The sequence below is a fragment of the Solea senegalensis genome, linkage group LG18, assembly GCF_019176455.1.
Source record: "Solea senegalensis isolate Sse05_10M linkage group LG18, IFAPA_SoseM_1, whole genome shotgun sequence".
Classification (NCBI taxonomy): Eukaryota; Metazoa; Chordata; class Actinopteri; order Pleuronectiformes; family Soleidae; genus Solea; species Solea senegalensis.
The window spans coordinates 2,371,709-2,515,887 of record NC_058041.1 but is presented as its reverse complement, the minus strand read 5'-3'; the positions used below and the strand labels follow the sequence as shown (position 1 = coordinate 2,515,887).

At 41.8% G+C, this 144,179-nt stretch overlaps 7 protein-coding genes across 12 annotated transcripts in view; 1 reads left to right on the top strand and 6 right to left on the bottom strand.

The window, feature by feature from the left end:
* Positions 1–27,692, bottom strand: part of rhbdl1 (rhomboid, veinlet-like 1 (Drosophila)) — a 42,270-nt gene extending 14,578 nt beyond the window's left edge. Inside the window, exons 1-5 of the mRNA XM_044013306.1 lie at positions 27,278–27,692; positions 16,436–16,594; positions 10,069–10,293; positions 8,061–8,209; positions 7,855–7,967 (exon numbers count right to left, since the gene is read on the bottom strand). Coding sequence (XP_043869241.1) covers positions 7,855–7,967; positions 8,061–8,209; positions 10,069–10,293; positions 16,436–16,594; positions 27,278–27,316 — 685 coding nt within the window. The 5' untranslated portion in view covers positions 27,317–27,692. The remainder of the gene's footprint in view (positions 1–7,854; positions 7,968–8,060; positions 8,210–10,068; positions 10,294–16,435; positions 16,595–27,277) is intronic.
* Positions 27,693–38,815: 11,123 nt separating this feature from the next.
* On the top strand, positions 38,816–40,156 carry LOC122759293 (histone H1.0-B). The gene has a single exon (XM_044014061.1). The coding sequence runs from the start codon at positions 39,083–39,085 to the stop codon at positions 39,671–39,673; it is 591 nt and encodes a 196-aa protein (XP_043869996.1). The 5' UTR covers positions 38,816–39,082; the 3' UTR covers positions 39,674–40,156.
* A 783-nt stretch (positions 40,157–40,939) lies between these two features.
* rhot2 (ras homolog family member T2) lies at positions 40,940–49,260 on the bottom strand. Its single transcript, XM_044014060.1, has 19 exons — positions 49,051–49,260; positions 47,577–47,635; positions 47,369–47,450; positions 47,194–47,237; positions 47,061–47,114; positions 46,892–46,944; positions 46,537–46,645; positions 46,348–46,449; positions 46,049–46,147; positions 45,842–45,950; positions 45,642–45,762; positions 45,431–45,515; positions 45,195–45,340; positions 44,989–45,089; positions 43,817–43,947; positions 43,649–43,729; positions 43,428–43,550; positions 42,732–42,934; positions 40,940–42,648 (listed from the first exon to the last, which is right to left on the bottom strand). Exons 1-19 carry the CDS (start codon positions 49,085–49,087, stop codon positions 42,531–42,533), a joined length of 1,857 nt encoding a protein of 618 aa, XP_043869995.1. The 5' UTR covers positions 49,088–49,260; the 3' UTR covers positions 40,940–42,530.
* Positions 49,261–50,803: 1,543 nt separating this feature from the next.
* wdr90 (WD repeat domain 90) lies at positions 50,804–70,628 on the bottom strand. 2 transcript variants are annotated; one of them, XM_044014326.1, is made up of 43 exons: positions 70,329–70,628; positions 70,036–70,127; positions 69,011–69,187; positions 68,443–68,581; positions 68,182–68,352; positions 67,801–67,927; positions 67,150–67,208; positions 66,955–67,070; positions 66,244–66,468; positions 66,037–66,129; positions 65,882–65,950; positions 65,661–65,771; positions 65,429–65,574; positions 65,285–65,342; positions 65,071–65,189; positions 63,230–63,391; positions 63,005–63,135; positions 62,784–62,900; positions 62,066–62,301; positions 61,524–61,660; positions 60,821–60,951; positions 60,578–60,708; positions 60,239–60,400; positions 59,945–60,073; positions 59,479–59,609; positions 59,353–59,393; positions 59,153–59,260; positions 58,544–58,705; positions 58,371–58,453; positions 57,866–57,968; positions 57,235–57,356; positions 57,003–57,159; positions 56,719–56,909; positions 56,475–56,643; positions 56,201–56,324; positions 55,119–55,290; positions 54,525–54,647; positions 54,218–54,386; positions 53,138–53,268; positions 52,307–52,450; positions 51,524–51,640; positions 51,218–51,302; positions 50,804–51,129 (listed from the first exon to the last, which is right to left on the bottom strand). In XM_044014326.1, exons 1-43 carry the CDS (start codon positions 70,339–70,341, stop codon positions 50,972–50,974), a joined length of 5,541 nt encoding a protein of 1,846 aa, XP_043870261.1. In that variant the 5' UTR covers positions 70,342–70,628; the 3' UTR covers positions 50,804–50,971. The 2 variants fall into 2 exon arrangements, with proteins under 2 accessions (XP_043870261.1, XP_043870262.1); XM_044014327.1 differs by having other exon boundaries at positions 66,955–67,067.
* Positions 70,629–71,183: 555 nt separating this feature from the next.
* LOC122759443 (glucagon receptor-like) lies at positions 71,184–79,700 on the bottom strand. Of its 2 annotated transcripts, none has more exons than XM_044014328.1 (13): positions 79,407–79,700; positions 79,147–79,249; positions 78,942–79,061; positions 77,450–77,571; positions 77,249–77,355; positions 76,088–76,244; positions 74,957–75,116; positions 74,727–74,787; positions 74,581–74,650; positions 73,571–73,662; positions 73,321–73,459; positions 73,159–73,200; positions 71,184–72,405 (listed from the first exon to the last, which is right to left on the bottom strand). In XM_044014328.1, exons 1-13 carry the CDS (start codon positions 79,485–79,487, stop codon positions 72,334–72,336), a joined length of 1,326 nt encoding a protein of 441 aa, XP_043870263.1. In that variant the 5' UTR covers positions 79,488–79,700; the 3' UTR covers positions 71,184–72,333. The 2 variants fall into 2 exon arrangements, with proteins under 2 accessions (XP_043870263.1, XP_043870265.1); XM_044014330.1 differs by having other exon boundaries at positions 78,942–79,058.
* A 10,551-nt stretch (positions 79,701–90,251) lies between these two features.
* nlrc3 (NLR family, CARD domain containing 3) lies at positions 90,252–101,527 on the bottom strand. 3 transcript variants are annotated; one of them, XM_044014030.1, is made up of 20 exons: positions 101,462–101,527; positions 99,027–99,707; positions 97,838–97,999; positions 97,458–97,721; positions 95,372–97,118; positions 95,196–95,282; positions 95,024–95,107; positions 94,471–94,554; positions 94,291–94,374; positions 94,125–94,208; positions 93,905–93,988; positions 93,744–93,827; positions 93,300–93,383; positions 93,078–93,161; positions 92,240–92,323; positions 91,926–92,009; positions 91,756–91,839; positions 90,957–91,040; positions 90,664–90,747; positions 90,252–90,584 (listed from the first exon to the last, which is right to left on the bottom strand). In XM_044014030.1, exons 3-20 carry the CDS (start codon positions 97,959–97,961, stop codon positions 90,494–90,496), a joined length of 3,405 nt encoding a protein of 1,134 aa, XP_043869965.1. In that variant the 5' UTR covers positions 97,962–97,999; positions 99,027–99,707; positions 101,462–101,527; the 3' UTR covers positions 90,252–90,493. The 3 variants fall into 3 exon arrangements, with proteins under 3 accessions (XP_043869965.1, XP_043869966.1, XP_043869967.1); XM_044014031.1 differs by having other exon boundaries at positions 97,838–97,963; XM_044014032.1 differs by lacking the exons at positions 90,252–90,584; positions 90,664–90,747; positions 90,957–91,040; ... (1 more) ...; positions 91,926–92,009; positions 92,240–92,323 and having other exon boundaries at positions 93,094–93,161; positions 93,719–93,827.
* Positions 101,528–101,531: 4 nt separating this feature from the next.
* si:ch211-183d21.1 lies at positions 101,532–112,678 on the bottom strand. Of its 2 annotated transcripts, none has more exons than XM_044014033.1 (12): positions 112,532–112,678; positions 109,957–110,805; positions 109,696–109,876; positions 109,097–109,236; positions 108,258–108,823; positions 107,204–107,477; positions 106,895–107,090; positions 106,012–106,196; positions 105,821–105,919; positions 103,903–104,067; positions 103,155–103,248; positions 101,532–101,595 (listed from the first exon to the last, which is right to left on the bottom strand). In XM_044014033.1, the coding sequence occupies exons 1-12, from the start codon at positions 112,656–112,658 to the stop codon at positions 101,532–101,534; spliced, it is 2,940 nt and encodes a 979-aa protein (XP_043869968.1). In that variant the 5' UTR covers positions 112,659–112,678. The 2 variants fall into 2 exon arrangements, with proteins under 2 accessions (XP_043869968.1, XP_043869969.1); XM_044014034.1 differs by having other exon boundaries at positions 109,957–110,810; positions 112,532–112,596.
* Between the last annotated feature and the right edge of the window lie 31,501 nt (positions 112,679–144,179).

Sequence of the window (144,179 nt, the reverse complement as noted above, 5' to 3'; positions counted from 1 at the left end):
AGGAGGAAAAAAACAAAAAAACATGATTGCAATGAACGATATCATCTGTCAACAGGCACAAGGAAGAAGGAAATCCTCACATTATTTATCTTTTCTCTCCACAGCGTGCAGGAGGTGAGCGCTGGTTTTTCCTCAGTCCCTGCAGGTGCGTCAGTAGATGATGTTTAAGTCTTTCACTCACCCAGGAGCAAGAGTGGAGGAATAATTGACTTATGAGGCCATAACACAAACAGCTGAACAACAGTGGGTGAAAGAGTAAAGTGGATTCATGTGCACATTAGAGTTGAACAGAAAAATACTTGGAAGTTGGATTTTTAGACTTTTCTCAGGTCAAACCTTTCATAAACAACACTTTTGGTGTGTGTGACATCAACTTCTATATATGGAATTTAACACACCAATAAATGTGGTTTCTATATAAAAAAGAAATACACTGAAAAACATATATGCACATTTATTTATCAGGATTAACTCCTTGAAGGTGAATTGTCTGTTTTTGTTTATTTTAACCATGAAAAGGATAAGAAAATGCCCATTTTACCAGAATAACTTTCAATATCTGGCAGTTATTTACAATTACTGCATGTTAAAGGAGCGCATTAACAATTTAGAAAAAATAAATAAATTTGGTTTTATTGAGAAAAAAGACTGTAGACATCAGATTTGAAATGTGAACAGTATCAAACCTTTTTAAAGTCACATTTCTCTTAAAGTAGTATTTTTCACAATGTTTTTTTCACTCTCTCTCTGGTGACAAAGATGGTGCTGATTTGCCGGCTTCCTGCAACAGCGTGAGTGGAATTACCGTAATAACCACGCGTTGGTTTTGACGTGCAACTTCTCAGCTTTCAGAAACAGTTCAGTTCGTAATCGCAGTCATGCAAAGTGTGCAAACGTGTCGTCTGCGATACGCTTGGTGTTAAAGGGTTAAGTAGTAGATCGCAGTAAAACTCCTATCAGTTTTATAACTGATAAAAGTACAAATGTGTGTCTCAACATGGTGGAGAAGAACATATTTGTTTGGATAAACAATAAATAAATGAATAAATAAACTTTAAAATAGTACATTGTTGTAAATCTGGGTCTTAAAAGAAGATTATTTTATGCCAGAGTTCAGCTTCTTCTGTCCAATGAGTGGAAAAAAACAAAACACATGAAATGATGTTGATGCTAAAACCTCAGCCGCAGTGAGACAGCAGAGATGTGGACTCGCTCAAAGACAAGAAGGTGTTAAAGGAGACAAAACGCCCCGAGGGCCCCAAACAGGACTGTGAGGGAGGAAACATGGTGTTCTGGCAAACTGCTTATGTCCTCGGGCACACGGCACGGAGACGCTGAAGACGTTTGTCGGCCAGAAGGAAAACAACAACAACAAAAAAAAGAACCGAAACAGAGAAAGAAGATAAAAAAGAAATCCTTTCTCCTCTAACGTGGGCAGAAGTGATGAAAAACCACTCAGTATTGTACATTCAGCTCCAGCCTCAGATAGTGTTCTCATTATGGAACAAGAAACACAACAGCAGCTTTTTTACACAATCGCTGAGTGGAGGCAAAATGAGTGAGGACACGGCTGTTAGAGAATAATGACGGGATTGTCTGCACACCCCCACACACACACACACACACACACACACACACACACACACACACACACCACTACTACTACTGCTAACTACAGATGTGGCCCACTGTGGGCCACCGTACATCCAGTACAAGGTCCGATTAATTGAGCGATTGTTGGAGCCCTACTCAAGATAAAAGACCTCAGAGATACGTGAACATCGTGAGATAAGAGCCCAGTTTCACTGTATTTGAAGCATAGTCGAAAAGAGAAAAACAAAACCTGCAGCACATTTCCACCACAAATGCACCTATAATCTCAAAGTTCTGCTGCCGCACAAAAATAACAAGCAGCGCGCACACGAGAGCTAAAACGACCGGTGCCAGAAAAAGGCGGCATGAATAGAAACATGAGACGGCCGTGGGCAACGGAACAGAGAAGAAAGAAAGAAAGAAAAATCTAGAATCTTTACAGGAATATCCGAAGCGGTGGGCAATTAAATTTCTAACATCCACAAACGATCAGATGTTGACAAAGACGGAGGGGAAACCTGGAAGAAGGCAAGAGTTAAAGGGACTAGTTTACTACTCACAATCTACTATTTGTACCACCAGAGGAAGCTCACGTACCATCGGTACACGCATCACAGTTTGAGAACCATGGGTGTAAACCAGTGGTCGGCAATTGGTGGCCCGTGGGCCAAACCTGGCCCGCCAGCATCAGTATCGTGGCCCCCGGCAAATGATTTAACTTTAAATCTGAGTTCCTTATCTTCACAAAAAGAGTTTCATATTGAGTTCAGAGCTTTTATTCTGAAAAAATATGAACTTAATCAAGTAGATTCTGTTGCTAGAATAGAAACTCAATCTAAAACACCACTGTTGTCATGGAGACGGCGAGTCTGTATGTTTCTTGCATACGTTAGGCTCAAAAAAGAAGAAGAAGCAGTCACTCTTCAAATTGAAATGATGCACAGGAAGTAGCAAGAGTATGAGTTTGTATCTCACACGCATTTGTCTTAGTAAGAAGCTGCTGATTAAAGACAACATACACACGTTATTGTTAGTTTGAGGCAGCAAACGGGGATTTTAAAGCACTTTTGCATGATGAAGATATGATGTGTTGACCCAAAATATGCTATTGCTTACAAAAAACTGACACTCGGCCACATTTACTTGCTGATCTCGTGTAAACAAACAAAAAATAACAAAAAATGTTGTTGAAAATTGTGGAAAATTCGTCTTCTTCTGTTCCATTCATTGTGTCATCCTCACACCTTATAAAAAACCTATCGCTTTGCCAAAGGCTCAGACGTCTCACTCGTTCACTTCAAGTCTCACACACACACACACACACGTCCCAGTGCACCTGCTTTTCTAATGGAGCGCTTTCCAATAAAGCACAACATTTGAGGCAGCGCAGCTCCAATTCCAGCTCCAGCTACGTGAACCGGAAGGTGAAATTATTGCGCTGCTGAAGGTCGTTCATCATCCTGTGATTGTTGGACACACTCAGCTCTGGTTCTCCCTCAAACACCTGATGAAAAGTAGCTGCTGATGCTGCTGCTGCTGCTGATGCTGCTGCTGCTGCTGCTGTGTGGCTTTTCAGCAACAGATAAATCAAGTGTTTTCATTTAATTTCATTTCTTTCTTTTTTTTTTAAAACTCCCTGTGGAGGGAGACATTTCAGTGGCGTCAAACGCAGACTAGTATAAACGGCATAAGCTAATAAATCAGTAGATAAAATGAATACAACAGCAGCAAAGCTATATTCAAATATCAGTGGACATTACAATACAATTCCATAAATCAACCCATGGTGACCTATGGGTTTAGACTTCTGGGTTTACAGAAGTTTACTCAGAATCCTCCATTAAAGGGCATAAAAAATGTTCAATTTACAATGTTTATTTTTTTTTTTTATCACTCGTTTGATGTGTTTAATACTATTTTTATTCAAAATATATACAGTAAGTTCACCGCCGTGCGGACAAAGAAAGCAGACCGAGAGAGCGGCGTCCAGTAAATTCATATTTAGGTTATTTTGTGCAATTGTGTGCATCAATTATATTTTAACAGAACGAGGCAGAAAAAGGTGATGAATAATAAAATAGAGGCATTAGCTGCACTGATTTCTAAAGCTCGGCCTACATTGAGCGATATGACTTTTTGTTTTTTTTTAAATAAAACCCTTTCTTTGTATTCCTGTGTGCTGCTATTCTTACACGAAGAATAATAACGCATGATTGGATCCATATTGGAGTGAATAAGTGATGAATAATAACCTCATTTACTGAGTGATCCTTGATGGTTCAATGAAAGAAAGTTATTAATATTTATTCCAGCCAAAATCTCAACACTTTAGCTGGCTGTACAAGGGCAGTACAGCCTCACTGATGGTGATTCTATCATGTTAAAATTCACAAAAAAGACTTCAATTTAATGCACAAGTGATACAGAATCAGCTCCCTCGACAAATTCAATGTTTAATCACTGTGAGCGAAGACACAGTGAACACAGTGAACACAGTGAACACATCTCCTCACTGCTCTCCCACTTCTCCTCCTCTATAACTGGCTCTTTGTCGGTCGTCGGGGGCTAAAATAAATCAAAGATAAAATAATTCATGAGTGTTAACAGCACAGCCCGAGGAGGTTGGCACAGATTTAACCCTGTTTTACTACACTGTAAATATTGAGAGAGAAACGGGGGAAAAGATAGATAATTTAGATTTGGTCAGATCACTAAATATAAATAAACACAACTCAAAACACATGTTTGAGGATGAGAGAGAAGTAGGGCTCAACCGACTCTTCCTAATGCGCATTAACGGCACAGAGGAACCATATCCAGCAAATCAGTGCAGATTTAAAAAGATCCCAATCTCCACACTGGCTTGGAGGAGGATGAATGTAAATGAGGTTTTCTTGACGACAAACATTTGAACTCTGCAGCAAAAACCTCTGGACAACGCAAGTGACTACAACCACTTATTTTCATTTTTTTATTTATTTCTTTTTTTAAATAAAAATGCTTTCAAAATAAATAAAATGCCGAGTATGGAAAAAAAAAAAAGAAGAGGTAAAGCTTAGTTTTGATAATAAAATATCCTCAAAGTAAGTCGAAATTATGAGACAAAGAGCAGAAATTATGAGCTAAAAAGTCATAATTATGAGACAAAAAGTCGAAATTATGAGACAAAAAGTCGAAATTATGAGACAAAAAGTCGAAATTATGAGATAAAAAGTCGAAATTATGAGACGAGTCAAAATTATGAGACAAAGTCATAATTATGAGACAAAAAGTCGAAATTATGAGATAAAAAGTCGAAATTATGAGAAAAAGTCGAAATTATAAGATAAAAAGTCGAAATTATGAGACAAAAAAAGAAATTATAAGATAAAAAGTCAAATTATGAGACAAAAAGTAAATTATGACATAAAAAGTCAAATTATGACATAAAAAGTCGAAATTATGAGACAAAAAGTCATAATTATGAGATAAAAAGTCAAATTATGACATAAAAAGTCAAATTATGAGAGAGTCAAAATTATGAGACAAAGTCACAATTATGAGACAAACAGTCACAATTATGATATAAAAAGTCGAAATTATGAGACAAAAAGTCTCAATTATAAGATAGAAAGTCACAATTATGAGACAAACAGTCAAATGAGACAAAAAGTCATAATTATGAGCTAAAAAGTCAAATTATGAGAAAAAGTCATAATTATGAGACAAAAAGTCGAAATTATGAGATAAAAAGTTGAAATTATGAGATAAAAAGTCATAATTATGAGACAAAAAGTCGAAATTATGAGATAAAAAGTCGAAATTATGAGACAAAAAGTCGAAATTATGAGACCATAAGTCATAATTATGAGACAAAAAGTCATAATTATGAGATAAAAAGTCGAAATTATGAGAACCGTCACTATGTTTAAATAAAAATACAATGATCGTCAACTTCAACAGTTTCTTTTAATGTCTTTCACCTCTCTATCTAAATGTGTTTTATTGTGTTTTATTTTATGTCGTTTATATATTTAATGCTGCTGCTGTATTTCTTTTCCTTTTTAATTGTAAAACCTTGTTGTTGAAATGTGCGACATAAATAAACTTGCCTTGCCACTGAGACGGTCATCGTGAAGCAGATTCACTCAATGTGTCTCAGATTTAGTTTTTTCAAAGCGGGCAGATGAGAGCAAAAACATGTAGGACACTGGTTTGTGAAAAGAAGCTGGAGATGGAAAAGCACAGAGATGAGGCCTTCAAGAAAGAACTCACGGGCAAACACGGCCTCTGACTTAATGGGGAAGTGATGGAGAGGTCAGGCGTGAATAAAATAGGACAAGAGAGTGAAAAAGAAAACATGAAAACATGAAAAAAAGAGAACATGTGAGGATTAAGGCCTTTGATGAGGAAAACAAGGCTATGATTTATCACAAAAGTCCTTCATGATAGAAGTGGAGGAGATGGCAATGATAGAGAAGGCCACCATTCCAGAAGATGAGTGCTCCTCAGGTGGGGAAAAAGATAATACAGAAAAAGAAAGAAAAGCTATTTGCAGAGAACTCCGTACCCTTTAACAGTGAAGAAGACACACATAGTGCAAAGGAAATGGAGGATGTGATATGAACAAGAGGAGATGAAAAGAGTTTTCAGAGTAAACAGCCTTCCACTGTCACAGAGTAAAAACTTGTGATGAGGCAGAAGGAAAAAGCATCGACACAAGAAGTAATGGCTACTGGCAACAGGATGACAACCGAAAAGATGATTAGAGCCAAGGCTGTCGACAGGCCGGACAATCCAGCTCTCAGACTCACATCATTCTGAGCTTGTGTTCGTGAACATGGCAAACATTTCTTTCTTTTAGAAAGTGAGTGGAGGAAGATTCAGCCTTGGCCAGAGTAAGACCAGTGAAATAACAGTTCTCACATTAAATCATACTTTTCAAACCTGTATCCAATAAATGTGAGCTTTAACTTTTCATTAAAACTATTCAAACAAGCCAAGTCCAACAACTGGGTCTGTTTACAAACAAATCTTCACCCCAATAATATTAGTCACACTCGCAACACTGAGGACAAAAAAAGCAAGCTATAAAAAATATTATACAATATTATATTCTACTTTCACTGAGCTGGTTTGTTTTTCATCTTCATCTGACCTAATCATCGACATCAAATACTAAAGATTTGAACCCTTTAAATGGCAAGTTTTTGTCATGATGCCACCATGTTTTCAGGTGAAAGAAAACAGGAAATATGAATTATTTTCAATATACTATATGCAAAGTAGATTATTTTTGTTTTGAATTATTATTATATCAACGATTAGCAGCACCATCTAGTGCAAATAGCATGTTTTTTCTCCTCCATATGCCAACACGATCTAGTGGAGAGTAGTAAAATGTATCAATTCCAAGGCAAAAGCCCAGATTGACACCCAGATACTGCTGTTTGAATGGGACATTTTTTGCGCTTAATGACATGAGTGTAACACTTGTTTGTACACGGTGTTTTTTAACCCTTACTGTAGGAGCTGAGCTGGAAATAACAAGATACCGAGACACCTGAAAGTAGTAAGTAAGTAAAGTTACATATTTCTTTCCTCGTTCAGCCAAATGACTGAGCTCCAGCTCATCATCACTTCATGCTCACTCTACCTGATTCTTCCTGTAACACCATTTTCGGATTTTGTGAACATCTAGCAGCATTTAAACCTTTCAAAATGGAGTTAACATGAGTTATAGGAGATTTTAATCACAACAAAGTCTACTTTCATATGTTTTTGACCACATGGTTTTTATATTAAAAAAGCGCACTACTTTGTGTCCCAACCCAAAACACATCGCCTCTCTCTGACTGGTACAACCAACCCTGTGTTATAGTCAAAGACTGTACTCATGGACGGAAGAAGCAGTTAGCCACCAGGGGGCGACTCACTCTGCTGGTTGCAAAAAAAACAGTTTGAATGAAATTCTCAGAGAAGATGAGCCAACTTCTCTCTTGATTTATAAGTGATTCTCTCAATCACTGGTTCATTTTCAATAGAACATAATGTTATTGTTCCCATTTTGAGTCAAATACACAGCAATTATAAGTGGACAGCAGTGTGATTGACAGCTAGTACCATCCTATGGGTGTCTGGTTGCAAGTGAACTTCCAAAGACTCAGTCAAAACCTGACATAGTGTCAGTAAAATCTCAAATCATGAGACCTTCCTGGTCTCCACCATGTTGACAAAGCTTGTGGCTCACACAGTGTTTGGTTCAGTAATACAGTCACTCACCAGCCAGGACTCCTGCCATGTAAAGCAGACTTATTCGTAAGATGCCGTGGACCATCTCTAAAGGCACGCCGATCATCAGCTGCAGTAACGCGTTAAACCCCAGCTGCTCCAAACTGAGGACGAGGAGGAGAGAGACACAGAGACAAGAATTAGCTTCAAACGGCGACAGGAGACTTGTGTTGAAGTCGAGGTTTCGGTCAACGTACCCAACGTGCATGAACATGTAGCTGAAGAAGCGCCACACTTGTGCACGGTGGCCGGGATGGTAGACCAGAGGGCTCTTCATGAAGTCGGGCTGATAGGTCTGCAGCACCCACTTGTTTAGCATGATGCCGTAGCACATGAACACAATAATCTGCAACAGAGTTACGGAGACGACAGTAAACTGTCAGTTGTTGCGGACCCATCCATTAGAACATTCTCCCTCTCTCTCTCTCTCTCTCTCCCTGCAGTCTTTTTTGTATTCATCCTCTTGTGGAGACAATTACCGCTCATTCAATACCAATAATTTCTCCACATACACCAATGACTCATTGTCTTTGTGAATTCAAATGAATATGAACCATTTTTATCACATCCTCATTGTCAGTGCAGACCATTCAGTGCCATTTGGAGCCGTTGTAAGAGCATCTGGCTTTCTTTCCTGACAATTAGGATGATTTCAGGGGGTAATTCTGTTGAGAGACTGTGAGTTTCTTTTTGCAGCCTGATCTCAAATTCACATTCAAGTGTGGTCTTGCACTGGAGGGCCCTCACTGTTGGTGGTTTTCTTTTGTTCAAAGGAACATAATAGGTCAATTAATGCAAGTGTGGAGGCAGAAGTGCTTATTGACCTGGTTTTCAAAGTTCCACCATCGCTGCGTGTGGGCTGACTGAGGGTTTAAGCTTAGAGGAACGGCAGTAAATGCATCCACTAAGCCCCCGAGTCCCAAATGGGTTACCAGCTCATACCAAGCTCAGTGTAACAGTGTGTGATCAAAGGGGGGAAATCTGTGCAGTGGGGCCGAAGGCAACTGAAGCACTGAGACACCAGGAGAGTCAAGTCAGGGATGTGGGTTAGTAGCACAAGAGTCTCAGCTGTAATATCACGTCCAACGTTACAACTCTGAGTATCTACCGATATATTTATCAGTCTGAAGCGTCGTGTAAACTGCGAAGGTTTTAACTACACGTTTGTGTTGATGCATGTGCCACCTGGCCATGACCAGCCACTGTTACATGTTTTTATGTGATGTTTCCTGGGTTGTATGTTTGTTTATCTAATCTAATGGTGAGTCTACAGATCAGAATCAGAATCAGAAGTATGTGAACACATACAAGGAATTTGACTTTAAACGTAAACATCAACATAACTTAACATACATTCAACTTGAAAGAACAAAGGACAACAAGAACAATAATTTAAAAAGAGTGTAGTAAAAAGTGAATAAATAAGGTGTCCAGAGGTCTATTTTTAAATATATGTATTTATGTATATAAAAGATAAGGTGCAAAATAGAGAATTGCAGGTGTCCTCCACTTAACCCACCCTTTGAGAACTGCTGGTTTGTACAGTTGGACTGCTAGAGAGACACTGTGGCACAAGATGGCCGCCTCTCCGAGGCCCTTACATAAAGTACAAATAAATCTGATACTGAGTTGCAGCTGTATAAGGAAGTGCTGTTCACACTGTGAGAGTCCACCCCCTTTTTTAAAAAGGGGAGGGACAACAAGCTTTGCAATGATTAGACAAGAGTGTGATAAAAGAGTGTACCTGTCAGTGAGTTCACATGCAAGTTAAAAGTCAGATTTTAGTCAGACTAAGACAATAATTTGGTTTTCTTAACGTCATGTGAACATGTTAGTCCGACTAAAATCGAGCTAGTCTTAGTCAGACTAACATACCTGGATAATGCAATTCATAGTCCGATTACTTCTGCATGTATACGGCTAGTCGGACTTGGTGTTCTATCCGTTCTTTGACCCAGAAGTAGAAGGAGACGACGTATAGATGGCAACGACATCTTTCTTAGTTTTTCTGTGACGTAAAGGTCAACAGAAAACTAATTCAATGCGTACTAGACGTACACGGCCGATAAACCGATTTTCTCCTCCGCATGTCTGCTCAGACTCTTGTCTGGTTGCTTGTCTTAGTCTGACTATGACCTGTGACTGCGCATGTAAGCGAGTGATGCAAGAGTGGCTGAGGAAAGCCTGATGAAATCGTCCTCTGACCTGGACGATGGTGACTATGGCGATGAAGACGGGCGGGGGGCAGAGGCGGTTCTGGTGGAAGTACCAGCGTCTGTCCGTCTCGCAGGGCAGGATCTCGTAGGCCACGTAGCGCACAAAGCGCTTGTACAGGCCGAGTCCCGTCTCGTCCAGCAGGATCTCCCTCTGCAGCGTGCGGCGGCCATTGGCGATGGCTCGTCGGAAACTGCTGGAGCGCTTGCTGCTCATCTGAAGAAGAGAAGGAGGCAGAAACAAGCATGAATGAATGAATTCCCGGGTCACGGCGTCACCTTGCAGACAACTGATCAAATTTTAAAGAGACTCTGAAAAATGACGAGCATCATTTTTTACGGGAGACAGCCAGAGGCTTGAAAGAAATCCACTTAGTGAAAGATAGATGAGAAGACTGATAGCCCACTACTGTCACATGTATGAGAAAAGATGACGGACGATTATTTCAGCTGGCAGACGAGTGTGTTGTGACTTTAAAGAGTCAGCAGACGGCTTTGCACTTATTTACCCTGTTTGTTGTTCTGGGTACTTAACGACTTTAATGTCTTGGAGTTTGTGTGTGAGCATTACTGTCAGCAAGACTTACCATGATGAACACGTCCAATCATCGCCTGCTGCTGAATTTCTCATTTTGGCAATTAAAGGGAAAATTCCTTCACACAAAGTGGCTGAAAAACCCTTAGTGAAAGTGCTTCTTCTGAGAAAAGCTCATCAGTGTGACTAATCGTCCAAGATCAGGGACACGAGTCAACATTCATAAAGTGCAGATTTCACGAGGGAGAGCAAGGATGCTTTGCTTTCTCCATCTGCGATGACTCTCATCCTCTCTCTTACAGGACTTTTTTCTTTCAGGTTGTTCAGAAGTCTAAGTGAAGACAATCATGACAAATGGACTGTGAAGTGATTCAGAAGAAAATCTAGTTACGAGGAAGAGGGAGTGTGTGTGTGTGTGTGTTTCCAGGTGTTACTCCCCATGTTGTGGGGACCTTAATCTGTTTACACTCACACATGCGGACCCCATGAAGTCCATTATTTCATTTTACGGATGAGGATGAGGTTAGACCAGTAGCAGTTCTGGTTAAGATGAGAGGAAGTCTCCAGGAAAATGAATGTAAGTCATAAAAAGCAGACTCTGCGTGTGTGTGTGTGTGTGTGTGTGCATTATCACAGACTCCAGGTTTTGCCTGGTGAGCAGGATCCCTGCAGCAGCCTGCAGGCTGGCACAACCGTTTCTTGATAGGTTCTTTAACAGAGGCTTAGGAATGAAAATCATCCTATATGCCACTATTTGACAGGCGTGGCAGAGAACTATCAGAATTAGATTTATTTTACCCCCCCGGCAGAGTCTGCACTACAAACACACACTTACTGACCAGAAAAGCTCGAAAGGATTCTTTAGCATCATCCGCCTGCAGCTCCTCACAGACCACAAGCATGTGTGTGTGTGTGTGTGGCACAGATGTCTCCTGTGTAGCTAAAACAACACAGCTTCCAGCGGGGGATCTTACTAAGCAATTATCTGCATGTTGTGATGTGAGGTGACATTTCTTGAGAATGACTTTGCGGGTAAAGTGTGCACATGCATGGGCAGCAGCTGTTACTGTCAAGTGACAATAACAGCGAAAGAGTGTGTGTGTGTGTGTGTACAGTGGTTTCTCTTAAAGGAACACTTCACTATTTGCATTTAGCCTTGTTTTACTAGAATAGAGGTAATATTTTTGAAAAATTGTGCTTCCCAACCTCAGTATCATTGGCGGGCACGCAACAAAGAAAAGAATGAGGATATTTCTCGATATTAACTTTTCAAAAATACTCCCATTTTAGACATTCTACAATACAAGTACCTCCAAAGTACTCCTTTAATAGTAAGACGATGAAACCCGCAGCAGAGAGCGGAGCGCGATGTGCCGCTCACCGTGAACTTCCCCGTTCATAAATCATTAAGCAGCATGTGGACACAGCAGGGGGTCACGGTGAAAGTAACAGTGGGGTCAATATCTATAAAAGCTAACGAGCTAACGAAGAGGACAAGGCTGTGTGATAACTCCACGAAGTGAAAAGATATTTCCTGTTCACTCAGGACAAGAACAGGACGTAGAAGCTATTACCCAAACTGTGGTTAATTATGACACTGATGCGTGTACGGAGAGGCTGTTGCTGCTGCCGGCTCTCCTGCAGATGGAGGAGCGCATGTTTAGTATGGAAATCAGGCCTGAGAAATGCAATTATGCCATACTTGAGGCAGGGAGTGAATGCAGAGTGAGAGGGAGTATAGACGGACGTTAGGAGGCGAAGAAGTCAGGGGGAAATCAGGGAGAGGAGATGAGATTCTGGAGGCCACCAGTGAACAGTGAAGAACAGCGAGTCGGCGCTCTCATTTTAAACATCTCCATTTTGTTGAAATCACAGTGGAAAAAAAGACGACGAGTACATAAATATAACTGTGATTCTAACATAAAAAAAAGAAATCTCAGTTTCTGGCTTTACTTCATCTCCGTTTTGGCTCAGTGTCAGCGCTGCGTATTGTACATTCTCTCCCGTTCATACCGACACTGTGAAATAATGTCTTCCCCTGAGACGCCTGAGGCTTAGCACCTCTGTCATTCTGCTTCTTCTTCTTCTTCTCCTCGTGACACACAGAACTAGAGCCTGAAAGGGAAGCATTAGCAGTCTTTTGAAGAGACGACAGGAGAGAGTGATGGGGAAACGACCAGAAACACACGAGCAGCGAAACCCAAAAGTGAGTGATCATGTGACATGGCAGAGGAGGCGGGTGAAAGCCAAGACCTGTGCAGAAATGGCAGAAGTTGCCTGACAGGGAATAATTTATGCTGGGGCTGAAAGCACAAAGATAAAGATAGTATCCCCCCTTAAGGGGAGGCTGGTGTGTGTGTGTCTTTGTATCTTTGTAAGGACACATTTGAACCTGGCTGCTCCTCACAACTTTAAAGGTTCTTTTTGGGAATTAAGACTTAAAGTTAAACCAGGTTAGACATTTAACTGAGACGGTTAAGCTAAAGGTTAAAGGGCTTTGGAATGTACATTATTATGCAAGTGAGTGTCCTCACTGAGAATGTGAGAGTGTGTCAAACAGCGAGGGTCCGTCCGTCTCCTCCTGGTAGCTACTGTACATGCTGCTCTCAGCTTTAGTCAATTGTCCTTGATGGATTAATTAGCCACACCACACGGTCAATACCTCGCTGCTCAATACTAATTAGCAATAACAATTAAAAGTGCTTTGAAGGCCGTTCGGACCTCTGCACTGCAGACACAAAAAAAACCCAGAATCCATTAACTCGTCTGATTTTGCTCTGAATTTACGGTGGTGATCATCTTTCATTCACACACACACACACACACACGCACACTCACAGCCTCACTGATTCTACCCTGACCCAGATATTCAGGTTCTCTCTCGTCCAAATCCTTTTAAAATGAAGCGTCCACGTTCTTCACCCCCGCTCTCGCCGCCTTTCTTCACGTTCTAAATCGTCGTGTTGTTCAAAGTCAAGAAATCAAAGAAAAAACTAACAACAACCTTTCAAGCCGACACTCGAACAAAGTGTGTCGCACTGAGCTGGAAAAAAGAAAACCTTGAATGGAGCTCGATGTCGGATGTCGATAGCGTCCGTCTCCATGGCAACACTCGGGATGACTTTGAAACTTCAGATTAGAGCAGATTTTCTGCCACTACACATTCATGCGGTTACAACAGAGCAACAGTTGTAAAATCCTCCAACCAGAACAAAGAGATTGTCCTGCCGTAATCTCTTAAATACACCCCTCTACACATGTAATTAACCACGGCAGCCATTTTGGCTCTCTCCGCTGAACATTAGCCAAATTATCACCTGAAGTAAAACAATGACTACACAGCTGTTTCAAAAGGAAACTCCTCAAATCAAAATACACAATGACACGCGTGGCTCGGCTCTAGACTCACAAACAGATGCTCATCCATGTGTGAACTCTGACACCTTGGGTGTTTCTCAGTCTCAGAGTATCCGTGTGTGTGAAACTGTGCAGAAATGTGTCACCACGTGTTCTGAAATAGACGTTCTGTACGAATCCGAGTTGTCTGCCAGAGACCTACAGCGCAGTCGTGTAATAGTTGTATGTGTGTTGTATGTGTTTTCTGGCATAAACACTGACCATGTCAGTCTTCATGGAGACCAAAACCTGGTCCTAATGAGACAGAACCTCATTTCTGAGGGCTAAGGTTTGAATCGTGGTAAGGTTATGATGTCTCCAGGAAATGAATGTAAGTCAATGTGATGTCCTCTGAAGTCATGGAAACCACACTGTGTGTGTGTGTGTGTGTGTGTGTTCCCCAAGAGAGATTTTAGCAGAGCGTTACTTATTCACCCCTCTGGCTGAACTGACGGAATTCTCTGGCTGAGATCGCCTTGTATGAAAGACGGGTTGTACATAAATAAAATCAGAGACAGTCTTGTACACACACACACTGTCACACTTAGAAACCAGAGAAGCTGTTGCCCAGCAGTGCAGTTAAACACATTTACACCCACTGAGGTCGGGAGCAACAGTGTGGATTCACAGCTGCACGGAGCGGAGGTAGAAAAGCAAAAATCAGAGGGAAAAATGTGCAATTTTATTATAAGATGACGTAAGTATAATCATGCAAAAACAATGTTTGCTTCTGACAATAGAAAGAAAAAGGGGATGTAGTCTTTGGGTTCTCCTGAGGACACCAAAGAAGTTAAAATATAACTGAAACTACAGCAATACTGTATATACGTACTGTATATACGTGTATATACGTACTGTATATACGTACTGTATATACGTATATAGGCTAAATAAATGAAAAGGACAACAACGTCACCAACAGGCTTTGTGGATCAACACTGAGAGTGGTGAAGTTAATGTGAATTTCAAGTGCGATTAAACCCTAAAATATCTTAGAAATTCATGAGTAACCACTGTTCAAATGCCTCAGCAGCTTGTAGACGGAACACACACACGCACACACGCGCACACACACGCGCACACACACGCACACACACACACACCTTGCCATGTCCTTTTTAATCACGTGGAAGTCTCATCTACACTTGAGGCCGCACCGTAAATCAATAAAGACGCTTGAGTTTAGGCTTTGGCTGCAGTAAAATGACAGCACTGAACTTTTTAATTCAAAAATACGACTCTGATCCATCACACGCCGCCTGAGACGCACAGGTGTGAGGAAACTCTTTAATGAAACCCGCGGCGGGTGAAAATGTCACGCAGCGAGCGGCGAAAAGAGGAGACAACAACCAAGGAGTGAAGTGGACGAGGTGATGAGGAAAGATTCACATACCCTCTCTGAATTAGTCATGTGTACGAATGAGAGTCTGTCTGCGATCAAACAGTGTGTCTATCAGCGAGGGGCGGGGCTATAGTGAGAGGAAGTGGGTGGATGAATGAATTAATCATTCATAATTGCTTGGAAGTGTTTTCATGCAAATCGTATGCAAGTGTGGATGTTTTGTCTGAGGTCGATACCTGTGTGAAGCTGCATGCTCTCATTTCACTAATCCAAGACCATTTGATGGGCAGTTCAGAGAGTAAGTTTCTGCCGGTGTATGGTCCATAAGGAGTGAGGAATGAAAGAGAAGCAAATGAGATCCAGGAAGAGACGAGAAATGAAGAGGAGACACTGCATTAATGTTAGATAAAACAAAAAAAAACAAAAATCACTTGAGGAGAGTTGTACACTTCCAAGCAGACGGGCCGATGTAAGGGAGAGGCGGAACAAGTGGTGGCTGCAAAAACCAATTTGGAAGCACACGACGCGAGGAGATAAAAGAGACAGAGCAAGATAATCAGAACCAGAGAAAGCAAGAGAGGGAAAATGAGCTGAAGGTAGTGAAAATGCGGCAGGAATTGCTTTGCACTGAATTAATCAAGGTGCTTACATCCCTGTGGTGCTCGGAGCTGAAAGCAGGTGTTGGTCTACGTCGGCCTCTCTGTCTCTCACACACACACACACACACACACACCGACTGCATGAATAAGAAGGATGGAGTGTGTGACCTCACATTCAAATCTAGAAACTCAGTGCAAACGTTAGTTGCCAGAGGGCAAAAAAAACAGCTCCGAAACGTTCCCTTTAATACTGACGCCGTGTCAGCTTGGTGTGGCCATTTTTAAGTGTCTGGATTTAGCGACACATTAACTGAACAGATTGATCCTCGCGGTGCAGGACAATGACCTGAAGAGTTCAGTCAATCTTCTCGCCGCTGCAGAGATTACTGGCTCCGTCTGAATCAATACTTTGCCCTTTTCTCAGATCCAAACAAAACGTGCGTGAGGTTGTGTGTGTGTGTGTGTGTGTGTGTGTTTCTGCACTCACCAGCTCGATGAGCTCCTGGTAGCACACCTGTCCGTCTTCATTGCTCTGGACGAGGGCTAACAGCATGTCCAGTTTGGACGGGTCCAGCTGCAGCTCATGGTCCTCCACCAAGCTGGTGAAGTTCTCCACTGCAATGAAACCGGTGTTCTCTGGGTCCAGCTGTAAAATAACCAATAAAAATCAATCAGTAATAATACTAACAATAATAATAGACAACACTGCAGAGGAGGAGGGACATGAGGGAGATTTATAGACGCTGGACGATCATTAAGATAAAGGAGAGCTCCAGGGCTGAGACTGACACTGGTATTAAAAGAAGGTACAGTAGGCAGGGTTTTCTATGTTTGATCAATAACTCCATAATAACCTTTAGAGACGTAGTACATCAAGTGATCTGAGCTCCTCTGAGCTCCGGGCTCCGCACACTGTGGACGACCGCGACTCAAGCACCAGCATCGACTGCCCAAACGCCAAAGAAGTCATCACGACAAGATAACACCGTGCTAATGTGAGCGTTGAAATGAGTGTTACGATCCCAGGGTCGTGTGTGTCTGCATGTGAGTGTGTGATGGGTCGCAGGTGTGCAGGTCTGATTGAATGTCATGTGTGTGGATCCTGGGAGCTGATTGGTCCAGCACAGGAAGTTCTAATCATCTCAGCTGTAGGGGGTTTCTTGGGAGTTGGGAAGAGAGAGAGTCTCCACATTGTTGTCGGCCTGGTCGTCACGACGACGAGAGAAGCTCAAAACGTCCATGTCAATGACATCCAATCAAATCTTTGTGTCTGAAATCATCAGCATCCAGCCTGAGGAAGAGCTCAGTGCATTTAATGAATCATGTGTGTAAATTACACCCATCTTCCTTTTTAATGATGGTTTTATCTCTTTTATGTGCTGTGGACGCTTTTAATGTAATTGAATGTAACTGAAGTGCACTTTTTAATCACTCTGTGTTCCCTTATGTATTTCTGATATGAAGTGAACTACAGTTTGACTGAAAGTAAGAACCTATGGAATTAGATTTATGTCACTATTTCATATTTGTAACTTTTTTTGGAAAAAAAGCAAAATAAATGTATTCAATCATTCAAAAATATCGTATTTTATTGTTGTAAAATGCACTTGTTCTTTGTTTGTTTTTGTTTGTGGGCGGGCCTTAGCAAGCTGCCTGCTGATTGGTTACTGAGTTTTGCAATACACTGGAAGTTGTCAGGGGCAAATCAGAGAGTGCAAAGAATCATATTTTCAAACAATAAAATCCAATATTTTTGAATGTCTAATTCCGTAAGAACCAAACCTTTTTCTTTCACTATTAAAGATGCGAGTGTGTAAATAAACCAGCTCTCTCGTACAACACTACAGCCTCTTTCACGCTGAAATCAGCAGGTTTAACGCTGGGTGAAGCTGCCAAAAAAGGGTGATTAACACCTTTCCCTTTGCCAGTGGTTGTTCTGACCTGTGGTTGTTGTTCTGCTTCACCTCTGTATCACTCACTCACTCACTCACTCACTCACTCACTCACTCACTCACTCGTGCATGAATTGTTGATCCTGCTGTTGAAATGAATCACATGAAGTGCTGTTTGTCCCAAGTTTTGAGAAGTAAGGACGGCTCCAAACAAACACTAACAAATGCTAGCGGCTATGCTCAAGGGGGCGGAAGATGAATGTGCATCACAGATGTGCACTGCTGGCAAAAATCGAGCAGATGTAGAAAAATCGTGTCTTCTAACCCTAAAAAGTCTCATGTTCACGAAAAACTTGCACGCAGAGTATTCGGAAATGCAAGTGAAAGACAACTGAACCCATTTAAATGTGGGATTAAACCATGACCGGCAGAAATGAGGAGCATCAAACAGAAGCGGTGGGAACAAGAAGCTGCTGAACGACTTGTGCAACTTTTTTGTGGGTAGTTCTTCGGGTTTGTAGTGTTTGCAGTCCTGAAATAAAACAAATGACTTCCTGTGTGCAGTGCAGCGCTGTCCCCAAGGTCTAAACTGAGAAACACAGAGCAGAGAGAGCGAGAGAGGGAGTCGTGTGGACAAATGTGAGGGACATTTGTTTACATCCTGCAGCTCGAACTGAGTTGGACTTTTTTGGTTTGTTTTTGACTGTGTCACATTTGCCGTGTGGTTTTTTTTTTATAATCACCACTCATCCACCGGGACCCACAGCCCTGCGGGTTATTACTGCTGATGCAGAAACACCAGCGCTGCTCCTCGCAAATTGATTTGAGCTGGAGAGTGTCATAAAAACAGCTTAGTGCAGTTGTTTAAAATAGTGCCAGATGGAAGAAAAAAAAAAAACAGCTTGTAAAATATAGGGTGTGTATCTATGCTCGGGTTATTTTATGTGGGTTTTTTTTCATATGCATATGACTTAACTTACTTCACCTCGCCCCTTTAAGCCAATGCACTTTTCTGTCCTCCGACTGTGTTATGTGAGAATGAACCTGGAGCAGCAGAAACTAAGAGAACACACAAAAAAAACCTTTGCCGCTTCCCACTTGACCGTTAACACACACTCGTTACGCTCGTGGATCACAAACCGACAGCCTTGGTTTCAGATGTTGCGTCAGCGTGAAGTCAGTCACACCGGGTCATTGTTGCCCATGAGTCCATAAGTGCAATCCCACCTAGGCCGCATTAGCCTGGAAAAAGTACTGCTCTAAAAATGTACTCAAGTTAAAGTAAAAAAGTAACTTGTTAAAAATGTACTCAGAGTAAAAGTTACTTAGTTACTTTTTTAACAACGTTCTTTCTTGTGTCGTGCGAAAAGGACAAGGGAACACAAATGTCACATGAATTGTTTTTCCTGTCCTAATCATTCACCTGCCCTCATCATCATTCACCTATCCTTGTTGTTCACCTGTCTTCATCGTTCACCTGTCCTCATCATCATTTACCTGTCGTCATCATCGTTTACCTGCCATCATCGTTCACCTGTCCTCATTGTTCATCTGTCCTCATCATCATTTACCTGTCCTCATTGTTCATCTGTCCTCATCATCATTTACCTGTCCTCATCATTCACCTGCCCTCATCATCATTCACCTATCCTTGTTGTTCACCTGTCTTCATCGTTCACCTGTCCTCATCATCATCATTTACCTGTCCTCATCGTTCACCTGTCCTCATCATCATTTACCTGTCCTCATCGCTCACTGCCAAAGCCATTTTTTAGTTTTTAAATTTAAATGTGATATAAAACGTAGTACAAAAGTACAGTACTTCCAAAAAAAACATACTTAAGTAAAAGTAAAATGACACCTTTTAAATATGACTTTACAAGTACACAGAAAACCTCCTCAATTACAGTAACTGTATGTAATTCATTACTCTCCACCTCTGGTGATGGATGATATCAAGGCTAAAATTCAGTGATGGTTCTCTCCCTCCATCACAACTTCGAGTCCAAATAGAATGAGAGGGTGATGTGAAGTTGTGAAAAGAAGAACAGGAACTGTATCTATTTTTAGATAATCCCTTTTAGTTTATACATTCTGTGGATGTTTTGTAAAAACGCGGCTCGGCTCCTCCCTGGAGGAGGAGGGGCTCAGCAAGGTGGTGCAGATTATGGCTGGTGTGTGAGATGTGTATGGTGCAGGGTCAGACATTAGCAGAGGCTCGAGGCAAAGTGCCCTTGAAAAATGTTTTAATTGCCCTTGAAATTTGCATGACAGGGGGCTTTTAATGCCCCCGTAAAAAGGATAGTTAACGTTTGTCCAGCGAAGACATTCGTATGGAGCGATTTAGAGAAAATACCTGAACCAGATTACGGAGTAGATAACGTGGAAAGCAAGTGGGAGGGGACAAGTAGGAAAAGAACGAAAACTAGTACTGTACGCAGTCGTGATAGGGCCCTCAATGGCCGACTTCCTGTTGAGTTGAGGCCGTGATTACTTTAGTAAATAGATAACGTTCCTGGGACAGTCACTGCCACTGGGTGCCCTCTGGTTATAAAATGGACTGGATGAGGACATGTAAAGTATTTGAATCTATTTTCCTCCATGATATCATTTAACTGTTATGCTCGTGCAGTTTTTCCACACTCAATTGCACTGAAAGGTTACATTTGATTTGGAGAACTGTGATATTTCCCAGCGTTTGATACACTTTCCCCCGAAAAATGATCCAAAATGCCGGCAAAACTTCTTTCACAGACGCGAGAAAAACAAAAAAAACACTACCAGGGGATTTCCTATAGGGAGTCAGGGAGACATGGAGAAGAGAATGGGAACCACAAAAAATGTGTCTGTGAAATGTAAAGTAACAGTGGGAGAAGGAGGAGAAGACATGAAAGGAGAGGAAACTTGTGCAGCAGAGACAGTCAGAGAGAAGACGCACAAAGAATAAAAAATGCTGTTATTCCGCGTGTCTGGCAAGCCTAGCGATGAGGCACGGAATCCTCCTCCTCCTCCTCCTCCTCCTCTCTATCCCATAACAAGGCTGTGACACACTCCAGCGCTCCACATCCTCTTGCCACAGAGGGGAGATAGATCAGATTCTAATGTGCTCCTGGCTCAGCCCGGGCTGACAGGGACAACAGAGAGCCACACTGGGGACGTCTGATAACTGTCAGCCTCCATATGTCAGTGCATCACTACGCAGCAGAGCCGCTCTGTATATGGCTGTGTCACACTGCACACACTCTGATCCCGTCATCGGCGTCTGACCTTATTCAGGAGGAATGTTACACGGGACGCTCCGTCTGCCGACGATTGGTTCTTGTCCAGTTAGGGTTCTCAATTAGTGAGATGAGGCACAGTGAGATGAATGAGTGTTGGCAAGAAGAGCCTGTTTTCTTTTTTCTCTTCTTCTTCCTTCGGGCTCACTGATGTGATGTGTGTGTGTGTGTGTGTGAACGAGAGAGGAGGAGACGGAAGGGGGTGAAAGAGAAGAAGGAGCTCAAAAAGAACTAATGCAGAAAGGGAAGCAGTTATTGAAGCAATCCAACAGGGGCTGGGGCGACACATTGACAAGCTGCGAGTGTTGCCATGGTTACCAGTTGCCTGCGTGTCATCCTTTTCTTGCATTTCTACCTGTTTTCTCCCCCCTGACACAGCGCCATTTAACAGGCAAAGGGAAGACAAAACAATGGGTAACGGAAAAGAAGATGGGGAGGGAGGGAAGAAAAGTGAAGGAGGCAAAGTGACAGCTGAGGTAAGGAGTAAAAGGAACCAAACTAGGGCTGGTTCAAAAGCAAGTGGGAGGGGTCAAATCCGCAAAACCTTCCAACATTTTTTCGACTTTTTCGAAAAAGGTGGGTCAGGTGCAAATCGCCAAAATGGAAGCCAAACATTCAAAATGGCCAACTTCCTGTTGAGTTGAGGCCATGGTTACGGTCGACCTTTTTGTTCGTCTTGGTCTAGAACATCTTTCCACTAAGTTTCGGGAAATTTGGCGGAACTCAATTTTGCCTCTGTTTTCACCTTAGGGGGCTTAAGTGCGCTACAGAGCCCTTGAGCAAGGCACGGGTCCTGTGAACTGTGCCAATATCGCATTTTCAGACCTGACCTCCAAACCAAGTTTCAAGAGTGTATTCAAGTCAAAAATGGCCGCAAAGCCACGGATGTAATAATAATAATAATAATAATAATGATAATAATAATAATGATAATAATAATAATAATAATAATAATAATAATAATAATAATAATAATAATCTGAAGGATAACGATAGGCCATTTTCCGTGGCTCGGGAGTATGAGGAGGAGGAGGTGAAAGAGGAGCAGAATGCTGACTGCAGGAGAACGATCTCAATGTTAACCTCCTGGACCTCCATTACCTTCAGTGCAGTGAATCACATTGACCGCAGCCCACGGACGACTTATCAGTCTGGTCCACAAGAGGCTCAAGAACTGATCCTCCAGCCCGAGACTCACCACAACAGTCAGTTAGAGCGTGTGGGCTGAGACAGCATGTGAATAATACATGCAGTCCTCTGCATGAGTTCCTTTAATTTAAAGATAATACGTAACATTTGGCATTCAAATATTAAAAAAAACAAGACTAATGTTGCATATTTTAGTCGTGTACCTACATTCGCCAAATGAGTTCAAAATCCATAGTTTTATTCATGGTAACTGACAGTTTAATTTTGCTTGGCCGCAGGGTTATAATAGTTTTGCATTTTTCATCCATTTTTGTTCTTATTTAGTGTTGACGTTTTGTTTGAATTAGTTTTTAGAGCCTCCTTTTTATTTATTTTTTAGTTTTTTTGTAACATGGAGAAATTGCCAGGTTCAAGATTCAAAAAAAGGTCACAATAAGTAAGTATAGTGTCATAAAAACCCCAGCAAAAAGATTCCATTTTAAAAGATTTACGAGGACAGACCAAGTCAGGCCAACAGACTAAAGACACACAAGAACATAACAACATATAATCATAATAAACCTCATGAGACACATCAGAGTCTGAGGGGAAAAAATACAGATGAACCAACTCAATACACCCGCCAGCGACTTAATTACTTTCATTAAATTACACTTTAATGAGGTTTGGAGGCACTTTAGCAATAATTACAAGATAGTCTGATACATTAAAATAAATCGAAATGGTCTGCAAAGTAATTCACTAACAATTAAGATATTAAGAGAAGTCTTGTTTTTTTTTTTATCATAAAAATGATGCAGATTTTTACACTACTGTACTTAATCATGCTCTGGATGACAAAAAAAGCCAACACTTCATGAGACTTTGGTCTCTGTGAAGCAGCCTGTCAGGGCCTCTGTGTGTGCAGAGGGTGGTGGCATTTACACAGGCACGCTGCATATTTGCATATCATCAGATATAAAAAATCCCTTTGAATTGCGAGTGCTGCCCTCAGGACTCCCTGGTGCTCAGTAACAACTGGGCCACTGACTCTGTCATTAATTATCACAATGCACATTCTGCACTGCTGTGACCATTATTACAGTCAAACTTTTACTACTGTGTCTCTGATATGTGACAGCCCTGAGATAAAAAGAAAACCACACTATCTCTTTTATTGGAGACGATGTAAAAACCAAACAAAAAACAACAGCCAGGGAATTTTCCTTGACGCAAAACGACCATCTTAACGATGTTACCAAGTCTGTGGTAAAATGAGGCTACTTCTCACTTGATTCATAGCACCAGCAAACATTTACAGGGGACTCTTCTAGGGTCGTCTTTCATAGCATAAGATGTAGATTATTTTAAATTAAGTTCCCTTTTAGAAGGAAATAGCAGCAGCACATATGAGTGGACACCAACCACAACCCCAACTCCAACCTCAACCCTACAACCTCAACTCCAACCTCAACCACAACCACAACACCAACAACAACCCTACAACCCCAACCCTAACGCAACCCTAACCCTTACCCCCAACTCTTAAAGCAAAGCCTCCAACCCCTAACTCCCACCCAAGCCTAACAATACAACCCCAACTACAACCTCACCACAACCACACACCAACAACAACCCCAACCCCAACCCTACAACCTCAACCCCACTCCAACCCAAACCCTAACTCCAAACCAAACCCTAACAATACAACCCCAACTCCAACCTCAACCCTACAACCTCAACTCCAACCCAAACCCAAACCCTAACCCTACAACCCCACAACCCCAATTTTTAAGTCTCTTTAACTGCCACTACAGTGCGGCATTGTTCGGTTTGATTCCTGTGTCAGACGTCTTGCTCATGACCCTTCAAGCGACGACACACATTGGATCCTCGCCAGAGCAGGTACTAAAATAAAAGTACTAGGTACCGGGTACTATCTCTAATGGAAAAGCAGATGAAGGAAACCAGCATACAAATAATGTGACCTTGTTTCTGTTCACAAACAACAAACAGAGAGAGAATAATCACAAAAAAACAAATTACACACTGCAGCTTTAACGCAAACCAGCATCAGAGAAGGATGAAAGGTGGTGGTGGTGGGGGGGAGGGGCATATTGAGCTGTATTTCTTTTACTTGACATAAGTGTGTCAAGTAACAAACTCCAATATCTTTATGGGGAAAGCTATAAATAAGCTAAGATAAGGAATGAATGACACCTGGGGGAGATAATAATGAAAGTGTACTTTAGGTGCCGAGTGTTGCCATCCATTCAGGTTCCTTATCAATGGCACTGCAACAAGAGAGAGAGAGACCATCAGAGAAAGTGTGTCTCTGTGTCTGCGTCTGTGTGTGTTCAGGAGCATATGTGTGAAGCCGCATGGGCCAGAAATAGACTAAGCTCAGCATTGCAACCTCCTGCAGACAAAGACTAATAAACTCACTCACGTTGCCACTGTTGCTCTCTCTCTCTGTCCCTGCAGCACTTTCATGTGCTCCACCATGACTGGGCTACATTAGCTGCTTAGCTTATCAATTTGGTGCAAGGCACCCCCCCTCCAGTCTGATGCAGGGAGACCCCAGGCAGAAGCATTTAAGTTGTAGGTTCATCACTGAGCAGTTTACATGAATGGTTTAATCAAGCTTAGGCCGTAGTCTCTCTATAAGCTAGTGTGTATGCAATCAGATTCCTGTTGAGCGGTGAGATGTTTCGTACCCAATATACAAATTAATCATGATACAAATTAGATCTGTCGTGCAAGACTCCGCCACAGTGTATACACAGTCTCCTTCTACTTCCGGGTCGAAGACTGAAGAGGAAATGTTGATGCATGTGCAGAATGCCGACTCCAGTCCGACTAAGCGTATGCATGCAGGAATAATCAGACTATGAATCACATTAGGCCGTAGTCTGACTAAGACTGGCAACTGGACAACTTGCCGAGTCAGAGTATAGACACAGAGGAGAAATCGATTTATTGGTCATGTTTATCTGGCTCCACCACGCTGCATCGCTCTATAAGCTAGTGCATATTGAATCCGATTCCTGTAGAGCGGCGAGATGGACGGTGAAATGGGTCGTACGGTGTGTTGTGTATGTTTCGTACGCGCTGTTCATGTTAATTGTGATACAAATTCGATCGCCGCCACAGTTTAAACATCCGGGTCAAAGACTGGAGAGGAAAAGTTGGGTGCATGCGCAGAACACCAAGTCCAACTCCAGTCCGACTCCAGTCCGACTAAGCTTGTAGTGCAGTGGAGTAATCAGACTATGAATCGCATTATCCAGGTATGTTAGTCCGATTAAGGCTGGTTCGATTTTAATCGGACTAATGTGATTTCATGATATTAAGAAAACAGACTTTTAACATGCATGTAAACACGACTGACTGACTGTGACTGAGCAACGCTTCCACCTGACCCCCAGCTGCTCCTGTGGATTTGCTGAGAGGCGTGGAAAAAAAAACACACTTTCCAAAATATTTTCTCCTGGATTAAGATTCTTACAAAGACGGTCTCTTCAGAGTCCAAAAAAAAACTGTTGGCTGATTTTTGTTGCATTCTCGCTTTAATTAGAGAGCCCTATACTCTTTCATCATAGAGCGTGCCGCATGGAGTCCCCAAGGTGCAAGAAGGCCTGGCATCAGCCAGTGGGAATGATTTGGTCTAGACTCGAGCTTTAATACGACCGCGGCAGCGTGTTCGACTGTGGCCTTGCAAAACACCGGCTCGATCAGAGTCAACCTTTACAATCAATGTAACAAGTGATCGTTTACAGTTTGGAAACACTGGCTTCATCTGCAGCTCATGCACATGGAAAGTGACTATTGACACGGATGAGTCAGTCTTGTCAGTCTTGATGCTGCATTTCAAAAACGTGTCTGTGAAAGAATATTCACAGACTACTAAGGTTTCACTATCACAGAAATGCTTCTGGAGAAAATGACTCACCAGCGTGACCATCTTCTCGTCAACCCACATGGGCTTCCTCCACACACACATTCATAAAAATGCTGTGCACGCCGTCACAGACACACACACACGTCTCCCTGAGGCTGCTGGGGTTGTTGATCAATGTGTTGCTGATGGGCCACTCGTGACCCCTAAACCCTGCAGCAGATAATCAATTACTCCCTCTCGGAGCAAACGACCGCCCCAATCTATCTGTCAGTCAACGTGAAACCCTTAAAGCACCAGCTCAAAAAACAGGACTGGGAAGCGTAGAGTTATTCCAGACATGGAGCAGATTTAGAAACCCCCATACATATGTCTTGATTAAGCACCAGCCAAATACACACAAGCTTTCTGGCTACATTCATTTTGGTTTGTTAAATATGGAGACGGTAGACCGAAGCTAAACATAGATGTGACTGGGCAGGAAAAGAAACAGCAGCTCGGGGTGGATGACTCTAAAGAAAGCAGATGCCAAAAGGAACAATATTTTTAAAACTGGTCAGAATCAGAACATTGTAACCAGCACTGTGTTTGTTCTTCATATGACTGATGTGCTGATGGGGGGGGGTTGTTTTAGGCCAAATCACAGCTTCTATTTTGAAGGAAAAACCATGTCTGGGGCAAGTAAACAAGAAAAATCACTCACTCTCTCTCTCACACACACACAGATCCATGCATGTGCAGCAGGGCTGCAGAGAAATCGAATGCAGCAGCTTTGATGTTTGGTCATTATCACATTTTTTTAAATGAATTTAAATGCAGCTATCAAGTCTACCCATATACATCCATCTCTATGCACGTGCTCACACAATCCGCCCTCCGGTTATAGACCTTGTCATGCCCTGCCTCCTGCTGCGGCTCTGTGGATCTGACCTCACACTCTCGGGGCCCACATGGCTCCATGATGCCCTCATGTGCCTCTCGCTCTGCCCGTGCAGTCAACGCTCACACCAGCTCTCAACGCCCCATGCAGGCAGCCTGAGCCTCCGCGTCTCCATCCTCCGGATAGAGGTGACCAGGAGCCGCGTAACCATAGAAACCTCTGCTGCTCCTTCCTCTGTCGCTCGCTTGCTTACCTGCTCTTGTATGAGCTGAAACAGGGAGCTTCTATCCATATACTGGCCAGGGAGGTGAGAGGAGCCGCCGAGGACAAGGGCATAGGGAGGAGCAGGAGAGGAGATGGTGGTGGTGATGTTGGGGGAAAGGAGTGGATGAGGTGGCTGAGGTTGCAGCTGGTGCCTAAAGTGAAGAGTCAGGCCCCTCTGCAGTAGCAGCAGCAGCAGCAGCAGCTGCCGCGTCCCTCCTCGGTGATGGAGAAAGCCTGCTGAGCACGTACGTCCCTTGTTTTCCCCTTGTGCCGGTAACAGGAGAGCGGGGTGGCGGCCGGAGCCGTGGCTGCGCCCCGAGTCAGTGCGGTGTGACGGCGGTAAACCCAGCGACAGCTTCTGTTCATCAGCAGCAGCAGACGAGCAGCATGCAGACAAGAAGACAGAGAGGCGGCAGCAGCAGCAGCAGCAGCAGCTTCTCATTCACTCTCCTCCTCCCTCTCCTCTATCCCACCACACTGACTGCTGCCTCTCCCTCTCTCTCTCTCTTCAAACACACATACATATACAGACACACACACACACACACACACACACACACACTTACTACTACTATCTCAGTGAGGACACTCACAGACACATTCCCTCTCTCCTTACCCTAACCTGAACCATCTCAACTTAATACCTAACCCTACACCTTAATATAAACCCCTTAAATATCCCCTTAAAGTTGTGAGAGCCGGCCAAGATTTGCCTTCACACACACACGCTTTCTTTTCACATCATATATCATTTCCTACTCCTTCTTCTAGCTCGCCACAGCAGAGCATCAGCTATTTTTTAAATTACTTCTAATATATTTTATATTTCCTGATGTTTACAATGAATGTTCACTGTTTGTTACCTTTGACCCTTCATTAATCCTACCTAGGCTTTATTTTTTTTTTAAATGTGGAAAATAATAGCATTATATTTATAATTTTGCATGTTTTTACAATGTTCTCCCATCGTGTGTGTGTGTGTGGGGGGGTGTTCTCCAGGTTCCCTGGTTTCTCCCCACAGTCATGACTGTCTCGTCTGCTCAGTCAAGGGCCAGTCAAGTAAAAAAAAAACCCAGCAGTGGACGATATGGGCTCAAAATTACATATCAATATGCCGCATTGATTCCTTTTTTTAAATGTACTCTATTGCCTCGTGTGAGCTTTTCTGTCTTTTACTTCTTCTGTCTTTTATCCATTATTCTGTACAGCACTTTGGGCCACTGTGTTTGTTTTTAAGTGCTTTACAAATAAAGTTGAATTGGATCATTTCAAAATATAAGTGCTTGTTTTAATATGGAACAATATTCACAATAAAAAAAACAAAATATTTATGATGCAAAATTGATCTATTAATTAAAAAGGACTTGTTACAACTTGATTTTGTTTGGAGGGCCACGTGAAATCAACTGGAGGGCCACATGTGGCCCCCGGGCTGCAACTTTGAGACCACTGCTATAAATTAACCATGAGAATGGAAGTTTGCAGTAGTAGATGGATGGATGGATGTTTAACTCATAGTTTTTTCCCCCTTTTCTACCTTTATCTGACTCCTGCCTATACAACCTTTACTATTTCATCCCCACTCACCTACTAAAGATATCAGGGAGCAGTCAGGTCAGCACACCCCTATCACATCCTAAACTTTCTGTCTAAAGTTCTTTTTTACTGGTTTTTAAACAAATAAAGACCGACATACACGTTTGTATCTGATCTTTTCATGTTCTATATGTCTTTTTCTGCTGTGACTTTTGCACACACAAAGAGAACCCGCTAAAATGTCCTCACAATGTCAACATGTCCTCATAACATTGGGCTCGAAGCAGAGTCCTCACAAGCTGCTGAAGACAAGCACACACACCAACACACTGCGCCTCCTGCATACCAATGAGGAAGAGGGAGGGAGGTGGCCTCCTTCCTCCAATGGGAGGGGGGATGGGCGTGGCCAGAGGCTGCGGCTCCTCTGCCGCTCACAACAGGAGAGAAGGTGTCTTCATTCAGTGAGGGAGCAGAGGATGATCTTCACTGCGACTCTCTGCGACTACAACTGTGACAGACAAGCACACTCACACACTCACTACACAACACCACCTCCATCAGACACGTCTGGACTGTTACACGCGTCTAAACCCACACACTGTAAACAGAGAGAAACTGATAATACACACACACACACACCAATGGTGTCAAACAAAAACAGAATATCTTCTGCATCCTAAATATAACCACAGACACATTAGCACACTGTATGCCCTGCTGCACAATAACTCCCGCCCACAAGTACAAAAATAAAATTGAATTAAGGCTGTTTGGATGCCTCACTAATCCTCTCCAACGCCACAACAACATTAACACAGTGCCGGAATCCTCACTTGCATTAAAGGCACTAGAAGCGCCACCAAAGAAAGTCTTTATTTTATCAAACGGACGAGATCACGAGGGACGACAGACGTCGCAAAGGTGTAAAAGCTACTTGTGGGCAGCGCTCAGATCTCCTGTAAGAGGTGATTCCTTTTCTGCGCAGAGCCGCAGTGACCCCTCCTCCTTAGGACAATGGGGATATAAAGCAGACAGTAAATCTTCACTCATAAAAAAAAAAGAAGTGAAAGAGCCTTTAATGCCACTATGTTAGAGACACTGTCGGCGTTTGTCGTGGGTTCTCTAGTCCTCTGTTTTCTGTGAGACTTGTAGTACCACCAGCAGAGGAACTCAGGATTTCTAACTTGGCACTGTTATCTCAAGGCACTGCAGAAACCTTTACAACCTTATAGAGAGCAGAGAAAACCCCAACAGTTCACACAATGAGCAAGCACTTGGCATCAGTGGAAGGAAAAAACTACCTTTTCACACTGAAGAAGAAATCTGTGACTCTGCCTAGACAGGTTGTGGTGAAAGGCAAAATGGGGGACAGAGAAGCGGAAGAGACAGTTCTGAATCAGTTATAGTTCTGTAATGTCATTTATACAAGCAGCAGCAGAGATTGTTGATTAAAAAAGAAAATTATACCGACAGTAACTGTCGGATTTCCAGTGAGGCATTATAGGCCTAAGCTAACCTTGAACGTGGCAGAGCTCCCAGACTCTCCTCCATTATAAACCCACCTGACACACTCTTCTCTCATAACGTCCATTCAGGTCCACACAAACAACAGGATTCTCTCTCACAGCAAGGAGGTGACTCAAGCGCCCTCCTTTTGTTCTACTTCTAATCAAAGTCGGGGGATAATTTGCTTCCAATATTCCGACGCTGTGAGCATGAATGAGACAAATTAAGATTATAAGGTCACCACAGGATGATTTTTCTTTTCTTAAATGAATGAGGCAAATTGAAAGAACAGCCAAAATGAGACTGGATTCAGCTGTTGCCTTGGTAACCTCTGAAGACTCCCATCAACAATGAGAGACAAGTAACTTGAACTAGAAAGAAAATAAAAGAAGTGAAAGAAATAATTGAGCTTTTATGGCAAATAACGACCACACAACAGAACATCAGCTCTGTTATTAAAGGAATAGTTCAGGGAGAGTCTTTTTGTGGAGGGAGACGAGAGAACGGGAGCAACCATTTCTGCAGTGTTTTGATGTGAATGACGACAGAAGAGGAACAAGTTGTGGCCCAGGAAAAGAAGACCCAGCCGAAATAATACACAGCACAGGACACACACTGCCCCAACTGGTAACCAACGACAACCAGCCACTGAGCAGCCTCAGGCAGCCCAACGAGCATGCACTGTAAATACAGAAACCCTTCCTCTGATTGTATTTGGTAGTAACCAGTCACAAAGACAGTGAGAGGAAATGTAGTGGAGTAAAAGTAAAAGTTGCTGGAAGTATACATAACAAAGTACAGATATGTGAAGTTTTTACTTCAGTACAGTAGCAAAGTACTTTACCCTGCTTTACACTCACTCAGCAAATACACACAGCCATCAAAAACTGAGCACTATTACAAGCCACTATCACTAAATATTTCAACAAGATACAAATGAATGCACCCACTCAGGAACACAGCCAGTGTGTTACTGTTTCCATAAACCTGCCACACAGTGACATCGTGCAGAATGACACACGGGGTAAAATAAGCCTCCAGTGAAACACAGTCTCTCATGAAGCTGATTCAACTCTTTATATTACAGTATGTTCTACTGCGCTCGCGTGGCACAGGAAACACAGACAACCTGCTCCCCTTTTTTATAACAAGGCCTGAGAGCAGCAAGACAAAGACAAGACAAAACACTGCTGAGAGAGCAAGGACAGAACAACCTGACGTACAATAACTCCACCGTCAGTCTGCACAACCTCACAACACAGACCATTTACAGTGGCTTATGTTAAAACATATATACAGAGGCTATAAGAATGTGTATGAAAGAGTGTTAGGGCCACATGTAAAAAAATAAATACAAAAAATAATAACTTTATTATAAGTCACGCTATTTTCTGTCTTTTTTCTTTCTTTGAGTGTCTCACATCCTCTTTTTCAGCACAACAAACTATATGAAGACAAAAAAAGTAATAAAATGTAATCAAAAATAAGAGACAGGAAATACTCCCCACAATCATCACTACTCATGTGACAGAAAAACAAGAATTTGCATTTTGTAAAGCCGGACGTTGTGACCTATAAACACACACCCCCAGGATGTCCATATAAGGAGTTGTGTGTTATTATATTCCCAAGGCAATTTACCAAGGGTGCATCTGCCACGTGAGCATTAAGGGTTAATTAATGACCTCCTCGTCCATATGAGACAGGTGTATATCTATAGTGATGTCAGGGTGAGAACATTTTTATCTACAGTAGACTCACTATCACTCATCGTCTCATGCTGGGGCCTCAACCTCAAAATGCCCTGGGGGCCAGTGAACTTCTAGTCTGGTCAGGAGGGGCCGGGACAAGTGGCAAAAAGTACAACAATCTGTGGGAAAATGAAGGCTTTAGTGATTAGAAATGAAAATGATATCTTGCAAATACAAATATTTAAAAGTATTTTCAAAGTAAAAGTGTTTGATATATAGTTCACAACAACATATAATTACATGTTGAATATAATCATTTCAAAACAAGTGTATAGGCAGCGGGAGCCAACCCCAGCTGACACAGGGTGGAAGGCGGGGTTTATACCACACCAACAACACAGAAGTGTGAACCAGGAGTTCAATACTGTGCAAAAGTCTAAGGCCTCTTCTACTGAAAACAAATTGTTATTCTGTTGCTTCATAAATAAATACTTCCACTCCAGTCCGCACTCTGATTGTGAAATACAAAATACAAGGGAATCACCCGCATGATCAAAGACGGCAGGAAAACAAATCAGGTCACAGAATGACACAGTTCTAGCAAACTGCTCCATTTAGAGAATCTCAGGGGGGAAGAAAACGGAAGAAGTGAAGAGAAAGGAGGAAGTTAGAGGAAGGAGGCTGGAGCGAGGGAGGGGGCTCATTTAGAGTGGAAACTAATGAAAGACTATGACATAAAGTCTGCCATGATATGAATTCACAAAGCCAACGTTTTCTTATCTTTCGTTCAAACACCAGTCGTAGACATGTTTGTGTCACAGTGTGACGATCTGCCTCTCATGATGGGGCTCTGTCAGGTTCAAGTGAGGGGAGACATCTGCTGTCAAACGCTGCAACTGCAACCGGCAACTGAGGACGGTCGCCGTTGGCAACGCTCCATGTAAACAAACCACATCCAGTGTCCAAAGACAGCCAGACAGCATTAACCTGAAATAATCACAGCTCCTCAGCACTGTGTTACACTTTCTTTGGAGCGGCGGTGAGAACGTGGCATCACTTGCTGCCCACATTTATTCTACTCCTGTTATTAAATAACTAAGGATATAATGTGTAGTTTGCACAAACGGATTTCAACCTGAATCACAGATAACACTGAAAAATGACTAACTAAGGAACCGTCATGCACATGTGCTGATAAACGGAATACGGTCATAGTCAGAATAAGCAGTAATCAGATTAAGAATCAGATGAGAATTCATACTTAAACATATAATATATGACACGAACACTAACTATTAAACAGCCGACAGCAAATAAGGGCCTTAATGTCGATTAATGTGATTAAATGACTGTGGAATATCTCAGATTTGTTTTAACTTTTGTTTTAAATGTACACGTTGTAATCAGATTATAGCCTATTCTAATGGGAAACAGACTTATGAGCGGGATGTTCTTCAAGCAACTCATGAGGGCATCACAATCTGAATAAAGTCTCATCTAAAATAAGGTCTACACTTGTGTTATTGGTTTCTATGTAAATGTAAACACTGTATATTTAGTGTCCACCGTGCTCCTACTGCCCCCTGTTGGTGAAATCAGCTCACACCAGAGGTCACCAGTTAATGAGTGAGGGCACTCGGGGTGAAGTACTGTACTCTTGAAGAACATTTGAGTGTAAAAAACACTTTGTAGCTTTGTTAAAAACAAGTGCTGTAAATAAATAAAAAGCCTTTGTGTGAAATGTTTCTGTTGTTTTTTGTCATACACACAAATCTATAGTTTCTCTTTTTTTTCTCCATTTACCTAATTCTGCAGAACTCTACTACTCAATTATTGCGATGGCCGTAGTGTAAGTGACAGCTTGTGATTTTCATGTATGTTATCTTAGTCTCTCTGTGAGTATTAAGGGGTTAAGGGTTAAAGTAAAGGATTAGGGCTAAATGTAGCAGACCTTAAGGTCAACTCAGATGTCATAGGTGCGGTCAATACACGCGCACGTGTGTGTGTGTGTGTGTGTGTGTGTGTGTGTGTGTGTGAAAAGTCTCAGAAATGCAGTATATTCAGTATTTCATGGACAAACACAAAGCGACAGTTGTAAAATCAGTCGCATAAAACACCTTTTAGTTAAATAATGCTGAGTCATCCTGTTGCATTATAGAAGACAACAGGCTCCTGTTGAGTCATCTGTTGAAGCTGCTTTGAATGACAGCTCACAAGTGCTCTAACTGCGACCAAGGTGGTTTAAATGGCAGCTGACATTATGGAAATACCTGCCCCGCTACAGTGACAGAGCGGGGGTGGGGGGGGGAGGGGAGGAAGACGTACACAAAGAGCGTCTTGATGTGGGACAAACGTCTGTTGGCATCAGTGCACCACACAGCAGTCGGTGCTGCAGCACTTGGCTGTTGACACCTGTTTAGACGTCATAAGTGTTGTCACAACTGCCAAAAGAGAGCACATGTGCACACACACACACACACACAATTCTAAACCTACACACTAGGTTTTAGCTCTTTAGTCTATTTAAAGTGTGTCAGAAAGTAAGAAAGAAGTGGCTAAAATGTCCCCAACGTGTCCTCTCCCTGTTGTGTCCCATTTGTCAAAATAGTCCTCACCCTTAATAGTTCCTATAGGAACATGTCCTGCCATTCCGCTTTTTTATTGTTAAGCCGCTTTGGCTGTGTTGAATGAATACATCTCAAATTTCGAGTTGTGTAAACATACAAATAATTAATATTTGATATGTATATTTCAGGCTGAAGTAGCTTTAAAAGACTGACTCATTTAAAGTGGAAAAAAGTGTTTTTGGGAAGGTGACATTTTCTGCCACGAGGAACAAATTAGTATGTTTTCTAAAGGGTTAACACACACACACACATACATACACACACACACACACATACTATAGCTGACAAGTGTTCTGAAACAGCCTCTATGTCAAAGCCCTGCTGTCACTTAGTCACGGCAGTTAGTTAGTTTAGTGAAAGTGTGATCACCGAGGCAACTGGCATTTTATACACCGACATTAAAATACTATGTATATCTGAAGGCTTAAGTCTGAGTGTAAGCAAAGTAAACTTACTGCAGCGTGATATTACAGCGTTTTTCTTGATAAACATTTTAACACATTTATCTCCAGTCCTTGTCTGAGATTCACACAGGTCTCGACTTATGTCACCTCGCTTCTGACAGATAATAACATAAACCAGTATCTGTGAAACAACAGTCTTTGTCTTACATGGAAATAAAGTCGTAGGACGAAAAATAAGAGTTTATTTCCACTTTGCTTTGTTTTCTTAAGGGGAGATTCATAGGTGTGTATTTGTTTTCACTGCGATAACAGGCTGTAAGACTTGATTGACAACTACAACAATCCTATTTGCTTGTATTACATAATGCTTCTGGCTTGTGCTCCCATTTTTCCAAGTTATTATCTTATGAATCTGTAGGATTTTTCACTTTCCATGTGTAACAGCCGGTGTAACAACAGAAGAAAACATCACAAATCATTGTGACGGATCACTGTGTAGCAAATTTGTTTTTCTGTTTTTGTTTGAAAGCCTCGAGGGATAAAATAGCAATCAAATGATGTGATTATGTTTTTTAAGGTGTGTTCACTGGTTGCTATGATCTTTTATTGATTAGGTGGTTGATCAATGAGCATTTTCTTGCCTTGTCTGTGTCCATAGTTCATCAAAGTGCTGGAATAACACATTACACTGCATGTAGGAAGACAATTATAACATTTGATGAGCAAACATATTTAGAGTTAATGGTAAACAATGTTATTTTTGCTCTAATTTTAGAGGTAATTTCTTTTCTTTTTTGAAAGGAATATTAATAATTACTGTGATGTTACTTGGAAAAACACAAACACAAATAAATATTTAATCTATTTGAGTCTTTTTCTGACACCAGAGTAAATGAAATCTAATCTCATCCGGTTCATAAATCATGACACAATCGAAGCAAATCAGACGCAACGATAACACAAACGACGTGATCGTGTGCTGGACCAAGTTTGAGCCATGTTACCCAGAATGCTTTGGGCCAGAAGCGGGATGACATGACTTGAGAGGGTTATAGGAAGCTAATATTACAAAGTGGCATCCGATAAATTTAGGAGGGTGTGACGGTGAACACTCTCTCCTGATACGACGACGGTGTGGCTGTCTTCTGTAAATACATGTGTAACACAACACGCACTTCTGACAAATGAAGTGGACACAGTGTTCGCACACGTACTTTAAAGAGACCAAAGATCAACACAATCTACTTGTAATAACAGAATATTAAAGGTCCAGTGTGTAAAAATCTATTTTATATTATGAATTGCTGTTGTTCCATGACCTCAGAATTAACCTTTTATGGATTGTGAGGGACGCTCAGCAGCAACTTCAACAATAAATATTGCTAAATTCTACACACTTCTGTCTACAAGTATTTATTTCATTATTGCTGATTAATATATTCCTGATTCTCTTTGTCTGAGGTGTAGAAACTGTGTTTTTTTTGTGCAGCAGCAGCAGCAGCCTCAGCCATTTTGACGTTGATGTGTCAGCAGGAGGTCACGTTAAAGTAATAATTGCACCAGTCGCTGCATGAAAGTAGAGGCACGGCAGTGCTAATGAACCAGCGTGCGGCCTGAAAACACAAGGAAACTAAAATGGAACTCAGCCTGTGTAAAATCTGTCAACTATAAGATTGTTGCACAGCAGCCATTTTAAAACGTTTAAGAGCAGCTTTGTTCAGTCCAGGTAAACTGTGGGAGGTGGAAGCTAAATGGAACTCAGCCATCATTGACTGTGTTATTCACACACCTGTGATGATTCTACTGTGACTTGTGCCAAAATGGCTGCTCGCCGCACGTGCAAAGGGCCCATGCGTGCGCTGCACTGATGGTTACAGGGAGTGATGAGGAGGTTCAGCTCCGTGGAGGACGGACGCTCCTCTGTGAGCGGGTGAAGGGAGTGGTCTAACCGGGAGAGAGAGAGAGAGAGAGAGAGAGAAAGTCAGTGTCTGGCGGCAGATTTTTTTTGTTTTTTTCACCGCCCGCTTCCTCATAAATGGTGCACGAGCGCGTAAAAAACAACAAAAACGGTAACCGAAAGAACGGAAAAACATAAATAAACGATTATCATTATTGTTGCGCTATAACAACTTCCCGTGTTGCACTAGATGACTTCTCAGATTCACTCATTCATAACCCGGTCCCATGCACCTCTATAATGTGTTCTAAATAATGGAACAGAATAGAATATAAATACATCCTCTCTCCCTCCCTTCCTCCTCTAACTCACCCTTTCATATTCTCCCCCCTCTTAAGCCCAACACTGAGAAAGACAAATTACACATTCACTCACTCATTCACATTCACTCTGTCACCATGAGGACAGGTGGACACAGAGGGACAGATGCTGTCCATCACCTAAAATGAATATGATTTACTTGACTTTATGTAATTCATGTATGTGTCAGGTACAGTGACCAGGTGACAATATTTAGTAACATTAGTCTGATTATTAGTCTGTTATTTGAACAACAACAACAACAACAGTGGACCCTGCGTGTAAACAGGCGTCATAGTGCTGTTGTTTTCTGCACCTCAACACTATGTGTGTGGGTGCGCGTGTGCAGCTTGGACCAAAACATTGTTGTTATTGTTTACAAGTTTAAAAAAAAAAACAAGTCCAAAGAATCCCGGGTAAACACTCCAGTGTCACAGCCATAATATAGGAATCAAAATGGCGTTTCTGGGAGGGACATGAGCCCTGATTAATATAAGGAATTATGGATTAGCATTAATATAAAGTTTGCAGTTTGGGGTGTTTGTGCTGGTGTGTCTCTGGGGGAGTCCGCACCACAGACCCTCACATGGGTGAGGAAAGCCCTCATGACAGATGTGTTGTTGACTGTGCTGTGATGCGCCTCTTAGTGAACAAAAGAAAACCATCCCTGCGCCCTATATTCAAGCACTGGTCTCGGCTGCAGTCTGCACCCCCTCCCGCAACTGGACCCGCACCTGGTCACACGGCAGCCACTTACACCCCTGACCCAAACACACGGATCCGTCAAATGCACCGGTACCAGAATCCCTGATGTTTAGAGGTGTTGGCAACTTTCCTGACAATGGAGCTCGAGTGGCTGCTGCCATAGTCACAGTAATAAGCAAATCTGTGCAAAATACAGCAAATACAGCGAACCCACCCGCCGCAAAACAGCACATATGAACCCACGCTATCATCCCAAGTGTCACCTGTCACTTACACGCGGTGACATTTCATTTACAGGAGGTTTAACAGTAAATATTCTCCACCACGTCACTCAAAGTCAATGGCCGGACTGTGTTAGTTGTGAAAATGTATCGCGGTATTAAAAGCAAAAACGGACGCGTGCACTGTCCGAACCGCGTGTGTCCGCTCGAGCATAGATTCAGTGTGCATGTGCACGGTGTGTTTTCGCGCTCGGTTCCGTCTGTTTGGGTCAATTTAGCGCGAATTGTGCAAAATTGTTGGCGGCGCGCGCTACTTCCAGCGGGTTTTCCTGGAATAAAAGTTGTTCGGCGGCGTGCACGAGGCGGAACACGCGTGTCAGCGTGAAGCCCAATGTCTCTGCTATGAGCCCATGGGGTTTCGTGGGTCAGTACTGCGCCGTGGGTTTTATATTTGTCACGAGATGGAGGATGAAGAAACACAAACAGGACGGCGCCAGTTCCATGGAGTCCGCTAGATCAGCTGCTGGCAGTTGCTGTTCTCAATCAGGTCCGCAGATAGGCTTCATAGGCTCCGTGAAAGCGCCTGTGGAATAAGACACCTAAAGTGATCCAGCGGCTTGACGCGGAACTTTGCGTGGATGTTCAAAACAACCTTTATTTGACTCGAGAGCAGAAAAAGGGAGACTTTGCCACATTTTGAGGGAAAGTTTGATTCCGTGGCGGTGTTTACGCTGTTTCTGTTTGTGGCGGCTCCGGCGCAGACTTCCAGCGGATCCGGGTGAAATTCACATCTCCAGGACTTTCTTTTATATTTTGGTCAACTTTACTGAATAAGAACTCAGTCATTATGGCAGAAACATCGGCGGCTCCAGCCAAAGCCAAGCGGACACCGAAGACCAAGAAACCTGCGTCTCATCCCAAATACTCGGAGATGATTAAAGCAGCCATCACCAACGACGCCAGCCGGACTGGTATGTCCCGTCAGTCCATCCAGAAGTACGTGCGGGCGAACTACGACGTGGGCGACAACGCCGACTCGCACATTAAAACGGCGCTGAAGAAGCTGGCGGCGGCCGGGACCCTGATCCACACCAAAGGCACCGGCGCGTCCGGATCCTTCAGGATCTCCAAACAAGACGACTCCAAAAAGTCCAAGACGGCTGCGTCCGCCAAGCCAAAGAAAGCAGCGAAGCCCGCCGCCAAGCCTGCCAAGAAGGTGGCCAAGCCCAAGAAGGTGCCCAAGACGCCGGAGAAGCCCAAGAAGGCGGCGATAAAGAAGGTGAAGAAGGTGGCGAAGAAGGCGACGCCAGTCAAAGCCAAACGGTCTCCAGTCAAGAAAACCAAGGCAGCCAAGCCCAAGGCGAAGCCCGCAAAGAAAGCGGCCAAGCCCAAGAGAAAGTCACCGAAAAAGGCAGCGAAAACCGCAAAGAAGAAGTAAACAAAAAGGACAATAAGAGACAGAACGAGAGATGTAAATAGTGATGGAAATGTTTTCGTATATGTATTATTTTTGTAAGGTCCCATCCAAACTTTTTGCTGTTTTTACCAGTTTTCTCTCCATTGCACTAAAGTTGCTCTAGAAACAATTGTGAGCATTTTTTATTTGGCGTTAATAATAAGAATGATTTCTGTCTGATCCTTTGATTTACATATTAATCCTAAGGGAGGAAAAACAAACAAACATGTATATAGTTGAGAGTAGATGCATGGGGTCACACCGGTGTGCAGAAATGAGTCTGTACAATGTTAGACTGTAGGAGGTGGACGTCAGCACGGCTCTGTGGTTGTTACTCAAACTCCAGTCTGTGAATGTTCTTATGTTCTAACGACTCATCATCATCATCATCATCACATCCCACTGTGTCCAGTCTCCCTTTTTCAAGACTGTTTATACTGCAGCTCAATAAACACTTGCCATTTTTGTCTTATGTGTTCCAAACTTATTACGCGCGCGTAAAACACACGGTGGAGTGAGGGGACCTGCGGTCGCAGGGGGATTATTAAATATGGCTAATCAAAGATTAATAGGACTAATGCTAATCCGGTCAGTGACACCGTGTCCACTAATACGCGTTACAGAGACGCACATTAACCGCAGCAGACAAAGCCCACTGATGGATAACATAAGTCATATAGAAGGAGAAAAGCATTTTTTAACATTTATAAAGTAACAATAAAAGTAATATTAAGCACTTGGTGGGGAAAAGAGGACTAAACCATATGTATGTATTTTAAAGACTCTATATGGATATCCTTCAGTTTATACATGTGTGTACAAGTAGAGAAAATTAAATTAAAGTAGAGCTAACTTACGTTTGTATAATAACACTCACAAATAAACAAATGTAGAGATGCATCTCATACTCAGACTGACACCACGACATTGGCTCCACAGGAGAATGTGTTGCCTTCACTGACACACCCATTTCTTACTTACTTACTTGCCATCCCGCCGCTCCATCCCACGTGCAACACTGCCATCTCGTGGTGTCTTGCGGGAACTGTGCGACCCATCTTCTCCACTGACTGCGGGTTCACTACTTTACAGTGAAAATGATGAAAAGTCACAGTCAAACAAGCTTAGAAATCAGGCTGCTTTGTGTCCAGATGTGTCAGGACGTGTCTGAAAGGGCAGCGATCGGTGTTGCAGCAACACAAGAGTGATCAAACACGGGGAAAAACAACTACACTCCAGTCTACAGAATTAAAATATCACCAGCACGGTTTTTAATAGTACCTGTTTGATGCTGCAATTCAACAAAGAGTGTCTGGAAGTAAATCAATTCAACATTAGCACAGAAAACACACATCTCCGCAACCAGCACTCACAATGTTAAACTCTTTTTTTTTTTCTTTTTAAGGTGGAACTGAGTCCACACTGTCTGGTCTTTTATTAAGCATCTAAATCAGTTCACTTGCAGAGGGAAAACAAGTCATAGTTTTAAAAAGTTGCAGAAGTGCGTCCCCGCAGAGACGTTGGCGCGTCGTCGGCTAAATTTACCAACAGACAAAGACGTTAAACGATGACTCATGTTAGAAAAAAGATACAATGACGACGATTATGTGGGAGCACAGTGTCGGGTACATATGTGACGAACAGAAAAATCACAAATCCAGTTCAGTCTGACGTTCAAATTCATCCGATTTCAATGTGAAACAGAAGCAGTGGACGCAGAGATCGCAGCACATTTTCTTTCTTTCAGATTTGCTTTGCCTCGGTATATAAAAAAATATCTCTTGCTCGCAGCATTCAAATAAAACGACAGTCGTCTTCATGCACAAAGAGAAAAGCTCTCCATGCCACAGCAGATCTATGGAAGCCCTACGCTGCCAGTGAGATTCAAGCTCATTTAAAATCTTTTGACTGTGGTTTGCCTATAACATGCTGCTGGAGTCATTTGCCAAAACAGACTTCATTATCAGAAGTTTCAGCTGGATGTTAAATTTAAAAAAAGCTTCATGTGATGTCCTTTGGTTTCAGTCGGGTCAATTTGGCCTTTTATCCCCTCTTTTCTTTTAAAGGGCTACTTCACCCACAAATATAGTTCTTTTTTTCTTACTAATGTCCAGAGATAAATGCGTTCTTTGATCATCAGACGGTGGATCTGAGACACACGTCTCATTCCCGCAACAGCAGAGGACATTGGGATTGACAAAAAATAAATAAAACGTCTTTAAAGAAAATAAAAAGCCCTACACTGCCTTTCTGTCAATTATAATACGTTTGATGAATAAAAGTGTAATTGCTACTATTGTGGTCACTCTTAGTTTGACCAAGTGGGTAAGAAAATGGGTGAAACAGCCCTTTAAGCTTCTGAAACGCTGTCAAAAATCATCGCAGACAGATAAATGAGGGGAAAGAAAGTGGATTGGACTACAGTCTGTTTCCTCTGTTCAGATATACTGCACAGAAAGGTGCTTTAGCATTAGCAGTTCCTGGTGTATAGGCAGGCTAACTCCTATTTGGTCTGGTGAGACAATATAAGGCAGAGAAAGCTGGGCATAATAGTGGAGAGGACAATAATACAATCACTAGCTTCTGACTGCCTTTTTATCTCACTGAGGGACTTCATTGTCTCTTTTTGAGTTGAGCACCTGAAATGTCATCACAATACAAGGAGAACAGGCAGAAATATGAGGGAGAGTCCTGAGGCCTCCTCTAATACAGACTCTAGATCTGGTCTCTGAGGTTTGGTCTTGATGGATGAAAAGGATAAATCATATCAGAAAAAGAGAGTAATGAGACGAATAATAAAAAATAAATCAGAATAACAAAAAGCTTAGCTGGATGTGGATCATTTAAGTCGTACAACAGCTCTGTAGATAGCAAAGCCGAGAACGGCGACAACAGCAGAGCCCAGAGTCACTCTCAGCCAGAAGGATGTGTTGCTCATGTCGGAACCATTCAGATGTCTGTGGAGACAGAAGGGGAGAAATAACTTATCACCGAGGTTCAGCAGCAGCTCATCACGTACGCTCTTCAGCACGTTACGTACGGGTACGTCGCTGCCCAGGCCAGTCTGCTGTAGATGTTCTTGCTGGTGGAGTCGAGGAGCGCGGTGGAGAAGGGCAGCGGCGGAGGAAGTCGGTGTTTATAACAGAACTCTGCTGGGGTCATTCCATGGAGCTGCTTGACCTCAGGCAGGTCCACTTTGGAAGCAACCAACACACATGGGATTTTGCTTTCCATGTAGTGTTGCTGAGTTTGAAAGAAAATGGGACGCAGAAGTTATGTCACACGTACAAGGACGTGTTTAATGTGTGAATTTTTGTGATTGACTGTGACATTATTGATTTGCTGCGAAAAAAACACTTAAAAAACAAAATAATATACTTTAATTATGCCCCAGCACTCGAGGAAACGCCAGGATTTATCAATAAAACGACGCACATCCTTCAAGTCCAGCAAATATTTCATAAAATGCCTTTGAAATAGAGTCAAAGATCGTTTTCACTCAGGGTGTTGTTATTCCCAAACCAAATTTTAAAGGTTCATCGAAGTGGAATATCTTTTCAAGGAGAAAGTGATGGTTACTGGGTTAAAAAAAAATAAAAATTCTGAATACAGAAGAAACAGGAGACACAAGTGTAGTAATATTTACGGGAAGAACTGCTGCTCGAGCCGTGACTGAAACTGTAAAAGACACCGTCATTATCCTTAAAATCCTCCCGTTCCCTTTGTTGTGACTGACCTTGTATATACTGGCACAATAATCCAAGGAATGTGGGTCACTGTTGTCGTACATGAGGCAAGCCACGTCACACGAGGCGTCCGATGCCTTCAGGAACTCTGCTTCCACGTCCACCTCATAGAGCTGCAGGGGAGGGGTAAAAAAAAACAAAAGAAGTGTGAGGTACACCAAGAGGTCAGAGTTTAAACGGCAACAACGAGATGGAGATTGAAGCAACTCACGATCAGGTACTTCTCCTGGTTGCTGACTTGGACAGTGTTTATGGCGTAAGGGGAGAAGGCACTGCTGGGTTTTCCCGACTCCTGTAAAAATATCACCACAGAATCATCGCAGTTTTCATAATGTAAAATTGGACAATGTCATCTCCATACGAGCAGACGGCGCCGTACCACAACGTCGCGGCCGAGAAAGGCCTGGAGGAAAGCGGATTTTCCCGTCCCCCGCGGTCCAATCACCTTGCAGAGAAACACTGAACGCTGTGTCTGGCTCTTTTCCAGGTCCACCTCTTTCTCCCGTGTCACTGCACGTACCCGACAAACGGAAACACACGATATCAACCTCACAGCAAAGAGAAAATCACAGACCTGTCACGCTGGCTGCCACCTGCTGCGCCTCTCAAATGGCACAGTGAATAATAAAGGTTTTTGATTTTCCAATGTTTACAACTTGCTATGGGAAAGGCAATATTTTCTATGCAGTGCTGCACCGTGGGCTCATCATGTTTCAGGCTATATTAATTAATTAAGAACCAACCTGTTGTTTCAGTTCATCTACACTGCAACGGATGAGTTTGTTTTTTAATTTTTGAGAAAAAAAATTCAACCAGAATTAGGATTAAATGGGAGAAACAAGTCCATTTTAGCTTAATATGTTCTGGCCTTAATTAATCACATTACATACAGTATATCTCACACATGGGATGTCTGGATGTCAGACCTTTTAAGATACTGAAACGAAGCAAAGACACACATAATAACAACCCAACTGACATTGATGTTGATGATATGAGACAAACGTGGCTAAAATAAATGCAAGACAACGACTAAATTGATTGACAACTTCAGTGTTTAAATGTGTTACATTCTGTTCTTGAGAAAGTGTATTGTTAAACGTTGGAGAGAGAGGACGGAGAGACGAATGAAAGGGCATTAGTTTAATGTGTCCCTGACGTGTGCCTATCAACTTCCCCAGTCCTCGCATGTCCGCAAAGACACTACTCTCTTCTAAATACGAGTGAAAACACTTCCTCACACGATAAGCTCAAGTATTAATAACTAATGTAATCATTAATCCCTATAATTTTTTGTATAAATACAAATATTCCACATGTGTGAAAGTGAAGACAAACTAAATATTCCTTCACACCCCAAGGACAAACAGGACATGTGTGTAAATCTATTAGGACACAGGGAAGTGGATTAATGCTGATAATCCTCCTATAGTGCTTAACTATGAGACTGGGACTTAAGTTGACATGAAGATGTATGGTATATGTTTGTGTGGTGTTCCACAGACAGGTATTCCCCAGAGGTTTGTCTGAATAAGGACAATATTAACACACCTGTGACTGCTGAAGTCTGTGACTCCCGCTCAGTGAGGATAGGGTAGCCGAGGTATCCAAGGTGCTCCAGACAACGGTGGATGTCAAGGTAGGCAGAAAGCCTGCGTGTGAAGGTTTAACATGTGAGCTTTGAGCAGTGGAATAAAAGACAAAGAAAAGCCTTGGTTTAGTGGATGCGACAGAGAGAGAGAGAGAGAGACACTTACGTCCACTGACAGAGGTAGCCGTGGTTCGAGATGAAGCCCTCATCTGTGGTTGGCACACTCATGTAGACCTCTGCCCCCCATGGCATGTAGGGACACACACAGAACAGGTTCCTAAGCTCGGTGGGTGACAGAGCACAGTCTTTGTCCTGAGAGAGGAAGAGAACATCTTATTTTAAAGCACGATCGGCCTCCAATGTCGTACAAAAACATTTAGCGATCACACTGGCACCACTCACTTCATCGTACTTGTCAAACAGCTGCTGGAGGAACTGGCGGCCTGAACTGCTGAGCTCTGTGGTGCAGCCGACAGAAACCCGAAGTCTAAAAAAACACAAGAAAACAGCAACACTACACGTTTAAAATGTGTGGGAATGCGTGACAAGTGTGTAAAAACAAATATAACATGGATGAGCGGCATTTAACAGCTGAAACTGTGAGTAGACCTACTCGGGATAAAGGTAATCGTCAGTCAGTTCAAGGTTGTCGTCATAACCAAACTTTCTGAGGATGGTCCACGTGGTTTCATGCCGACCCCTCTGGATAAATAATGTATTAAGGAACAAGAAACCTGAAATAGAAAGACAGTAATGAGACCCAACAAAAACATGGTTTACAGTTACATGATCTCATTTTTTTATTCATTTAACCATTTAGAGTCAGGCCGTTGTCTTGCACTCCGTCGCTGGTGTTCTTCCAAACGACAGTTTTCACATCTTCTAAGGCTTGAGGGGCCAGAGGATTCCCAAAACAAGATTTCTATGAAATAAAAAGATATCCTTTTATTTTTTTTAACAAACACAATGACATGTTATGGCTCAAAACCAAAATAATGTGAAGTGACTTGAACTCGACACCTGAAATCTGTTGAGTTCGGCGTCGCTGAGAATGCGGTCGTTGTCCTGATCGGAAATGTAGAAAATTCTGCTGAGGGCTCGCACACACAGAGGTTTGAGCTGCGGAAAGACGTTAGAAGGACAAAGGTGTTAAGGTGTTATGGGATTTACCTTGACCTGTGATCAGCTGTGCACACACAGATGAGAATAGAACATTACAAAACATTTCTGTACTTAACATCAAATAAATTCTCTATTTCAATAAACAGACAAAAAAAAGCATTTGAGAGAATGTGTTATTTATAACAACAATGGCTGACCTGCTTGTCCTCAGGGTCATAGAGAGGCGCAGTGGGGTGAAGAACTGCTTTCTGTGCGTAGTAGAACAACTCTGAAATGTTTTTCAGGTTCTTTGCGGAACACTTAAGAGAGAATAAGAGCAGAGAGAGAATATTTCAGACACAGTTATTTACACAGGATAAAAACCACATTCTAGGACTCAGCCTCACCTCAACACACGTTTCAATCTCCGAGAACTGGTTCATGATGGGAAGAATAGTTTCCATTGAGCTCCCAGAGCGCAGATCAGACTTGTTCCCCACGAGAATGATGGGAATTCTGATACAACAAAAGACAGCGGTCAGGTTAACTCTGGGTATAACACTGTCATGATTCGCTGCATGTACAACATCGACATTATAATGCAAAAATGAGCAGCAAGCAACACAATGTTACATCTACAACAGGCTTAGACACCTAGACTGCCAAGTTTGCCAACATTACATGTGACCAGAGGCAGAGAGAGAGAGTTCAACAAAGAAGCAGAGGCTAAATGACACACACCCAGCAGCAGCTTATACATACTTGTTCCCTTTTTCTGCGTCTCCGTTTACTAAAGGTATCCATTTTGTTTTGATCTGGGGAAAAAAGAAGTAGTGTTTAAGATGAGTGCTGTTGTTTTTTATTTATTTAAATGATTACAGTAAATAAAAGCACAGTGTGAGAGAATGTTAATCGAACAGCAGGTTACTACCTTGTCTATTGTGTCCTCGTTGGTGACGTCATACACGACACACACAACATTAGCCTATAACAAATGTTGAAGGTTGATTACTTTAATTGTCGAAGCGCAGACAACCTTACAGACAATTTTACTTTCTACTGACCTTGATGATCTCATCTCTAAGGACGGCATCACTTTGCTCTTTTTCTGTCAAAGTCAGACACAAACACTCATGTTATGCATTTTCTATGTTTTTTTTTCTTTTTCTTTTCTTGACGTGTAACGAGAGAGACAGAGACGAGTCAGACGACTGGATCATGAGATTTAGATTATTTTACCTGTATAGTCCACTATGTGTGTAGGCACCTGCTCTGGTGTCACGTCAGCAGGGATGGTGATTTCTTCAGCTCTGGGTGGAACCTGTCGATATACTCTCAAATGAATCTCTGTTTGTGGCCATGTTTGTCAAAGTGTAGTAAATACAGACTTCCTTATAATTAAAATGTCTGTCAGTTGTGATAGAAAGCCACTCTCTTTCTCTCTTACCTCTTCTGGAAACTCTTCTCCAACCAAAGACATGATGAGCGATGTCTTCCCCACCTTTGCTGTTAAAAAAGAAAACATTAAGAGCATAAGAAAAACTGCCACAAAGAGTTGAAAATTAGGGAATTTGAACTTATCCGTCACATAGGCTGAAGGATAACGTTCATGAGGAGGCAAGTAAAACACACAAGAAGAAGAAGAAAGCAGTAATGCATAACTGCCTGATGTTTTACCCACCAAATCACAAACACTGTATTTTATTGCTGCTCTGCATTAGGACTGAATGATGAAATGTAGCCTTTACGATTGCAAGATCGATTTTAAAACGATTAACTGTTCGACTGACTATGTCTTAACTCACACGAAAGATTCAGAGCAGTGAAGAATGGGGACATAAGAGGCTATCACCGAGTATGGCGAGTATGGGTGGGATAATCGATACAGTGAGTATTGATATTCTGAGCAGTCATTTTGTTTACTCGTGTTACAAAAAAGGATTAAGCTTTCCATGGATTGTAAAACAAATAAATTAACGTTTCTATCCTCTAGATGGTGCCAAATGCTCACGTCAATTCAATCTTTATTGCAGACTTACAGGGGAACCACAGCAATCAATTTAGACAACGTTCATACAATCGTGCCAACGTCCTGTGAGCCTGGATGGCAGCTCTTCCTAGAGCGGGTTAAAGCCTCTACGATGCTGTTCTCGGAGAACATACATCATGTGTCTTTGGAGAGCTTCACATGTAGGAAACACAAAAACAGTTGAATGGCACTATGCCATCTGGGTCCCTGCAGCAGCAACCTCATTGCATCATTGTAGGCCACGATGAGCCTCCGCATACTACTTTTTCTGTAGTTGCACCAAAGATGAACCGCATACATAAGTGAGCAAAAAGCTTTAAAAGGTGAGAATATTACACTGAGAGAACACATACTACATTTGAGGAGCAACATATAAGCCTGAGCATCTGTAGATGCCTGTCATCGTTCATGTCAACAGTAAGGAAGTTGTGCGAGTACATCGCAATATATGGTTTCACAAACACTATAACATTTTTGCTATAACGTGATAATATCTTATCGGGAATTAAATATCGTGATAATATCGTATCGTGTTGTCTGTGGCGATTCCCACCACTAAACAATGTTAGTCAAGAGTGAGCTAACATGTCAATGCACTAACAGAGAAACAATACAATAAGCTCTAACAAATAAGTTTACTACGTAAGTTACTCTTAGCTACGCTAGCATTAGCGGAAATATTTTATGACACGTCTTTGAGGAAGAAAAGAACGTATAATGGCTAAATTAACATAAAAGCCTAACTATATATTGTTTCTTTATTACAGTGACTGTCACTTTACTATCAGACGCTGCTTAAGTTACAAAAGCTCCAACTTAGAAAAGTTAGCGACAACAGCTAATGTTTGCTAATCGTTTAGCTTGTGGTTAGCTAGCAGTGGCAGTGACTTACGTTCCCCCAGTAAAAGTATCCTGACGTCTTGCTTCATGTTTCCTCTCCGTGTGAAGGACAATCAGACGCGATGCTGCAAAGCTACAGTGACATTTATCTTTCATCTGAATGTCAAATATTCAAACTACAAGCAAATGTGTATCTGCTGTCTGCTATCCACACACACTGACATGCACCCAAGGTGAAACCATACCGTTCCGGTTCACCGTCACACACAAGAGAACGGGGAAACCACGCCGCCTAGTGGACAAGCATCACTTCACACCAATGTTCACGCAACAAATTGACCTCTTTAGATGATAATAATACCAGCAGGATCATGTAATATGACATTTAAAGTTGATTTAATGACGAGTTTAAAACTATTTTCCATAGTTTATAAAAATGAATCAAGATGATAACTACAACTTAAAAGGGTGATAATAGCAGCCATATTTACACCATTTGGGTCAATTAGGGCTGAAACAATTACTCAAATAATCGATTACTAAATGAATCATAAACTATTTTGATAATCGATTCATCTGTTTCATTCATTTCCATGTTTGGCGAACACTGATCAACATTTTTTAACCTTTTCTGACATTTCCTGACATAATCGTTAGTTGCAGCTCGAGTGTCAATACTGACCACATATTTTGGAGCAGTAAATGCAGAATAATCTAAATACTGCAATGACATAATGTGGAAAACATGATTCCAAGAGCAACAGAAGTTCTTTTCTACATTCCAAATTTTTGATTACCATACTTTTATATATTATTATCTTATTTTGAGTTTTTGAGCGCTTTATATTTTTTTCATTTCACACAGTACAGGCACTCAATCAGACTAGACCAAACGCCGTGGGCACCTTTGGACGTGCGGCCGCCGCTTGGCTTAAATGTGCCTCAGGGAAGTGGGATTATTATTATTATTGATTTGAGTCTTTTAATATCTTCCTATTATGGACCACCAGGGGAAACGCTCGCTCTCTTTTTCTTGCCCACACTACTGTTGTGTGAACGGCTGAAATTACAATACATTTGAGAAAATTGAATTACCTAACGCACGAAGGAATACATCTTTAGGGAGAGAAAGATGAGAATGATATTTGGAGTAGATTACGAGGGTTTAGCGGTTGAGCCGCCTTTATTCGGACGTTACGAGGCACGGCACGTGTCGCGCTGCAATGTTCGAACAAGAGAAGAAACGCACAAATGCTCTCGACCATGTCGCTGCATATCAGCTGGTGTTTAGCACTGTCTCGTGTTTGCTTGCTTGAAAATATGAATTCCGCTGTGTGGCTATCTTGTTTTTTTGTGCTCTCATATGCACACGACTATATAACACACGTGACACGATAAGTATTCCTCATCTAACTTTCTATGACGGACAACAAGGGCTAAGACTAATTGCCTGAAATCAACAAACAAGGTTATTAACCAACACTCGGTGCATGTATGTTTCTGAATAGTTTAAACCAGTGGGTTACCCCTCAGTCAAACTTGAAAGCCTGAATTCAAGTCTTTATGTCAGTGTTTTTCACCAAGATGGAAAAATACATATTGCTTGCTGCAGTCTTCTTTTATGCGTGTATGAACCACCCAGGCACTGTTAGTCATCTCACTTTATAGATTGAAATTTTTCATGCTGCTTTTTCATTTAAATCTCAGAGCAGCAAAAGAAACTATTCTAAATTTTCTTCTTCTGTTGTGTTCATAAAAACACTCAAATAAATACTCAAACAATCAGAAATGACAGGAAATGCAAATCCAATCAATACAAAAGGGGCTGTATTTTAAAATCAGACAGACACACCAGTCATATCCCTAAAAAAAACAAAAAAAAAACTTTGACTGATAAAAAAAATATTAAAAGGAACCATATATTACAAAACAAACCCACAAGGTTTGAGGTTCACAAACAGATATGAGAACCCTCAGAGACCCAGCACCTCCCACAGCAGGATCTCATTAAAAGCCACCGTGAAAAGAAGCGTCCCAGTGGGAGAGAAGTGACACGTCTGCAGCGTCTCACTGTGCTGCACAAAGTCCTGAAACCTGCCGCTCCTCGACTGCAGTAACTTCACCACTCGCTCTAATGACAGTTCAGACACAAGGGGAGACATTCATCAAACACATGAATCCGATTTACACTATTACTGCTGTTGGCAGGCGTTCTTTACCTTTGGAACCCACAGCTATGAGCTGTGTCTTACGCGAGACATCAAAGCATGTGGCCCAGTGGGGCAGGGCAATCTTTTTTATTATCTGCGGAAGAAAACACAAACATAACGTATACTGTGTGTATGTATATATATATATATATATATATATATATATATATATATATATACACATATACATATATATATATATATATATATATATATATATATATATATATATATATATATATATATATATATATATATCCATAACTATATATATATATATATATATAGTTATGGACAGGCAGATCAAAGCGCTACCTGTTTTTTCGTCAGACTGTAGAAGAGCAACTCTTTCTCTACCCCATAGCCAGTGTAGACCACCAGGCTGGGGTCTGCTGGGCAGAAGGCAGCCAGGCTGGGAGGTGGGTCGTCATCCTACAACACAACAAGGTTACAGAGTGCGTAATTATCTTTAAAGCAGGCTGAAACAATACACTGGTTCATGTAAAAAGAAAAACCATTAGAACATAGGTTGAGGGAAAGTGAGTTAAAATGTTAAATGTCTGAAATGGCTGATCTCACACGGTGTCTTTTGTGCACAGCACACAAATGTATTCTCAATGTAGACGTCACATATGTCATCTTTTCATCTCGATTTTTGATGCTCAGGTCAAAAACGTAGGTTCAACTGGTCTTTGTTCATCTATCATCCACTCTAAGTGTTTTCTTTTTTTCGTTTCATCATGATGCTATGAAATAAGTCTGTTTTCTAGTTTAATTGGTCATCTCATCAGCTCCCAGGTTTTGGGAGCACCAGACTCCTCTGTTAAATATTAAGATTTTAGACATTTCCCCAGGTAATTGTTAGAGATTAACCCACGTTTTTTAAGTTTTTAACTGAGCTACAGTTTGGCATTGTTCGGCTTGCCGTGCTGAGGCGAGTCGAGCCGAGCCGGTGGAAACACGCCAACAGAAGTACCAACAACAGGAATCCACACTAACAATTTGGTTTGACATAAAATCAGGGACTTGGTGTCAATCTCAGTGATATGTTTGTCCTTACACCTGAAACAAAAGGAATGGTATTATTGCTTAAAGTACCCCAAAATAGGCCGGTGCAGGGAACGTGAGCCAGTCCAGCAGATCACACTCCTCCTTCAGCCAGTCGGCAGCCCACACACTGACACGTCTGTCAGCACTAGCAGTCAGCCACATCTCGTTTGCCTCCCATCCCAAACTCTTACACTGCGGATGAGACACAAAGATAAAAATGTACCCGGAGACGTAGTGATGAAAGAAATGTCACGAGATCTGCGGTGAAGGTTCACAGCCCTCCACGCTTGTAGCTGGTGATAGGAAATGTTAGGCAGTTCTTGGTTTGAAGGAAGGGCAGAGAGAACAGCATTTGTACTGCACATAATTAAAACTATGAGGCACATATTCATTCAAAATGTGAGGATTTGAATCGATCATTTAAAAAAACAAAAGCACTGTATGCCTAAAGTCGAATCAGGGTTTAATTCATCTTCTTATGGCTTCTTTTTTGGAACGCTTGAATCACTTTCTTGTTCTGTAAGCATGTTGTTCTCCCAACAGCACCAAAAATATCACTTGTAATGTTTCTACTTTGGGCGTGACCTGCGCTACTAGTTATCTCTCAATGTTGGATTCACATTATCGAGCCACATTGGAAATATCTTGTATCAAATAGCAGTTTTTTTTTGTTTGTTTTTTTTTAAATGAGGCCGAGATTTTGGCATTAATATAAAAAAAAAACCCACCCCATACTTGAAAACACTCCAGAGAGAGATTTACAGATAATACAGTGTGTGTTTGGTAAGCATTTTGCCGTTGCCACGGAAACACCGCTCTCTCACTGTTTCTATTACGAGGTCATGTCAAGCAACGATAAAGCTCCCGTCCTGAGCTGACCTCTTCATTTACACCATGGATGGCTGTAATCGGTGCTCCTTTGTGGTCTCTGATGACACGGATCGTCGCTCCATTTACTGAGCTGCTGACGACGACCAGACCATTCTTCCCTCCTGAAAGGATCACATGACCTGTCGGGACACACACACACACACACAGAGGATGAAACAATGAAGCGACAAGGACCTGATCATAGGTCAATGTTCGTTGTTCGTTGATGTTTTAATTTGTTTTGACTTTTATATACACAGTATTTTGTTGGCTACATAGGTCACTTTTAGATGTGCATTTAGTTTGAAGACTTTAGGGCTGGGTTTCATACAGAAGAAACATGTGTAAAGCACCTTTTTCTTCTTATTTGTCAAGGTGTTATTTTGTGACCGTCTTCTTTAAGAGGAAAAAAAGCTTCAAAAACCCCAGGGTAAAGTAAATGCAACATGAATGGTAGCATTTCTGACCTTGTCTTCTCTGATAGCAGCTATTGTGCGGTTATAGTTAACGTTTTATAATACGATCCACAATCACACGCAGCATCCCCTGAATGTCACTGAGATAAAAGGTGTTTTCAGACGTGAGAAAAAGACGCGATTTTCTGATTCAACGTCCAAAAGCTCATCCTGACGTAGATAGTTTTCATTGAGACGACTGTTGTGAAAGGAAAATGTGCAAATGTGACAGCGGCCTGTGTTGAAAAACTTTCCTGACAGTCAAAAGACATGAAAAGATGTGTGTGTGTGTGTGTGTGGTCACTGGCATTACAAATCCTTTTGAATGCGAGCTCTAAGACGTGCTTTTCATTCCTTTTCACCGTGTTTGACCACGACCACTGTAACCTTTCAAATCAGAACACTCAATGGCTCTCTTTTGGAAGACGCTCAAAGCCTCTAAATAAACTAAATAACTGGAAAAACATGGGCAGCCGATGGACAAGAGGGCTCGTAACTGGAAGGTCTCTGGTTAAAATCTTGGGGCCAACGGCCGAGCAAGACGCCCACTGTGCCTGGCTTGTGTTTGCTCACTACTGGTGTAGAATTCTAATTCTAGATGTAACACACGCAGGTTTGGTCTTGTCTCTCTCACCGCTAGCCGAGTACTGGATGGCTGTGACAGCCACGTGATGGGGTTGCAGTTTCATCTCCATCTCTGATGAGGCAAGCTGGAAGATCCTCAGGGTCCCGTCACTGTATCCTGCAGCCACACACGCGCCGTCCCGACTGGAAGAGGGGCTCCAGCACACGCAGCCACAGGCCTGAACGATAAAGAAGAGCAGGTGTGCACAGTGGTTTAATAGCATCTCACCTCCCACGAAACAAAACAGAAAACGTGCCCCTGATGTGATGAAGTGTACGCCTCAAATCCCCCCCACCCCCACCCCCTCCTTCCTCACCTGACTGAGCACCTGAAACTGCACCACCAGTTCGTTGCTGGGGATTGACCACACCCTCACGCTACCGTCATCGCTGCAGGTGGCGAAATGGCTCTCGTCAGAGCTGAATACCACATCGTTCACCTGGACAGCGGCAAAAGGAGAAATGAATGATTGCTGTTTTTTCCCCGACCATTTGCTGCAGTCTTCTGCTTTAATTAGGATAATTCAAAATATTTCTTATTACTTTTATCTTTTTTTTTTTAATCTAATGAATACTTCTTTAATTAGAAGACGTCCTTTGAATAAAAGCTGTTATCTCTTGGCCCAATAAACACAATTAGAAACGAAATATTAGATAAGGAAGAAATGTAATGAATAAATGTCTTGTGAAGTGCTGCAGCACCACATTATTAACACCAATCATTGATAAAACCAACGTTTTGTAATTGTTTGAGTCTTATTCCATAGCACAGTGGTGTGTGAACATCAATTGATTCACTCCAGACTCTCCTCCCTCTATAATTGTGTTGTTGTGTCTCAGCAGAGCTGATCTCAGACCTTTTAGATATGAAAATGTCACTTGTTCATCATGAGCGACTGTCACACCGGTACCTTGGCCTTGTGCCCGCTGACCAGACGGATGCTGCTGCTGTCTGACCAGTTGATGTACCAGAGGGTTCCGGCTGTGGTTCCAACAATGCCCATGTCCATGGTGTTGTCAAACGCTGCACTGACGGTTGCTCCGTCCAGCATTAGCTCCTGCTCCAACACCACAGATGTTCCACTGACAGGCAGAAAACAGGTCACTTAATTAAAGCTGTAGTTTGTAACATTTAATTAGAAAGAAATGTATGTCACATTCAAACTATTGACTGCCTCTGTTTGTCGGTATATACATTTTTCGTTTTTGTGTCCGTGCTGCATTTTGTTTCAAATGAGCAGAAGTTTCAAATGCAAGAAGCACGTGGCTCGAGTAAAGTGAGACGGCTAATACAGCAGCACGATGGCTGAAAACACCAAGAACCACTCTTCAGAAGTGGATTCTACTACTACAAATAAACCTGGACGTTCAGTGGGACTTCACAATCATACTTCTTTATCCAAACACATGTATGTGGATATGTATCAGAAACAGCCAAAAGGAGTAAGACTATACATTTTACAAAGGAAAATCCATTAAATATTCATGATTAACAGGAAAATTCCCACATTTTATGTCAATCATCACCAACAATTTATTAATAATTCAATATTTCAATTTGTGATTGTCACCTCTAGATGCTTTCAACAGCAGTAGACATTATGAACAAGAATGTATGAACCTTAAAATACACAGAAACTCTACTTTTCCCTCTTCCTGTTATAAAGCATGTGCAGAGCAGATACTACTTCCTGTTTACATCACATGGCTAGTACGTGTGGGAAGTCAAGAGGAGGCATAAATATAGATCTGTTGCCACAAATTGCTTACTATTACTGATTTATTTATTTACATGTAATGCCTAATTTGTTTGTCTCTTCTTATGCTCTCAGTGGTATCAAAATACACGCAACCCTCCACATATGCAATACACTGTATTATTTACAGGGTGTGGTTCTTAAAGGTCTGTATAAACCTTTATATAAAGTGAAATGTAACGACACATGTGTCTTGTAAGACACAAGAGGACTTAGAGAGAGAATGAGCTACATACCTGTCCCCCACACTGCAGACTTTGACCTGAGGCTGCATACTCTGTACAGCTTCTACCTCCCACAGTCGCAACCAGCGGGTGTTGCTGCCAGTCAACAGACGGTTCCCTCGACACAGCAGCACTCCTACACCGAGAAACCACACCAATCCAATTCAATTATCATTTAATTCCTCCCCCCCAAATGAAATACAAGTGTCAAAATGCCAACAATGCTGTCATATCTTGTGTCCGTGTGATTCGTAAGGACAAAAAAGTACAGCCTATTTTTTTTTACCTATCTCTCCCTCATCAGCGTTCCAAGTCATGAGGCAGCGATGCGTGTTAACATCCCAAACGCAAACATGTCCTCGATTAGTGGCGGTGAACAGAAGGGAGTCCATGTGGTAGCACAGAGCTGTCAGCTCCACATCACCAAGCTCCACTGGTGTTCTCACCTTCTGGACCTGAAAGGTGAAGGCGTAGCGAGGAAAACAGCTGAATAAACCTTCTTTTTTATTTTTAAACCATGGTTATTTTACCTTAAGATCAACATCCAGGCCACAGGTGTTGATGAGGCAGAAGTAAACCCCTTGGCTGCCCACACAAGCCAGCTGGCTGAATGCTGAAGGACTGAAGGCTACGTCATGGATCGGCCCAGACACACTCACACTGGAGAGCAGCTGGAAGGTGCTGCTGCTCCACAGAGCCACTACTGGGTCAGAGAAATCTCCTAAGGAGGAAACCAGATATAGAAACAGATGTTAGGTGGAGCAGAATCATTTTTATTTGACATAGAAAAAGGCAGAGGAAGAATTTGACTCACCAACAGAGAGAAAGAAGCGGTCGTCCCTGGAAAAAGCAAGACACTGCACCAGGCCTTTGTGGTAGGAAATGTTCTTACGACAAATTCCATTCTGGATGTCCCACACGCAGATGAGGCTGTGGCTGCCATTACTGCTGCCAGCTGCTGATGCCATTGTCTGGTCAGGAGAGACGCGCCATTACAGAAGTCTGTACTGAGTCGACTGTACATACGCTACTGTATGTGAAAGTACCTGTGCATCATTTGAGACGGCGAGACACGAGATCTCCTCGCTATGGCCTTGCAGGTGTCTCTGACTTCCTGACTGCAGGTACTCTACCACCACGACACAACCACACGAATACGCAAATAAACCTGCAGCGAAAAAGCAAAGGACGATGCACAAAAACAAAACAATTATATAACAATTATTATAATAGCTTGAGTTGAGCTGTAGTTAATTTTCAGAGTGTGTGTGATCATACCCCACTGTGCAAACTCCTGATGTTTGATAGGCCACCTGATTTACTGAGTAAATAATTGCAGATCAAATGATTATGTGAACACCCGAGTGTACAGATGCAGCTGCATTTGTGTGTCTTTGGTGAAATAAATACTGTGCTATACATAGAAACTAGAAAGAGCTACTGCAGATGTGGCAGGAGCCTCTCCTTAACGAGCCCCTCGGTGGAAAGGTGGACTAAGCCTCTGCAACTTAATGAACCCTTTTTTTCAGCAAGTTTCTTAGGGTCACTTGTGTTTCGCTCCTCAGCCTGAAAACTAAAAACTACCTCTCCTGATGCCTAACACTTACAGATTGGCACCAGTGCTACCCTCATGTGGAGGATAAAGTGGTAGAAGATTGAGTGAATGAGTGTAATGACCTTTTTCTGCACTCCACACCATGTTGCCACGCCCATTGCCATTGTAGCCAATCACTGCCTTCAGCTTTAATCCCTCTTTGCCTGGTTGGGGAGCCACCGCAGCCTGGATGAGAGAAAAGTAGTGGGAAAGTGAGCAAACAATACACTCAGTTTTACGCTTCAGGGAGGTGAAACAGTTGGCATTGTGATAAAAAAAAAAAAAGGTAAGTGTGAAGGACTGAAACTCCCTCCTGCTTCTGCATGTAGTTGTACTGGAAAAATAGCAGGAACAATGGATGGCAACAGGCAATGATGAAGAAACCACAACATCCCCCCTGCACTTAGTTCAAACCAAATATTAGTGCAATAATAAACTGAAGCAGCAACTATACAACAACAGCATTTGGCAGCCTTTATTTATGATATTAAGCAAACACCGCCTAACTCCCAATATTTGCTTTACAGCAGTTGATTACATTTAACAGAAACCTGGAGTGTGACTGACACCATACAGCGTATTTCTTACCTGATCAAAAGTGCAGGTCTTGAAACGTGGGATAAAGTGCTTGTAACAATCTGGACGTATAGGCTTCTTCCCCTTTGAATCACCTTAAACAACAAAGTAGCAAAAAGTAAAACAAAAAGTACAACTAAAAGTTAGTCCACCGTCGATAGGAGACACTAAAGTGAAGCACTTACTGTGGTCAGTGTGGCTGGTCTTCAGGGGTGACGTGTCGAGCAGCTCTGTAACTTTGAGGAAGGAGGCAGGTCTGGGGTCAGATGAAGGACCTGCTCCACTGGTTTGGACGGGAGCAGTTGTGATGGTCAGTGTGTCTTCACAAAGAGACGAGGAGCCAAACGCTGCGGAAGAGCGACAGAGTGATGCCTTCACTAACTGGCTACGTTGTGTCTAAATCTACTCAACTACATTATGTTATCCATACATCATCCATCTTCTACTGCTTTATCCTCCTTTTTTTGCTTATATAAATCATGCACCACATGGCAGACTTGCAGATACTTCAGATTATATTCACACTAATATTTTGGCATGATGATGTATTACTTGGATGTCAGTAGTAACTGTTTTGAGCAAGACCGTCTTCCTTCAGTCTACATGATGATCTGTCTTCTACCTAGAGCATAAATACATTCATTTTTTCTGCTGCAACAACTTTTAATGGATCAGATTTCAGCAAAAGAAATCTGGTCATAAATGTGTGTGCATACAGATTTTCAAATGTGTCATCCAATCCTACATTCAATAACATTTTAGATTGGTGGGTAAAAGTGGAAGGGAGAACTTACCGCCCCGGTCAGTTGTTCCGATGTCCAGTTTTGGAGGAGGTGAGGAAGGGAGGGGTGCCGTCTGTCGAGGCATCCCACTGGACAACTGGACTCCACCATGCTGGTGAACTGTTCAATACACAACAACACAAACCCGTGAAACAGTTTGTCTTATTTCTTTTTCTATAATTCTATGTTATTCTAGCACCTACGAGCTTTACCTGTTTTAGGAGTCGAGACGTGGCTTGCTTTGAGAGTTGAACTATGAGTGGAGAATGAAAAAGCTAAGCAATATAAAAAAACAATAAAACAAGTCTAATGCACGCATTAAAAATCAAAGTTATTACCGGCTGTCAGGCAAAGAGTCAGAATGTGCCAGGAAGTCCCAAATGAATATTGCATCTCCCACTGAGACGACACCTAGCTGGTCAGGGGTGAAGTTGACCTGGCAGATGGGCTGACTGTGACCAACGAACATCTGATACAGAGAAATGAGAGGCTCTGTTACTCAGTTACAAATACTATACTATACTATACTATTACTATTGTAAAGTCTGATAGAAACATTAAAAAGCTCATTCGGGGGGTAATAAAACTCAACACTTAATACAAGTGGTGATTATACACTTCAATATAAAATGTATCTGCAATTTCTGCCAAATGAAAATATAATTTCATCAAATATTGTTCCTCTGGGCCTCAATGTACTTATATACATAAACCTTACTTTACTATATGTACATCTGTAAAGTACATTTATTTAAACAGTGATAACAAAAAAAGAAAGTTATAAATCATTTAAGTGTCAAATACCTGCGAGTTAATCTCGAGCTGCATGTTATAATCCCAGACTTTGACAGCGTTGTGTCCTGCCGTCAGCAAAAATCGACTGTCCTCACTCACAGCCAGGGACGAGCACTGGTGTTTGTGAACCTTTGAAATCTGCAGCCAAGGAAAAAACACACTCTCACACACGGCGGAAACGTTCGTCTACATCCCCTGATTTTCTTCTCTTTCAGATTAAACGATCTTCAACATTTTCAAAGTTTTCCTGGGGTAAACATTCGATAAATAATTTGTGCATGCAAACATCATCTGCGGTGTTACCTCTCGGAGCAGGCGGCCTGTCTTAGAGTTTACCCACAGGATTTTATTGGCAGATGTCGCGACCAGTAAGTGTTCTTTAGAAGCCAGAGAAAAGCAGACCTTCATCGCAGAATCCAGACGAGGGCTTTCCACATCCAAAATACTCACATCTACACGGAGCAACTGGACATATGGGATTAGTCAGTGGGACACATACTATAAAGAGAAAGTCTCGGGATTAAAGGGTGACGCTGCCCCTCTCTAGTCATTGCACGAGATCTCATTCACATTCATTTCATTTACCTGAGCAATACAACAAATGGCACAGTGCTGAAAGGTGACAACGTGCGAGATAGATACCTCTTCCAGAGACCGCGCGTCAGCGACGGTGACTATGTGCTCAGAGGGGCCGACAAACGCCAGACAGCGGCTGTCACTGCTCACAGTTAGAGCGTCTGGAGCGTGCTCAGTGCCTCGGGCCAACACATTACCTAACAAATCAGGTACACAGGGAGTCCAGCGACTGGTGAATGCTCCATTACTATTAAGGACGTTGATGCAGTACATATGTGTGGATGTGCAGTAGCTCGTGCGTATACATACATAAAACTCTGATCACATTGTGGTCCTCCTCGGAGGAGTCGTAAAGTGCAAGGGAGCCTTGAGAGTCTGCACTGTACATAAACTCCCCATCTGGAGAGAAGGCGAGGCCCACCACTTCACCTCTGTGCTGCCTATTATGGAAGCATCAAGAATACAAAAGGGTTCATTACTCTCGTGGAGGACAACTCTTTGTTTGGTGCGCTGATTGATACTGAAAATGTTATCATACTGGCCTCCTCTGTATATAATTACAATATAATGAACTTAACTGAGCAAATATGCAGCTAATTCACTTCAATCATAGCTAAGGCAAATTTCTGCATAAGTACTAAGGACCAATTATAAATTGGGCTACAGAAATAAGTGAATATTGTTAATGAACGCTTACCATTTATAATGATGTGAATTACTGTCTCATATGTCATATAAACTGACTAGTGTTATATAGTATGCCATACACTACTAGATCTGGAAAAAAAAACAAATAAATAAATAAACCAAAAAAACCTGGTCAAATTGAATCCAACTCTGTAATAGAATGTGAATTAAACAAGAAAAATTGGGTGAAACCGCCCTTTAAACAATACAGAAGAAAATGCACCTGCTACATATATGTATATAAAATTAAACACTCATTAACATGTCCACATAATCACAACCAACCCACTATTTTGTTGGGCTGAAAAAGTGAGTTGAGACGTACTTATGTTCAGCCAACAGTTTGGCACTGGAGATGTCAAAGACCCTGACGATGCCCGAGCTGGAGCCACAAGAGAAAACCTGCTCACTGGGATGAAAGGCCACCGAACAGGGGCTGTCCTCGGGGACAAAATCGTACAGCTGAACACGGGAGACAACAACAGACACACGCGGTTCAACTGTTAACAGATCAATGGTTCAAAGACACATAAATCTACGAGGAAAGAAAACCCTGCCGTTCTTTTTTCCAATGAGTCGCTCCGTACGGCTGTGCACGTATTTGTAGCCTTTTCTCAGTCAATCTATGACCTGAGAGAGTCTGACTCCCCAGGATGAACTCAATCAGAACAACAGAAAGATCACACAGGACTTCAGCACGTATGAGCTTGAATTAGAGGTAGCACAAAAAGAACGTCAGGAACATTGATGGTAAAGTAGTTCCTGAAAATCTGTCATTAATACTGTGTGCACCGCTTAACCTGAAATTATGCAAAACATCACGATAATCTCCCGAGTCGTGAAACACTGGACTTGAAATTGCTTTACCTGATGTAAGGAGTCTATGTCCCAAATGCGCACTGTGCCGTCAGACGAGGCTGTCGTCAGATGCCGACGGATGCCGTCCACACTGAAGCCGAGCACGGTGTCCGTGTGAGACCTCATCAGAGTGTTGTAGCCACGGCTGCTCACGTCGAGGAAACCCAGGTTCCCAGTCGAGGTGGTTGCCAGGACCTGAAGAGAGTCTGACGAGACTGACACCAGACTCACGGGTCCCTCGTGCTCTGGAAAACAATAACATGTGTCTGAATAGACCCGTTTGCTTGGTGTGAGGATGTCAGAGAGCACAGCACACTGCAGAAATAATTATTCTTGCCTCTGTCACAGAATCACTCTGCCTGTGTCAGTTTACATTGTTTGCATGTGTTAACCCTGTAGCCTGTAGCCGTCCTTTTGCCCAAACACTAATACGCAGCCTGTACAGTATATGTATGACACAGAGAAGGCAACTGTAGTGGAACTCCTGCAAAGCGCAAATGCTTATTGCACGTCTTAATCTATAAGTTGAATTCTTAAATGTAGCTTTCTTTGCCTTTATTTGACTCCCAAATAAAGATACACTCGTGTAAGAGTTGCTCATTGTTACCATGGGCTTAAAAACTCTTTGCAAAACAATGGAATATGAAACATGGAGTAAAAATGTGATTAGTCTGGCATTGTTAGATTAGCTGAAGCTAAATGTTACGATGCACTCCGCTGGGCCTACCAGCCTCCAGGAAGACGGCCGAGAAATCAAGGGGCCAGAGACGCAGGAAGCCGTCTTCAGAGCCCGTGGCACAGAACGAGGAGGACACACTGATGCTGTTGATGGCAATGCCCGGACCTGTGACACACACACACACACACAGATTTATTTATTTATTGATTGATTGATTCCCTTTACCCTCCCATCCGTTTCACACATCTCTCTCTCTTCTTCAAACCCACCTGTGTTAAAAGTCATTTTCTCCCTGCGCTCCGAGTGCTGCTGCTGAGCGGGGAACAGCCGTCTCACATTTCTAATAACAACTCTGCTGTAGTCGACCTCAAAAACATGGCCACTCCGACTGCTGGCATACCTGTAAAACGGGACAGTCAAAGATTTTTTTTTTAAATAATGACTTCTTTTCACGTGTACACAGTTTTCAGTGTGTGACTGACTTGCTCACTCACAGTGTTTGATCTTCAGGATTCTGGCTGGAGGCGTTTCCCTCTTCAAAGGACACGTCAGTGAAGTCCACCGAGTGGTATTCACCCAGGTCCAGTGGACAGGACCGCAGCGTTCCATTTCTCACTCGCCACAGACGAATATTGTCGCGACCGCACGACACCATCCTATAAACCAACACACTGGGATTAAGTCAGTGCAAGGCCTATCTCTGTTCTGCTTTTGCAGCTGGAGACATTTTTCCTCTCTCCCACTCGAGGCTTTTTGCACCTTTCTGTACTAAGAATATCCAACACTGATGGTGAGTGTGAGTGTGGACAAAAATGTGGCAACACACACAGCAGAAGTAGCATTTCTTTCATTACAGAATACCTCAGTTCCTTCTTACGACTCAGACATAAAATACTGAAATGCCGGTTTGTCATCCTATCTACAAAGGTGCACACGTTAGCACTGCATGAACTCTCTCTGGAGGATGTATGCTGGAGGATCGGCCGTGTGCAGGCTACAAAGGGCATGCGAGGGATCACATACAGTTCTCTGTGAATGTCAAAAGATGCACCCGACCTGCCCCCGAGGGACCTCGGGGAGGCTGCAAACAAACCCAAATGCCGGATTGCCATTGGAAAGAGCCACAGGTACCATGCATGAATCATAGATTGCAAATGCGACATTACTCAAGTCCTCATTTCATAAACAATGACATTCTCGGGTCTTTCAGGCGAGTGTATCTAACCTTCAGGAATCTATTCCTTCCTCATATTTATGTTGGTTCAGATACTAAATGAAGCAACTCTTAATAATTGTGATACTTAAGAGAGTAATGAGTCATCATTACTAAACTAAATCCTAATTATCTGAGGAAGTACCCACAGAGAAGGCACTGTCTTTTCATGACAACAGTTATTTAGAGTGTGTGCCGTGTGGATCATTGGCTACCACTATTAGATTAGATCAGATTAGATCAGATTAGATTAGAGTGGATAAGTATAAACTTTATTGTTATTGTGCAGAGTACAAAGACAACGAAATGCAGTTCGCATCTAACCAGGAGTGCAAAAAAAGCTATTTGGTATTCAAGTTGGTACAGAAGGTGGTTTTACAGTAATATAAGTGTATGTGTGCATTGGCTATATTATAATAAATATGGCCGTGTAATATGAGCAATGTATGAATACACATGTACAGATATGTGCAAGGCAGTAGCAGTAACATTATAATAGTAGCAAGAATAATATAGCTCAGTGGTTAAATGGCATGTTGTTCTCCATCCCTTGTAAGTCGCTTTGGATAAAAGTGTCTGCTAAATGTAATGTAATATAGATATATGCAGTGTATTAATAGGATATATTATAAGAAGGACAGAATAAATATGGATATACAGTTTTTTATTGTTATATCATTATAATGTACTCTTAGTGGGTCAGAAGAGGGGAGGTCATATGTGTTTGAAAAAAAACTAAACAATAAAAACTGGGAAAACATTTGGAAAAATGACATATTGTGTTTATTTAAACTTGAATTTTGCCCTCCCAGTGACATTTCTCCTCGCTTGATGAACTGAAACAGCTTAAACTGGCAATCGCCATTTTACCTCAAGAAGAACTAGAAGTTCTATTTGTCAGTGTTATCTGCAGTCCAGTGTTTTGAAAAGACATTTTTCACTTTCATTTGAAGCATGTTTATTATACGAAGTGTTTGAGAGGCTCTGTTCATTTTGGCCCAGTATTTTATTTTACTTTATTAAAGCACCAGCTCAGTGAACATTATTAGAAGGTTATCGTCTCAAGAGACGCATCAATCGATATGATACAAATTTAGGACGAAACCACAGAAACAACGGTACCTTGTGTCATCAAAGAAGGCGACCTTCATGGTGTGAATGTCCACGTCTGTGTGTGCCTTGGCTAAGACGCTCACTTCTCCACCTTTGGTCACGTTCGTCGTGTTCCACACCACCACCGTCTGCGCACGGCAAACGTGAGTCACATAAACTTAAATAATCGAATAATGTCAATAACTCTCATTACAGATCCAGTGCAAAGCTTTAAGCAACGTACTGTTTTGCTGTGGCTGTCTTTACCAACTCCACAGAGAATACTGCCACTGTATGAGAAGCTGGAACCAAAAAATAGAGAAAATGAATGAGGGAGCAGGACGCAGAATCCAGTAAAATAACTACAGGTGTGTATGCAGTTGGTTACCTGAGAGAGGACAGCGAATGAGCATGACTCCTGAGTATGGCCACACAGTTTCCTTTGTGGTAGTTCCACACTCGAACAACACTATGATTCCCAGTTTGTGCTGAGGCCAGCAGTGATGTGTTGCCATTAAAAGCTAACGCAGACACCTACGGAATAAAAATGGCATATAAGGTCGAGTATTTAAAGTAACTCAGGAATCAAGTTGGCCATCCTACATACTATGCTCATTTACCTTATCAGTGTGACCGATGAAGAATCTTTGCTGTTTCGAGGGAATCTTCATGGAGACAATAATTGCGTGACACGGATAAACCACTGCATCCCCCGATTTGGTCCACAGAGCCTACGGTGTAATAGAGTAAAATAGTGACTTAATGTCATTTATTAATGACCCTGAAAGATGTCATTTAAGAGAAGCCAGTGTGACAAAACTGATAAAAAGGAGCATTTTACACATTTAGTAGTGGCTCCTCCAAAGCCAATGATTCGATTAAGCCTGAGAATTGGGTCTGGGAGCAGCTTCTAATAAGGAGAGCAAAAAAAAAAAAAGGCAGATGTAAAGATTTTAGTACTCAAACAAACGATGCTTTCAGCACAGCCTCGCTCACCTCGTGTTTGATGGCTTTAGATGATGAATAATGAAGAGGACGTGGCACAGAACTGCCACAAGCCTGGGAATTTACCAAGGTCGTTCTCAAAACCTTAACAGAAGTATACAAAAGACATCGTGTCACACACTGAATTGAGTGTGGTGTACAAAAGATCTGTATAATGAGATTTTCCCTGTGCTTTCACATTAAATTGCATTAAATCACCTCTTCTTCACTATCGTCGCCTTGTTTGCTGCATGCGTCCTCAGTATGCACAAACACATGAACTCCACTGTCGTCAGTGAAATGAGGCGGCCTGGACGTCAGCTGGTGTGGACTGAGGCATGCCGACACCTGCTGCTGGTCATCATTATGACAAAGAAGGCCATCGCTGTTGTGGGTGGAGATTACAGGTAACTCGGGTATGCTGGTCACCACGGGCCTCAGCAGCTGAGGAGACAGGAGGAAATAAATTCATTGCCGACCATTTACTCTCACATTCACACCTATGGTTACTTAAGAAAAAGATGAATTTTGCATCATAAATATGTGTTTTTTTATTGTGAATATTGTCACATATTAAAACAGCACTTTTATTTTTGAAATTATCCAATCCAATCCAACTTTATTTGTAAAGCACTTTAAAACAAGGCAATAGAGTACATATAAAAAAGGAATCGATGCGGCATATTGATATATAATTTTGAGCTCACATCATCCACCGCAACTGTTGTGGGAAGAAAATGGAGTACCCGGAGAAAACCCACGTGAACATGGTAAAACATGCAAACTCCTAACAGTGAGAAGGGGTCGCAAACCCAGGGTTTTTTTTGCTGTAAAGCTACATTTCCAGCCACTACTCCACTGCGCTGCACTGAAAAAATCATCTAAGTAAATACACAGTGGCTGGATGTAAGAAGTTAAATGTCGTCTTACTGATTTTGGTGTGGTGATCTGCTGGATGAGAGACACGCGGTCCTGAACTGCTCTGCTGAGGTTGACACAGCGAGGCACTGCTCTCGTGGGACTCCTTTGACTGGCCACAGTACCTGCTTGAAATTGTGGACATGAAGGTCAGTCACTAACAATGCTGCAAATAATAGACATGGGTACCTGTATCTCATGACTTACTGCCTGGAATACTTTTTTGAATGGAGTCAAATGGTAATTTTGTTCCTTCTGAGGGAAACCTGTTGGAGACGGACAAAATATGAGACACCATGGCAGTTCTCTGTAATCAGTGAGGAGAATTTCTTAAATCCGTAAAAACATTCTGTTGGTTTTACAGTTTGTATTTAACTGGAGTAATGAGAGAATAAATCAGTCACGTATTACTGTAAGACATGGAAAATCCCCCCTGAAGATAACAGCAGGTAGTGGAGACAGAGGGGGAGCTGATTGGTCAGTGTGACACTTTTTAAATATGCTGTGTGGTGTATGACAACTTCAAAAAGCTGCAAATCAAAGGGACTTCTGGAAAAAGACAGAGAGGATCAGTCACTTCATCAGGTGAACCAAAGCTCTTGATCCCACTCTGCTTCCCAACATCATCAAACTAGGTCTTTTGTTTTTGTTGATAGAGAGGTAATACTAGCAACATACATTTAGTTTAATACATTCTCCTAAATGACATTCCAAACAGCTGGATGTTAGTGGTTCAGACGCTGAGCTCCTACCTTACCTAAATCACATTTTTGCTGAAATGTGGTGCAGTGCTAGTGTTGTTTTTTTCCAATACTACGGCAGGTATGAACTTTCTGTTATCTAGTGAGGTAGCCGTACTTGATATGATCATAGAGGTCATGCCACGAGCTTCCCTGAGGAACAGGGAATGACATGTCTCTCGGCATGGGACCTGTTCCCAGAGAAGAGGCCAGCCCCCTCAGCTTGGCTTCACCGAAGGAAACCCCTATTTAAAGAAAAGAAATGACAAGGAGATGAGGAAAGTAAATGTCAAGCGTTCACAAAGAGTACCACACTGTATCTTATTCATTTTTTGCATTTCCTAAGCGAGTAATTGTATTATTTCAACCCACTAGGGACATAACAAAGTAGACATGGGTTTTACATGGGTTTTAGACATTTGTTTTACATCAACATAACATTTTTAGGTGAAAGGCGCAGCATACGCAGCACCTTTCAGCTGAGTGGACTGAGTCTCACCTGGATCCAGCAGCAGGTCACTGGTAAACAAGTTTTTCACCGACATGTTGGCACACAGCTTGATACTCTTCAGGTGACGGTAGCAGCGGCTGAGGTAGACGGACAGTACGCTCTGTAGATCGAGCATCAGACACGTCCAGCGCACCGAGTTGGGCGCCGGACCCACAAAACCTGCAGCACATAAACACGGTCAATACTGCGGCGAGATGATGGAAGATGAAAACAGTCATGTCTTTGTAAGCAAGGCTGCACGTGCGTTACCATGTCTAGCAGATTTGGACGTGCTGTCGTAGACCGAATCCTTGGCGGCTCCACACAAGAAAGGAAACTGAAGCCAGGTTGACGTGCACTTGAACTCTCTGAACATATTTGAAAAGGAAACGCGCACCACCTGACCCTCCTGCATTACACCAGAGAGAGAAAGGGATCGAAAAAGTCATCCTTTTCTTGTCAGTTTCAACCACTGAGATCTTCTCAAATGCCAAAGAAGTGGAATTTATAGTAGATAAATCTTTGTTATTTTCTCACTAAGCTAAATTGTAGGGACAGGGTTTCTTTTCAACATTTCTAAAAAGACAAATATTTTAATAAACAACATAATGTTTGGGTTTTTTTTACACACAATTTAATGTATTAGACTCAAACAGCAACACAACAATAACAGACTTTCAAATATCAAAGAATTAAAATGAAAGGTAATGAGGCTGTGGATTAGTCTCATCATGCGTTTCAAAAAGAACAGACTGAATAATAAACTATTTAAAGAACACTGATACATCGATACATACACACGATGTATACACGTGAAGAGGATCATCCAATAAAATACCTCAGCAGCAACATCCAGGTGAACAACAAAGTATTTGCCAGGAGTGGGCTTGAAGAGAAGGTAGAAGTAACGTCCCGTCAGCCCCAGAGACTGTTTGCTGTTTCTGGGTACCAGAATGTAGCTGTTGGCAGGAACAGGACCCCTGATTCTGAACACTGAACATTTCAGCGTCTTGTCCTGGAAGGTGCCATGGAGAGAGGAGATCAAAGTAAACTAACTTTGTTTAAAAAACTCACAGTTTAATACTACATATATATGTGTATATATATATATAGACAGAGAGAGCTAGATAGATACTACATCCAACAGAGTAATTTGGGAAGTAAACTCTAACCCTGCTTAAGTATTAACAACACAGAGAACAAAGTACATAAAGTCTATGTATTGAACGTGGGTGGAGCATCTCTTAACGTAGCGTTCTCCAGTGACAGAGAAAGCCCCGAGCCCACAAGGGTGGGTGAGAGGAGTGTGGAGGTTGGTGGAGGAATGATCGATCATAGCCACCTAAAACCTTCTGTGTGGGGGCAGTAGTGCACAGGAGGGGGCACGGTTTTGGAGGGGAGACATTTTATTTGTCATTATACAAATAAAAAGAGTCACTGACACATCACTCTTGTTTTAGATCAACTTCATTGGCCGCCGGTTCATTTCAGAGTTGATTTTAAGATTTTTACTTTTTGCTTTAAAAGCTTACTCCACCTTATTCTGCAGATATTTTAACAATATCTGCAGAAAATGAAAATGACAGGGATTTACGCTCATCGTATTAGGTCAGAGGCTACTGGCTGTACCCAGGTCCAGATACGAAGACACTTTCCCTCTGTTCTTAATTGTACATTTTCTAATAGATTCTTGTTTTATTGTGTATTTTATTCCAGCTAAATCATTATTATTAGTGATAATTATGTTAAGTGAAGCAGCTTGAGTACCTTGCAGATATTATAAAGTGCTATATAAATAAATATTGATAGATTGACAGAGATTAGGAAGGGATTTGTGGGTCTGTGATGTAGAAATAGAGTTACCATGCACACTGACACTTCTCCCTCTTTCGCAGACTTTTTCCATTCTTCAACTCGGACGTGTTTGAATATGTTGGCATAAGGATGCTGCCAACCTGCAGAAGAGTTCAGAAACAGGTTTCAGTGACTGAGGTCAAGTGACCCTACTGTGTTTAAGCACCTGTACAATAACACTAGCAGAGGGAAAAGGATGAAAAACAAGCGTGTTGTTTGCATGTTTAACTCATGAACAGTATTGACAGCCACGTAAAGTTCCCGTCACAGTCTTTAGACTTTAATTGAACACTTGACTTTACCTTTGGAGGCCATTGATAGTGAATATCTGCTGATGCCTTTGTGAGTCTTGCTTCTTCTTCAAACTCTCGCGTGTATTATCAATTCACAGACGTTAGCTAGCAACTATTTTACGACCGGAAGTATGGCTCCCTTCTCAAGAGTCGACAGAACAATTGTCTTTACACCATTGTGGACAGTCTACGGTGTCTGTCCATTCCACGTCCACCTGCTGCTCAAACTGTTTTGATTTCTTCGCTTCAGGCGAGTTACTCGTAACCTTCCCGCTCCAGCCTCCGCCGTTGCCAACGACAGCACGGACACTCGTGACGTCACCGCGTTTCATTCCCCTAGGATTGTGGGAAATGAAGTTTATGAAGCAGAATCCGTACGCCGGGATAATAAACATCTAAATTGGCTTTTGTAAACAACGTTTGTTCACCCGAGTTTGTGTCTTTCAAACATGGACTCACACCAGTTTTTACATTATTGTTGTGTGCACCTGTGGTAAATTGCCATGGAAATAATACACAACTCCTTATATGGACATCTTGGGTGTGTGTGTGTGTGTGTGTGTGTGTTTATAGGTCACACATTCAGGCTTTAAAAATGTGTTTGTTTTCCTCTTCTTATGTGTTATTGAGTCATTTTACATGATTCATTTAATGTCGCATTTTTAGTAGTGGTATAAAGTAGCAATAATTGTGCAAAAGTCAAAGTTTTTATTATTTTTTTTTAGCCAAATGAAATTTGAACGGTGACATATTTCCAAAATTTCAGAAATTCATTCCGATCTTAAACATTTTGAGTACTTTTTGCTCAGGTGTGTTTATATAGTCAATGAAAATGACATTATAAGACACTATACTGCACATTCTTATACTCTCAGTATATACTGTATGTTTAAACATAGTAATGGAATAAAGCAGCCAAAATCCTCTGTGTTTTAAGGTGTTAAGGCAGACATGTCCTAAGGCAGTCCAGCCCTAGGGACTGAATTTCATGTTGACCTCTGCAGTACATGGACTTCCAGTGCTCAGATAATTAATTTCAGCTGGGCCGCTGGTGTCGTGTACTCGGGTGATACAAAAAGTCTCTTAGAAATCTCATTTAGACTGAGAATGTGTCTCAGTATTTACGGAACCTGATTTGAACTCACTGCATTAAAAAACACCTCCAAATGTGGATTGAATCAGAAGAGATAATTGCTGTCTGACTACAATCAATATTATATGCAAAAACGTCCCATTTAGTCTGGCAGTCTGAATGAGGTCTTTCAGTTACGTCTGACTTTAATTAATTAATTAAATTAATTACAGTGTCCGTCTGTTGTTTGGCAGTGAAGGTTAATGACGACATTGATGGAGTACATTTCTGTGACCACACAGTCCTAAGAAAACAGAAACTTCAACTACAACTACTTGTGAGGATGATTCCCTTTACAGCTTGCCATTTACACCTTATCTACATTATATCTATTATACACAATGCACTCAATTATTGAAACATTTGCATTGCTTCAGTGCACATTTAACGCGTTACCAATAAAATATAAGTTTAATTTATTTACTGAAATGTCGATCATGGGTTACGGCCATCCACGTGTTCACAATTTCAAAACATACACATACAATTTACAGCTTTTCGTGTCCACAATTAACGTAACATGTAATCGTAGAAAGTACAGCAACGTGTTCAGTCAGAGTCTGTTGGTAAAACGTTTGGGAGCACCTCCACAGGGTCTTGAAGATGAATGACAAAGGACACCTGCATTGCCACAGAGGACTGTCCGGTGTCATTCTGATTCCCGCACAGCAGGGGGTTTTCGCTGTTCATCCCTGATGGACAGTGCAGCAAAGTCGCCTCCAGCTGTGGGGACGTCGGCTGAACTTGACGCCGGAAAACGAGCAAACTCTCGGGAGACGGCGAGCCGTCGGGCACCGGCCTCGTCGTCGCGGCGGACGATCTGTTACAGTCCGGCACTGTGGCGATTGATAAGGTGTCGACGCGAGAGTCGAGCACGGCTAGTCACTGTCCACAGCACACGATCTCTGCCTCCATCCTCCAGCTGCGTAACTTTCTCCTCAGCTCCGTCCGCACCTGCAGCCAAAAATGTCAGTGAGTTAAACAGCTCCACTAAAGAGATTGTGTAATTTTAGCCTCATATTACTCTCTCACATCATGTAGAACAGGGATCAGCAAGTCAACGTGGTCCAGGGCCAATTTTCATATTGTTATTTGTGGCTCTTTGTGTCTGTCTGTTTATTTGTTTGTGCTTCCACACTTGCACTTGCCAATATGACCAACAGAGGCCGCCAGAGGCTTGTTGCATGAATGGGGTGAAGTCTGCCATCTGTGATTGCTTTGTTTTTGTAAGCAATTGAATATTGGGCCGAAACATCGTATCTTCATCAGACAAAGTGCCTTTAAAGTGCCTTCATCTAACAGTAATGGGGACGTTGTCTTTAATCAGCAGCTTGTTACGAAGATATGTAAATATTTATTGTGCATCATTTAAATTCTTCTTCTTAGTCTAACATGTGCATAAGCAGTTATTTTTACACTGCTGTTGACATGGCTGTCTCCATGACAACAGCAGTGTTTTTGTTTGGATTTTTCATCGATTTTAATAAATTCATGTTTTTCCAGAATGCAAGCTCTGAACTCGATATGAAATTTCAATTGTTTTGCAAAGATAAGCAAACGATTTAATGTCATTTATTCAGATTTGTTAAATCATCTGCCGGGCCATGATACTGATGCTGGCGGGCCACCAACTGCTGACCACTTATGTAGAATAATGTAATTCTAATCATTACTTTGTAAAACAAACAAACAAACCAACAAACCAACCTCTTTATTGATATAGCAGTAGAGCACACCAACCAGGAAGCCCTGTAGATTTACAGAATAGTCTTGCTTAGTTTGAGCACATTTGCTGCTGCATGTACTGACTATCAATAAGTGTTTTGTCAGACATGTCTGCAGCCAGCGTGCGGTCCCCACTAAACCTACCTGGAACGAGTTGAGAAAGAGCGTGATGAAAACCTTAGCGTAGCGCAGAAAGCCTGACGTCTGCTCATCTGTGGCAAAGATGAATATGACCTCATGAATCCCAAACAGAGGAATAAGGGTAAGCGTTGCCTTGGCAAGCCTAACGAGACAAATCAAACACATCTCTACAACTGCTGCCAAAATTCATCACTGCTGTCCTGTGACAGCCAGATAAAGAAAAAGGAATGTAAATTATGATGAGAGAACTTGCCGAAGTTTGTAATCTGGGTATTCCGTCTGGTTGCTGGCTCGCAATTTGGAAAGAATGACCTTCAGGACCTTCATGAAAATCAGGAAGTTGATCTGTCGATCAGAAACAGACACAGATTATAAAAACATATATAACATGACAACTTGCATGAATCAGCTTTAGTGTCAGAAAAAAATCCCACAGCTAACTCTTATTTTTGAATATATCCTGTTATAAGGCTGGAGACATGTGGTGTGATGTAAATGCAATCAGCAATCCATCATTCTGAGCCCAGCACATATGAAATGAATTAGAATCCAAATAAAGCCCAAAATGTGGAAGACTGAAAATCAAATAAATAAATAAACCATTAAATAATTTAAATTGGAATTAAATACTAAATGTGTCATTAATTCATTAAACTATCAATTCATTTTATGTAAAAAACATATAATTATTTCACTATTACATTAATTATTTCATGGCCCTGTGTTGCACTGCATCATGAATTTGTTTGATCCGTCAAACTCCACCCAGCAAAGTCAGTGGGCGGGGCTAACGCGGATCCAGTCTGATCCATTACTTTGGTCTGAAGGAGCATCGCCTCTTTCCAGGCATGCTACTTCAGACCAAAGCAATGGATCAGACTAGATCAGCGTTAGCCCCGCCCACTTACATACAATTAATTGGTATTTTTATTAATTAATGACACATTTAATAACACATTCATGTATTCAATTCCAATTTTACTGAATTAATGACACAGTTTTGTTGTCATGCACTGGAAATGTATGTTCAAAAGTTAAAAAGAGTCTGACATCATCAGCTGATGATGTCAGACAGGCTTTAAAATGTGTGGTTACAGGAAAACAGGGGCAGAGTTTTCTAGAATTCGACTTAAACTCTGTCGGACCCCTGCAGGATCTGATACTGGCAGAATCTTTCCCACACCATCAACTCCTCATCATCTGTTGTTTTAGGAAGAAGAAGAAGAAGAAGAAGAAGCCTGATTTAAAACGACACAGCCTTACCAGTGAAGCAAAAAGAATTGGGAAACGAATGATCCACCAGTAGCTCATGTTCTCGTTCACAGCCCAGCACCTGGAAGGAAATCGAACATACTCAACTTCTCATTCTGTATAATGAGAATCAACTTAGATGCTAAACACATACTTACTCTTTGTTTTCTTTCAATAGCTTCATCACAACCCAGGGCACCACAAATAGAAGCGGTATACCTGCGACAAAGTAAAGATTGCATGTTTCCATGGCATCCACGCAGAAACAGACACTCACAGATCCTGATTTAACAGGTGCACACATGCGAGAGGAGCTGTGAGATAATGAAGATGATTCCAGGTAATTAAGCGACTCTGGTACACAGAGGTTTAACACTCTGACACTTACCCCAGCCAAGACAGACGTAAGGCAAGTATTTGTTGTTGTCCATGAGCACGGAGGCTATGAGCACAGAGTACAGGTAATGCGCCTCACCGAAGAACCAGTAGTGATTGGCGAGGACACAGTACTGCATCATCACCTGAGCGATACGACAGCCAATCGCAGCCTAGAAGAAATAAAATACTGTAAATGTTTAATATTTAATTGTAGGGTTTATTGGCTGACGCTGAATATGCTTCATATGGTATATTCATATATTCAGTACTCAAAACTAAAATGAGGTTTACAATGTTAGAATAAGCCTTTTGCATCACAATAATTGAATTTTCCATAACCAATCACGCCCCGCCCTCCCTCCTTCTCTCATCTCCTCCTTCCTCTCCTGCGTCTACCTCCAGCATGCAATCAGCTCACCTGTCACCTAATTCACTCATCAGCCCGGCTTTTTTTTACATTTCCTGGTCCTGCAGTCACTCATCGCCTGAGAGAACAGTTTATTCTAGTATCTGCTTGTTGTTTTGCCTTTTTCTGATCCCCGTGCTCTCTCCCGCGTGCACGCTGCTTCTCCTCGCCGCTGTCTCTACCTCCACCTCCACTATCTCCCTCACGCTTTTTAATAGACAGGTAAAACTGCCACATCTCCTCGCCCGCCTGCTCTTGGGTCCTTAACTGTTTTGTCACATTTTCCGTTTTAAACCAAAACTGAAAGATATGTTGTTGTTTTTTTTTTAAAATAACCCACAAGTAATCTTTCCAAAATCAATGCATCACGTGAGTCGTTCAGTCTGTCACTGAGGTGCATAACAAGCTGCTTCTGCTAATAATAAAGTAAATACAATCATTTTTTTCCCCTTCTTTTTTTAGCTTGTCGGTGTTCACTGAGCTGAGAGCAATAAAAAAAAAATGAAATCAAATACTGAGCTATAATGAAATTCTTCCAATGTAACGGATGGGAAAATGGCAACTGGGAAAAAACATACATTTTTAAAATAATCTTAAATAAAAGATCACTTTTTTCCAGACAGGGTGTGTATGTGTGTGTGTGTGTTTCATGTTTGAAGTGCAAGCTTACTCAAACAACACTGGACCTTCCAATAGTAACAGATAATAGGTTCATTTCCAAAAAAGGAGACTCACCTGGTGACTGAGGATCTCAGTGACATCGGTCTGTTTGATGATTTCCCGCCCCCAGTGGCGTTCCAGCATGGTGTCCTTCACGATGACGGACACGGCTCGCAGGATGAAGGAGAGGAAAAGGTTGGCGTGGATGAAGTTCCTGAAGCAGTGCAGTTTCCTGTCAGGGTGCATTTTAAATCTGGATTATTTTTCTGATGGTTTGTACGGCTTGATCTTGAGAAGACGTGCAGTACAATTAAAATGCAATCAGGAATCCGTCATTCTGACAAGGACCAAGGGAGTTGAGTTGGAGGCCATCACATACACATATATGAAATTAATTAGAATCCAAATAAAGCTTAAATGCTTCAATCTGAGGGGCGAGGAACCAGGCGTTTCCTGTTGTCTGGAGTATGGGAGAGCTGACGAACATGTTGCTGTTAAACTAAGCGTGTCATCGCCCATTTTCAGTTGAAAACTCTGTCAAGTGAACGAGTGAAGCATCATGAATGAGTTCCAATGACAAAAGCGTTCGGATGTAACTGAAAACATGGCCCGTGACCTTGTATTTCTTACAGCAGAGACGATAGAAGTACTAAATATGTGCGTATAAGCATATTTTTGATATTTATAGATTCATTTAGTCTCACAAATATTTCTTTTTAATTGTGAATTCAATTTGAAAACAAGTGTTTACTTTATGTAATATAGGCCATTTTAAAGAGGAACGTGATGCCTTCTGTTAACGGCGACCTCTTGCCGACACTGGACACCCAAGTTTGAGACCCCTGACATAAACAGCACTTTAATATGGAGTTGTTCCACTCTTCTTGGAAGACGTTCCTCCAGAATTTGAAGTGTTTTTAAGGGAATGTGTGTCCATGCATTCTGTAGATTAGGGTTCACTTTCATCCTCAAGGATCCTCAAGGTCGATGGGGTTGAGGTCAGGTTCGGTCAAGTTCTTCCACACCAAACTCAAAGTCAAACCATGTCTTTCTAGTCCTGGCTTTGTTCACACAGGGCCACGGTCATGTTGGAATAGAAGCATAGCATCGTCCAAAATGTCCAAAGCCTGATTGAAACACTTGCGTCCAAAGACTTTAGTCCTTACAGTGTAGGTTTGGTACATTTTTAATGACAATAAACATGAAATCAGAAATCAGAAGTGATAGAGCGCTTACCTGAAGCTCAGGAGAATGATCAGCGCTGTTATGAGCGTGAAGAGGGACAGAGAGTAGCCAACGGTGTACAACATCCTGAAGCTCACCATCAGCTGTTTGACCCACAGCTGTTGATAGAAATCAGAATCTCAGCGAGACACGTCATCAATACCTCAGGCGGGCAATTACACCAGAATCATTTGCAAATGATTCTGCGTTTACCTCCTGCGACGTGACCTCCTTTTCCTCCTCACACTGGCTCATATCCCGCCACACCTGCCCGCTGTCCTCTCGCTCCCAGGCGCCGTCGGAGCCGCAGCGCCGACGCACGACTCCCTGGGAAACTGACGGAATTCACAGTCTATTTAATGGGAGACGCTCACTGTCCACCTCTCTAATTATGGTCACAGACAATCACAGGTAAACAGACACAGTTTTCTTTAATAAAGACAAATAAACGTTTATGTCAGTAATGTTGGTAAAGCTTTTCTTAAGGAAATAATGATGCAGGGCTTCTGTAATAGAACATTTTGTAACTTTAGAAACTTTATATTAAACAACAGTGCGTGATTGACAGCTAGAATAGTCTATAATAGCTGCCTGGTTTGTCAGTTATGAAATTTAATTAAAGATAAAAAAATGCCTTTTATATTTGGAATGGCAAATATCTCAAATGATTTTTGGAATTATGTTATAATAATGCAATAATGTCAAGGTCGAAGAAAACTTTCATTTTGGCTGGTTTCATTCTTTAGATCATGAGAAATGCTCGGAGAGATAAAAGCGTGTGTGGGATATTGGCTTCTTCACAAGTGAACTGCAGTTATTAGACTTAAATGGAGCATAAGTAACAAGAGAAGGCGAGAACTGTCATGTGCAGTTCTCATGAAGTTAATATGAATATCTCATACACGTTGGTTCTCTTTCTGTTTAGGTATGATGAGTACGTCCATACTTTTAACTCAAATCAGCCGTCAAACTCCCAGATCATTGAATCAAAAATGTTTTTTAAGCATTTTTAAATGTGGAATATGTGGGAAATCATCTTCATCCTCCATATTCATATGACTCGACTTGAGACTTGGGTTAAGATGTGTGACTTATGGCGTGTTTCCACCGGCACGGCGCGGCGCGGCGCGGTTAAGTTAACCTGGCGAGGTTCCAAGCGAGCTGAGGCGATACTATGTGTGACGTCGCTGATAGGTCAAAGACGTCCGACACAAGAATCAAGCCGAACAATGCCGAACTGTAGATGAGTTAAAAAGACTTAACAATCCTACAAAACGTGGGTTCATCTCCAACAATTACAAGGGAAATGTCTAAAATCTCAATATTTAACAGGAGGAGTCTGTTGTATTTAGTGACAGCAAACCCTGCTGCTGTATTTCAGTCCAGTGACTGTGTCAGACGGAGTCTGTGCTCCGGTCATGGAGGAAGAACTGAACATTCAGTTACACTGAAAACAACCACTTTACAAGTCACTAGTCACTCATTTGTGTGTGTTGCGTGTAAATGAAGTCACCGCAGTTTCATGCAGCTGTGAAGTGACGACTCTTTTTGTAGTGGAAATCTGTCAGACGCATAAAAGTGTGTCATCCAGTGTCGATGGTAAAGTTTGGGCTGCACTTCAGATAAAAAGGCCAGTGGAGCGGCCACAGGTGGACTGACCTGGTTCTCTGCTGTCAAAGCCACAGTGGAAGTGTTAATGTGTTACCTTTATCATACCAGGGCAAGTAGAAAGGACATGAGATGTTGACCACAGAGCCGGCGGGAGCATCGGGCCAGCACGCGTATTTGTCAAATGTCCTGTTACAGAACAGGCTGGCTAAATCTGCTCCAAAACAACAAAACAACAAAAACAATGTCATTTTAAATTGCATGATTTCTTTTTTTTTTTTTACCCTGACATGTCTTCATACCTTGAGGCAGTGGCTCATTTTCAATCATCTTGATGCAGTCCTCTTTATACCGGACCCACTGACGATAGGTCTCCTCTAAGACTTTCCCACTCGCCGTCTCACACTGTCACGTCAATCAAAGGCCAGATTATAGACACATATACATATATATATATATATATATATATATATATACATATGTATATATGTATATATATATATTCTGGTGCACATTGAAGAGAAAGTGATTACACATGTTTACACAGTCACTTCTCACTTACCTTAGGCAATTTGAGAAGCAACAAGCAGATCACTGCCATGATGTCTCCTGTCTTGTCCATCATTGGAGACTTGTCCTTCATTATTTTTTTTGACAAAGGAAGGAGGAAAGGAAGGAGAACATGAAACTGTTTGTAGGAGATGAGGATGACAGCCAAATGTATCTCGTCACTTGTTGTTTTTGGAAGCTTTTATTCAGATTGCGGTCGATGTACGTTTTCTTTAAGAATGCAAAAGGACACCTGGTCTGAGAAAAGCAGCAGTTGAACCTGTACACAAGCTTCATCTATGACCACTTCTCCATCCGTCCATTTTCTACCACTTTATCCTCCACAGGAGGGTCACGAGGGGGAGGGGCTGTGCCAATCTCAGCTGACACAGAGAGACAAACAACCATTCAACCATTCAGTGTAATGGTCAATTTAGAGTGTCCAATTCACCTAATCTACATATTGGATGAAAACCCACACACACACACACACACACACGGGGAGAACATGCAAACTCGTCCTGGGTCCGCCGTGACAATCTACGGCGTCCAATCCACCTCATTCCCACATTGCATGTTTTTGGACTGTGGGAGGAAACCGGAGAACCCAGAGAAAGACGACTATAAACAGATTCTGTGTGATATTTCTGTGGCCACTTGCTTCCTCGACTGAGTCAGACATTTTGCAATTTTCCTTGTTTACACCCTGACTAATGACCACAAATACGCATCAGATACGCCTGCTTGGGTTTGAAGATCCACTTTGCAAATGACGTGAATAGAAAGTACACTTAGAGTACTTTCATCACATCATTTCTCGTCATGTTTTATATTTAAGGCCTGCATTACTGATGCTTTTGTCAAGTAGCTGTTTTATTCTCCTCCACCTGGGGAAAAACACACGTAGAAATCCATGTGGAAAGGTGTTTAAAATCACCTGCAGGTTTGTTTCCGGCACCTAAAACTCTAACCTGACACTCTCATGTGTGATAGATAAAATGATTTATTTGGCAAATAACAAACCGAATTCACCTGTTTGTACCCAAATTTGAGTCGCCAATCCAAGTAAATAATCGTAATTTGACATCTTAATCAATAAATTACAATGTTTTTTGAATTTAAACATTCATGGATAACAATAATAATTGTATTTTAGCATTAAAAGCATGATTTTGGCGAGAGAACATCTACATACTGCTGCGTTAACCATCACATGATGGAGACATAGAAGAGGATTGTGATAATTACCAATGCTGTTTAATTTAGGGCATCTGTGGCTTTGGGTGGTGGTCTAATAAATCTGTTAAGCGCTTTGTGTGTGTGCTTTTGTGGGTTGTTGTTCTTTTTTGTAGCAGTGGTGGCCCCCATGTAATCAAAAAGCCCCACCCACAACATGGATGTCACACATCTAAATATGTATATATATATAAATGTACTGTTATCTATATATAACAAAATCTGCTGCGGGAACAGAGTTCACTGAGTGCATATCGCAGACGACGCCTTTGCGCAAGCGCACTCTGCGTTACCGTAATTACACGACGGTTTGTGTGGAAAACTTGCAGCTGTTTCTGAAAGCTGAGAAGTTGCACATCAAAGCACAACATTATGGTTATTACGGTAATTTCACAGTGCCTTGGTCACCAGAGAGGAAAGAATTGGAAAAAAAAGCCATAAGTTTCCATTTTTAGGCCCTGGTTTTGGACATTGAAGTCAAACAAATGTTAATTTAAATATAAAATGTTTACAAAAAACAAATCTGTACAACTACATTTATTTTAAATAAAACATGCATTAAATTGTAAATAGCTGCCAGATATTAAAAGTTATTCTGGAAAAATAAATAAAACCAGGACATTTTCTGGTCAAAATAAGCAAACGTCAAAAGTCAGTTAAAGGGTTGACGGCTACATCTTGTCTTCTTGTCCTCAATCGCATGTCAGTGGACGACAAATAGGTGTGAAACACCCACATGGACGTGTCCTATATACATGGCGTTGTGCCTTGGCCTGCAGGTGAAATGGAGAAACAGTTATTAGGGGAGCGAGCTCAGAGGGCCATGGGGGGTCCCCACTTCAGGCTCTGGCACTGTCAACTAAAACCTGAAAAAAGCCTCTGATTTGATATTTCTCCCCTGCCTGGTATGTGGCATTTGACACCCGTGGCCTGTTGTCATGTTTCCAAACCTTTTCCCTTCCTGAACTCCAGTCCACACTGGGTTGAACCTGATTCCACTGACACAACAGTGTGCATGTATGGACTCACACAGGGTCTCCATACACACAAACAACACTGACCAACTCTTAATTGTAATCAGACGACGGCAGGACTCTGATTTTCGAGTGTCATTTAAATGTAAACGTGGGCTATAACTGGAACAGCAGCTCTTCAAAGTCTATTTGAATCTCGACGTGGTGTTGTGAGCATTGACTCACAACACGAGGCAACAGATTCTATTCTATTCTATTCTATTCTGGCTGAAACTCAAGGTTTGAGGTTTTTTTTTCCATTGTTAAAACAAGTATTCTAATTTAGCAGCTTCTTAAATGTGGACATGTTCTGGTTTCTTTGCTGCAGGTAACAAAAGAAATCATTAAAACTGAATCATTCCCAGGTTTGAAAAACACTGATTGACATTTTTCTGACATTTTTATGGACCAAACAATTACTGAATAATCCACAGATGAATGTATATTATATTACATTACATCACATTTAACATTATTATATTATATGACATGACAGTTCAGTGACCATCTACTGGTTGAAAAAAATTGGACTTTACTACAATAAACAGGGAGCATTCAGTCACAGACCATATTATATATACAAATGTATATATATATACAAATGTATATATACATATATATATATATATATATATGTATATGTATATATACATATACATATATATATGTATATATATATACATATATATATAGACATATATAGACACATATACATATACATAAAGATATATATATACAAATATAAATCAAACATTTGTCATTCATTGAGTTCAAATGGATACCAAACTAAATAAGATGCTATAATGACTTTCTTTTTTATCTCCAACGTCTATTGATGGAAACACGTGACTATGCATGCACAGAAGTAAATGACTTACACAGTGTCCGCGTGGTTTGTGGCATCTGCTGCACAAAACTGTGCAATTTGTGAGGAAAAACACGCGCCGTCACTTACGCATAAATATGGTCCTCGAGAAGGAGAAGCTGCTGCTGCTGCTGCTGCTGCTGCTGCAGGAGACGCTGCGTCCGCTGCGAGGCTCGCGCACTGACTGCTTCTGAACTTAGACACGGCAGTTTGATGCTCTGTCTGCACACACGCGCACACACACGCACACACGCGCACACTGCTCCCAGTCTGTCCTTCGTGCGCCTTTTAGTGCCAGTTACATCCAACATAAGATAATGTATGCATCCATCGATCCACACACACCTTGACTGTACTGGTAAAGGCTTGATGCTTGATTCCAAAAGGAGGATTTACAGAGGACTCAGTTGTATTTCCTGCCCTCTTCATGCAAATCTATACAACTATTTCAACAAAAATAACAATATATGGACAATAATCAGCCTTAGAACACAGAGCATTTTGACTGCTTTTATGTTTAGACGTTCAGAGAGCAGAAGAATGTGCAACATATTGTCTTATACCTGTGTTTTTCAGCACAACATGATGAACTATACAAACACGCAGTTGTGAAATTTGGAAATATGTCACAGTTCAAAGTTCGCTTGATTCGTTTTTATATTCAGAATTCAGACTTTATGTATATTCAGACTTTCTTTATATTTATTCAGACTTTCTTTATATATATTCAAACTTTCTTTATATATATTCAGAATTCAGACTTTATATATATTCAAATTTTCTTTATATATATATATATTCAAACTTTCTTTATATATATTCAGAATTCAGACTTTCTTTATATATATTCAAACTTTCTTTATATATTCAGAATTCAGACTTTATATATATTCAGACTTTCTTTATATATATTCAGACTTTCTTTATATATATTCAGACTTTCTTTATATATATTCAAACTTTCTTTATATATATTCAGAATTCAGACTTTATATGTATTCAGGCTTTCTTTATATATATTCAGACTTTCTTTATATATATTCAGGCTTTCTTTATATATATTCAGACAGACTTTCTTTATATATATTCAGACTTTATATATATTCAGACTTTCTTTATATATTCAGACTTTATATATATCAGACTTTCTTTATATATATTCAGACTTTCTTATATATATTCAGACTTTCTTTATATATATTCAGGCTTTCTTTATATATATTCAGACTTTATATATATTCAGACTTTATATATATTCAGACTTTCTTTATATATATTCAGACTTTCTTTATATATATTCAAACTTTCTTTATATATATTCAGAATTCAGACTTTATATATATTCAAATTTTCTTTATATATATATTCAAACTTTCTTTATATATATTCAGAATTCAGACTTTCTTTATATATATTCAAACTTTCTTTATATATTCAGAATTCAGACTTTATATATATTCAGACTTTCTTTATATATATTCAGACTTTCTTTATATATATTCAGACTTTCTTTATATATATTCAAACTTTCTTTATATATATTCAGAATTCAGACTTTATATATATTCATTCAGACTTTCTTTATATATATTCAGGCTTTCTTTATATATATTCAGACTTTCTTTATATATATTCAGACTTTATATATATTCAGACTTTCTTTATATATATTCAGACTTTATATATATTCAGACTTTCTTTATATATACTTTCTTTATATATATTCATACTTTCTTTATATATATTCAGACTTTATATATATTCAGACTTTCTTTATATATATTCAGACTTTCTTTATATATATATATTCAGACTTTCTTCATATACATTCAGACTTCAAACTTCAAACTTCATACATACATAGAACTATATATGAACTATATATGAACTATATTCATTGAAATGCACTATGGCAAGTGACTTGTATGAAATGCAGAGCATCAATTAAACACTGCAAACAAACAGATTGCCTTTACTGCGACGCATGGTAAACAGTCACTCAGTGCTGTCATTCACCCATTCATTCATTCATTCATACGACACTCTTTCTAATCACACAGCTGTCAGGAGCATCTTGAGGAGCGTCTCGCCCATGCAGGGGCACATCGACACGGAGACCAGCGGACCTGAGAATTGTCTAATCGACGTCTAAAGTCTCGACACACGACAGCTCTACTACGAGAGCACGACTACAATCAGACAAATGCAGTGTTCTTCTCCTGCGTTAGGAAAAGCTAAAAAAAGACAAGCCGTGTCATCCAGAAAGAACAACAGGTTCTTGTTCAAATAAAATCTTGAAGAGAACAGTGGTCTAATGTTATTTAGTGTTTGTCAAGCTGTGCCATCTTTAAACCACAGCCTCCTCAGCTACTTCACAGACATGGATGATTGTGTTTTTGCATTTTTCCTTTCTGTTTTCAGAGAACACATCAACAATCATCCGTTAATATCCACATGTCCAAAGAACTCACATCCCTGTGCTCTCATTTCACTACATTACCAATACGCCTCTGTAAAGTTCAAGCCTAATCCATAATAATCGCAGAAGTATTATTTCTTTTCTTATTCAATAAACATAGGACAGCAGCACATCAGCAGGAGGGGGGTTACTTCTGTGGTTATCTATAATTCATAGGAATTTGAATGGTGCAGACGGGATTTTCTGATCCATGAAGGAACTGGAAAAAGAGAAGAAAATATGCAAACCTGCAAAGCAAGGGTAATGTGTTTAAACCACATGTTATGTAAATATGCAAACTACAGCTTTCTTTCTGATGAACTGAGATGCAAAGAATGAGTGACTGACTGATGAGTGAGACTCCACCTACTGGCGGAACAGAAATTGAGTTTGCGCATGTGCTAGCCTCTTAGCATGCGGTTCCAAAACTTGCCGCGGAAGTATACCAGGGCCTTCAGGCAAATTGGACACTGACTGTGTGTGTTATCGAGTGTGAGAGTGGACGGTTGTTTGTCTCTATATATGTCCCTGTAATGGACTGGCGAACTGTCCAGGGTGTATCCTGCCTAGTGCCCTATGTCGGCTGAGATTGGCACAGCCCCCGACTCTCATGGATGGTGTATGTGAGCCAGATGCCTCCTGGACGCCTCCCTGGTGGGATGTTCTGGGCACGTCCTACCAGGGAAGAGCCAGGACTCGCATGTCTCTCAGCTGGCCTGGAAACGCCTCAGGATTCCCCCCGGAAGAGCTGGGCGAAGTGGCTGGGAGGAGACGGAAGTCTGTACTTCTCTGCTCAAGCTGAGCCCACGACCCAATCTTGGATAAGCGGTAGAAGACAGATGGCTGAGAATATGTTACGTGGCGGCTGATATCGTCCAATAGCTGCCTACTAGCTGCTGGTGACTTGACTGAACTTCCACTTTGCAAAATGTCACCATGGCGCCGCTCTAGAGGGTTCACAACGGGAGTTCACGTTGTGATGAGAGGCATCGCGATCGTCGGCTGCCACTTGGGTCAAACGATGCCCGTGGATGTGAGGCACGAGGGGACTTATGAATGAGCACAAACACCAGGATACATGCTTTTGGTGATCTCTGTCTGTCTTACCCTGGAGCAAAACAAATCCTGAATAAAGATGTCCATGTCTCACACACACAGTCTTCTGTACTTCACAGCTTGTTGGTCGATTTGTTTGTCTATTTAATTGTGAACGTCTGTCGTTTTACTTGCACCTTTCAGGATTATTCTTAAAAATCAGACATATGTTTTTTTTAATATCGTTTTATATTTGATTGCTTCTTCTTTTATACGGACGCAGTCATTGATGAATTGCCAGGAAGAAATTGGACGTGAGAGCTGTGATCTCATCTGAAAATAATGAGATTTTTGAGTTTAAAAATAAAGCCTCGCAATTAGTTCATGACAAAATGCTTGGTTAGACTAAACCCTGGTTTCTTATTTGTCAATATGCCGGGATAACACATTTAGATCAATATTGAAGATCAAAATGAAAGCAGCTCAAATGATGAATTATAATCAGAAATATTATAAAAATAGTGCACTTTTTGTTACATTAATCATTGACACATTCATCATTTTCAATATCAGGTTTTTTGATGCTGAGTGCAGCAATTATGTCGCTATTCTCACTTTTCCTGTGACGGCTCGGTTGAATTGTTACTGACTGAATATGAAAACTGTATTATCTTACATGCTGCAAAAAGTGTCATGTAACACTCCTCATCACGAGTCATTCAAATTCTAAATAATGTCTGAGGAAGTGCACAAGCAAGCGGCCTCTCTGTGTCGACACAGTTTATTACGGAGAGATAAGGTAAAGCCATTATTCATTATTGCCTTTCATATGAAAGCTTTTATCGGTCCGCATATCCAATCACTGCCATATTTCTTTCATTAACAAGAAAATCGTGGCTTTATCACCTCTGTTAAATGACTTATTTGAGCGTGATGTCCCGTAGTTCTGCACTGAATTGGTAAAGATAAAATGCATTTAAGTTGACTGCATAGTGTTTTTTTGAAATACATTTGAATAATTTGGAGTCATGTGTAGATGTGTTAACCCTTTAACGCCCCTTTTTTTTGCTTATTAGGAATTGTTTCTAGAGTGTAGTTGCTTATTTGGACTTGTTACTAAAGTGTAGTTGCTTATTAGGGCTTGTTACTAAAGTGTAGTTGCTTATTAGGGCTTGTTACTAAAGTGTAGTTGCTTATTAGGGCTTGTTTAACCCTTTTGCCCCTAAAGTGTAGTTGTTATTGCTTATTTGATTGTTTCTGCTTATTTGGGCGGCTTGTTACTTAGGCTGTAGTTGCTTATTGCATTAGGGCTTGTTAGTTGCAAAGTGTAGTTGCTTATTTGGGCTTGTTTGTTTAGTAAAGTGTAGTTGCTTATTTGGGCTTGCTATTAATGTAGTTGCTTATTTGGGCTTGTTACTGTAAATTATTTGGGCTTGTTACTAAAGTGTAGTTGCTTATTAGGCTTGTTACTAAAGTGTAGTTGCTTATTGGGCTACTAAAGTGTAGTTGCTTAAGTTGCTTATTTGGGCTTGTTAAAGTGTAGTTGCTTATTTGGGCTTGTTACTAAAGTGTAGTTGCTTATTAGGCTTGTTACTGTAGTTGCTTATTATTAGGGCTTGTTACTAAGTGCCAATGGGGGCTTGTTACTTAAAGTGTAGTTGCTTATTGGGCTTGTTAAAGTGTAGTTGCTTATTAGGGCTTTTAAAGTGTAGTTGCTTATTTGGGCTTGTTACTAAAGTGTAGTTGCTTATTAGGGCTTGTTACTAAAGTGTAGTTGCTTATTGTTACTTAAAGTGTAGTTGCTTATTAGGGCTTGTTACTAAAGTGTAGTTGTAGGGCTTGAGCTTATTAAAGTGTTTGCTTGTTACTAAAGTAGTTGCTTATTAGGGCTTGTTACTAAAGTGTAGTTGCTTATTTGGCTGTAAAAAGTGTAGTTGCTTATTAGGCTTGTTACTTGCTTGTAGTTGCTTATTTGTTGTTACTGTGTAGTTGCTTATTAGGCTTGTTACTAAAGTGTTAGATTTAGTTGCTTATTTGGGCTTGTTACTAAAGTGTAGTTGCTTATTTGGGCTTGTTACTAAAGTGTAGTTGCTTATTTGGGCTTGTTACTAAAGTGTAGTTGCTTATTTGGACTTGTTACTAAAGTGTAGTTGCTTATTTGGCTTGTTACTAAAGTGTAGTTGCTTATTTTGGGCTTGTTACTAAAGTGTAGTTGCTTATTTGGCTTGTTACTAAAGTGTAGTTGCTTATTAGGGCTTGTTACTAGAGTGTAGTGTTTAGTAGTTGCTATTTGGGCTTGTTATAGTGTAGTTGCTTATTTGGGCTTGTTACTAAAGTGTAGTTTATTAAAAGTGTAGTTGTTATTTGCTTATACTTGTAGTTGCTTGTTACTAAAGTGTAGTTGCTTATTTGGGCTTGTTACTAAAGTGTAGTTGCTTATTTGGGCTTGTTACTAAAGTGTAGTTGCTTATTTGGGCTTGTTACTAAAGTGTAGTTGCTCATTTGGGCTTGTTACTAAAATGTAGTTGCTTATTTGGGCTTGTCTTGCTTCCTTTGTGAACCGCTCCTCCTGATTCTCTCACAGCTCTCACGGTTCCCCAGCGTTCCCGCCTAATCTCAAACACACACACACACACACACACACACACAGAAGCACACAGGTGACAGACAAGTAAAATGCCCGGGAATACGTGGGCGAAATATGGGACAAAATATAATAAGGAGTGGGAGAAAGACAGTGGCTTAAAAGATGGATCCGACCTCAAGTGGGAGACGAGTCAAAGGCACGCTGCTGCAGATTCTGTGAGAGTGAATGACAATGACACAATGACTCTGCATGAGGTCTGCTGCACATGATTTCTCAGCACAGGTGCAGAATAACGTGACTTTCCAAACCAATGAAGCCAAAGGCTGGAAGGCTCAGCTGGCTACTGTATTGTTACTCTAATGTTTTGGGTTTCAGTTAAATTGAAATGTTGATGGTTGATTATGAAATGCAAAAATAAAGTTGACTGTGAACAACTGTGTGAACAAGTTGACTCTCTTACACATTGTAGATATGGTCGCCTGTTTTGGGCTTTTATTTATTTATTTTGAAGAGCCATGTTGCTCCTTTTGGACTTTGGACTTGCATAGACCTGTTAGAACTGATCCTTGAGGCATCTGCATCCTGGATTATTATTCCATCCATCGTCTACCACTTTATCCTCCACGTGAGGGTTTACGGGGGGCGACCTGTCCACACCCTGGACAGGTCACCAGTCCATCACAGGGCCACACACATAGAGACAAACAAGCATTCACTCTCACACTCACACCTGCGTGTCCAATTCACCTAATCCCCAAATCCGGAGAAAACCCACACACACACACGGGCAGAATATGCAAACTCCACGTATTGAAAGACCCTTGTGTTCCGACTGGGTCGCGGACCCGGGGTCTACAGCACGAGTGCAAACCACAAACCGCGTGCATCTGATTTATAAAACATTTCAGTTTGAATGTGTTCGACTCATCAATATTTATGTGCGCTAATTAAAAGACTAACGTGAGGAATAACTCATGGTGACGATGGATGAATGATTAATGTGCATGCATGATGTACATGTGTATGTCGCCTCTGAGGAAGTGAAGAATCCCCCCCACACCCCTGACACCAGAGGCCATTCAAGGACGCTAAGTGTGTGTGTGTGTGTGTGTCTCAGGCTTTGGAGACAATCTCAGACTAAAGACATCTAACAGCTTGTCCAATCCACAACAAAAGCCCCGAATGGGAGGTTTTGGGTCAGAGGTTAAGACGAGGTGTTGGATGATAGAATAACAGAAGATTGTACCGCTGGAGTCAAAATAAACGACATTTCCTTGACAAAGCTGTATATTCACAAGCTTGTTAGGAGGATGTCGATTGACGCCAGGATCAATTCCACAAACGTATCTACGTGCATCTCGACCCGGGTTTTGACGCGTACAATAAACTCAATCACGACTGCGACGACAGAGAACGTTTCCTTTTGTTTGTCCCTTGTTAATGAGCCCGGCGGCTGATTACCTCAAACGTCTGACGGGACACAAAGGCGTCAGCGTGGCAGAGTAATTAGAAAGTAATTAGTCATTAGAAAGTTAGATCTCTGCGCTGCCAACGACTCCTTTCAAATATGGTGCGATGCGGCGGGAATATGACAACGTGTTCTGTCGGACACAATAAATCAAATAACCACAATGTTTTGCTCTCATGAAACATTCATCACCTCGTAAATCTTCTCATGAATTCCATGAATCATTTTTAATGGATTTCTTAACTTGTAAAAACAACAACAAGGAAAAAGTCACTTTTATCAACTTCATATGTATATTTATATATAGATGTACTTGGGTATAATGTACCGATTGAGTATCTAACTGCTTCTTGAGGACATAATTTAATAACAAGAAAAAGAAATATACATGACAAGACCATAATTTACATTTATTTCCAGACATGGACTCGTCCTGGGTCAGATGTCGACCACGCAGCCCGGAGCGTTGGCTCTGATGGCGTCGGATATCACCTTTGCCCCAGATTCTCCGATGCCATTTCCCTGCAAACTTCACAAGCAGGTGACGTCGTCCTTGAAAATCTTGCACACAATAGAAAAGAAACGTACGCGTACACCGAGCAACTCACTTGATGTATGTCATCTGGTGGTTGGCCTTCAGCGCGGTTGCGATGAATATGGCTCCGTCCATGCCCAGAGAGTTCTCCTGGAGACTAACGACACACACACACACACACACACACACACAACTCAGATTCAGCTGTATGTATGCTTCAAAGCCCCCATGGCCAGATATCCAGTCTTTATTATTATATATATATATTATATACATCGTTACTCATCATTTGAACCCTTAATTTGAAGTAAGTATGGGTCACTGGCATTTAAGTGTTGTTACAATTGCTAATTGAAAAGCACTCACTTCAGAGACTTGAGGCTCCGGTTGCTTTTCATCGCATTAGCCAGAGCCTTTGCTCCCTCCATTCCTGCAGTGTTCCCACGTAGACTGACACACACACACACACAGTGGAAGACAACACGTTGTTTAGAGTGCAACAGCAATAACAAGGCAACACAATATTCAAGCAGTGGCAGGCATGAGAGACAAAAGGGACAAATACTGAGGGGGAGGATTCTTAATGGACCAGAAATGTCTCCTGCATTATTTCACCTCTCTTTTGGTTTTCAAACCACCCCAGTTTAGTTAAATGATTACCTTTTTATTTCCTCTTTGACACATATAGCTTTGCACTTCCTGTTTTATTTTGAAACCCACACCTCGTTTCAGGTCTCTTCACTTCCTGTCCTCCTTGATTACCTGCACCTGTCCTAACATGTCACACCTGTTCAAACACCTGCGCATTTTTCGATCGTTTCCCATTCATGTGTATGTGGACGAGTTTCGTGCCGAACATTTGGCGGAAGAGGAATCAGAAGAAGAAGAAGAAGAAGAAGAAGAAACGCGCTGAAGAATAACAATAGATGCTACTCGCGTTCTCAGTGGTGTGCCGTGCTGGAGCAGGCACTCTAATAACATCAACATGTATGCCTGTGGATTATAATCAATTAACTGCAAAGAAAAGCACGTTGTTCTCAGCAGGGTGGAAATAAGCTGGTTATCAGATTATATGAGTTTGTAATTTCACTATTCCATGATTCTGATGACTGTTTTGTGGTTACCCGTCTCTAAAGGCACTCGTATATGAAATGCTCGTACTCACTCTAAAGTCTGCAGGGTTTGATTGGTCGTGAGAGCGTCCGCCATGGCGATGACACCACTTGTTCCCGCTGAGACTCCCTGGATACTACGAGACAAAAGTGAAAACAATAAGCACCTGTTTTATGTGAGTGTAGCTTATGTCTTAGGCACGTGCACAGGACCAAATCCAACCATAAGGCACGAAGGGATGTGTTGGTCTTCAGGGCTTCCGCAAGAAAAATGACACCTTCGTTCCCTACGGCGTTCTCCTGTAGACTGCAAACAAGACAATTACACATGACATCACAAACCCATTATAGATCATTTCACGTGACACATGACCGCCAAACCAGAGACAGTAATCTCAGGGCGCAGTTCACTTAGAGAACACAGCATTGAAACTTTGGGGGGAAATCAATGTAATTGCTGAGCAAAGAGATGGTATGAAAGGGGTGAGGGGATAATGCTGAACCTGAAGTGTCTGTGTGAGTGAGCTGTGGCCTTACTCCAAGAGCTGCAGGGTTGTGTTGGAGAGCAGAGCCTGAGCCAGAGCCTTCGTAGCACTGGACTTGATGAAATTCCACTGGAGACTAAAAAGAGAAAGGGATACAAATCAGAGTGTTGAGGTACATTTTGAGCAGATCTTTGTGTTAAATTAAAGAAGAACAGAGCGTGCACATTATTTTAATAAGAAGCAAACCTATTTGGTTACATTTCCAGCGTCTACATCAGCAATAGGCAAACATTTCAACTGAAAGTGAGTCACAGCAGTGGAAAATAACAATTATGTCCTCAGCTTCCTCTCTGCTTTTAGCCATCTACTGTATGTTTTAACGCATTTTTACTGCAGACCCTCGTTTTTGCTTCTCCTCTGGTTGAGACGTTTTTGAGAGGGGTAGTGAGGATTTTTGGTAATGTTCTGCATTTCTGACCCATAGCGGCAGCTCGTTGTGTTTTTTTGGGAACCCGGATATGGAAATGGTACGAGCTGCATTATTGGGTGAAAACCAACGGACCCAAAACGCCAAACCAAAACATAATCAGAGTTTGTGGCCACAAATCAGTGAAGTCAATAAATGTTTGCTTGATCGCTGACAACACACTGACGTATACTGTCTTGACTTTAACTGGATACAAGCGATGGGAACGCGGTCGGAAGACGTGAAACAGGATGAGCGAGTAGGGAAACAAACCCTAAACGCTCAGCTGTAGGGACGCAAACGACTCAATTAAAACTTGACCTGCATTCAGAGATTTGTCGCTACTACTGTGCTGTGACTCGCAGGGAACATGGAAACCTTTTTTCTTCCAAGTGCATGCTTCTGAATTACAAGCCTCACTTACTGCAAAGAGGTGAGGCCTTGATTAAACTTGATTGCACCGGCTATAGCTTGAACGCCTTCATCGTGCAGCAGGTTGGCTGTAAGACTGAGATGCACACACACACACACACACACACATTCATGTATGTATACAGACAGTATATGTATACAGTGATGAGTTTATTAATGTGTGGCGCATTGATGGAACGATACGCCAAACTGTGACGGATAATGAAGGACTCACTCGAGGTCTTGTAGAGAGTTGTTCTCATGGAGAGCATGTGCCATACTCTTCGCTCCTTCCACTCCGATTGAGTTCTCCCTTAGACTTTCCAGATTGAAAACAAATGAATGAATAAATAAGCATAAGTGCTTAGTGTGAAGAGAAGATTTTGTTCAATCACCCTGACAGAAAATCATCTCATGGTGAAGTGGCAGTATCAGTATTCTTATTGTTGGATAAGTGGATATAAAATATAAGCCACATTGTCAAAGCAAATTCTAATCATTTCTTTTTGTCTACCTAACTGTAAACTAACGACAGGAAAGAAGGAAGAGCTCATTGATCACTTGTCAAACGTCACCTCGTATCTTGTGTCTCTCTTTCTATTGACTAGAAATAAACAAACAGTGAGCTGCATCAATCCTTTCATCTTAAGTTACCGCTGTCACAGGCTTTGATACGCACTTCAAGGAGACGAGACCGTGGTTGAGTCTGAGTGCACTGGTTAAGGCAGTCATCCCTCTGTTGCTGATTGAGTTACTCTGAAGTCTGCAAAACAAGATTAAAAAACACCTGTGATGATTCTGCTCAACAGAATGTGATTTTTAAAGGAAGGCTTCACTCACTGAAGCGAGAGAAGCGTGTGGTTAAACGTCAAAGCCTCTGCCAGAGCGATCGTTCCTTTGTCCCCGAGGTGGTTACTACAAAGACTGTAAAAGAAAAGCTAATGAATCGTATAATAGTGCAGTCTATTATTATTATAGGGTTAAAGTGGCAACATGCTAGCACACACGCATGTAACTGCGCTGTTATACTGGATGATAAATATTAGTCAAATGGAATCACATGAGGTTTGTGAGCGTTTGGTTCATCTTCAGTGCATTTGCGATTCTTTTGGCTCCTCCTGCGCCGACTGTGTTCTTCCTCAGACTGAAAGAGAACATGAATGAAAGAATAATGTACTGAATATTAAGTTCCGCATGTCATATACAAAAGCGTGGAGTAAACTCACTTCAGAGAGACCAGTTTGCGGTTGCACTGCAGCACTTCTGCGAGCGCCTGAGCGCCCTCCTCTTCAATGGAGTTGTTCTGAAAGCTGAGGCAGAGTTCAGGACACGTGTGTGCAAGTGTGTGCATGTGTGTGCAAGTGTGTGCATGTGCAGTGTACAAATGTGCAGCAGATTGCACTCACTTGATCGATACCAGCACTTGATTCATTTTCAGAGCTTCTGCCAAGAACTTTGCACCTTTAGAGCCGATGTTGTTGTTTTGGAGACTGAGTTATAAACAGATGATTATAGATGATATAAAAATGTTTACACAATCCAAACTGAAGCACAATATACGCATATATCATATGAAGCGAGCACAAATAAACTATTCCACTCCCAAATATTGTCAGAATCTTGCTGATATGTTACAATTTATGCAAAAATTATAACAAAAATGTGATATAAATGTACACTGATTATAAAATTATAAAAAACTGTTCGACACAAAATGTGCTGAGTTCAATGTTTTCACCTCTCAAAATAAAATAGTTTGCAAGGTAACACATCGTTTTTAAATGTGAAGACAATATTTTGGTAATAAAAAGATCAAATTACAGTAGTACCACGTAATATTGACTCCTCCCTTACATTCCCATTGTTATGACCAAGATATTACTTGGTCATAACAACAGAAATAAGATGTTATTACATAACATTATAGACATAATAATAAAAGTATAATATAGATCTCACTTGAGCGATGTTAGTGTTCGGTTCACCAGGAGAGCTCGACTCAGCGCTTTGGCTCCTTTGTTGCTGATGGCGTTATCTGCCAAACTGAGTGGTGAATAAATGAGGTCATAACTACGTCGCACAAACTGTCAGGCAACTTTTTAGGAGTAGACATATCTGTGCCATCTCCTACCTTAACTTGTTAATATGGCAATCTTTGGCACTCAGGAGGCTTCCCAGCAATTCCATGACGTCATCTTTGAAATGGTTATTCTCTAACCTGTGGAAAATAGGAGAAAATCCCAAATTCACCTTTTCATTTTCACCCTGAAGTTTCATTTATTCGGTGCAATGCCGCGGGGCGCTCACCTGAGATGGCTGCAGTACAGCAACTGTGGAAGCAAACATTTCACTGTGGTGTAATTCAGTGAGCCTGTTAAGTTGGTGTGTTCACTGCACTCTGGAGACACGTGCAACAGGTATCCCAGCACGACGCACTGAGCCCGCGACAACTTCCCTCCAAGGCTGCCAAGCCGCAGATCTTCCTCCACACTCCGCAACAACTCTGTGTGCTGCAGCTCCTGTAAACAGTACGCCAGGTTGATTGTACGCAGGGACACCACCGCACCACCGCTGACCAACAGGCCTTGCAGAAACCCTGCTGCCCAGGCCTTCTGATTGCCGTCATCTTTTCCAAGGGACAAAAGCCCAGCGAGACTTCTTAGTGTTGCTGGGCACAAAAGGCCTGTGAGGAAGCGCACAAACACATCCAAATGTCCATCTTCCGCTTGTTGTGCGTGCTGCACGGCACTTCTGAAATGGTTCTGGAAACCAATCTTTGGCCACGACATACTGCTTTCTGAGAACAAGTCAAAGATTGCCCGCTTGGACGAGTTATGGTAGAATGTGGCTGCGAGGAACTCCTGCAAACTCAGATGAATGAATTTGTATGTTGTGCAAACGGCCGACTCCTCTCGAACAAGAACCCCCGCACCAAGACTGCTTTGAGTTAGCAGAAGATCTATCCCATAGGCCCTGAGGTCCTGCTCACTGAAGGTGTACCTGTGTTTGAGGAGTCCATAAAATGCCAGTCGTCCGAGATTCCCCAGCAGTTTCCGATTGCTCCCGTGAAGTTGCTCCATTTTCACAGGCTCCCGCCCTCTTGGTTCGCCTACTTCTGCCTTCATGGAACAGAAATGTGCGTAGAGCTCAGTGTAAGTCCTTGGAAGGCTTTCCTGTGGTCCACTCTGCATGATGTACACGAGAGTATCAGCTACAATCCAGCAGATGCATGGTATGTAGCACAACACCATCAAGTTCTTATGGGCTTCCAAGTATGCCAATATTTTCCTGGCAAAATCCATCTCGGGGAAATGGTGGTTTAGAAAATCCTGAATATCCCTCGGGCTGAATCCTGGGATCTCAGTCACCCTGTCCACGAGTCCTCCAGGAATGAGCGAGGCCACTCCTGGCCTGGAAGTTACCCACACTGCCACATCGGGGAGCAGATTCCCCCGGATTATGTTTGTAAGTAAGTCATCGATGGAAACTTCTTTCTTCGGATCATTGCAGGGCACTGCGTCGGAGAAATTCAAGGTGCGGTGGAATTCGTCCAAACCATCAAGAATGAAAAGGGTCCGGCAAGAGCTGCTCAAGATCAGACTGGTGTCTGTTAAGTGAGGAAAAGCCATTTTCACCAATTTTTCAGCTGAAACCTTCTCCAGCGAGTTCAGCTCACTGAAGGTAAAGGGTAAGACGAAGCTCACGTCTGTACATATGGCTCCCTGGCTCCACTGGCCGATGAAGTGTCGGACGCAGATAGTCTTTCCAATACCAGCGACCCCAACGGTGAGGGAGACCCTTGGAGGCAAACTGACCCTGGTCAATGGCTCCAGTAGTTTGGCCAGTCCCAGTTGTCTGAGGTGATTTCTTTTCCTTCCTCGAGTTGCCCCCACCTGCATAAGGTCATGTTCCTTTTGCTGAAGGTCAGAAAGTCCGTCGACCAGAAGTAAGGCTCTTGAGGAGACGTCGAGTTTGGAGCAGCTGACCGAATCTCTGTCTCTGCACTGCTCATATCGCTGTAAAAGCATTTCTTTGTGCTCCTTCACCATGCAATCTGGAGTAAGAGAAAAGTCCAAGATGTGACATAAGAAAACTACATTTTCACAACACTCTTGAAGAGCCAAGTGGGAATCAGGGTCTTGGTGAAAATAAGAACTGAGGAATCAAACCACTACTCACACTGTAGATCACATTTCTACATCCTCGAAAACATCGTGTTTTCTGATCCTGGTCCTTGGGGACCACTGCCCTGGGTGTCTGGGATGTTGCTCTGCTACAAAACACCTGATTCAAGTTACAGGTGTGTTGGAGCAGGGCAACATCTAAAACATAAAAGACAGGGGCCCCCGAGGACCATGATTGGGAAACACTGTTTTGAAAGAACACTCCTTACCGTGGTTGAGGATGAGCTGAGCCACCAGACAATCGGAGCTCTCTATAAAAGCCTGAAGGGCGTCAGAGCCACGAGTGTCCTTGCTCATGACAACACTTGTGAGAATGTTGACCTGGTCCCGCAGTCGGCCCGCCTCCTTGATCTTGGCCTCCTCGGCTGAACTCAGCACGTCCACCTTTCTCAGGTGGATTAACATCTGCTCCAGCAAGGAGGTCGTAGTGAAGCGTTGAAGCTGGTCCTGATGCCTTTGGATCCAGCCAAGACCTATCAGCCAGAACACCATCAAACCAAGATTAGACCAGAACCTTCTCACCCAGAAGCTTTGTAATGTTGGGACTGACATAACAAACTTTTTGTACCCAGAAAAATAAACCAAGTACCTTCTGTTTCTGCTTGTGACGGGAGTGAGCTGGTCGTAGACTGAAGATCCACATAGCAGTCGTCCTGCCACGTGATGCGCTTGTTTCGGTCCATGATAGAATCGTAATGTTCCTGTCTCTCCATCTCTACACGGCGTAGAAATAGTCATGGCTTATGACATACTGTGAGGTAGCCAAGAAATCATTTTAATATAGCAGCAAATGCATCACTGTGTTTTTTTTTAAGTTCAATGAGGTAAATTTGTTGAACAGATGGCGACAAAGCTTTCTACTCATGCACTTTTTTTTCCATTTGCTTGACATTGCAGTTGGTCTAGCTTCATGGATATATTTAATTACTTATTATTAGTCAAGTCAGATTTATTTGTGCAGTACGTTAAAGGCAGAAGATTTGGCAAGAAACTAAGAAAATAAGACCAAGAGTGAATTAGAATGAAAAGGTCCAGTATTTTATGGTTATTCATTGGTTATTGACACTGGCAACACAGGAATCTGCCCAATAGAACACCGACACTTCACTACTGTTATTGAACAATTTACAGTTGAAAAGCATATTCAAATGTACATAAATGCCTCTAAAATATGGTCCGTATTGTGCTTATTTGATTCCATACCCGCTTTTTGACACAGTAGAGCGAGTTCACCTCGTGTCTGGCAACTTTCCTCAACGTTCTAGTCTGTTATCTTGTGTCTGCTCACATTTGCACTGCTCTGAGAAGAACTCTATAAGGACCTATTATTATTAGACTGGTTAATATAATGACCTTCTGTCAGACCACTTTTGCAGCCCCAACCTTTGTCGTGTTGTGTGAAGACACAATCTTATAACACAGGGTTTTTAGTGACAAAAGTGCAGTGGAGGTACTGCAGAAAATGAGCAGACGCCTTCCTGTGTGGTCTGCTGCTCATCATGTCATTTCTCACTAAAGGAAGCTCGTTCAAAAACCCCAGACCTCACACGTCCTAGTTTCCGTTGACACTTGTGTCGCAGTGAAGTGTTGGGTGAGTGCCCAGTGATTGTAGCCTCGTTGAACGCAAATTATGCTAAATCTCATGATTGTTCTAAGTAACATGATAAAACAGAAGATCTTCCAGTTGTGGCAAAAGCTTGCACCGTTTAGGGTTATTGCTACAGAGTCAGTTTAAGATGTTTTAAAAAGGATAGAAACTGGGCAAAACTTGAACTCACCATGTTTGTTCAACCTGTAGACATTTCAAAAGACAAGCAATACACATTTCCTCCAATTTCCTTGCATTTTCTACGTCCATATTTCTCACGAGCACAGGACAATGTCAAGTGAGTGTGAACGCGGGAGACAACGACTACTGAAGTGAACACACACACACACACACACACACAGCAGCAGCAGCAGCTGCTACTGAGGCTCCTTCCTGTCTATCTAATCTGCTTTCCTGTGTTGTGGTTAGCAGGTCAAAAGAGAGATATAATGAAGACGCTATATGCAAGAGCATGTGTCAGAGCAGAGGTTTAAGAATTGAATCACGCGTCGTTATTGTTGAAAGCCAAAATGAGACACATGATAACTGGTATTAAGCAAATGCATCAGTAAGTACGACGGCGGCAGGAAGGAGATAAATAAACCCTTTGAGTGATAATGGTAAGAAAACTACAACCAGCACTCATTAGTTCCTCTATATTCAACTGCAAATCTGCACTGTGGGCGGATTGCATTTCAAACCTGATGCACACGGAACGACCCTGAGCAGACAGCGGAGATGCAAACACTGAAAATACACCTTCTTAAATTGTGATTTCTATGGAAATGATGTCCTGTGACAAAGTGTGTGTCTCATAGCAAACATATGTAATGTACGTGCTCTGTAATCACGTCTCTCTCTCTCTCTCTCTCTCGCTCTGTGCAGTTTTACAACATCACTTTTTCTGTAAAAGAAAGAAAAAAAGAAGCTTCTACTGGTAGAAGCAGGGACATCAAACATAAGGCCCCCGGACCAGTGCCAGCCCGTCAGAGGGTCCAAAATTTTTATGTGCGACGTCGCCAGACTGTCGGCCACTGATCGGTCAGAGTGCCGTCACAGGAAGAGACGTCAAGCTGAACAATGCGGAACTGTAGATCAGTTAAAAAGACTAAAAAATCCTAAAAATGTGGGTTAATCTCCAACAATTACCAGAGAATTGTCTAAAATCTCAATATTTATCAGAGGAGTCTGGTTAGTCACTCATTTTTGTGTGTGTGTGTGTGTGTGTGTGTCACAGCAGTTTCACTCAGCCGTGCAGTGACGCGACAGGTTGTTTATATGTTTTGTAAAAAAAGACACTTCATAGAATGTAAAACAAAGGGAAAAATGTGGTTTATAGGTTATTATGCTATTGTTTTACTGATCTGGCCCACACCTGGGTTAAAGTGTCAAATATTTAGTGTGACCCCCCCCACCCTTACATTTGAACAGCATGACCCCCGACTCTCTTTTAAATCTGCAACCGAACCCTAATTAACGTGATCTGTAAAAACCTGCCTGTGTTTTACTTTTTCATTTCATGAAAAAAGGTTTGTTAAAGAGATGCTTGTTGAGTTCAATGTATTGACGGCTCGCTAACAGATAAGACCGACGTTCAGTCACGTCATTCCAATCCAAAGTAAAGCAGGCAGCAGGGCGGCGGCTGCTGCTGCTGCTGCTGACGCTGCTGCTGCTGCTGCTGCTGCTGCTGCGGCTGCTGCTGCGTGAGGTTTAGTTTGATTGAATTTGCTTGACAAGGAAAAACGTCACATACAGCTCTGCAAATACGTACAGCGACAAAAAGAAGCCAAATCCAAGCACATATACGTTTATTGTATGGGAATTATATTTTAAATCAAATGAATCCTTCACATTAATGAACCACTGTAAACACAAGAGGTCCATAAAATAGATTGGATTTTTCTCTTCTTTCCAACAAATAATCTTTATATTCAAGAAATGACTTCAACATTTCAATGAAGAAAATGTAAACTTTACGTATGTAAGTGGTTGAAGTTAGATAAGACATTCACATTTAAAAAAAGACAATCGAGTACGGCACACAGAACGTCCTACACAAAAGCAGGACGTCGACTTATATTTAAAAAATAAACGTGTTTCACAAATATTATCTCTATTATTTTTTTGTTCAATGAAGTCTTGTTATAGCACTGTAGTACCAGCTGAAGGGAATTAAACATGTGGGCGATACTGCATAAATCAAGCGCATGGTTGTTTACATATTTACAGGCTTTTGTCCACAGTGACATAAACAAGTCAACAAAAATGACCATTTAAGACTCAAGTATTTAAAATAAAAATAAAAAAAATCATCCCTTACAGTATATCTTCATGTTTCCCTTTAAAAGTCGTAAACAGCAAAGTTCACACAGGCACACTTCATGTGATTTTTTCTCTATCTTACATTTTTTAAATTGGACTCAGAGTCTGCCCGACTTTGCCCGACGACATGACGTATGTCACGTATCACACAGGATGCAACCGCACTGTAAACAAACAACTATGAGTTGTTTTCATCAGTGATCTCCCAGAGACGCAGAGAAGGACACTTGTGGTGGAACACTCAGAAAAAACCCTGCTCAATCACTTACACACAGGTCAAAATAACCTCGGATTATAACCCACATCTCTCTCTCTCTCTCTCTCTGCCAAAGTCCTCCCATACACAAGAGCACTTCCATGTGCAGACACAGGATTATAGATCGGACAGACCCTCCGCATGCTCACTCAGCTCCATGGTGTAATAGTCCAGAGGACGCCTACGAGGAGAGGACACAGTTTTGTTAAATGTATATAAAAAACAAACGATTTTCCACTACCCTGTTCCAGCACGCCTGGCACGGCACGGCACGGCACGGCACGGCACGGCTCTATGTGGTTTTCTACTTGGGTTAGCACAGTTTGCACCACATGCACAACTAATGCTCTTCTGTTCATCTGCACATGATATTTCAACAGTGTTTATTGTTTCTATCATATATTTATTTATAATTCATCATATACAACAGGTGTCTACTTCTCTTTCCATTGCATTTCTATCTTTACTGTCCTTATTGTGCGCTCTTTTATTACTTGTGTATTAGGTGTTTTCTTACTGTGCGCGTGACAATAAACTCTTTGCATCTTGTAACGCAACGACATAAACACACCTGACACACCTTATGAACAAAAAGAAAAGAAGGACGGTCTAATTTTGTGACCGCTGCACAATTATCGATACTTTATATCACGACTACAAATGCGAGGCGTGCAGGAAGTGGGTGGTGGAAAAGCTCCAAACATTTGTCATTTTTGAAAAACAAATTATTCAGCTCCATACACGATAAAAGAATCCCTAAAACCGGCCTTATATATACACAACCACTACCTCATGTGTTCACGCCATTTCTAAAGCCGGAGGTGTCGGTGAACAATTCTAAAACAAGACATAAATGTCTTTAATGTTCTTTGGATAAAGACACGACCTTTGCACCCTCGGTGCAGTCACAGCTGTTATTATAAAGGGAACGGCAGATGATGATGACGATGATGGATCATCATCACACATGACCGGCATGAAACAGACGAGAACTCCTGTGCGAACGGACACTGACGTGGGTTAGTCCGTCATTTCAGACCTTTTATGAACGTATGACGCTGTCAACGACAGACACAATTCTCCAGCTGTGTAACAAGGATTGTTCTCCTGTGAGACATGACTCAGCTAAAATGCTTTTGCTGATTTTTAATTACATTTTTTGACAGTCTGTGCACAGTGAAGCATGCGATATACAGCATTTCTTTGATACCGATTCCCATCCCTAGTGCAAATGCTGTTGCACAACCGTTTCTGAAGTAGACTGCACACAAACAACAACTTTACCTTCGTTTGATAGGTGAGAATGTTGTAATATTGTAAATATAGACGTATGGAACCATATGGAATCATAAAAATCTCTCTTTACATTGCACATGCAGTGCACTCACCTCTACAGTTCTTATAACAGTTATAATCTTATTCCTCCTTATCTCAACACAGTTTGAACTTCTGCTGCTTTTTAATTTACTCGTTTCTAAATTTAGAATATGTACAAAAAAAAAAAGAAAAAAAAAGAGTGTGATTTTCCTGAAACAAAGGATGAGCTAATTGCTGCCTGTGGATTTATGGAGAGGGAAAAATAGGAAATAAAAACACTTTTTGGTTTGAAATGAAAGCGTTCATAATTATCTGGCTTTGTGACGATGTCACACACTCCGTCATTAGTGTCATTGTACGGCAGAGTATTTAGAATTCTGTAGTTCTGAAAGAATCGGGCACAAAACAAGACGACTCACTCACCTCCTCCTGTAGAAATATGTGAAGAGAGCAGCTCCGAGTCCGAGCAGCAGCAGCACGGCGATTATCAGGCCTATCTGTAAACCCAGGGTCGAGGCTGCAGGGGAAACAAGACGGCTTAAAACACAATCAGAACTACAGTAGGACTGCACACAGTCCTGACAGGGCGATGGGAGATATTTACCTAAATATCAACATTTTATCTTCTTTCACTTTCAATGACCCCATGTCTATTTTAGGGGCGGTTTTCAAACTCAAAAACTTCCAAGGATTTCAAGGAGCCCTACAGTGACGTTGAAACACTTGAAAATGAAGATGAAGAGATTCTCGTCATCCTCACTAAATTCATTCACACCTGAACCAGATGTGATGAAAACGACTTTGCTCTGTTTAAAATAAGCAAACAATTGAAATCCTGCATTTGTTTTGCTACAGAGGGAACACACACACACACACACACACACACATATAAGATGTACAGTTGGAGCCAAGGACGGATAATAATGCTTCCAAATACCTGGAATTCACTGCCATTATTTACCCCTTGTTTTACCAGGAAACTCAGACCCTGAGAATCTATTATATGAAAGAAGGAAACAATTTTCAGACATTTAGAAAATGACTCAGTGGCGGACACCGTGTTCAGATGTTCAAACAACATAGATTCTCACAACAGCCGCTGATGTGATTGAGCAGATGTGTGTGTGCGTGCGTGTGTGTGCGTGTGTGTGTGTGCGTGTGTGTGTGCGACCTGTGCTGGTGTATCGATCCGTGGTGGGAGCAGAGCAGAGGTCTCCCTGAGTCAATGAAGGGTTCGTGTGCGACGTCTGGATGATCAGGGCCTTCTGATGGTCGGACAGCGCGTGGATGTTCCCCCACACTCGCAGCCACCCGGACACACATGAAAAGTTGGCTCCTGGAACCAAAGACAAAGAGTTTCAATGTCGACGAGAATCATGGAGCAACCTTACACACAACCAAAGATGGATGAAAAAAAAAAGCTATACATCTGTGCGTCTACTTGTATTTGTTTAGGACACTGACCTCGTCAGGTCCAGTAGTCATGGAGACCAAAACCAAAACCTATTGTAATGTACTTTTTTTACCAAAGAAAACCACTGCTGCTCGTTTAGAATGTAATATTTGTTTAGTATCTGACAGTAATGGTATCCACATTATCAATGATTTGCCCATTTACTGAGACGCTGGGACAATTCTTCAGCTGTTTGTGTAAATCTTTTGTTAATCTTGTGGGTTTACTTATCATTTGTGTCGTCTGAAACATTTTAATAACGCCCTTGAGCTTTTTCCTACGTGCTTTATCAAGCCAGTTAAAATTAAAATCTCCCATAAGTGTCATTTCACTCCCTGTATACTGTTTGAAGACATGAGCTATACAATCAAAAAGAATCATTTGTCGCTGCAGGAGGTCGATAAACAGCGAAAACAGCAATGTTATTTTTACACCTACACGTTCTAAGTTGCTTTGCAGGTGGTTTTATTTGCTCACTTTGCAAAGTGTCCTTCATATAAATCATAACCCCTCCCCCTTTAATCCTATCACGTCTATCAACCAAGTTTCAGTAAGGCACAAGTAATGAATATTAGAGTTGTTCAGTCTCTGATATGACGCTACGTATGTTTAAATGTCCACCACTTTTATCGTCGGGTTCCATTGCGTGGTTTACAGTCTGAAACACAGACAGACCGTTTGCTGCTGTCTCACACACACGTATGGAGAAGTTGATGTTTTCAGACAGAGAGTTTGTTGAACCCTTGTTACCTCGTGATCCTGCAAAATGAGAAGTCGCCGGCATGTTGATTCCCTGTGGAACAGCTGATTGGCAATGAGCCACATGAGACGGCTTGGAGAACACAGAATCACAGCAGACCAGCACTTGTCTTCCATTCAGAGTGGGAATACACTTAAATGCTGTGAGTGGTTATAAGCAGCAACACGTCTAACTGTGAGTAGTTTAGTTCAGTCCTTACGTTCACCGTCAGCCATTTCAAGTTTGGGATTAGTGGAGAGCCCTGTGCGCCAGAACCCAGAACCTTTTTGTAAACGTCTGTGACATGGATGTTAGAGGACGACTGACTGTAGCTCAACATTAAATGAAACCACCGGACCGACTTTAATCTATCTGCCTCTTGTGGGTTGGGCTAATCCAAAATACTGAAAACAAGGGGGGGGGGTTCTCTGAAGACACGCTGCTACCTGTGGAACAGGGGTGCTCTGAAAACACCCCCATTAGCACTTGGTACATTCCTCCAGATGAAATCAAATTAACCATAGACTGTATGAATTCACACGGCAAAAGGTCGACTTATCAGAATTTGAGTGGAACCAGAAGGTAATAAATCGTTTGTGAACGTATGACATTAAAATGGATACTGGACGAGTTTCTATACTGATACCTTCACACAACCAAGCTGAAGTCTCAACACTCATTTCTGATTTTCTTCCATTGCTACAATATATTGTCAAATCATATTTGTGTTCATTCAGAAAGGCCATCCTGCCGAAACTAAGTCAAGACAGATAGAATCTAAACAAAGGCCTTTTGCTGTGTCAGTGGACAACAACAACAAACCTAAAGCGTCCTCTGGAGTGGACAATCACACCAGAGCATCTGAAAGGCAGCGTGTGGACGTTTTGTGTGTCTCACCTTGGAGATACAGCGCAGAGATGCCACAGTGACACCTCCTCTCCAGGTAGTCGGCCACATCAGCAACTCTCCTTCCCTGGATCAGAGCGCCGCTGCAGTCTAAAAGAAAACCAGACAAGCGGTGATGAATCAACTTTGAACATAAATACTGTATGATGTTCTACATGTGCGGAATCCTAATATTCACTCACCTCCCGACTGCTCCTGCCAGTCCGTGGACAGCGGGCCGAGGCAAAGGTCAATTTGACTCGAAAAGGCCGGGCTCGGGCAGAGGTTGGTGCTGTGAGGCGTGGGGGAGGAGCTTGTCCAGGAGGAGGGGCTTCTCACTTCACAGCACGAACAGCGACTGAGCGAGACGGCGCCGTCTTCCACCGACCTGCGCGTGGACACGAACCAGAAGATAGACATCGACTTTAAACTGATGGATACTTTTCAGATCATCTCTTGAGTCTGTATGTATGTGGAGGTAAAATGTACTTTGACTTATTTCCTTGGATTTTAGCATCCATTTAGGCGACACCCATGACTCCAGCATACACTGAGTTCCACCAAATTTCCCGAAACTTGGTGGGAAGATATTATCGACCGAGACGAACAAAAAAAAGTCAACTATAACCGACCATAACCTCAACTCAACAGGATGTCGGCCATTTTTAAATTTGGCCGTACATTTTGGCCAATTGCACCCTACGTAAAGACATAATAAAGGCGAAAGGTTTTGTGGATTCAAAAGCCACAAAACAACAAAACTAGTTTTGTTTTTGTTAACCTTGACAAATCGGCTTCAAATGTTAGGAGAGTCGGACGAAACCCGTAAATCCATTGGAGCTAAAACAAATCAAAACAGGCTGAGTCAAGCTCTTAAGTAGAGAAGTTCATTGTTGTGCAGTGCAGTCGTCAGTTCTCCTTGTTTTAACTGCCCACACCCAGTGACCAGGTTCTCAGGTGTCATTAGTCATCATTTTTCACGCTCAAACATGTAAGAGGTGACTATGATTCATCAGAGCCCTGTAATGCCCGTGTGAATGGATGAACACAGCTGAAATAATGCCTTATGTGAGTCCATGTGCTCACCTGACAGCTGGGATCACTTGTCTCCCTCTGGTGGTGGACAGAGAGGAGAGCAGCTGCTGGCTTTCACTGAACACCAGCACGTCTCTGAGGCTGGAGTTGGTGAGAGCGGTGCCGGCTCTGCAGACGCTGAACAGGTCGTAGCACAGGACGACCGCTCCCCGCGCCGGCACCGTGGAGCCCTCTGGGAAAATCTGATCTATGCAGAGAGAGAGAGAGAGAGAGAGAGAGAGAGAGAGAGAGATAGAGGAGGTGAAGGAGGTGAAGGAGAGTCAATATAAAGATAGATAAGGTGCCCTCCACTGCCCTCACCTGCTCCAGTGACATTGCCAACGATGTAAACTCCATCCTGATCGATAGATCCGGTCAGCGGCAGGGCGATGACGGTGCCACTGCGCTCCTGGTCAAACACGGACAGCACCAGGCCTCGCAGGTCCGTCATTGGAGGCCCGTGCAGCTCCACAAACGCCCTCTGCAGGCTGTGATTGGTCCAGTGGCCGCTGGCCACCTCGCTGATGACCACGCCCTCGGGGGCAGGCGGCGGACGAGGACAGCTGTTCTCTCTCAGGGGCGTGGGCGGAGCCACCTACGGTGATGAAAATGTGTGAGATAATCATACGCAGACATAATAAGAAAACTTTTTTCCCACTTTTAACCACTTGTGTCAATGTGTGTCCACCAGGTTCTGCTCAGGGCCATTTCACTGGTGCTGTATGCATATACTTTAAATTGTGGTCAAACGATGGTAACCATAGAAACATGCTTGGGGTTATATTAGCTACACACACACACACACACACACACACACACAACTCAGCACTCAAAGACCACGAGCACACACACACAAACACACAGTGAAGTGATATCCTGGTGAGAAATTACAGCTGCTAAAATGGAATGTGAGATTGAGGACGTACGCCAAGAACACTGGACTGACACGGACACTCATTTAAGTATAAACAAGCAAAAATGTGCTAAGAACTCCTTTAAAGACACAGAGTGTAAACAAACGTCCGTCACATTCACGCCACACGAGTCCTGTCGGCGCCACGTGAGTCACCGTTTCTCACAATAATAACGTGTTTGTTTTGGATCTGGCATTAGCCTGCGACATTCCGAACGCCGTGCACAGGAAGTGATTCTGTTTACGCCCTGACTGACGATGAAGGTGTGGAGGGAGCACGGCAGCAACACGGCGCGAGTAAAGCGAGACAGCGACAGGTGCGAGAGAGGAGAAACACCCACAGCTGGGTCGCAGAAGGGTGGGAGTGGAATGAGAAAACCTAGGGATACTAAATGTAAAAGTGTTGGTACTGTTTCAGTAATTATTCAGAATGCTTCAGTGGCGACAACGCCGTGTACTCACTGAAAAAGCAGACAGGTCGTACGGGTAAAGGCCTCTGCAGCGGCTCAGAGACTCATCCCCGGGCAGAACTTCCGGATCCTCCAACAGAGGCAGCTGTCCCGGGGTCAGAGCTTTGCTCAACTCCTGCGCCTTTTTGTCTGACCCCCTCTGCCGGTACACCACTGCATCCAGCAGGCCTTTAGTGGGAATCCCCCTCTGTGCAGCCGACGGCGGGCCAAAAGGGCTGCGGTACAGAGCCACGGCGTCCGGCCCATTCTGGATGGTGTTGGGAGGCAGGCGAAGCGACGGCGCTGGCACCAACCGGTCACTGCCCAACAGGAAGTAGCCCTTAGAGGTGGTGAAGTGTCCACTCAGGCTGATCTCCCTGTACGGTTTGTTGTTGTGCACGCTGAACAGCAGGATCCAGATCCCCTGCAGGGACACCCGGCGCCCTGACGGGTGCCAGAGCTCGATGTACTCGCCGTCCTCGGCAGCACCTGGTGTGTCCGTGTTTAGCTCGTTGATCAGGAAGTCACTGTTCCCCCACGGAGGGAGGTGAGGCAGTGAGTCTGAGCCTCCTGGGATCACTGGAGGATTAAAAAGTGACATTTATTAGATGTCGCTGAAGAAATAGCTTGACATTTTGGGACATTTTTCTTGCTAAATATAATATAAATGAATTCCACTTTAAAGAATAAATAGACAGCAAATGTGTGCTCGTTTCTGAACATTTTACCAAGGGATAAACTCCTTCATTTTATGTTATTTAATGGATTTACCTCTACCACCCATAGAGTATGCCAGTCCCAATCCAGACTCTAGGAAGGAACCAGATGAATGTACATTCAAAAAACACTCACCACTACTGTGAGGGCAGATCTTTGGCCAGGGACACTGGTTGGGCAGTCCAGGGGTTTGTGGAGCCTCCCAGAAGACGCCAGGATCTCTGGACCAGGAGGCAACGCCACAGCGACTCAGATAGAAACCTCCTTCTCTCAAACTGAAAAAAAAAACGATGAAACAAACTCACACAAAGACACTTGGAACAAAAGCTAGCTTGGAACATCAGGAGCAGGTCTTTCAGTTTTGAATGGACAAACAAAAGATAATGATCTATTGAAGAAGTTCTGTGATTAGCAATTGAGACCATTAACTCCCCAGGAAGATGTTTATTGATGTTTGAAAGCAAATGAAAATTAGACTCATTTTTCCATAGACCTTCATTCAAACCTACTACCTACTAGAGTCTACTTTTATGAGTATGAGCGTGCTTGTATTGACGTCATCCAGACTCAGCAAAGAGGAACAAGGGTCACAAGCTGACCGTTTCCCTCAATGTTTCACAGCACTTGAAACTATGGTTGTTAACAGTAACCCTGACATGAAGTGGACTCTTCCATGTCATAGATAGAGTTCAGTTTCATTCATAGAAGCATGGAAACCTGTCATTATTTCTTGCCTGTTGCTGAGTTGGTACGGCTGCCTGCCCGGGATGAGCGTCTCCGTGAGGTTGGCACTGGGCTTGTCTCCAGGTCCAGCAAACACAAACGCATCCAGAGGCTGTAACTGGCTGAGGGGGCTGCCCACGGGGAAGTCTGAAGCTCTGCCGCTGTAAATGGCCACTGCGCCGGACTCATCACCTGAGAAGAAATGAAAAGAAATGAAACACTTACCTGCCACGACTCATATAAACCTGTAAATGCATCACATGCACACTGACCTTTCATGTACTTCTTCTCGATGGTCACGGAGATCAAAGAGTTCCAGGATGTCTCCACCTTCACGTCCACGCTCACGCTGACCCGGTCCGTTTTCCCGTCCAGCACCACCAGCACCAGAGGAACAGCGGCAGGAGCGTCCGTCAGCTCCACAAACCCGTCCACCTGTCCTCCTCCCAGCTTCAGCTCAGTGATGACAGGGCTGGTTGCCGGGGCAGCGGGTGGCGTGCAGTTGTTGCGCTGACCGGGGGACGGCGAGGACACCTGGAAGCCCCAGCGATCCTCGGACAGCAGGCATCTCTCGATGGACTCGTCCCCCTCCAGTGCCGTCTCGTCTTCAACGAAGGCGGGTTCTCCGGGCGTCAGGGTTTCGGCGAGGAACTCCGCGCCCCCGGTGCGGCGAGTCATGTACACGATGGCGTCGACCATTCCCGCAGAGGTGACGTTCATCTTCTCGCTGTAGCGGGCAGCAGACGTGTGGTAGAGGACGATGGCGTCCGGGCCGTTCTGCACCGTGTTCGGGGGCAGGAGGATGGCGGGTTTGGGCAGCATGTCCACGGAGCCCACCAGGAAAAACCCTCGGTCGTCTGTGCTGTGGCCTTTGAGGTCCAGCACCTTGTAGGCGACATTTCCGTTCCCGTTGTAGAAGACGAGGGTGTAGCCGTCCAGCGAGGCGCGCTGTCCGCTGGTGTGATACAGCTCCACAAACTCGGTGGTGTCCAGGCGCGGGTTGTCGGCGTTGACCTCGCTGATGATGAGGCAGGGCTCGCCGCTGACTGCCACCAACAGGCAGAGACAGGCGGCGCAGGCTAACGTTAGCCACATGGTTTCCAACAGATTCTCTGAAGCTCCTGAACTAACAGGGAAGCACAAAATCAGCATCGGTTTCATTTCACCAGAGATGTTAAATGGATCCTGTTGGTTTCTGTTTCTTCTTAGATGTTAATATCTGCTGTTTTTATCTAAAACCTTTAAAGAATTATCATAGTTATATTGAAGTTTTAAACATTTGTTCAAAAAAGTTTACTTCACCCGGTTTTTATTCCCTTATCACTGTTTTCTAGTAATTTACACACAAAATGCTCAGTTAACTAATGTAGAAATCGACTCCAGATTAAATCAAGTTCACCTTTCATTCCTCAGATCTAGGGATGGGAGATAATTGACAATGACAATTAATAATTAACTGTGCTAAATGTCTTTGGACACAGAAAAGGTTAAAAAAGTTATATGTGATATAGCTTAAAGTGTGTTTGTGATAATTGTGATTAAATTACTGCCCAAATCCACAATAGCAGCAAAGAGTGTAACTGAAGAGCTGAGGAGTTAAAGTCATACTGCATTATAAACACACACACACACTCTTATCTATAATTCTCCCACATTCTCACACACCTGTGTTTCCCTATACAGGGACATCCTTCACAGCACAGCATCACGTTCTATCACCGAGATGTGCCCTTTCTGGACAGCACTGGACATCATGTCCTCTAAGGACGCCCTTTAAGACACTGGCATCTTATTTGATCATCACTTTTCTCCACTAGAAAGACTTCTTTAGAAACAATCCATCCATCCATTCATTCATTCATTCATTCATCTTCTACTGCTCTATCCTCCACATGAGGTTCGCTGTGCTAATCTCAGCTGACACAGGGTGAAAGGCAGGGGACAAACAACCATCCACTCTCACACTCACGGTCAATTTAGAGTGTCCAATTTTACCGACTCCCCCAATATTGGATGTTTCTGGACTGTGGGAGGAAACCGGAGAATGAGGAGAACATGCAAACTTCCATGCAGAAAGGCCGGGTCGTGAACCCGGGTCTTCTTGCTGCAAAGCCAAGAATGCTAACCACTGCACCAACCGTGTGCGTGTGTGTTGTGTGTTTTACTCTAGAGTGAATTAGGGCACCAGGGGGGGCCTCACTGTCGCCCCCACCTGTGCACACCACTGCTGATGAGTCCAGTTTGAATGAATATAGGTTTATCTTATTTTAAAGACCAGCATCCACAGTCTGGTGTTCACATCATTAGAGTTGATGTTTACTACATGCACACCACCACCACCAGCACCACCACCAGCACCACCACACTCCCTGGAGAAGCCCACAATATGATGAATGAGTCTTCTATGAGTCTATTTTCTGTCCATGGTGACATTGGGCACGCACGTCTGCTGCATGAGTCATGAAATGTTGCGAAACCCACACGGAAACTTTGTATGAAAACAGTGAAGATGTGAATCAACAGATTGTCGCACATGAATCTGGACACAAGTCGCCGTTTTCCAACATCCGAGGACATTTGGAAAAACAGCAATACATTTGAAAACGTTAGTTTGCACAACAATCCCAGTTTGGAGAGGAACAAACACATGTTTGGACTAAACAGAGGAAAAACTGCGAGGTTTGTCAATGCAAAAAAGAGCCAGAGGAGTGAGATCCTGCCCTGGAATGATCTCCCATCTCACGACACTTATTCCTGTCACGGTTCGGCTCGCATGCAGGCATCGTTCCGTCGAAGGAAAAAAAAAGAAACCCGTCAATGTGCGACGTAAACGCCGTCGTGACTTACTGTAATGTCCGCTGCGCTCCTCGCTGCACCGTCCGAAACCTCCGCGTTCAGCGTGAAAAAAACACCTCCACCCGTGTGGAATAATGCGAGTAAAGTTTAGTTTTGTGTCCTCCGCCGCTCCTCTCATTCACAAAGCAGCACTTTCTCCCCCTCTCCTCTCCTCCTCCTCCTCCTCCCCGGACTGTGGGCGGTCAGACTGACTGATTCCTGCCAGGGAGCCTCTTCTCTTCTCTTCTCTTCTCTTCTCTTCTCTTCTCTTCTCTTCTGAGATTAATAGAATTCTGACTTGAATCTCAAGAACTCTGACTTGAATCTCAAGAATTCTCACTTTAATCTCAAGAATTCTGGTTTTAATCTCAAAAATTCTGATTTAAATCTCAGAATTCGGACTTTAATTTTGAACATTCTGACTTTAATCTCATGAATTCTCACTTTTTTCTCAGAATTCTGACCTTGATCTCAAAAAGTTTAATTTTAATCTGAAGAATTCGGACTTTAAGATCAGAATTGTGGCTTTGATCTTAAGAATCCTGACTTTAATTAAAACAATCATACTTTATATTCAGAATTCATGCTGTTTTATTATTATTATTATTATTATTATTATTATTATTATTGTTTTTCTTTCTTCCGTAGTGTTGCACTGAATCACAGGAAGTCTTGTAAAGACCTGAAAGGGCCCCTGACCCCTATGTGTGAGACTTCTCTATTACTGCTCAACACAGTTGACACACTTTAGTTTCGTTTATTGTTTATTCAACAGGAACAATTTTAACAATTGTTCCAGAGTTAGTTATTGGCTAATGTGCATGCATTTGGCTAAGCAAACACTAAGAAAAAATGTCAATACATCAAATGGCCAACATAACTTTACAGCTACAATCTGGCCTATTAAGAATCCTGCATATAGATTGTGCTTGATAAGTAGCATACCCTATTCAAAAAGCCAAAAATAACCTTTGTTTACCTATATAGCAAACAAAAAATGCTGACCACATACTCACCCTGACCCTGACCACAGTCTATGAACCTGAAATTAATCTTTTTTTTATTTCCCTTACTGACAGACAAGGCTGAAAAGACTTCGTCTGTAAGAGCCGCTCGCAGCTTCACCGTCAGATCGTTTACGCGTAACATTGTTATTTAATGTGACGTCAAAATCCCGGCACCTCTTTCAACCTTCAACTTTTATTATCGTCGTCCAAAAGGAAACGTGATCTGCAGCAGGTGACAAAGGCACATGAGAAACAACAAAGGTCTAATCTTACCATGTTGAACCAGGAACTGTAAAGCATTCAAAAATTAATTTAAAAAAAATCCAACTTTTTCCTCAGAAATCGGACTTTAATCCTAAAAATTGTCACTTTAATCTCATGAATTGTGACTTTAATCTCAGAATGATGACTTTAATCTCAGAATGATGACTTTATTCTCAATAATTCTGACTTTAATCTCAATAATTCTGACTTTAATCTCAAGGATCATGACTTTTTTCTAGAATTCATAATCTTAAACTATCTATCTATCTATCCACACACACACACACATAATGTAGATTTGTTTGTGAGTGTGTTTTCTTGTTAGTTCTCCATCTGAAGGAAACTCAAAATCGGTGTTGTACTGAGCTCATCTTGGCTCGTCATCTTTAAATGTGTCAGAATGACGCTGTAGTTGAAACGTCAAGTTTGTGGTAATGTTGCAACGACGAGGTGTGAAGAAAAAGAAAAAACAAGCTTCTCCTAATCCACAAAGCAAATAAACTGCAGTTGCACACATATCTGTACAAAAAATGCAAATATATCGTATATAATTGACCCAAAGCTGCTGCTTTTATGCAAGATTCTTAAAATAATATCATAAATATACCATGGACAGAAAGACTAGAGTTAAAAAATCATCCAACCACCATATATGTAACAAGATTATTACATCACTCACCGTGCAGTTGCATGATAAAAGCATGATAAAAGGACTTATTTTATTTCTTTTTTAAAGCACAGTGATTTATGTCTGTGTTCACTGCACTGTTGCAGGAGTGAGGTTGTCGTTAAGTCGTTCCATGCAGAACTGATGACGCAGGAAACCTTGCTATGCTTTGGGATACTTTTAGTTAGTCAGTGGGTCCAGAGTTTCATTTCTCCTCTCTGTGAAAATTCATAAGTCATAGATAGATCTGTGGTCAGGGGGAGTTACAGTGTGATGAAACTTCAAAAAGTCTGAATTGACAGTTTCTTTTAATAGAGCAAACGTATTTAAATGTTTCAGTCATCATTTTATTTTCACTGGTCACAGGATTTCCACACAAATATTTGATTCAAATGATTAATCTTAGTCCTTTTCATTCATTTGTTCATTCACTGTTCTCAATGTGAAATAATAAATATTTTTTATTTCCAAGTGTGACAAAAAGAAGAGAAGAGAAAAGAGGAACTATTTACGTAGGGTGCAAATCGTCAAAATGGACACCAAGATGCCAAATGGCCCACTTCCTGTTGAGTTGAAGCCACGGTTGTGGTCGACTGTTTTGTCCGTCGTTACATAAAAGTTCACACAGAGCAAACTTCAATGGACGCGTGTTCGTGAAGGAAACAGAGGTGATGAGGAGGTGAGGTATGGGGTGAATGTGAGAGGAATGTGGAAGGACAGATGGTTGTGGAGTTTGATGGGAGGATGGAAATGGCTGTGGCAAATACAGGAAGAGGGAGGAGCATAGGGTGACCCCTAACTCATAAGTCATGGGTAGACTGGGCAGAAGGTGCACCCTGAAGGAGATAGGAGACACTTTTGGAAACCAAGAGGAAGAAGGTCGCACAGAATTCAGGGAGGAGTTTTGAAGTGTCTGTAGGAGGCAGTGAAGAGTTACCAGGGTGGAGGATGGACAGAGGAAAGATGATAAGGAAACATGGCGGTGCAATGAGGAAGTTTGAAGAGAAGAGAAAGTAGGACAGAAAGTAGGGAGATGAAGAGGTGTAGGCAGGAGCTCTGGGAGTCGAGGTGTGCGGCAAAGAGTGAGAGGTGGCAACGGCAAAGGAAAAGGCTTCTAATGAGGCGTGTGATACACTGGGGAAGGAGAGAAGGACTTATATCGACTAAACAGACATAGATGGAAAAGAACAGAGTGTGATGAAAAGATGGTAGGTAGGAGTACTTTGAGGAGTAAGGAGGAAGTGAGTGGAAAAGCAGTTGGTCCAGATGACACACTATACCTGAGAAGGTACGGAGATGTCGAGGAGAGAGAGAGAAAAGGACCTTTTGACCAGATTGTTTAACACAATGGGGAAGAAGTGCAGTGGTTCTGATTCTCAAGAACAAGTGTGACGTATCTACAGACGTATGAAGTTGATCAGTCACAATGTGACAATGTGAGAAAGAGTGAAGATCAGTGGGAGTAGAGAAAGAGTTTATATACCTGGGGACGAGTGTCGGGGGGGATTGCGTGACAGAAGCATAGCAACAAAAATGAAATGGAAGGTTTATCTGAACCAGGAGGGACAATGATTAGAAATGAGCATGTTTGAGGGACAGGTTGAACGGTTTGGAAATAAAAGAATAATAAGGGAGGAAAAGGTTGAGATGGTTTGGTCACGTGCAGAGGAAGGACAGATGTTGAAGATGGAGCTGCCAGGCAGGGGGAAAAGCAGAAGCAGTTGGTGTAACAGAAGAGGACATAAGGGGTTAGGGCAAGATGGAGGCAGATGATCCGCAGTGATGAAGAGGAACATTTCCAAGTGCAACAAAATATTCATTTATGAATAATCACAGCACATATTACTTAATAACTAATATTATTTCTATATATGTACATATATGTATGTATATGTATATATATATGTACTTCATATGAAGAGAAAAGCTCTCTTATCTGTTTCACAGGTTAGATACAGTCTGCACATGTATATATATATATATACATGTGCAGACTGTATCTAACTGTATATATACGTGTGTGTATATATATATATATATATATATATATATATATATATATATATATATATATATATATATATATATATATATATATATATATATATATAATACTAATACTTCTCCTATATTTTCTTTATTATCTCCATGTCTTCTAGTCTGGTTTGCTTCTTCAAACCCAAATACAGCCCACTTTATTGGAGTGGCACTCAGCACCACTAGGTGGCCCTACAGGCATGGGAGTGTGTCTGATGTACAGCACTGTACACATGTGGACAACATTAAACTGTGAGCTGGGGAAAAAATAAACAAGGATGGACGCAATAAGTGAGGTTCCCTGAAGTAAAAGTGTGTGCAGGGGATTCAGTCAGAGCTGCGGGGGGTGGGGCCTGAGGGGGGGTGGCTTGTGTGGTGAACAGACAGACACTGGTGTCTGTGTGGTTGTGTTTGACAGGAAGTGGGTATGTTTTGACACATTACAAAGGTCAGCTGAAATGTTAATGACCCGGCCCGGTTTGTTTGTGTGTGGTGCGAGCAGGAAGCTGGCACCACAGCATGGGAAACGTGGTGGATTTTTGAACATTTCAATTTGAGATTTTTCTGTCAGAGGGAGAAATTATACGGCTCCATTGACAAAGTAAATCTAATTCATTTGGCCGGTCTGTGTCGGTGACTCATTACGTCTGATTCATCACTTTTCACTGCTCTTGGCGGAAAGCACTCGTGCCCACAACTCATACGCAGAGATAAGATAACGTAAAACAGAGAAATTTAAAGTCTTACAGCAGCAAAGAAGTGGAAATAATGAATAATAAATGTGCATTTTAATATGAATATACAACATAGAATTATGTTAAGATAGAAAATTGATTATAGACCACAGAAAACTACAATATATACATGTAATATTTACAGGTAACTTGAGGCGAAGGTGAATTAGAAACTCCTCAGCATTTTATTGCAGTACAAGCCTTTTTTTTGTGGTGTAATATATCATTTATGTGAAAAGGTAAAACGCCGGCATGCCACTGCTGCAGAAATGTACAGCCCAGCGGGGGTCTACGTTTTTTTTAATCCCAAGCGAATGTGCTGTCGCGTCACTTGTCTGATCGCAGTGAGTGAGTGAATGAGTGAGTGAGTGAATGAGTGAGTGAGTGAATGAGTGCGACGGTGACTGAATGTAAGTGTTGAGTCATTTCTGTTGGAAGTGAAAGCAGCCAGCATCCTGTGCAACTCACTCATCAGAGGAGCTTCAGAGGCAGCAGCAGTATATACAGTATATATATATATATATATATATATATATATATATATATATATATACATATATATGTATATATATATGTATATACATATATATGTATATGTATATATATATATATATATATATATATATATATATATATATATATATATATATATATATATATATGTATACATATAAACAACACCATTTTGGCAGGAAATCAATAGACTTAGATAAGTGGCACATATACAGGTAAATAAGTTAAGCAACTTCTCTATATCAGGTTGAGATCAAACAGATCAAATGTATTACAGCACTGTTTATTAGAGACGAGTGTTTCTATACTTGGCAGCAGAAAGCTAATGAGTACATGCATATATCATATAATATATGTATTTAAACTTCTTTTAAATAGTGGTTTATTATGACTTACAAATCTGATGCTACACAAAAACTAATAATTTCATAAAGTCCATATTTTGGCTAATATCCACAGCAGTGACATCAAGTAATCAAACTGGTATTTAAAGGGTTAAAATCCTCAAAATGATTGAATAAATGATCATTTTGAGCAGGGCTGAAGTTGTTCAGGAGATCTATGCAGGAAAAAGCAGGAAAAAATGTATCTGTGATATTTTTCTGAAGGTGGACATTTTTGTCCTTAATGACTTAAGAGGGTAGTAAATTTAAGTGAAGCCTGAGGGTTAAACAAAGATAGTAAACTTTCCTAAAGACTCCGGGAATCAAAAGTCAAGAAACAGGTTTTTAGCACTCGTTACTCATCCATATGTGAAGAATAATTTATTGGGGACTTTATTCACATTCACCTGCTGTATTTAGTTAGTTTAGTTTAATCCCAGCATTGTGTTGTGTTGTTTTCTTGCCATATATCATCAGTTTGTACCTCGGTTTAAATAAAGCAAAATCAAACACTGGCAAACATGAAAAATGACAAAATGACATGTTACCTATAGCTGGAGTTATTATTGGTTTGGTCTTTGTTCCCGGGCTCTGACAAGGCAGCCACAATCAATGATTGTTGCTTCCCCGGAACATGAATAAAACAATTTCACACCAAAAAAATGTCTGTTTCTCTGCTGCCTGACCCCAAAAAGCCTCTCTGGTGAGCCTCAAGCAAATTTCTCACCTCATTAGTCTGGACGGACATAAAAACTGGGACACCGGACCGGGAGGACAAAGCAGGTTTGTGTGTGTGTGTGTGTGTGTGTGTCCACAGCAAGACGGCACATAGCAGAGAGGGAGGACACACAGAGTTATGTTTTCTACATCGATGTCAGCCGTGTAATAAGAGCAACAAAAAAATGATGTTTTAAGAGGACAGTGCAGCACAGTCACATGTGTGTGTGTGTGTGTGTGTGTGAAGTATTCCCGATATGTCACTGCACACACACGTGTATGGTCTAAGCACAGGGTGAGGGCAGGGTGTGACACTGATGAATGATGTGAGCAGAGCTGTTTTCTCTCCCTCCTCCTCCTCCTCCTCCTCCTTCTCCTTCTTCTTCTCGCTCCCCTCTTTCCTTCCTGTCTGTCTTGCAGGCACAGAGGAAGCTTTCTGCCCCCTTCTCCTTTCTCATCAGCATTCAACATGCACCAGCAGCTCACTGCATCCAATCACGTGCAATTACCATACAGAGTGTGCGTGCATGTGTGTGTGTGTGTGTGTGTGTGTGGTAAGAGGGAGACAGAGTGGAGAATCCCATTGTGTTCACTGTGAATCCTCAAGGTCACATGTTCACGTTCATGAGTGGATCAAACACAGGCGCCGAGTGTGAGGCCGAGACGACACGCCAGGTCAGGGCTCTTAACATGTAGGTTAATGGCAGTGAAGGCCAGCTGTGTAATGCATTACTGATCTAAACTCAGTCTGAGCTCATTTTGACCATGTTAACTTTCATGGTCTATCATCATCATCATCATCATCATCATCAATGCCGGATAATCTGAAAGGGTTAACTGCTGGGAGGGGATGAGAGAGGTGTGAGAGCCGGAGCTTGGCCGCAAGTCAATCTCTCCGAGCGATTGCACTCATGTTTGATACCCAGTTCCCATGGCAACCGGCGACTATGGATGGTGTACCTGACCTACATATGTGCTGCTGTATGTACACACACACACACACACACGTCTGTCTTTGTTGCGTCGTGCAGCGGCTCACGGGCGACTTGGAGTTGTTTTCTTTTTTCACGCACAGTCACAGAAAGAGAAGGAGCCACGAGCGACAGTGTTCCACCGCTGCAGAGCTGTCAATGAGATGTGTCAACAAAAAGCTGCAAGTCACGTGAAGACAAGCAGCCGTTGTGTGTTTACTAAAGGCCCAGGAAACACACGGTGTAATTATGAACGACAGCAGGCCATTTGGAACTAGATAACTGATATAACTTAGCAGTTTGTTAATGAGACCACTGAATACAATGGTGCTATATCAGGCATGTTTTTATTTATCTTATTTATATCAGGCATGTTTTTATTTATCTTATTTATATCAGGCATGTTTTTATTTATCTTATTTATATCAGGCATGTTTTTATTTATCTTATTTATATCAGGCATGTTTTTATTTATCTTATTTATATCAGGCATGTTTTTATTTATCTTATTTATATCAGGCATGTTTTTATTTATCTTATTTATATCAGGCATGTTTTATTTATTTTATTTATATCAGGCATGTTTTTATTTATCTTATTTATATCAGGCATGTTTTATTTATCTTATTTATATCAGGCATGTTTTTATTTATCTTATTTATATCAGGCATGTTTTTATTTATTTTATTTATATCAGGCATTTTTATTTATCTTATTTATATCAGGCATGTTTTATTTATCTTATTTATATCAGGCATGTTTTTATTTATCTTATTTATATCAGGCATGTTTTTATTTATCTTATTTATATCAGGCATGTTTTATTTATCTTATTTATATCAGGCATTTTTATTTATTTTATTTATATATCAGGCATGTTTTTATTTATCTTATTTATATCAGGCATGTTTTTATTTATCTTATTTATATCAGGCATGTTTTATTTATTTTATTTATATTATGTTTTATTTATCTTATTTATATCAGGCATGTTTTTATTTATTTTATTTATATGTTTTTATTTATCTTATTTATATCAGGCATGTTTTATTTATCTTATTTATATTTATTTTTATTTATTTTATTTATAGGCATGTTTTTATTTATCTTATTTATATCTTATTTATATCAGGCATGTTTTTATTTATCTTATTTATATCAGGCATGTTTTTATTTATTTTATTTATATCAGGCATGTTTTATTTATCTTATTTATATCAGGCATGTATTTTATCATGTTTTTATTTATTTTATTTATATCAGGGCATGTTTTTATTTATTTTATTTATATCAGGCATGTTTTTATTTATTTTATATCAGGCATTTTTGATTTATTTTATTTATATCAGGCATGTTTTTTATTTTATTTATATCAGGCATGTTTTTATTTGTTTTATTTATATCATGCATGTTTTTATTTATTTTATTTATATCAGGCATGTTTTTATTTGTTTTATTTATATCATGCATGTTTTTATTTATCTTATTTATATCATGCATGTTTTTATTTATCTTATTTATATCAGGCATGTTTTTATTTATTTTATTTATATCAGGCATGTTTTTATTTATTTTATTTATATCAGGCATGTTTTTATTTGTTTTATTTATATCATGCATGTTTTTATTTATCTTATTTATATCAGGCATGTTTTTATTTATCTTATTTATATCAGACATGTTTTTATTTGTTTTATTTATATCAGGCATGTTTTTATTTGTCCTTCTTTCTTTTAAGCTGGAATGGAAATAGATGGAGATCTAAACCTGGCAGAATGAGGCAGAACCCTATTTTTGAGTAACTAGGCCTGAGATTAAGGTTAGAGTTAGACTGATAATGGATGATGAATATTAGGAGTACTGAAATCAAAATAATTTATTTTGCATGTTTTCAAGCACAAATGTGGTGGAAAACACAAAATCAGGATGTTAGTATCATCTCTACGAGCATGTTTGACGTTAGACTCACAGACTCTGCCAATGTGGCCACAGTCTTGTTTACAACAGTTTAACGAGAGAACACACAGAAACGTTTCAGTCCGGCAAAACAAATTCATCTATCGACGTGTTTGTTTGTTTGTTTGTTTGTTTCCCCTGATGCCCGGCTGTCAGTCGCCTTTGTGACGCCATCTGTCAGCCTGTCAGCAGATCTATCAGCAGACTCCGAGAGAAGTGGCCTGATAGATTATCAATAACTGACGAATGAAGAGAGAGAGATCGGTCGGAAGGCAAGGACACGCCTGAGTGTGACGATTTATGGCCAAACAGGACTGTGTGACGTCACACATATCTGTCGTGTGGAGAAAGTGAGCTATTCAGCCTCAATTATTCAACTAAATACAACAGAAGAGTTCAAATATTCTCAGCTCAGTTGAATACATCTTTTTTCCAGCAGAAAAGTTTCTCACAGACGGCGGATGAAATGTGTACATAAAACAAGATTCTAGCAAAGTGGACTCAATAGAAATTAGATTTTTAAGACCAGTGTAAACAGTCGTCAGTAACAGAACAAGAGCCATTCAACTTCAGCTAAAAGCCTGTCTAAACAGATGTGTGTTTTGATGCTTTCTTAAAAGAATCAGCAGACACAAGGCAGCGAAAAGGCAAAGGAAGTGCTTTACAACACAGAGGAAGGAAGGAAGGAAGGAAGGAAGGAAGGAAGGAAGGGACGGCCTGGAAGGGACGGCCTGGGAGATGTAGGACAGGGCTTGACCATTAAGATCTCTAAAAGTCAATGCTAACATCTTGAAGTGAATTCTAAAATCCTTTGGCAGCCAGTGAACGGAAGACAACAATAGGGACGTTGTGTTCCCTTCTTCCTCAGTCCAAGTTAAAAGCCTTTGTAATTATTAATTGTATTAGCAGTTACATTCATGCACCATGTGTGAGCTGTTTATATTCATTGTAATCTGATAAACAACTCCCTGGTCCTGGACACTCAGTGTCCTGCATGTTTTCAGTCACACCTGATTCAAATCGTCAGCTCGTCACGCTCGTTTGAATCAGGTGTGCTGGAGTCAGTCAGTGAACCGTTTGTCTCATGCAACTCCTGCGAGTCCAGACTGAAGAAGGTAAGATGTTTGACATGTGGTGTCCCTGTATATCTGTGGACAAGTCATGTCTTTCTTATTTCTTTGCTTTGTGTGCTCTTGTGGGCGTTGTGTTGGGTTCGTTGAACTGGGTTCTTACCCAAACTACTGGCCTCTTGTTTGCCTCCTGTCTCTCTTTATAGCCGTATGCTGAAATAGCTGCTCCTCTCTCCTCCTCTTGCTCTTTTCCTCTCCTCTCCTCTCCTCTCCCCACCACCACGATCCATCGATTCAGGTCAGGGGACAGTGTTCCCATGTGGTGCATTCTGGGTAATAAATCTAATTCCTGTCTACATGTGGAGTCTCATGGGAAGGGAAGGCTCTGGCCCACTTTTTCACCCAGACAAATATATCTTCACAAAATGGAGGAAAGTGGGCCAAAAAATAGAAGAGGCACTGAGGCGCACCTGAATAAGTGAGTCACTTTCTGCACACAAATCAGGATTCAGAACTTTTCAATGAAAGAACGTTTCAGTATTTTCTCTACAAGGTTCCCTTCAATTCACCGTGTAAGCGATTCTTCAATAACGCCACCTGTTGGTGTTGTTCACTGAGATGTTCATTCATTGTCTACAGCGCTGGAGCCAATCCCAGCTGATGCAGGGACCAACACACAGAGACGAACAACCGTTCACTCTCAACACAGCTTGTACGTCACGTAACTAACGGCTTATAAGCACAAACATGCACGTTACGTTAACACGTCTGTCCATCAGTATGTCAGATCACGCTATCACTCTTAGTCAGAGCGAGGGAAATTAAACAAACACATTATCTCAAGGCACCGTACATAGACAACATCATGGAGAGCAGAGAAAAACCCAACAATTCACACAATGAGCAAGCACTATAGGCATCAGTGGAGAGGAAAAAACCCTCTGACAGAACCACACTCACTGTGTGTGGCAGTGTGCCAAGACAGGTTGGGGTGAAAGGAAAAATGGGGGACAGAAAGGACAAGAGGGAGGTGAGGCAGAGGCAGAAGAAGGAAACCAGGAGCAGATGCACAACAGTTCTCAGTTTACACATGACAGAGTCAGTGATGACATGTTTACAACTATGACGTCATTTATATAAGCAGCAGCAGTGATTGTTGGCTTTTAATTATAGCATGATAATATGTATGATAATAATAATAATAATAATAATGATCTCGAAACTGGATCTGGATCCTGCAACCTGTAAGATGAGGACGCACAGAGAGAGAGAGAGAGAGAGGAAAGGAAGGAAAGACAGAAACGAGGGAGAGAAAGAACAAGGTTAACGACATGTAATGATGTCATAAAGTACACAGACGAGGAACAGTGATGACGTGTTTGCATTGAACAATAAATTTGAAGCACGTCATTTGCTGATCATTTTATACAATAACTGTCAACGGCGCATTGTTCACTCCTTGTTTGTCTTTTCCTGACATTAAAACATGTTATTAACAATCACGTCTGCCACAACACATTTAACCATAAGCAGCATTAATAATGTTTGACTCACTTTCTTGAGAAAACTCTGTTCTCATGTATATAATTATGAACTCTTTGAACTCTTTACCCTTTTTTTTCTGTTCATAATAAGCTTGTAAAAGAAAAAAGAAAAAAAGACAGTAAATGTCTCCTGGGACAAAATATATAGAGAAACATACAGGACTGAGATAAACATCCATTAGAAGCAGCTGAGCTCAGAATCAGGCCGAGCAGCGATCGTCTCTTGTTGATAGCCGTCTGTTTTTCACTGATTGTAAAAGGCAGAACGGAGACGAGGGCTCACTCTGAGACAGCCAGAAGAAAAAGACAATGTCCTCCAAACATTCGTTTCCTAAAGGAGGTTGTTCACAATTATCTGCAAAGCACTGTGTGTGTTTCTCTTCTTCTTCTGCTTCTTCTTCTTCTGTGCACTACTTAGAAGAGGAATTGTGTTCAGAGGGGCCACTCTCTCTAACTTAAGATAAGAGAAGACGGCAAAATGAAAAATTAGACCCAAATAGTTTGTGTTAATCTGGAAACAATGAATAAATAATGAATTTCCTAGATGTTAGAGTCACTTCTTCTTCTTCTTCTTCCATGAAACTGTTGTTACTGTGGCTCTGGCTCCTAATTGCACGTCGTTACCTTTGCTATCTCTTTCTGCAGACTTGGTTTCATGCCCTGTGCAGTTATGAGCTGCGTCTTCCTGCCTGACTGCGTCATACACAAATTAAAAATGGAACATATTGTCTGGAGAGCAACAATTTGCCGAAGGTTGGTTCATTTTTAAGAATATAAGAGGAAATTGTGTTAGATAATGAATCAAAACTTTGAACAAACTTACTTTTGGCCCTTTTCCATCATGGGACGACTTAGGCTGCATCTCCACTACAAAATAGCCCCGACTCGACGTGGGTGGAGTCATCACTGCGTGGCTGCATGAAACTGCCGTGGCTTTGTTTTACATGTGACACACACACACACGAGTGACTAGTGACTTGTAAAGCACTTGTTTTCAGTGGAACTGAATCATTAGAATTTTTTCAGTCACTGTGGCAGGGTTTGTGATGACGCTCACGAAACTATTCATCGATTCATCAATTATTCACCAATTACTAAATGAATCGACAACTATTTTGATAATCGATGAATCGGTTTGAAGATTTCTGATTGTTTAAGTTTCTTAAATGTGAGTATTTTCTTAAATTGATTGCTCTGGATAAATAACAAAGAAATCATGAAAAGTGAATCTTTTTGGTTTGTGGACAAAACAAGACATTTGAGAACATCATCATTTCCAGCTTTCACAAACACTAATCAACATCCATTAACGATTCATCGATTATGAAAATAATTGTTAGTGGCAGCTCCAGCTGTCGCTAAATACACCAGACTCCGCTGTTAAATATTGAGATTTTAGACATCCTGGTAGTTGTTGGAGATTATGGAGATTAACCCACGTTAATCTCTGATCTACTGATCAGGACTGGTCTACTGTTCTTCTTGAATCTTGTGTTGGACGTCTCTTCCTGTGACAGCACTCTGACCACGTCATGCATACAGTAGTAACTACTCAACACGCTTTGCCAGATCAGGCAATAAAAGTACCAGGTACTATGCTAGTGGGAACGCAGCTTAGCCTCTCTCTCTCTCTCTCACTCTATCACTCTCTCTCTCTGTCTCTCTCTCTGTCTCTCTCTCTCTCACCCCAAAGTGTCTTTCACACTTTGATCTCTCCACTTGCAACATGAGTGAGCTATTTCTGCCTGCCGAGCTTAGTGATGTGTATCTAAGGCCAGGGGGAGAAAGAAGTGAATGAAAACGAGCGTCTTTGTTTGAAACCTTTTGTAATTCCACCCTCAGCTGAGGACAAGCTCATTGACGTGACACCAGACTCTCTCATCTAGTTATTCTTTTTTCTCACAGCCTATGTTTGCGCTGTTTTCCCACCTCACTTGAAAGTATGCGGCGTGATCAGTAGCTTTTGGTTGCAGATTCACAATCCACCTGCAGAGAAAAAACAGAAATACTCTGACAATAAATATAGAAAAAAATAAATCCCCCCTTCTTCTTTTTTCCATTTGTTTGTTATAAGAAAATCCTTTTGGAGGCTTTTCACCCTCGGTCATAATTACTTTCTGAGCACAAAGCTTTTGCTTCAAACCTCTCGCCGGCATCACGCATACTCTCGTCACACAAGATGTTCCTTTTAAAGACATAAAACTGCAAACATCAATAAAGTATGTGTCCTCTCTCTTTCCTCGTAGGTTATTGCAAGCCTGTCTGAGTCTGAGTATTCTCAGAGATGTACGCTTCTGTTTTAGCCTCTTCCGTCACTCTGAAACCTAAGACCTCACACTGTTCTTCTCTCAGCGACTCTCGCCTCGGGCTGCAGACTGTCAGCAGAGATGAATCGATTGTTCAAGTCCAACTGTAGCGCTCGGATTGGCCGAGGAATATTGTTCACAGCTGGAGCGGCGAGTGGCCTCTGTGTTCTGGGCCGAAAATGATCAGAGCAGATTTTCTCTCAAAATGTGAAAATGGCAGTTTCCCCACGAGTCGTTTCACACCGCGTATTCAAACGCTGCTCCCTGATGGAGGTGTGCAACATGTGATCACGTGGAAGGTTGTATCACCAGATCGTCGTCGGATAATGAGAAGATCATGTCTTTTAATACTATTAAATACATCTAAAGGAGACCCTGGACCACAGGGCCCTCCAGTTGGCGGGTGGTGGCCAGGTCCAACCTCAATCTCCCAGGATTGCGCTTCTTGGAGGAGGCACTTTCTGGTCTTCTTGGGGGCTGATGGTTTCTGATGGATGGCGTTGGTCTCATACTGGTCTGACGCTTCTTCTGTGTCTCCCGCTCCAAGATGTCGGCCAGTGCAGGAAAGAGATGTGAAAGGTCTCCAGATCTCAGGCCACGTGACCTTCCTTTTCTGCAGGCCCCACTTCGTCCAGGCTCCACGACCCTTGACCTGCGGCTTACTCCCTCTGGGTGTCGGCACTCAGCTTGGATCATGGATCCGAGTTCTTACCTCCCTACACACGGGTTCCCGATGATGTCCTTTAGCTTCTTGCCACTGATGTGTCAGCTGCCCTCAGAATCATGAGACAGAGATAGGCAGAAATCCAACGGTCAAAACATGGAACAGATCAAGAAGACAAACTAACTGAGAATGTAGGAGAATGGCAGAATATTATGAGAGTGAGCTGGAATCAATGCAGGGTAACTCATGAGCTGCAGCTGAGGAGAAAGGGGCGTGGACCAACAGGTGAGGGGGGGGTGAGCAGGATCTGAAGTGACCAGAGAGTTATGGTGCTTTCAGTCCATGATGATGACGCTCTTTACTGAACAACGTCTCAGCAGTTCCATTCACCTTTGTCAGCCACAACAGAGCCATGTGCCACACACCTGTTAGCCCCACAAACAGGACTTAAAGGTGACATAGAATGCTTGAATCACATATATATGTTAGTTATGGAGGTCTACTTACATATATTAACTTGTTTTCATGGTTAAAAACCTCCTAATCGCTGCAAACGAGCCGATCAAAATATCTCCTCACTGACGCTCTCGTCAGCCGCACTGTTTCAGACCAAAACCACACCCCCAGAACGTGGACTGTGTTGTGATTGGCCAGCCAACGAGAGCTTTCCCACTGTCCTGTGATTGGCCAGGTACCTGGAAGTGACGTAATTGGTAGGCCAGCTCTCAGATACACAGCTCCCCCTCTGGCACGGTGGATGCTCTGCATCTCAGCAGCTACGAGAGTAGTTCTTCTTCTTCTGCGGTTGAATGTACGCAACCGGATGTGCCCGGACTAGTGCCCGCACCAGGAGGCGCTACGGTGGTGAGAGGAGTGGTGAGGATTTCTGATGACGACATCAAATTAAGGAAATGCCGATACGCTTCGCAGAGCCCAGGAAAACAATACAACACTATTTTCTCAGCAGTGGCTGAACTGTTTGTTCTGAAACTTTAGGGTTTCATAAACGAGGTAATGACGCAGATACTCACACAAACGCAGCGTTAATTGGAGCTTCCGGTCTATGTGGCCTTTAAGGGACCCTCTTAATACACAATATTCACTGTGTAACAACCCCAGAGTTTGTTTCCTCGGATAGTCCGCTTCACTTGGGCCGTGTGTGAGGACGTGGGCAGCTTGTTGCAGCTTTTCAAAACCAATTAGGGTTTGAACATAAATTTGCATAAATTTGGTGTTGCTCCATTGTTTGTTTTTGTGGTGAACAAGCCGGCTGAAGGGGAGGGGTTTCCGTTTTTGGTCGTGGCCAATCGATGAGCCCGGTTTTCTTCTTCCTCGTTTTCGAGCAATACCGATGAGACACAGAGATAATCAGAAAAAAGAGCTTGTTTGCGTCTCCTCACCATAGTTTATTGCCATGTTATTGCTGCGATAAACACCTCATGGTCTGCACAAAAAGTTGCCTCTGCATTTGTAATCAGCCTTATTTTTAGGCTTATGTACTTCTTGAAAATAAATTAAACAAAGCGGTTGCCATTAGTTTGCTGAGCTGCTCATGTTTAGTTAAACAAACCTGTCATCTCTCGGCCTGCTAACCACGTCTTGCTCTTTATTTATTTAGGCTTTGCTATAAAAAGGCCACGTTCCTCAGTGGATACAGGCAGATGTGTGCTTTTAAAGGTCCAGCGTGTAAGAAGCAGTAACATCTCATGGTGAAGCTGCAGATTAAAACAACCAGAAGACTCTGATGCGTCCGCTGATGTTAAATCGCGTCCGTTAACTCCTCACACTATGGGATAATCTGTTCAAATCAGAAGACACCCACGGCTGTCGGAGGAGCCAGATCAGGACTGAAATCCGGCCAATTATCCTCTCGTGTGGGCCAGACTGTAGCGATGCAGTGTATGTGTGTGTGTGCGTCTCCAGGATTATCTGTTAATCACCAACTGCTTTTGTTGCAAAACCAACTAAATCTGTTTATCTGCAAATGGCCGCGCGGCAATAGTCAATATTGACATCATCCATATCACCGTCACGTCAGCCACAGACGTATGTGTTTCCATCACATCATATGCTCCGGTTGTATTTATAGTGTCTGAGGATGGTGACTGTGCCAAGGACAGATGGCACTTCCTCGTTAAGTCGCAGCTTCTTTAATAAAGAGCACAGTTTGAGCAAAACAAAGAAGAACGAGATATCGCGTAAAAAAACCAACAGAAATCACAAGGCTGAAAATGTGGAAGAAAGTGTTGAGTGTGCAGGTGTGAGTCATAGATGGAGAATCCACGGGGTCACATTCACTGACAATCAATCTTTCTTTTAACCCAGTTAACTCGATTTCTGACTCCCTGTTTAGATTTCCTGGCAAATGTGCGGGGGAGATTATTTTGGTCTCCTTTTACTAACTGCCACTTTAGATGTAATCCGTCTGTAGAGTGGGGCAACTCTGACGCTGACGATGATGTAAGACACGGGTGGGAATCCATTTTTCTTAATTACTGATCAACACATATGTTGTTTTATGCTTATGTTTCTGTCCTCCTCTCTTGACAGTCGTCGTGATGCTTGTTAGAGATGACACAGGTGTGCGTCCTTCACCCTGACCTTGATACAGCCAGAAACAGAAGGGGCCACAATCACCACCTTTTTTCCTCCCTTATTTTCTCTCGTCCTCCGTTTCTTTCATCCATCGCTTTGATAAGATGACTTTGGGACTTCTCAGTTGCTCTCTGTCGATTTAAAGTTGTCCGTCCGTAACGTCAAAGCTGAGATCTTTGTCTTTCTTGGCTCTCTCCACTGCTCGTTATTATTACTATTACTCGCTCTCAAAGCTATTTGTCCTTTGAAGATAAGCGAGGCGGACGATTAATGAGCGCTGAGTCTCATGCAGAGCGAAAACAACACACCACATTTCAGTCAGGGTCAAGTTTCCTCTTAAGCTGCAGCTTACGTGTACTTGACATCCTGCATCTATGTGACGTTACGCAGTCATTTCTACTGTGTTGGACCTGCATGATCCCCACTGTCACTCATATATAATAAAATAAACCCATTCTCTGTCCCATAAGGTTTGTACAACCACTGTTAAGACTCAGAACATCCGATTGCCCTTTGTTCTTCTTTTTGGAATAAAGATAAAAAGAAAGCTTTCACTCCTGTGGTTGACGCACTAGGATGAGCAAAAATAGGTTAAATGCTTGTAAAAATAAAACAGACGGTGTCAGTGAGGACTGCAGTAACGGTTTAAGATGCTCAAAGCTGCTGTTGTGCATATTTCACACATCAATTTCTATTCTATGCCTCCTGATTTTCCTTCCCTTGTCCCGTTTTCTCGCCAACACCCACCTGCCCCCCCCGATAAATTCCTTTTTCTCTCTCTCTCTATTTTCCCCCCAATTACTTTGACTTCATTCATGCCCTCTTCCCTCCAGGATCCTTAAGTAGGTCCTGACGTCGTCGCATGGGAAGAATGACGCAGATGTATTCATGAGAGGAGGTGGTGCATAGCCCCCAGGGGAGAAACAGACAGAGGGGGCAGGGGGATGGGTGCTGGTTTTGGTGATGGTGGCGGCAAAAGAGGAAACGGGAGACGGAGCAAGGAGAAGAACAAGAAATGAAATGTGAGAGGGGACAGATGGATGCACGAATGTTTGTGCCCACCGAGCAAATGCCAATTTACTGCGCTAAGCAAGGGTTTAAAATTGAAGTGATGTTCGGAAAGAGGCCGTGAGGATGACAAACAAGAAAAACAACACTATTTATAGACGGAGTCTTCACTCCTGCGGAACCTGGTCCCAGCGTGGACACCCTCCTCTGTATTTAAAACCTTCCTTTTTGAAGAAGCTTATCGTTAGAACAGGAAACCCAGGGAAACTCAGGGAAACTTGATGATGCTGCTATAGACTCAGACTGCTGGGGGGAATTTCTGTGGTGCACTCTCTCACACTCACTCTCTCACACTCAGAGCATGAATAGGACTGCATTACATGTCATTAACTTTGTTCTTTGTCTCCCGAGTTTGTGCCTTTCCTTCCTGTCCTCTCTCTCTCTCTGTGTCTTTCTCCCTCTGTCCTCATCTTGCAGGCTGCAGGATCCACATCCTGTCATTTTCCTCTGTCCCCCATTTTTCCTCTCACCCCAGCCGGTCGATGCACATTCTTTAATCCTGTTAAAGGGGAGTTGTTTCTCTCTCTCTCTCTCTCCACTGATGCCTAGTGCTTGCTCGTCGTGTGAACTGCCAGGTTTCTCTTCTCTCTGTGTAATGTTGTAAAGGTTTGTGCCTCGGTGTTATCGACAGTGTCTTCAGATAATCTATACGACTGATATACAAACACATTGTTTTACCTGCTGAAACATGCTCTGCATTCAAAACACCACATATGAAAATCAAGTACTGCATGTAAATAACATCATGACAATATACTGTAGTCACCATAAAGCTGCATCCTTCTCTGTGCATTCATTAGATGTCATGATTCTCATGTTGTTGTACATTCACTGCACAGGTACCGCCTCCCGCTGGGCTTGTTTGAGAGAGAGAGCGCAGTGTGCTCAGATAAATCAGTTTCCATGGAGCAGCAATCTGTGATGAATTACTCTAAAATCTGTTTTCATTGGCAGTGGCTATTAAACAGAATTGAATGGAAAACAAGCCACTGGTAATGACTGCGACTCTCTGATCAGCAAAGCTCTTAAATGTGCTCGTGTTAAATTGACTCGGGACAATTCACCTTTTTTAAAAGAGGTAAAGTTAACAGAATAATTTGTGTTTTGTTTGTCAGTGTGATGCACTGACATCGATGGAAGCTCATCTACTGCTGTAAATCTGAATAATTGACACTTAAAATAGATGATTTTCTCATCAATAGTTGAGACTTCAGTGTTTCTCTGTGTTACTAATACATGAACTCTCCCATTAACTGCCAAATCACGTCTCCTCTGACTCATGAGGAAGGTTGCCCCACAAATATACAAACAAATATTTCTTTATTTATTTATTCTGCACTGTAAAGTCCTGCCATGTTGTTAAAGCCCACAATAAAGGGCCTCAGCTGTAGCCGTGCAGCCTCATGTTCATGATTATTAGGGATCAGGGAATCATGAGAGAATAGGATTCCGTTGGTTTACTTTGCTTTTAGCTTCTTGCACTGAATAGCGACGGCAGAGAGACACACACATTAACGGAGGACACTCTCTGTTTGTCTGTTTTAATATCTCAGGGAATATTACGGTAGACACAACTCTGTGTGCGTGTGAGTGTGTGCGCTCATGTATTTGTGGCTTTGTGAGGACCAAAAAATTGCAGAAACAATACGGAGTGGGGACATTTTGGCTAATCCTCACATCTTTAATGGGCTTTTTGGGGGTTGTGACCTGGTTTTAGGGTTAGGTTTAGGGTTGGAGTTTGGATTCGGACTTGGGTTGTGGTTTGTGGTTGGGGTTCAGATTCGGATTCAAATTCTGGTTGGGGTTTGCAGTTGGATTTGGGGGTTGTGTGTGTGTGTGTTTCCTCTTGCTAACAGGAACCGCACAGTTATCTTGCGTTTCCTCTCGCGATAGTACCTTTTCTTTAATGCGAAGTTCCAAGCGAGCTGAGGAGATAGTGTGCGTGCAGTGATGACTCCGCCCACGTTGAATAGGTACTATTTTTGTAGTGGAAAACCGACCTAAACCGTGCCGAGGTGAGCTGGGACCATAGGTGGAAAAGCATATGATGAAGATGATGATGATGATGAGGCTCTTCACAAAGAGCCAGTGCTCAAACATAAGCAGCCTCATGAGGATGCCATGAAAATGTGGTCTTCATGCTTGTGAAACAGTGTCATCGCTGGAGTATGAAATGACGTTAGTCACGCCGAGTCGCATCCCATAACCGCAGAAGAAAATGTATAGAGAAGAGCACGCAGGGGATTTGGATTCTTCTTTTCATCCTTGAGAACGCATATCAAAAGGAATATGTTGTTTTTTCACAAGGGGGAAGAGACACGCGCTTTATTTAATAATGTACGAGTGCAGTGAATGAATGCATGAGTTAAAAACAATTAGAAATGCAAAACGTCAAATCCATTCGTGCCGATCTGCAGCGAGCGCGATCTCCTTGTCTGTGTTTACATCAGTGGCATCTTTACACACTTCATGTTCAGTTATGAATGCGAATAAATCACAAAGTCATGCCTTCTTTTAAAAGTGTGATGGTGCATCTGAACTGTCGGTATCACAGTACCAGCACAGTGAAACACACACAGACCTGGGTCACAACAGAGGAATCAATGCTCGCACAACACACAGAACAGGAAGCTGATTTAGGCTTCTGATTGGCACCACTGTGTGTGTGTGTGTGTGTGTGTGTGTACAGGTAGTACTGATGTTGTGGGGACCTGAATCTGTTTACACAGTCACATTATGGTGACAAAAACACAAGTCCCCATAACTTAAATTACTACATTTTAAAGTAACAACATGTTTTAAGGTTAGGATTAGGATTAGGATTAAGATTCGGATTAGGCCAGTAGTAATTATGATTTAGGTTAGAGTAAGTCTCCAGGAAATGAATGTAAGTCAATTCAATGTCCTCTGAAGTCATGTAAACCAGTCTGTGTGTGTGTGTCATTCTTGTATTTTAGGACCTTTTTTCTGTCAGGACCAGTAGTCCTCAAGGAGATCAAAACCTGGTCTCAGTGAGGTATAACCTCATTTCTGAGGGACTGGCTGAGATTTTAATTGTAGTTAGGTGAAAGCAGGTGTGTCAAACTCATTTTTGTTCAGGGGCCACATACAGCACAATGTGATCTCAAGGGGGCCGGACCAGTAAAATAATAGCATAATAACCTATGACCAACAACAACTTCATTTATACAAAACATGACATTTCTTGAGAAATATAAGTGCAATTTCAACAATATCACGCCTAAATTTACTATTTACACATCACACTGGATATAAAGGCACAAACATTTAGTCACAGGTATCTAGAAGTGAAAAATATTGCATTTGACATTTACATTGTAATCGTAGTGTGAAATTTTAACAAATTCATCCTGTGGGCCGGATTGGACCCTCTGGCGGGCCGGTTCTGGCCCCCGGGGACATATGTTTGACACCCCTGGGTTAAAGTGAGAGCTCGGCATTAAGTGGTCATGGTTAAGGATAGCACTTTGTTAAGGTTCTCCAGACGCAGTGTCTTCAGAAAAATAACTGTTGTATTAAATGGTTTTAAATGCCTTAGGGTTAAGGTTTAGGGGTTTAAGGGTTAGACACTTAGTGATGGTTAGGGTAAGGGTTAGGGAATACATTATGTCTGTGAAGGTCCTCACTATGAATGAAGCACCAGCATGTGTGTGTTTGTGTGAGGATGAGGTCCGCTGGAAACCTGATCACACTACGAATGAGGAGGCCCCAACTCCCAAGAAACCAACCGTAACACATTAAATGAAGCACTCTCTCAGAAATTGGGTTCTGCCTCATTAGGGACCAGGCTTTGGTCTCCATAAGGTCTACTGGTCCTGACAGGGTCAGAGAAGATCTGTTTGTGTCCCTCCCTCTCTCTGCATGTGTGTGTGAGTGTGTGAGTGGTTGCAGGTGTGCATGCTTGATCCTGGCAGCTGATTGGTCGTGCACAGCAGGGTCCAGAGTATAAGAGGCCTGATCATCGCAGCTGTAGCCGTGCTGCCTGCAGACGTCCCAGGCTTCGTATAATCAGCTGTTTAAGTGGTTGTTTTAAGGGCTGAGATTGGACCTGAAGGTTAAGGGTTTTGGTCAAGGTCAGGGATGACACTTTGTTTGTGTATACACTCGTTTCCATTACCTCTTTAGGACCTTGCTAGGACCAGTAGTCCTCATGGGGACCACAGCCTGGTCCTAATAAGGCAGAACCTCATTTCTGAGGCTCTAGTTAAGCTGCTTGACTGCATATAAAAAACTGACGTAGTCTCCTGTTTGGCAAAATAAACTCACTCATATGTGATGTTCTTTATTGTCTGTTTTCCTTTTAAATGAACATCATTTACAAAAGGGATGTTGTGTGGTTAGAACGAGAGAAGAACCTGAAACTAAGACTTAGTTAGACATGAACTGGTGAGGATGAGTGTTTTGTGTTGGTCTTCATCCTTTTTCCTTCAAAGCTACACTTTCTATCATGGCAGGACTATTCAATGACAAACTCAGCTGGGCCACATTTTCAAACCATGAAATGTAGCTGGGCCAGACACTGCCTGCGGCCAGTAAGCAGCAGGTGAGCACACAATTTAAAAGTACATCAAAAAGTGCATTCAAAATGTAGTTCTTGTTTTGTCCTGACTGTCGTCAAAGTGCAGGGTATTAGCAGTAACTATTTTAAATAAGGTGCATCTGAAAGTGCATGAAATCAAAAAGGTGCACGATAGTAGATTAGATTAGATTAGATTAGAGGAAATTCACTTATAATATTAGCATATTATATCTCAACACTGCTATCAAACCTCATCAGACGACTGTAGGAATCTTAGAGTCAATCAGTCACTCTCAGTGTTTCTGCTGGAACCACAGGCTGGGCCACTAAGAAGATGGTTATGGGCCGCATGTGGCCCACGGGCCGCTATTTGAATATGCTGGTGTTATGTTTGTTTGGTGGTTGCCAACAGTCACTATCCTTAATGTTGCATTACTGGATCCTTTCCTCCCTCACACAATAATCTTCCAAACATCCAAACGACTCCATGTTTAAAGATCTCAGCCTGCTCAGTTGGACCAGACAAAATACGTTAACGATGATTCAGTTCTCATTTATTTTCTTCCCCCGCGTCGCCAACGCTTATGTAACGCGACAACGTTTCGTCAACGTCGTGTAACGAGCTCACAGCAGAACCTCACAACATCATTGTAGTTATTTTTAGGGTGACATAAAGCAAACAGTGCCGGGTCATTTGCTGCTAAATGACTTTCATGATTGTGCTTCATGAGCTCAGATTACAGACAGCTGTGGTCTGACGGCTACAGATGAAGCTGCATCTTTTTCCCCACACACACACTTGTGTGTCTGATGTACGTAAGTGGCAGGAGTTTGGACGCAGACGCTCTTGTGTGCGATCAATAGGTGACAGCAGTGGTCCTCATTATAGAGAGACAGCAGGAACTTATAGACCAGTAGTATATGGTGCATGAGGTGTCAGTTAAAGTGTTGAGAACAGGTGTTTTTACTAGTAGTTTTTTTAATAAAATCAGCTTTTCTTTCCTCTCATAATATTCTGACTTTATTCTCATAATTTTCCAAATTTATTCTCAAAAAATTACAAATTTATTCTCAAAAAATGACAAATTTTGTCTCAAAAAATGACAAATTTTGTCTCAAAATATTAAAAGATTGCGACTTTATTCTAATGAAAATGATTACATCAAAAAATGTACACACTGGCCCTTTAATACTAAGTAGTCTGCATGTTCCAGTTTAGCGTTATAAGATAAAGAAAGATTTTGTCTGTTTTATTTGCTTTAAATGACATAAACTCAGATTAGTGTCTTTCTGAAGCATCCCATCATCACACATGAGCTATTACGCCTTACGGGGAGTTAATAACTCTTTTCCTCAGCAGTCATTTTAATCACAAACAACAAGCATCCAGTCATTTCTTGTTACCCACTAAGGCAATAAATTGAGATTACCTTGGCAACAAAGCGTGCATGTGTGTTGACACAAACACTTCAGACTGCAGCAGCGCTTGTTTTAATCACCTCTCGGAAAACCAGCGGTGTTTGTTGTCACCTCCCAATCAAACTTTGTCTCCATGCAAAAAAAACCAACAGCGCGAGATCACAGCTGAGGACACGAGAGTCAGAGCCGTGTGAGCAGAGTGAAGCTGTCACTAGTGGAATCACTTGAGTATGATTCACTTCCTCACTTCATTTGGAGGTGTACAGTATGAAGGCTGACTCTGACTCACTCAGGTCACATCAACATACACATTTATTCTCTTCACGGCTACTTTTAGCCACATAAGCATCTGCATACGTGTACTGTTATATACTATAATATGTACATATATATATATATAATATAATATACTCCACTATACTATTACTGCGTTACTGACTGATACCATTTAGTGGTTTGGAAATGAAATATATTCATATCCACACTCACATTATATCCTCATCATTCATTCACCTGTCCTCATTATTCATTCACCTGTCCTCATCATTCATTCACCTGTCCTCATTATTCATTCACCTGTCCTCGTCATTCATTCACCTGTCCTTATCATTCATTCACGTGTCCTGATCATTCATTCATCATTCATTCACCTGTCCTAGTCATTCATTCACATGTTCTCATCATTCATTCACGTGTTCTTATGATTCATTCACGTGTCCTGATCATTCACTTGTCCTCATTCATTCACCTGTCCTCATCATTCATTCACCAGTCCTCATTATGCATTCACCTGTCCTCGTCATTCATTCACCTGTCCTTATCATTCATTCACCTGTCCTCGTCACATGTTCTCGCCATTCATTCACCTGTCCTTATCATCCATTCACGTGTTCTGATCATTCACTCACCTGTCCTCGTGATTCATTCACCTGTCCTCATCATTCATTCACCAGTCCTCATTATGCATTCACCTGTCCTCGCCATTCATTCACCTGTCCTTATCATTCATTCACCTGTCCTCGTCATTCATTCACATGTTCTCATCATTCATTCACCTGTCCTTATCATCCATTCACGTGTCCTGATCATTCACTCACCTGTCCTTGTGATTCATTCACCTATCCTTGTCATTCATTCACATGTTCTCATCATTCATTCACCTGTCCTTATCATTCATTCACCTGTCCTCATCATTCATTCACCTGTCGTCATTCACCTGTCCTTTTTTTTACAAAGTAATTAAAATGTAACTGTAAATGTCCCTTATTTTCCTATTTAAACTCCAAGGAAATAATCAGGAAGTTATTAGGAAATAAGGGGGGGGAGATAAACCCAATAGATATTTAAAATAGAAATTACAGACTGATGAGAAAAATGGGAACTGAAAAATGCAGCTTCAAGTTTAATTTAAATCAATCTCAACTATTTTATTATCATTTTTAAATCCAACTGAACTCGATCTGTCCATGACAAATTCAAACTTATGAAATTCACATGAGACTCCAGTCCTCCTTTGTCACTGAAATAGATTCTTTCTTCTGCACAGACAGGAAGTGCACGCTGCGCCGGGGTCACTGTCGGCTGACTTATCTGTCACAGACGAGAGAGATTGAATCCCCGCAGTGTCGATGTGAGTAAGTCTAGTGTGTGATGTCAGAGCTGTGGCTTGTTCATTAGCTGTCAACCACAGGTGCAGAGGACACTGCATCAGTCACATATGAGAAAAAGAGGTCAACCAGCAGTGACCTTGACACAGAAATGACAGTTTCATGTCATCATTCATAATGTGAATCACCACGAAAATTAACACTTTCAAATGAACTCTCAAACTGGAGAAAATAATGTTTCTCTTCATTTTATGTGCCCGAAAGACCACACATCTACTTTTATTTTTTTATTTATTTTAAATAACGTAATCTTGTGTACAAGTATCTTAAAATTGTAGCTTTTACAATTTTATATTTTTTAATTTTATAATATTTCAATTTTATAATTTTTCAATTTTATAATTTTTCAATTTTATAATTTTTCAATTTTATAATTTTTCAATTTTTTAATTTTATAACAATTTCCCACTTCCCTGGACACTCACTAACAAAACGTTTATTCATTCATTTTAAATTCAGAAAATTATAACTACTAGTTCTTTTAGATCATTGGAGAGAATTTGACAGGAAAAAAAATAAAAATAATATAAGATTCTTTATAACACCCAAAATAAAATAAAAAAAAGACACAAACCAAAGTCCCAAGTGCGGTCAGTGTTGGAGAAGATGTGCTAATATATTAAATGTCAAATTAACACACAAAATCTGGCATTCATGTACAACTACGGTGTTTTTTTTTGTTATTTTAAAATAGTTAAAACACTATTTTAACATGCAGTAAAACTGTAAATAAGTGCCAAATCAAATCATTTTGGGGGTTAAGACCTGGTTTTAGGCCTAGGGTTAGAATTGGGTTGGGGTCAGGGTTAGGTTTAGTAGTAGTAATGGTTAAGGTTAAGGTTAGTGCGCGTGTGTGTGTGTGTGTGTGTGTGTGTGTGTGGTTATATTGTGAACAGATCACTGCTGACTCACTGTCCTTCAGTCCCAGACTCACACCTCCAGTGATGATGCATTCAGAACTCAATGCACCTTGAATGAATGAAGTTTGAAAGGAAAAAATATGCAAATTAAATTTCTATGTGGACACAAAACTGTCAGACCATGAAACCTTTTCTGATTTGGCTCAAAGAAGCGAGCGCTGCATATTAAATTAACTGATTGTATTATATTATCATATTTGTTGCTCTGAGGTGACGCCGTGTCACAAATGGACACAGACACATGATGTGTTTCCACTTGAAGGAGCATTAAAGAGTGATGAGCACGCTCGTGTTTACTCCACAGAAGCACTAACAGCACTACAGTCTTCAAGTGCTCTCAAACCACAGCGTGCAGCAAATGGACCTGACCAAGGAGGGTTATTTCCTCAATAATAACACCAAGCCCACGTCCCTGCAGGGGCCTGGAGTCCCTGACTGCAAGGTTTAGTCACTGAACACAACGTAAACCTGGCCCAGGTCTTGTTTGTGATCAGGGGAAATGATTCATCTGGGCTCGTCTTTGTCAAAGAAGAGACCGTGGTCCCCCGTCCGTCCAGATGGAGATGGTGGGTTTTTGTTTTTCCTCCTGGTTATTTGGGGAATTGTGGTGGACATGAATTGGCGCCTGCGTCTCTCGCTTCCCCACTTGTTAACAAAACTCATTAGCGGATAATTGAAAGTGGCGACAGTGATTATGAGATGTGCTTCAGCGGCCGTCCCCGCGGGGTCTTTGCAATTTACACGTCAGCGACGGCACGCAGGCGGCGCTATTGTTTACCGCAATCCACGAGGGACTAGTGCTGTTTACAGGGAGGGGAAAAATCAAATAGTTTTGGTGTGTGATTAATTATTATGTGTCTCAGCTTGTCTGTCTCCGTATCACCAGCGCTGGCCTTGTATAATGAGCCATGAAGTTCTGCCTTCTCCCTTGTTGATAGAAAAATAAAGATATAAAGAAGACTGACGCACCACGAGTGCGTTTAGAACATCATGGAATATTTGGAAAAGTACGGGTGGGCCGAACAGTCGGTGCAGTAGTTGCTGGTGCTCTTGTCTTTGAAGCTCGAAGACCAGGTTTCGTGACCCGGTTGGAACAAGGGCCTTTCTGCATGGAGTTGGTGGTCCAAAAACTTGGGTATGAGATGGACACTGTAAATTGACCGTAGGTGTGAGAGTGAACGGTTGTTTGTCTCTAACGTCCATAGAGAATTACTGATATTAGGAATATAAATAAAACTACAAAAGTCTCCGTTTTAATTTGGAGCCTCCACAGTTTGAGGGAACTTAAATGTGACTTTGTGAGTTCAAGCAGCACAACAGGATTCAGACGTGTGTACGACCATCTGCTCACACGACTGACTGACAGAATGATGTTTACAACTTGTCTTACATGAAGACCTGCTGTTCACAAACGTTCTGCTGTGCCTTTAATTCAAGACCGATGTTACGCTTCAGCAGTCTAATCTATCATTAATCTGAAATATTTCAGATTATGTGCAGTCAATTATGTTGGGAAATTTACTGTGCTCAATTGATATTTTGGTGCACTCGTGTTATTTAAACTATTCTTGAAAAGATAAAGAGGGCGACAGGCAAGTGAATGTGCCTTTCTGGATATTTATATAATATGAGGCCGATTTGCAAGGCACTTAATGCACAGTAACACTGCTCTGCTCGGGGGGAAAAAGACACAATTTGTCTGTGTACGTGAATCCAGCTGGATTGATAAATTATAATATGTTAAAATGCAGCACAAACTGGCGTCCTGCAGCTTAATGAGACAGCCACACAAGAGAGAGGGGCGAGAACGCGAGTACAGAACAGAATGTTTCAGTATCATCGACCAAATGAAAAGCCCTCACATGCTTGTGCATCACCTCCACAGAAAACAAGAAGAACATTTTCCCAGCTCTTCCAAAACGAGACCGTCTTCTCAGTTGCTATAGCAATGGTGGCAGACGACCACACACACACTGTCTGAGAGTTTATGTCTTGCACTGGTGAAAATGTTCGTGGCACCTCAGGCGACACACACACACACACACACAGACAGGTTTGCAGTGACCTACAAACACCGACAGCGGAGGAGAACCGGGGTTATTTTATAATGACTCCTCTGCAGTGATTGTGTATGAGAGCTCACTTTGTCCTCGTGGCACATTTTGTCCAAGTGATAAACCTCGTCCGCTGCCCTTCACACACACACACCCTCCTTCCTTTCTCTTCCCCACGTCTCCAGCTGTGATCAGACGTTACTTTAGAGTCTACGTCTGAGGACGACAGAGGGGGGAAAGCCCTTCAAGTCGGCCTCCACTGGGATCACTGTCTCCATCTCAGCTTCCATCTCTCGAATGTCTGCCCGTGTTTCCAGTGTCACGCCTGCAGCTGTGTTGCAAAATTCATCAGGGACAGAATAGCAGCTCGTGGTTGCATCCGGTGCTTTGCAGAATGATTCATGTGTGGCTGCCGAGGCAGGATGCTGAGGTGACGCAGGAGGTTTCATACCGGTGTTAAAATTAGCAAGAAAAGATAATAATAATATTTCTCTGAAGTCTGCAACTCAGGAAAGTTGAACACATCATTGTCCTTTGTTTACTATAAGGGTAGCTAGCTTGCTAGGTAGGTATGTAGGTAGGTAGGTAGGTAGGTAGGTAGGTAGGTAGGTAGGTAGGGTAGGGTAGGTATAGGCCCACAGGTAGGTGGGTATGTAGGTGGCAGCGTAAGTAGGTAGGCAGGTAGGTAGGGGTATGTAAGGTAGGTAGGTAGGTAGGTAGGTAGGTACTTTCAGTCTCATCTATGAAAAAACTTAAAAACTAAATCAGTGTGCATACAAAGCGAGGTAATGCATCCGTTTTAGAAATGTGATCATGTTATTTAACGGTCTCTACTGTGTGTACGTCAGGTCACATGGTCCAATAGGATTTCATGCAACTGCATTTTTGAACGACGTTTCCATCACTTATCCTTTGTGGTGCACCAAATATAAATAAAGAGAGTCACTCTGGCCCTTTAATACAAAAACACTTATTTTTGAGTTATATTAGCTTTATGATTAATCTTTTATACATACTTTAGGCATTTTAAGAGGCCACCATGTTTCTACAGCAGCCAGAGCCTGTTCTGCAGCCATACAATGGCAATAATTCTTACACATTAAACCTTTAATTATCTGTAAATAAACTCCTCATTTATTACTAATTAATTAACTTACTTAATTACAGGGTTGAGTGAAAGAGTGAAAACAAGGGAAAGATAAAATAAAAGAGAAATACAAGGATGTGAAAAGCTCTTTTCCTGCCAGACACTTCCTCATGCTGTGATAAAATGATGATGAGAGCCTAAAGTGGAAGTTATTTTTTCCGGTGGCCACTTACATGAAATTCTACCCAGGCAGCAATATTATTGTAGGGATACATTTGATATGTTGACATGAATGGGGACAGAGAGCAACTCATGTTGCCATCATTAGTCTTAACTGCATCCAGCTCCACAGTTTCCTCTGGGCCACTTACTGAAGGCTGCATGTCCAGTCCTGGGAGTGTTTGGCTGAGCTGTCTCTAAAAACTGCAACCAAGGAATAAACCATTATTTCTAAATCTTTACAGTCAGTTCAAATGTTCCTGCTAAACCCGAATCAATCTGATGATATGTTTATTTGCTCTTAACTAGGCTTTGTTTAACCAGGTTAGTAAACAATATACTGTAAGGATTAATGGTGCAATGTGTGTGTTTTTCATTGTGATTCACACAATTCTGGCTCAGACTGTACGTCTAGTTTGCAAAATGTTTCCTTTCACCCCAACCTGTCTAGGCAGATTCCCACACATCTTTGAGTCTAGTTCTGTCAGAGACTTCCTTTCCTTTAAGGGAGTTTTTTCTCTCCACTGATGTCTTGTTCTTGCTCATTGTGTGAACTGTTGTGGTTTCTCTTACATCCATCCATTTTCTACCGCTTTATCCTCCACAGGAGGGTCGCGGGGGCCAATCTCAGATGACATAGGGCAATAGGCGGGGACATATAAAGACAAACAACCATTCAACTATTCACTCTCACACCTACAGTCAATTTAGAGTGTCCAATTTCCCTAATCCCCATGTTACATGTTTTTGGACTGTGGGAGGAACCGGAGAACCTGAAGAAAACCCACACACACACAGGGAGAACATGCAAACTCCATGCAGAAAGGCCCCTTCTTCCAACCGGGGCTCAAACCCGCGTCTTCTTGCTGCAGAGGAAAGAGTGCTAACCACGACACCAACCGTGTGGCCCTGTAACTTCACCAGTAAATTCTGTCCCCCATTTTTCCTTTCACCCTGACCTGTCTAGGCAGATGTCCACACAATGCCTCGTGCTTGGTCACTGTGTTTCTCTTCTCTCTATAATGTATGTTGTTGTTTGGGCACTGACATGGAATCCTTGTATCACACATATTAGTTATGGAGGTCTACTTACATATTATTATAATTATATTATAATTAACTTGTTTTCATGGTGAAAAACTTCCTAGTCGCTGCAAACGACCCGATCGAAATATCTCCTTACTGAGGCTCTCATCAGACCAAAACCACACCCCCAGAACTGCGTTGTGATTGGCCAGCCAACGAGAGCTTTCCCACT

What these genes read in the sequence shown, in the direction of transcription:
- LOC122759293 (XM_044014061.1), top strand. Translation starts at nt 39,083, where the DNA reads ATGGCAGAAACATCGGCGGCTCCAGCCAAAGCCAAGCGGACACCGAAG.
- rhot2 (XM_044014060.1), bottom strand. Translation starts at nt 49,087, where the DNA reads ATGAAGCAAGACGTCAGGATACTTTTACTGGGGGAAC. An exon ending in CCGAACTCAACAGATTTCAG is followed by an intron (nt 45,951 to 46,048) that starts GTGTCGAGTTCA and finishes TTTATTTCATAG; the next exon opens with AAATCTTGTTTTGGGAATCC. An exon ending in GCCTGGGCAGCGACGTACCC is followed by an intron (nt 42,649 to 42,731) that starts GTACGTAACGTG and finishes CTGTCTCCACAG; the next exon opens with ACATCTGAATGGTTCCGACA.
- wdr90 (XM_044014326.1), bottom strand. An exon ending in GAAAATGACTTTTAACACAG is followed by an intron (nt 62,901 to 63,004) that starts GTGGGTTTGAAG and finishes TGTGTGTCACAG; the next exon opens with GTCCGGGCATTGCCATCAAC. An exon ending in CAGGCCGCCTGCTCCGAGAG is followed by an intron (nt 60,074 to 60,238) that starts GTAACACCGCAG and finishes CCTTGGCTGCAG; the next exon opens with ATTTCAAAGGTTCACAAACA.
- LOC122759443 (XM_044014328.1), bottom strand. Translation starts at nt 79,487, where the DNA reads ATGAAGGACAAGTCTCCAATGATGGACAAGACAGGAGACATCATGGCA. An exon ending in AGGAGGTCACGTCGCAGGAG is followed by an intron (nt 77,356 to 77,449) that starts GTAAACGCAGAA and finishes TTCTATCAACAG; the next exon opens with CTGTGGGTCAAACAGCTGAT. An exon ending in TACCCAGATTACAAACTTCG is followed by an intron (nt 73,460 to 73,570) that starts GCAAGTTCTCTC and finishes TTGTCTCGTTAG; the next exon opens with GCTTGCCAAGGCAACGCTTA.
- nlrc3 (XM_044014030.1), bottom strand. Translation starts at nt 97,961, where the DNA reads ATGGAGAGACAGGAACATTACGATTCTATCATGGACCGAAACAAGCGC. An exon ending in CAAGTGCTGGTATCGATCAA is followed by an intron (nt 94,375 to 94,470) that starts GTGAGTGCAATC and finishes ACTCTGCCTCAG; the next exon opens with CTTTCAGAACAACTCCATTG. An exon ending in CACACGCTTCTCTCGCTTCA is followed by an intron (nt 93,828 to 93,904) that starts GTGAGTGAAGCC and finishes CTTGTTTTGCAG; the next exon opens with ACTTCAGAGTAACTCAATCA.
- si:ch211-183d21.1 (XM_044014033.1), bottom strand. Translation starts at nt 112,658, where the DNA reads ATGAGAGGAGCGGCGGAGGACACAAAACTAAACTTTACTCGCATTATT. An exon ending in GATCTGCCCTCACAGTAGTG is followed by an intron (nt 108,824 to 109,096) that starts GTGAGTGTTTTT and finishes TTAATCCTCCAG; the next exon opens with TGATCCCAGGAGGCTCAGAC. An exon ending in CTCTGCGCTGTATCTCCAAG is followed by an intron (nt 104,068 to 105,820) that starts GTGAGACACACA and finishes CTTTGGTTCCAG; the next exon opens with GAGCCAACTTTTCATGTGTG.